This window comes from Pristiophorus japonicus, chromosome 8 (assembly GCF_044704955.1).
Source record: "Pristiophorus japonicus isolate sPriJap1 chromosome 8, sPriJap1.hap1, whole genome shotgun sequence".
NCBI lineage: Eukaryota > Metazoa > Chordata > Chondrichthyes > Pristiophoridae > Pristiophorus > Pristiophorus japonicus.
In genome coordinates, this window is record NC_091984.1 from 4,744,156 (window position 1) to 4,886,865 (window position 142,710).

At 51.6% G+C, this 142,710-nt stretch overlaps 3 protein-coding genes across 9 annotated transcripts in view; all 3 read right to left on the reverse strand.

The window, feature by feature from the left end:
- Window positions 1-18,193: 18,193 nt before the first annotated feature.
- On the reverse strand, window positions 18,194-69,492 carry erich3 (glutamate-rich 3). 3 transcript variants are annotated; one of them, XM_070886480.1, is made up of 12 exons: window positions 69,296-69,492; window positions 50,287-50,380; window positions 48,239-48,364; window positions 47,729-47,800; window positions 46,908-47,036; window positions 42,911-43,096; window positions 41,184-41,381; window positions 37,704-37,878; window positions 32,110-32,296; window positions 30,735-31,015; window positions 26,137-26,364; window positions 18,194-20,474 (listed from the first exon to the last, which is right to left on the reverse strand). In XM_070886480.1, exons 1-12 carry the CDS (start codon window positions 69,313-69,315, stop codon window positions 19,954-19,956), a joined length of 2,217 nt encoding a protein of 738 aa, XP_070742581.1. In that variant the 5' UTR covers window positions 69,316-69,492; the 3' UTR covers window positions 18,194-19,953. The 3 variants fall into 3 exon arrangements, with proteins under 3 accessions (XP_070742581.1, XP_070742579.1, XP_070742582.1); XM_070886478.1 differs by having other exon boundaries at window positions 18,194-20,477; XM_070886481.1 differs by lacking the exon at window positions 42,911-43,096 and having other exon boundaries at window positions 18,194-20,477.
- Window positions 69,493-72,966: 3,474 nt separating this feature from the next.
- On the reverse strand, window positions 72,967-102,244 carry LOC139268002 (pancreatic alpha-amylase-like). The gene is made up of 10 exons (XM_070885966.1): window positions 102,077-102,244; window positions 98,882-99,028; window positions 94,007-94,204; window positions 91,343-91,573; window positions 91,126-91,259; window positions 85,740-85,862; window positions 75,523-75,622; window positions 74,215-74,336; window positions 73,997-74,122; window positions 72,967-73,156 (listed from the first exon to the last, which is right to left on the reverse strand). The coding sequence occupies exons 1-10, from the start codon at window positions 102,242-102,244 to the stop codon at window positions 72,967-72,969; spliced, it is 1,539 nt and encodes a 512-aa protein (XP_070742067.1).
- A 4,645-nt stretch (window positions 102,245-106,889) lies between these two features.
- Window positions 106,890-142,710, reverse strand: part of rnpc3 (RNA-binding region (RNP1, RRM) containing 3) — a 39,244-nt gene continuing 3,423 nt past the window's right edge. For 3 of the 5 annotated variants that reach the window (XM_070886482.1, XM_070886485.1, XM_070886484.1), the window contains exons 2-15: window positions 140,940-141,108; window positions 138,820-138,867; window positions 137,971-138,089; window positions 135,373-135,462; window positions 134,308-134,419; window positions 131,777-131,845; window positions 130,275-130,411; window positions 121,331-121,456; window positions 120,354-120,481; window positions 119,237-119,395; window positions 117,577-117,671; window positions 117,405-117,463; window positions 114,812-114,944; window positions 106,890-110,726 (exon numbers count right to left, since the gene is read on the reverse strand). In XM_070886482.1, coding sequence (XP_070742583.1) covers window positions 110,661-110,726; window positions 114,812-114,944; window positions 117,405-117,463; window positions 117,577-117,671; window positions 119,237-119,395; window positions 120,354-120,481; window positions 121,331-121,456; window positions 130,275-130,411; window positions 131,777-131,845; window positions 134,308-134,419; window positions 135,373-135,462; window positions 137,971-138,089; window positions 138,820-138,867; window positions 140,940-141,108 — 1,510 coding nt within the window. In that variant the 3' untranslated portion in view covers window positions 106,890-110,660. The remainder of the gene's footprint in view (window positions 110,727-114,811; window positions 114,945-117,404; window positions 117,464-117,576; window positions 117,672-119,236; window positions 119,396-120,353; window positions 120,482-121,330; window positions 121,457-130,274; window positions 130,412-131,776; window positions 131,846-134,307; window positions 134,420-135,372; window positions 135,463-137,970; window positions 138,090-138,819; window positions 138,868-140,939; window positions 141,109-142,710) is intronic. The other 2 variants (XM_070886483.1, XM_070886486.1) reach the window with 2 other exon arrangements.

Below are 142,710 nucleotides of genomic sequence, written 5' to 3' on the forward strand. Positions count from 1 at the left end.
TCCGCCTGTATGGACATTTCGTCTTTACGTCACTAGAACGGCTTGATCTCTTCATGCATCTCTGCTGGGACACTGGACCAACTCCAATGGAGGACACAGTTTTGTTTTTACAAGAGACAGTAAAGGATCCTGGCTGGTCCAGGTCCTGATCTGGCGGGCCATAACGGGTGACTTTTCATTTTAAAATGCATCCATCACCAAGAGCAAGTCTGCAGGCTGTGCCATTTCCACCCCAGGTGGTGGGAAATGGTAGCCAACTGAGAGCATCAGCGCAGTTCTCTGTGCCTGGCCTGTGGCGAATTACATAGTTATATGCAGACAGCGTAAGCGTCCATCATTGGATGCGAGCAGAGGCATTGGTATTGATACCTTTGCTCTCTGAGAATAGCGATATGAATGTCTTATGGTCAGTTTCTAACAAGAACTTAAACCCAAACAGATACGGATTTTTTTTTAACCCCGTATACGCATGCCAGAGCTTCTTTTTCAATCATACTTTAGGCCCTTTCGGCCTTGGACAAACTCCTCGACGCATAAGCGACTGGTTGCAATGTTCCCGATTCATTAGATTGTTGTAACACACACCTAACCCCATACGAAGATGCATCGCAAGCTAGCACTAAACGTTTACAAGGATCATATAAGACAAACAGTTTGTTGGAACATAACAGATTTCTGGCTCTCTCAAAAGCAGTCTCTTGTGATTCCCCCCATACCCAGTCATCTCCCTTGCATAGCAACACATGTAGAGGTTCTAGCAAGGTGCTTAAACCGGATAGGAAATTACCAAAATAATTGAGGAGTCCGAGGAATGACCGCAGCTCCATCACATTCTGTGGTCTCGGCGCATTTTTGATGGCCTCCGTCTTGGCTTCGGTGGATCTGATGCCATCTGCCGTGATTCTTCTCCCTAAGAACTCGACCTCAAGCACCAGGAAAACACACTTCGAGCTTTTCAACCTGAGTCCCACGCGATCTAGCCGACTTAGAATCTCTTCCAGATTCTTCAAGTGTTCGATGGTGTCCCGACCTGTGACCAATATGTCATCCTGGAAAACCACGGTGCGCGGAACTGTCTTTAGCAGGCTCTCCATGTTCTGTCGGAAAATTGCCGTGGCCAAGCGAATCCCGAACGGGCATCGGTTATAGACGAACAGACCTTTGTGCGTGTTGATGCATGTGAGGCCTTTCAAAGATTCCTCCAGCTCCTGCGTCATGTAGGCCAAGGTCAGGTCCAACTTGATGAATGTCTTTCCTCCAGCCAGGGTCGCAAATAGGTCGTCTGCCTTGGGTAATGGGTACTGATCCAGTAGTGAAAAACGGTTAATCGTTACTTTATAGTCCCCACAAATTCTAACCGTGCCATCACCTTTGAGTACCGGGACAATCGGACTGGCCCACTCGTTGAATTCCACTGGCGCGATGATGCCTTCTCGCTGCAGCCTGTCCAGCTCAATTTCCATTTTCTCTCGCATCATAAACGGTACCACCCGTGCCTTGTGGTGGATGGGTCATGCACCGGGAACCAAGTGGATCTGCACTTTCGCCAATGAGAAACTTCCAATGCCTGGCTCGAACAACGATGGAAATCTGCTCAGAACCTGGGCACATGAGGCGTCGTCGACAGACGGAAGCGCTCGGATGTCGTCCTTCCAGCGGATTTTTCCCAGCCAGCTTCTGCCAAACAGTGTGGGGCCATCCCCTGCACAATCCATAGTGGGTGTTCATGCACTGCTCCATCATAGGAGACTTTGACTTCTGCACTGCCAATTACAAGGATCAGCTCTTTGGTGTAAATTCTTAGCTTGGTGTGAATGGGGCTAAGCTTGGGCCTGTGTGCCTTGTTGCACCACAGCCTGCCGAAGGCCTTTTTGCTCATTATGGACTGACTCGTACCTGTGTCCAGTTCCATGGATACTGGAATTCCCTTCAGTTCGAATTTCAACATAATCGCTGGACATTTCGTGGTGAAGGTGTGTACCCCGTACACTGCTGCCTCCTCGGTTTGAGTCTCTAGTTCAGCCTGATCCATCTTCCTCTACAATGTGGTAGTTTGCAGGGTTTGCAGCTCGCCTGCACATTCGCTGAAGGTGTCCCATTGTTCTGCAACCATTGCACGCATAGTGCTTGAAGTGACATTGATGGGGCCGATGATCACCTCCACAATGCCAACAAGGTGTTAACTGCCTCGCATTAACAATTGATGGCGGACTCTGGGTCATCTGAGGTCATGCAGCAGCCGGCGTGTACATTTTGCCATGTATATTCCTGCTCGAAAACGACGTTACTTTGTGCACAGTACTAGCCGAAACCTCTTTATGCTGCAAAATTTGTTAGGGGTTATCGCTGGTGGACATAAATGCCTAGGCTATCGTTATGGCTTTGCTCAGATTCGGTGTTTCAACAGTCAATAGTTTGCAAAGGATTACCTCATGGCCAATGCCAAACACAAAAAAGTCTCTTAGCATTTGTTCAAGGAATCCATCAAATTCGCAAAGTCCTGCAAGGCGCCTTAGTTCGGCAACGTAGATCGCCACTTCCTGGCCCTCCGACCGCTGACACGTGTAGTACTGATACCTCGCCATCAAAACGCTTTCCTTCGGATTTAGGTGCTCCCGGACCAGCGTACACAATTCTTCATAGGATTTGTTTGTTGGTTTTACTGGAGCTCGAAGATTTTTCATGAGGCCAGAGGTTGTTGCCCCACAGAGGGTAAGGAGGATCGCCTTGCCTTTTGGCAGCATTCTCGTCCCCTTCCAGCTCATTGGCCACGAAGTATTGGTCGAGTCTCTCCATGAAGGCCTCCCAATCATCTCCTTCTGAGAATTTCGCCAGGATACTGACAGTTCTTTGCATTTTCGCGCGGTTGTTCATTACCTCGTCGCCAATTATTATGCTCATAATAAAGGATGAAACCGAGTACTGTATGCAATGAGTAAGTGTGACCTTAGCTCCTCTATTTAGACTCCAGAGTGCAGGTACAGCTTGGGAGGCCTACTTATATACAGTGCTCCCAAGGGATGCTGGGATCCCTTGGGACTCCAATAGATACACCCTCTGATGGCAGTGGAATGCTGGTTACATTGTGTTGCATAAATAACAGTAAGAATATATCACAGTTGGTTAGGTGCCAGTGTTGTAGCTGTACTGCAACTGCTTGGCTAGAGGTGTGGCCAATTTTGGAGCACAAGTCTTCAGCACGACAGCCAGGATGTTGTTGGGGCCCATAACCTTTGCTGTGTCCAGTGCACTCAGCCATTTCTTCATACCACGTGGAGTGAATCGAATTAGATGAAGACTGTCTTCTGTGATGGTGGGGCCCTCAGGAGGAGGCCGAGATGGATCATCCACTCGGCACTTCTAGCTGAAGATGGTTGCAAACGCTTCAGCCTTGTCTTTTGCACCCACATGCTGGGCTCCGTCATCATTGAGAATGGGGATAATCATGGAGCCTTCTCCTCGTTAGTTGTTTAATTGTCCACCACCATTCATGAATGGATGTGGCAGGGCTGCAGAACTTTGATCTTATCCGTTGATGTGGGATCACTTAGCTCTGTCTATAGCATGCGTGTAGTCCAGTGTTGCAGCTTCCCCGGGTTGGCACCATAGTTTCAGATATACCTGGTGCTGCTCCTGGCATGCTCTTCTGCACTCCTCATTGAATCAGAGTTGGTTGCCTGGTTTGATGATAATACCAGGCCATGAGGTTTCAGATTGTGGTGGAATACAATTCTGCTGCTGCTGATCGTCCACAGTGCCTAATGGATGCTCAGTTTTGAGCTGCTAGATCTGTTTTGATATAGCATGGTGATGGTACCACACAACACGATGGAGGGTGTCCTCCGTGTGAAATATAGAAAATAGGTGCAGGAGTAGGTCATTCGGCTCTTCGAGCCTGCACCACCATTCAATATGATCACGGCTGATCATGCAACTTCAGTACCCCGTTCCTGCTTTCCATACCCCTTGATCCCTTTAGCCGTAAGGGCCACATCTCACTCCCTTTTGAATATATCTAACGAACAGGCCTCAACAACTTTCTGTGGTAGAGAATTCCACAGGTTCACAATTCTCTGAGTGAAGAAGTTTCTCCTCATCTCGGTCCTAAATGGCTTACCCCTTATCCTTAGACTGTGACCCCTGGTTCTGGACTTCCCCAACATCGGCAACATTCTTCCTGCATTTAACCTGTCCAGTCCCGTCAGAATTCTATATGTTTCTATGAGAATCCTTCTCATTCTTCTAAATTCCAGTGAATATAAGCCTAGTCGATCCAGTCTTTCTTCATATGTCAGTCCTGCCATACCGGGAATCAGGCTGGTGAACCTTCGCTGCACTCCCTCAATAGCAAGAATGTCCTTCCTCAGATTAGGAGACTAAAACTGTACACAATATTCAAGGTGTGGCCTCACCAAGGCTCTCTACAACTGCAGTAAAACCGCCCTGCTCCTATACTCAAATCCTCTCGCTATGAAGACAGGACTTCATCTCCTCAATGACTATGCGGTGGTCGCTGCTCCCAATGCTGTCATGGACAGATGCATCGGTGTCTGGTAGATTGGTGAGGACGAGGTCAATTAGGTTTTCCCCTTGTGTTGGTTCTCTCACCACCTGCCGCAGGCCCAGTCTGGCAGTTATATCCTTCAGGACTCGGCCAGCTCAGTCAGTAGCGGTGCTGCCAAGCCACTCTTGGTGATGGACATTGAAGTCCCCCACCCAGAGTACATTCTGTGCCCTTGCTACCCTCAGTGCTTCTGCCAAGTGGTGTCCAACATGGAGGAGTCCTGATTCATCAGCTGAGGGAGGGCGGTAGGTGGTAATCAGCAGGAGGTTTCCTTGCCCATGCTTGACCTGAAGCCATGAGACTTCATGGGGTCCAGAGTCAATGTTGAGGACTCCCAGGGCCACTCCCTCCCACCGGTATACCACTGTGCCACCATCTCGGGTGGGTCTGTCCCGCCGGTGGGACAGGATATACCCAGGGATGGTGGAGGAGGAGTCTGGGATATTGGTCAATATGTATGATGTTGAGAGTATGACTTGTTCTGTAATTCCCAAGCCGTCTATTGCTGGTGTGCAGCGGCCACCCCACGTTAAAAGAACTTACGCACAGGCACCTTCCACTTCGTTAATATGAAGTTCGGGACCTGGAATGTCAGGAACCTCATGGACACCCTCAACAGCAACAGGCTGGAACGCCGCACCGCCAAAGTTGCCCGGGAACTTGGATGTTTTGACATCGACATCGCCGCCCTAAGCGAGACCCGGCGGGCAGGGGAAGGCCAGCTCAAGGAACAAGGTGGAGGTTACACCTTCTTCTGGAAAGAGAAACCAGAGGCAGAATGCTGCCTCTACGGAGTCAGCTTCGCCATCAAAAATGACCGCCTCAAAGACTCCCCCTGCGGGATTAACGAACGCCTCATGACTCTTCGTATCACCCTATCCCAGAACCAATGCGCCTCAGTCATCAGTGCGTACGCCCCCACACTCGATGCAACGGATGAGGCTAAAGAGGGTTTTTATTCCAACCTCGAGATATCCTTGTCCCGCGTCCCCACGGGTGACAAATTGATCCTCCTGGGTGATTTTAATGCCAGTGTCGGCAAAGACACAGCCCTCTGGGGAGGCGTGATTGGCAGAGAGGGGGTAGGGAAAGCCAACTCCAGCGGTACCCTACTCCTGACAAAATGTCTTGAACATGAACTTGGCATCACCAACACCCTGCTCCACCAGAGGGACAAATATAAGGCATCGTGGCAACACCCTCGCTCCACACACTGGCACCTGCTTGACTATGCCATCGTCCGAGCCAGGGATCGCAAGGATGTGCACATCACCCGCGCCATGACAGGAGCTGACGACTGCTGGACAGACCAGCGCCTAATCCGATCCATCATCAACATTAACATAGCCCCAAAGCGAAGGGGACAGCAGAAGCAGTGCCACAAAAAAGTCAATGCCGGGGCACTGAGAGACCCAGCTAAGAGAGCCCTACACAGCCAGCGCCTCACAGCTAACCTGGTGTGCCTTGATGACCCTGAGATGCTGAATGCCCACAGCGCTTGGTCTGCCCTCCAGGCCTCTATAACCAGTGCCTGTGAAGAGACATTTGGTCACTCAACCAGGAAGCACCAGGACTGGTTTGATGAAAATGATCAGGAGATCAAAGAACTAATAGATCGCAAGCGCAAAGCATTTCTGAGCCTTAAACATCAATCCAACTTGGGAGCAGCAAAGCAGCATCATTGACAACTCAAGGCTGAGGTCCAACAAAAACCCGGGACCTAAAGAACAGATGGTGGATGGAGAAAGCACAGGAGATACAACAACTGGCAGACAGCCACAATATGCGAGGATTCTTCACTGCAGTCAAGGCCACCTACGGCCCAAACTCCCAAGGCCCCACCCCACTGCTGGCCAAGAACGGAGGAAACACTCATCAAGGACACTGAGGCAGTCAGGGCCCGCTGGAAGGAGCACTTCGAAGATCTCCTCAATCAAGACTCTGCCTTTGACCCAAGTGTTCTCGACTCCATCCTGCAGCATGTTACCCGCCACCACCTCAGTGAGACCCCAACACTGCACGAGGTAGAAAAAGCCATAAGTCAGCTTAAAAACAAGGCTACGGATGCGGATGGAATCCATGCTGAGGAATTGAAGTATGGCGGAGAGGCACTGTTGGCGCGGATACATGACCTCATCTCTCTCATCTGGAGGGAGGAGAGTATGCCGGGGGTTCTCAGAGATGCAGTATTCGTGACCATCTTTAAAAAAGGGGACAAGTCCGACTGCGGCAACTACAGAGGCATATGAAAGCATGGGCCTTACTCTTAATATCCATAAGACAAAGGTCCTCCACCAGCCTGTCCTCGCCGCACAGCACAGCCCCCCCAGCCATCAAGATTCACGGTGCGGCCCTGGACAACGTAGACCACTTCCCTTACCTTGGGAGCCTCTTATCAACAAAGGCAGACATTGATGCGGGGATTCAACATCGTCTCCAGTGTGCCAGTGCAGCCTTCAACCGCCTGAGGAAAAGAGTGTTCGAAGACCAGGCCCGAAAATCTACCACCAAGTTCAAGGTCCACAGCGCTGTAGTAATAATGATGCGGCGATTCAACATCGCCCTCCTGTATGGCTCAGAGGCATGGACAATGTACAGTAGACACCTCAAGTCGCTGGAGATATACCACCAACGATGTCTCCGCAAGATCCTGCAAATCCCCTGGGAGGACAGGCGCATCAACATCAGTGTCCTTGACCAGGCTAACATCCCCAGTATTGAAGCACTGACCATACTCGATCAGCTTCGCTGGGCAGGCTATATGGTTCGCATGCCAGACACGAGACTCCCTAAGCAAATGCGGGGCTCCTTCACAGCAAACGAGCCAAAGGTGGGCAGTGGAAACATTACAAGGATACCCTCAAAGCCTCCCTGATAAAGTGCGACATCACCACGGACACCTGGGAGTCCCTGGCTGAAGACCGCCCTAGGTGGAGAAAGTGCACCGGGAGGGCATTGAGCTCTTCGAATCTCAACGCCGAGAGCCTGAAGCGCAGGCAGCAGAAGGAGCACGCGGCAAATCAGTCCCACCCACCCTTCCCCCGACGAATGGCTGTCCCACCCGTGACAGAGTCTGTGGCCCTTGTATTGGACTGTTCAGCCACCAAAGAACTCACCAGGAGTGGAAGCAAGTCTTCCTCAATCCCGAGGGACTGCCTGTGATGATGACATAAGGAGATGGGACAATGAGCTCAGGATAATTAGTGACCGGCTTAATATTAAACATAACGAGCATCTGGATGTTTTCCGAACCTACGACCATACGAACAATGACGGACAGGTAAAGACTATCTGGTCCATCCAGCCTGTCCCACACAATCCCGATACATTGTGTAATACAATACATATTGTCCTCTCCACCCCACCCGAAACTATGTGATCTCCTGGGCAAAAAAACTGATTAAAAACCCAGGTCAATTTGGGAACAAACAATCTCGGAAATTCCTCTGCGACCCATCTGGGCAATTGAAACTAGTCTAGATCACTCTGGCCCTGAATTTCCTGCAGTACCTACCCTTCTGCAAGAGGTGATCTCTGCCCCCGCCAGAAACAGGTCCAGCTCTCACATGAAGGAATTCAATAAGTCGGCATCCACCACACGATCTGCACCCTCTTCCAGATGTCCACTAGTCTCTGGGAACCACCTCCTAGCATCTAAACTAGATCTGGCCCTACATAACTCGTGACCCCTGGTCCTCCCTAACCTAGGAAGTAGTTCTGGGGGTCTTGTTCACAACAATGTTCATCATGGCATAATGAATCAGCAAGGTCAGTGTGTGTGACTAGAGACCTATAAAGATCTTGAGCTTTCCTTGACAATTTGTAGAGTGTCAGGATCAAAAGGATCAAGGGACATTACATTCCTATTCAGCTTAAAGACACTGCATGCGTCGAAGACTTACAAGAACATAAGAAATAGGAGCAGAAGTAGGTCATACGCCCCCTCGAGCCTGCTCCGCCATTCAATGAGATCATGGCTGATCTGATCATGGACTCAGCTCCATTTTCCCGCCCGCTCCCCATAATCTCTTATCCCCTTATTGTTTAAAAAACTCTATTTCTGTCTTAAATTTATTCAATATCCCGGCTTCCACAGCTCTCTGAGGGAGCAAATTCCACAGATTTACAACTCTGAGAAAAAATTCCTCCTCGTCTCAGTTTTAAATGGGCGGCCACTTATTCTAAGATCATGCCCTCTAGTTCTAGTCTCCCCCATCAGTGAAACATCCTCTCTGCATCCACCTTGTCAAGCCCCCTCATAATCTTATACGTTGCGATAAGATCACCTCTCATTCTTCTGAATTCCAATGTGTAGAGGTTCAACCTACTCAACTTTTCCTCATAAGTCAACCCCCTCATCCCTGGAATCAACCTAGTGAACCTTCTCTGAACAGCCTCCAAAGCAAATATATCCTTTCGTAAATATGGAAACCAAAACTGCACGCAGTATTCCAGGTGTGGCCTCACCAATACCTTGTATAGCTGTAGCAAGGCTTCCCTGTTGTTATACTCCATCCCCTGTGCAATAAAGGCCAAGATACCATTGGCCTTCCTGATCACTTGCTTACCTGCATACTATCCTTTTATGTTTCATGCACAAGTACCCCCAGGTCCCGCTGTACTGTGGCACTTTGCAATCTTTCTCCATTCAAATAATAACTTGCTGTTTGATTTTTTTTCTGCCAAAGTGCATGACCTCACACTTTCCAACATTATACTCCATCTGCCAAATTTTTGCCCACTCACTTAGCCTGTCTATGTCCTTTTGCAGATTGGTCAAACACTGTAAAAGGATCGAGTTGCAGCCCATAAATTTGGTTGTCCGATTCAAATCTTCTTACAAGACCTATCAGGTGATTGTAAAAGATACTCCAGCACTATTTTGGAGTAGTGCGGGAGAGTTCTCCCCAATTGCCTGGGGTCACTATTTGTCCTTCAACCAACATGGCTTAAATAACAAAGACGATCTGCCCATTATCACGTTGCGGTTAGAGGGATTTCGCGGTGCATAATTTGGTTGTCCTGTTTCACCGACATTGCAACAGCGACTACACTTCAAAAAAAATAAAATACTTCGTTGTCTGTAAAGCGCTTTGGAATGACCTGAAGTGGTGAAATGTCACTGTGTAAATGCAAGTTTTTTCTGTTGCTCATTCATCACTTTGCTGAATAATTTAGTGCAATGTGATCGTAAGATGAGTGTAAGGGAAAGTGTGTAACTTACTCTGCAGATATTGTGCGGATCCCTTTTCCGTCTCGTCTCCGCTTGCCAGCACATCCTCCTCTTCCGTGCTGGAATCGCTGGGCTCCGGCTCAGAATTGCATCGCCGCCCTTCCTTAATGGCATTCGCGATTTTCTCCTGCACGGACTTGCGTTGCCCTGTGATGCCGCGTGGCAGATTGGGGAGGGAGTGGGTGTGAAGGGGGCGGAGAAGCCAGTCGCAGACGGAGCGTAAGCCGATCGCAGTCGACGAAGGAGTTGGGGGGAGGGGGTAATTCACAGACGGGAATCGCAAAAACAAGGCAAAGGTGGAGGTTAGAAACTGCGGCCAAAGCGCATCGTGGTTTGCACGAGTTTAAACGGTAAAGCAAACCTCATCCCCTTCCCCCGCCGCACACAATCACATACCTCCCCCCCCCCCCGCACACAGTCACACCTCCCCCGCCCCCCGCCCTGCACACAGTCACACCTCCCCCCGCACACAGCCACACCTCCCCCGCACACAGTCACACCCCACCCCCCCGCACACAGTCACACCTCCCCCGCCACCCCCCGCACACAGTCACACCCCACCCCCCCGCACACAGTCACACCCCACCCCCCCGCACACAGTCACACCTCCCCCGCCCCCGCCCCGCACACAGTCACACCTCCCCCGCACACAGTCACACCTCCCCCCGCACACAGTCACACCTCCCCCGCCCCCCGCCCCCGCCCCGCACACAGTCACACCCCACCCCCCCCACACAGTCACACCTCCCCCGCCCCGCACACAGTCACACCTCCCCCGCCCCCGCCCCCGCCCCGCACACAGTCACACCCCACCCCCCCCACACAGTCACACCTCCCCCGCCCCGCACACAGTCACACCTCCCCCGCCCCCCCCCGCACAGTCACACCCCACCCCCCCCACACAGTCACACCTCCCCCGCCCCCCACACACACCACCCCCCCCACACAGTCACACCTCCCCCGCCCCCCCCCCGCAGTCACACCTCCCCCGCCCCCCCCCGCACAGTCACACCCCACCCCCCCACACAGTCACACCTCCCCCGCCCCCGCCCGCACACAGTCACACCTTCCCCCGCCCCCGCCCCGCACACAGTCACACCTCCCCCGCCCGCACACAGTCACACCTCCCCCCCCCCGCACACAGTCACACCTCCCCCGCCCGCACACAGTCACACCTCCCCCGCCCCCCCCCGCACACAGTCACACCTCCCCCGCCCGCACACAGTCACACCTCCCCCCCCCCGCACACAGTCACACCTCCCCCGCCCGCACACAGTCACACCTCCCCCGCCCCCCCCCGCACACAGTCACACCTCCCCCGCCCGCACACAGTCACACCTCCCCCGCCCCCCCCCGCACACAGTCACACCTCCCCCGCCCCCCCCCCCGCACACAGTCACACCTCCCCCGCCCCGCACACAGTCACACCCCCCCCGCCCGCACACAGTCACACCTCCCCCGCCCCCCCCCCCGCACACAGTCACACCTCCCCCCCCCCGCACACAGTCACACCTCCCCCCCCCCGCACACAGTCACACCTCCCCCCCCCCGCACACAGTCACACCTCCCCCGCCCGCACACAGTCACACCTCCCCCGCCCCGCACACAGTCACACCTCCCCCGCCCCGCACACAGTCACACCTCCCCCCCCCCGCACACAGTCACACCTCCCCCCCCCCGCACACAGTCACACCTCCCCCGCCCGCACACAGTCACACCTCCCCCGCCCCGCACACAGTCACACCTCCCCCGCCCCGCACACAGTCACACCTCCCCCGCCCCGCACACAGTCACACCTCCCCCCCCCCGCACACAGTCACACCTCCCCCCCCCCGCACACAGTCACACCTCCCCCCCCCCGCACACAGTCACACCTCCCCCCCCCCGCACACAGTCACACCTCCCCCGCCCGCACACAGTCACACCTCCCCCGCCCCGCACACAGTCACACCTCCCCCGCACACAGTCACACCTCCCCCGCCACCCGCCCCGCACAGTCACACCTCCCCCCGCACACAGTCACACCTCCCCCGCCCCGCACACAGTCACACCTCCCCCGCCACCCGCCCCGCACAGTCACACCTCCCCCGCACACAGTCACACCTCCCCCGCCACCCCCCGCACAGTCACACCTCCCCCCGCACACAGTCACACCTCCCCCCGCACACAGTCACACCTCCCCCGCCCCGCACACAGTCACACCTCTCCCCGCACACAGTCACACCTCCCCCCGCCCCGCACACAGTCACACCTCCCCCCGCACACAGTCACACCTCCCCCGCCACCCGCCCCGCACAGTCACACCTCTCCCCGCACACAGTCACACCTCCCCCGCCACCCCCCGCACAGTCACACCTCCCCCCGCACACAGTCACACCTCCCCCCGCACACAGTCACACCTCCCCCCGCACACAGTCACACCTCCCCCCGCACACAGTCACACCTCCCCCGCACACAGTCACACCCCACCCCCCCCCGCACACAGTCACACCTCCCCCGCCCCGCACACAGTCACACCTCCCCCGCCCCGCACACAGTCACACCTCCCCCGCCACCCGCCCCGCACAGTCACACCTCCCCCCGCACACAGTCACACCTCCCCCGCCCCGCACACAGTCACACCTCTCCCCGCACACAGTCACACCCCACCCCCCCCCGCACACAGTCACACCTCCCCCGCCCCGCACACAGTCACACCTCCCCCGCCCCGCACACAGTCACACCTCCCCCGCCACCCGCCCCGCACAGTCACACCTCCCCCCGCACACAGTCACACCTCCCCCGCCCCGCACACAGTCACACCTCTCCCCCCACACAGTCACACCTCCCCCCGCCCCCCCCCGCACACAGTCACACCTCCCCCCGCACACAGTCACACCTCCCCCGCCACCCCCACACAGTCACACCTCCCCCCGCACACAGTCACACCTCCCCCGCCCCCCCCACACACAGTCACACCCCACCCCCCCCCGCACACAGTCACACCTCCCCCGCCCCGCACACAGTCACACCTCACCCCCCGCACACAGTCACACCCCCCCCCCCCCGTAGTCACCCCCCCCGCACAAAGTCACACCTCTCCCGCCCCGCACACAGTCACACCTCACCCCCCGCACACAGTCACACCACCCCCCCCCCGCAGTCACACCCCCCCCGCACACAGTCACACACCCTCTCCCCGCACACAGTCACACCCCCCCCCCCCCGTAGTCACCCCCCCCGCACAAAGTCACACCTCTCCCGCCCCGCACACAGTCACACCTCACCCCCCGCACACAGTCACACCACCCCCCCCCCGCAGTCACACCCCCCCCGCACACAGTCACACACCCTCTCCCCGCACACAGTCACACAATGTCACCCCCCCGGCAGACAGTCACACTTACCCCCCCCCTCCCACACACACAGTCACACCTTCCTTCCTCCCCACCACCCCCCCACCCACCCAGTCAACACACAGTCACACAGTGTCCCACCCCCCCGCCCCACACACCGTCACATAACGTCACACAGCTCATGCTACACTTAAGTGAGACAGGGCAACACTTTCACACAATCAGAAAATACCGGCCATGCATCACACGGCAATAACACATGCAGCAGTAACAGGGAGCAGTCGGCAGGGCGATGCACTTATTTCTGCACATTTACTCAGTCTCCCAATACCCGGGAATGAGGTGAAAACTAAGGGTGAATAAAGGGTCAAGTTCTTTCGATGTAAATCCAAATCACGGAATCTCACAGCACAGGAGGAGGCCATTCGGCCCATCGTGCCTGTGCCGGCTCTGTGACAGAGCGATCCAATCAGTCCCACTTCCCGCTCTTTCCCCACAGCCCGGCACATCTTTCCCCTTCAAGTATTTATCCAACTCCCTTTTGAAGGTTACTTTCTGGCAGCGCGTTCCTGATCACAACAACTCGCTGCGTAAAAACATTTCTCCTCATCTCCCTCTCTGGTTTTCTGGCAGGGAGTTAGATGTGGCCCTTACGGCTAAAGGGATCAAGGGGTATGGAGAGAAAGCAGGAAAGGGGTACTGAGGTGAATGATCAGCCATAATCTTATTGAATGGTGGTGCAGGCTCGAGGGGCCGAATGGCCTACTCCTGCACCTATTTTCTATGTTTCTATGATACCGGGGATGAAAGGGTTAGATGATGAGGACAGTTTGCATAGACTGGGCTTCTGTTCCCTTGAGTTTCAAAGATTAAAGGGCTGATCTAACGAGGTGTTTAAGATGATCAAAGGAGTTGATAGTTTCTCTAGGAGTCTACCTAATTCCCTCTGGTCAGGGGGAGTCCAGAACAAGGGGTCATCACCTTAAAATTAGAGCCAGGCCGTTCAGGGGTGATGTCAGGATCACAGTGCTTTGTGGAAATCTGGAACTCGCTCTCTCAAAAAGCTGTTGTGGCAGGAGGTGTTAATTGGAACTTTCGAAACAGAGATCGCTAGACTTTCATTGGGTAAGGGTAGTGAGGGATATGGAGACAAGCTGGGTTAATGGAGTTAAGATACAAATCAGCGATGATCAGATAAAATGGTAGAAGCCAGCTCGAGTGGCTGAATGGCCTCCTCCTGTTCCCAATATTCCTAGCGATAACTAGCGGTTGGGGGAACATGTTCCCAAGCTCGCCTGGAGGAATACTTTGCATCAAAAGTACTTTCCCCAACCCTTACGGTTTTTCAGTCATGTTATTTGTATCATGTGCCTTTCGAACACGAGTCTGTTCTCATGTTTATATGTCACTCAATAATGAGTGTTTGCATATTAAAAAGGCCGTTATTTCATACACATCTGCCCATAATCTGCATTTATTGCTGCATCAGAATTAGTCAAAGTACAATCAACCTTGAATAAGTCAGTAAATCTACATCATGTAACTTACAAGAGAGGATCAGTAATAGCTATATCCATATATCGGAACGCTGAATCCCCATTATCCGCATCCCAAATATCGGTCAAAACCTGCCAAGGACTAAGTCTTGTGAGAGAAATTGGGGGGGATTTTAACCCGAGTCGCTCAGCAGAAACCTGGCGGGCGGGTAGTTAAACTCGCCCCGGCTATAACCTGCCCGAGAGATGCCATGATCACAACATCGGCGATTGGAACCCGCTCTCCTGAGCAGGCAGCAAGGACAGGCGCCCCGAACCTACAGGGTCCTTCTTCACGTGGGCATGTTGTGGTCCGATGACATCACTGAGACCCAACTGTAATTTTAACTCTGGGCCTGAACGGGGAATCCGCCCGCAGTTAAAAATCGGGACCCAATTGCCTCTTTTTGTCAAACGTTTCTTTCCTTATTTATTTGTGTTTCATTTCCCCGTTTATGAAGCGAATAATGCAATTTGTTCCTGAGCCTGGTGTTTTACAGTAACTCTAGTCTGTTCAGTTGTTTTGTATTTATTCATTCGCAGGATGTGGGTGTTGCTGGCAAGGCTCAAAATCACAAGGGGTCTGGAGAGAGTAGACCGAGAGAAACTGTTCCCATTGGTGGAAGGGTGGAGAACCAGAGGTCACAGATTTAAGGTGATTGGCAAAAGAACCAAAGGCGACACGAGCGAATGGTTAGGATCTGGAATGCGCTGCCTGAGAGGGTGGTGGAGGCAGACTCCATCACTGCTTTCAAAAGGGAGTTGGATAAGTACGTGAAGGAAAAAAAATTGCAGGGCTATGGGGAAAGGGACTAACTAAAGCACATTATTTTTCAAATTATTACAAAATGCTGCTGTACAGAGGGACCTGGGGGTCCTTGTGCATGGAACACAAGAAGTTAGTATACATGTACAGCAAGTAATCAGGAAGGCAAATGGAATGTTGGCCTTTATTGCAAGGGGGATAGAGTATAAAAGCTACAACTGTACAGGGTATTGGTGAGGCCACACCTGGAGTATTGCGACAGTTTTGGTCTCCGTATTTAAGGAGGGATATACTTGCATTGGAGGCTGTTCAGAGAAGGTTCACTGGGTTGATTCCGGAGATGAAGGAGTTGTCTTATGAAGAAAGGTTGAGCAGGTTGGGCTTATACTCATTGGAGTTTAGAAAAATGAGAGGTGATCTTATTGAAATGTGTAAGATTCTGAGGGGGCTGGACAGGGTAGATGCAGAGAGGATGTTTCCCCTCATGGGGGAATCTGGAACTAGTGGCATAGTTTCAGAATAAGGGGTCGCCAATTTAAAACTGAGATGAGGAGGAATTTCTTCTCTCAGAGGGTTGTAAATCTGTGGAATTCTCTGCCCCAGAGAGATGTGGAGGCTGGGTCATTGAATATATTTAAGGCGGGGATAGACAGATTTTTGAGCGATAAGGGAGTCAAGGGTTATGGGGAGCGGGCGGGGAAGTGGAACTGAGTCCATGATCAGATCAGCCATGATCTTTATTGAATGGTGGAGCAGGCTCGAGGGCCCAAATGGCCTACTCCTGCTTCTTATGTTCTTAAGCTCTTGCAGAGAGCCAGCATGGGCTTAACAGGCTGAATGGCTTCCTTCTATGCTGTAACCATTCAATGATGTGATGATTCTATGAAGACCTGCATGTATTGCCCATCCCCCAGATGCCCTTTGAGAAGATGATAGTGGGCCTACTTCTTGAGTTCGTATTTCAGAGGATCATGAAGCGTTAACCACTTGGGGCGTGGACTGGAGTCACAAGTAGGCCCGACCGGGGGGAATGAGGGCCTGTAAGGACATGAGTCAGCCGGTTCAGTCCACTTACAAAAAAAGAATGGCTTCCACGGTCATCTTGTCCTAGTGCGAGCCTTGCCACCGAGTACCAGATCTTACTGACGTCAATTTGCAACTTGACCTGGTGGGATTTGAACTCGCCCCCTCTGGGCGACGAGTTGAGTAACTGTAGCCACTGCACAACGTTACCAACCAGCCCCCGATACAGTGGGAAACCCCCCCCCTAACCCTGTGGAGAATGGGAGTCCAGTACCATCGTCGCGACCAATCGGCAGCTCCCTGTTTAGTACTTGCTGCACAACGCAGACACTAAAACCTAAAAAAAAACGGAATCACCAATACACAACACACCGAGCAGGTGAAATGCAAAACAAAAATATATCAAGTGGGATACAACAAGCAAATGGCACAATTCGCCTGGTTTGGGTACAATACAATACAATACAATACAATGAGAGAGGGAGCTTGTGGTTATCTGATAGAAATGCAGCTCTCTGCCACTGCCATTTAACGGCAAGGGTTACACACATCAAGGCGAACATTGGTAAGGGTTACACTGCCTCTGCTCATCTGCCGCTGAAACCCTCGGCCCGTGCCACATGTTGAGGACTCCTGTTGGCCAGCACTCCCATCCATGTTCCCGGTTCACCTGGTCGGAGATTTGGGCCACAGCTGTGGAATTTCCAACTTGTCCTTGCTCCTTAAAATATTCACCCTTTTAAATCCAAGCCCCGTCTTCCCTCGTCCGCTATTTAACTCGTCGTTGTCCCCTCAGTTAAGCAGTAAGCTGTGGATCTTTATCCCCACAGGTTTATCACAATAATTTCAACCTTTAACGTTGCAAAGACATCCCAAAACAGGGGGGTAGGGGCCAGGTTGGAGCAGGGAGAGGGGGAATAAGTGCTGGGCTCAAAGACACGAAGCACCAAGGAGCAAGGGGGAAGAGGGGAGGAGAGGGGACGAGGGAAAGAGACGAGAGAGAGGGAGGGCATGGGAGAGGGAGGGCACGGGAGGGGGAGGGCACGGGAGGGGGAGGGGGGGGAAGAGGGGGGAGGAGGGGGAGGGGGAGGGGGGGCGAAGAGGGGGGAGAAGGGGGAGGGGGAGAGGGAGGGGGAGGGGGAGGGGGAGAGAAGGGGAGGGAGAGAGGAGGGGAGGGGAGAGGGAGGGGGAGAGGAGGGGGAGGGGGAGGGGGAGGGGGAGGGGGAGGGGGAGAGGAGGGGGAGGGGGAGAGGAGGGGGGGAGGAGGGGGAGGTGGAGAGGAGGGGGAGAGGAGGGGGAGAGGAGGGGGAGGGGAGAGGAGGGGAGGGGGGAGGAGGGGGAGGGGAGGAGGGGGAGGGGGAGGGGGAGAGGGAGGGGGAGAGGAGGGGAGAGCAGGGGGAGGGGGAGAGGGAGAGGGAGAGGGAGAGGGACGGGGAGGGGGAGAGAGGGGGGGAGAGAGAGGGGGAGAGGGAGGGGGAGAGGGAGGGGGAGAGGGAGGGGGAGAGGGAGGGGGAGAGGGAGGGGGAGAGGGAGGGGGAGAGGAAGTGGAGAGGAGGGGGAGGGGGGGAGGAGGGGTAGGAGGAGGGGGAGGGGGAGAGGAGGGTGAGGGGGAGAGGAGGGTGAGGGAGAGAGGGGGAGGGGGAGGGGGAGGGGGAAAGGGAGGGGGGAGAGGAAGGGGAGGGGAGAGGGAGAGGGAGAGGGAGGGGGAGAGGGAGGGGGAGAGGAGGTGGAGAGGAGGGGGAGGTAGAGGAGGGGGAGGTGGAGGAGGGGGAGGTGGAGGAGGGGGAGGGGGGGAGGAGGGGTAGGAGGAGGGGGAGGGGGAGAGGAGGGTGAGGGGGAGAGGAGGGTGAGGGGGAGAGGAGGGTGAGGGGGAGAGGAGGGGGAGGGGGAGAGGGAGCACAGCTTTGTAAATAAAGATGTGGATGGGCTGAGGGATGGGGGCGACAAGTCATATTGCACCAAACCAAGAGGACTTGTTGTGACCAGGTTTCACAACAAGAATAGCCTAATGTTTTCGGCTAAATCTGAGTCTAGAGTCTATCCTGGATTAGACCTGGTGTGAGCAGTGCTGCTTACTCAGATTCAGCAGTTTCTCAATCCTCGATAAGATGGTTTGTACGGTGACCAGTCTCGTGGGGCACTGTGCGATCAGTCCTTTGTTGGGTAAATCGAGCAGCAACTTTTGATTTACAGGAACTTTGTGTTGCGAAGGTGGGTCTAAACCCACACTGCCTCCCTTTGAAATACCTCCACGTGCTATTTTGACCAAGTTGCTAACCTGGTTAAAAATGCGGGTTACCCCCGTGAGCAAGACAGTTAAGCCCCTTGGGTAAGACAGCAGAACGAAGAATTGCAAACACGTTGTGTTAATTATCACCAGGAATATTACATTCTGTCCTGAACAGAAATCTGTCGAACTCAAGGGGACATAACTTGGTCTTGGGTGGCAGAGAGCATTGGGCGATAGCGAATCAGAATTCAGCACCTCCGGCAAAGATTAATTTATACTCCATCATCTCCAGGGATCCACTATCTGAACCCATTCGTTCATATTTCAAGGGGAAGTTAGATAAACACATGAGGGAGAAAGGAATGGAAGGTTAGAACAGTTCTGGTCTCCATATTATAAAAAGGATATAGAGGCACTTGAGAAAGTGCAGAAAAAGATTCACAAGGATGATACCAGAACTGAGAGCTTATAACGATCAGGAAAGGATGAACAGCCTGGGGCTCTAGTCTCGAGAAAAGGGAAGGCTAAGGGGTGACCTGATAGATTATGAAGCGGTTTGATTTACAGATAGATGAGTTTACACCTGTGGGGGAGACCAGAACTCGGGGCCATCAGTATAAAACAGTCACTAATAAATCCAATGGGGAATTCAGGAGAAACTTCTTTACCCAGAGAGCGGTGAGAATGTGGAACTCGCTGCCCCAGGGAGGGGTTGAGGTGAATAGTATCGATGCATTTAAGGGGAAGATGGATAAACACACGAGGGAGAAAGGAATAGAAGGATATGGGGATAGGGGGAGATGGAGAGGGGTGGGAGGGGGCTGGTGTGGAGCATAAACCCCGGCACGGAGCGGTGGGGCATAAACCCCGGCACGGAGCGGTGGGGCATAAACCCCGGCACGGAGCGCTGGGCCCAATGGCCTGTTTCTGGGCTGTAAAATCCACCTAATATTTATTGAGCGCAGATGCACATTCTATGAGATTCACCACAGCTCTTTACACAAACACACACCAAAAACGACTGGTCATAATTAGCTCAAATCTTTGCAAAAGCAGATGTGTTTTCTCATCACTGGACACACGCAGGGAAGACTAAACCCTCCATGCGACGCAGTTTTAATTGACATGTTGTAACTGCATCTCTTCAGGCTGTGACTGTGTTTTGGGTTTGGGGAAATGCAGCCATGATCAACACTGTAACTAAAAGTGAGGCAGGAGCTGGGGACACCACATGCAGGAAACAAGGCAGGGTCGGGGCAGTCTGACTTTACTTACCCGCAGCGGATCTCCCAGACTCGCAGAGTTCCGCAGCGCAAACGTCCAAAGCTGTGTCTTCGGGCTTTCTGACATGGACCTCCACAGCAATTACAGGACCCCCGGTCCCTTCCACGCCGCCGATCTCTCGACTGACGTTCGCCTCCCGCCCCTCTTCCACCTCTCTGCCGCTGACAGCTTTTCCCTGGGTGTCCCCGGCCGTTACCGACGCGGGCCCATCCTCTCCCGCCGGCACCGCGCCGGTTTGCTCCGCGATCTCTTCCGCCACCTCCACCGAGGCCCCTCCTTCCGGGACTTTTTCGTCGCCCCTCTCGCCGTCGCTTGCGGCCCTGGGCTCACGGCCGCCCTGCTCCGGTGATCCCGGAGCTGTTCCCACTTCTTCGGCAGTCGCGTGGGCCGGCTCGTCTTCGGCAAGGGCGCGCTCTCGCTCTCCCGCTGCTTCACCGTCGGACTCCTCACTGCCCCTCGGGGAGTCAGATGAACTGCGCAACGACACTCGTGACCTTCGACCCTCTGCTGAAGCAAGTGTAGAAAAGCATCGCTTGTTACTTGTTGTGTTGATGTAGACAACAGCTTGCATTTATATAGCGCCTTTAAATGTAGTAAAATGTCCCAAGGCACTTCACACGGGCGATTATCAAACAGAACCGGACAGCGAGCCACGTGAGGGGACATTAGGGCAGGCGACCAAAAGCTTGGCCAAAGAGGGAGGTTTTAAGGGGCATCTTAAAAGGAGGAAAAAAAGAGGCGGAGAGGTTTAGGGAGGGAGTTCCAGAGCTTGGGGCCGCTGAAGGCACGGCCACCGATGGTGGGGCGATGATAATCGGGGATGCGCAAGAGGCCGGAATTGGAGGAGTGCAGAGATCTCGGAGGGCTACAGGGGCTGGAGGAGGTTACAAAGATAGGGAGGGGATGAGGGCCATGGAGGAATTTGAAGATAAGGATGGGAATTTTAAAATCGAGGTGTTGCCTGACTGGGAGGCAATGTAGGGCAGCGAGCACAGGGGGTGATGGGTGAGCGGGACTCGGTGTGAGTTAGGACACGGGTCAGTGAGCACAGAGGGTGATGGGTGAGTGGGACTGGGTGCAAGTTAGGACACTGGGCAGTGAGCACAGAGGGTGATGGGTGAGTGGGACTGGGTGCAAGTTAGGACACTTGGCAGTGAGCACAGAGGGTGATGGGTGAACGGGACTCGGTGTGAGTTAGGACACAGGTCAGTGAGCACAGGGGGTGACGGGTGAGCGGGACTCGGTGTGAGTTAGGACACGGGGCAGTGAGCACAGAGGGTGATGGGTGAACGGGACTCGGTGTGAGTTAGGACACGGGTCAGTGAGCACAGGGGGTGATGGGTGAGTGGGACTCGGTGTGAGTTAGGACACGGGGCAGTGAGCACAGGGGGTGATGGGTGAGTGGGACTGGGTGCGAGTTAGGACACGGGGCAGTGAGCACAGGGAGTGATGGGTGAGTGGGACTGGGTGCGAGTTAGGACACGGGGCAGGGAGCACAGGGGGTGATGGGTGAGTGGGTCTGGGTGCGAGTTAGGACACGGGGCAGTGAGCACAGGGGGTGATGGGTGAGTGGGACTGGGTGCAAGTTAGGACACGGGGCAGCGAGCACAGGTGGTGATGGGTGAGTGGGACTGGGTGTGAGTTAGGACACGGGCCAGTGAGCACAGGGGGTGATGGGTGAGTGGGACTGGGTGCGAGTTAGGACACGGGGCAGGGAGCACAGGGGGTGATGGGTGAGTGGGTCTGGGTGCGAGTTAGGACACGGGGCAGTGAGCACAGGGGGTGATGGGTGAGTGGGACTGGGTGCAAGTTAGGACACGGGGCAGCGAGCACAGGTGGTGATGGGTGAGTGGGACTGGGTGTGAGTTAGGACACGGGGCAGTGAGCACAGGGGGTGATGGGTGAGTGGGACTGGGTGCGAGTTAGGACACAGGGCAGTGAGCACAGGGGGTGATGGGTGAGCGGGACTGGGTGCGAGTTAGGACACGGTGCAGCGAGCACAGGGGGTGATGGGTGAGCGGGACTGGGTGCGAGTTAGGACACAGGGCAGCGAGCACAGCCGGTGATGGGTGAATGGGACTGGGTGCGAGTTAGGACACGGGCGAGCACAGGGGGTGATGGGTGAGTGGGACTGGGTGAGAGTTAGGACACGGGGCAGTGAGCACAGGGGGTGATGGGTGAGTGGGACTGGGTGCGAGTTAGGACACGGGGCAGTGAGCACAGGGGGTGATGGGTGAGTGGGACTGGGTGTGAGTTAGGACACGGGGCAGTGAGCACAGGGGGTGATGGGTGAGTGGGACTGGGTGCGAGTTAGGACACGGGGCAGTGAGCACAGGGGGTGATGGGTGAGCGGGACTGGGTGCGAGTTAGGACACGGGGCAGTGAGCACAGGGGGTGATGGGTGAGTGGGACTGGGTGCGAGTTAGGACACAGGGCAGTGAGCACAGGGGCTGATGGGTGAGTGGGACTGGGTGCGAGTTAGGACACAGGCAGCAAGTTTACACAGAGGGTGGAAGATGGATAGCCAGCCAGGTGAACATCACAATAGTCAGGTCTGGAGTTAACGCAGGCACGGATAAAGGTTTCAGCAGCAAATTACAGAGTTTTCACACTGAAGCAGGTTGTTTGGCTGAAGCAGTCCATGTTGGAGTTGATCCTCCATGTGACCATTAGCCCGATCATGGACATCCCTTTACTGTGGGTCACTCATGGCTCAGTTGCTCGGGTCCGAAGGTCGTGGGTTCAAACCTGGATTTTTGTGCTCGAGTCTGCCTACGACCCTCTGACCTATGGGGGAGACCCTCAGAGCAGGAGATTCTGACCCTTACGAGCGGTGCAAGAGTGTGGGATGGGATGTCACGGTGTCTGTTAGAGGACTGCCGGCCACAGACTGTTTCCTGCTCCTATTCACCAACTAATTCAAAGCAAATTTAAAAACAGTCTTTGATCCGAGATGTAATGTGTTGCCGAGCAACCGAGACACCCCTGAAGGCAGCAATTAACTGTCCCATCGAGCAGCAGCAGATGGTACAATGCGTACAAGATAGTCGGCGGTGCCTGCGGTTAATATGCGGAGCGCTCCCGGGCTCGGGTAATCGGGCATCAGTGGGTGAATGGGGGAGGGGCGCACTGCTTAGGGTTGGTGAATGGGGGTGGGGGAGGGGCGCACGGTTTAGGGTGGGTGAATGGGGGAGGGTCGCGCTGTTTACAGTGGGTGAATGGGGGAGGGGCGCGCTGCTTAGGGTGGGTGAATGGGGGAGGGGCGCGCTGTTTAGGGTGGGTGAATGGGGGAGGGGCGCACTGTTTACGGTGGGTGAATGGGGGAGGGGGGCGCTGTTTAGGGTGGGTGAATGGGAGAGGGGTGCATTGTTTAGGGTGGGTGAATGGGGGGGGGGCGCTGTTTAGCGTGGGTGAATGGGGGAGGGGCGCGCTGTTTAGGGTGGGTGAATGGGGGAGGGGCGCGCTGTTTACAGTGGGTGAATGGGGGAGGGGCGCGCTGTTTAGGGTGGGTGAATGGGGGAGGGGCGTGCTGTTTAGGGTGGGTGAATGGGGGGGGGCGCTGTTTAGGGTGGGTGAATGGGGGAGGGGCGCACTGTTTAGGGTGGGTGAATGGGAGAGGGGTGCATTGTTTAGGGTGGGTGAATGGGGGGGGGGCGCTGTTTAGCGTGGGTGAATGGGGGAGGGGCGCGCTGTTTAGGGTGGGTGAATGGGGGAGGGGCGCGCTGTTTACAGTGGGTGAATGGGGGAGGGGCGCGCTGTTTAGGGTGGGTGAATGGGGGAGGGGCGTGCTGTTTAGGGTGGGTGAATGGGGGGGGGCGCTGTTTAGGGTGGGTGAATGGGGGAGGGGTGCACTGTTTAGGGTGGGTGAATGGGGGAGGGGCGCACTGTTTAGCGTGGGTGAATGGGGGGGGGGCGCTGTTTAGCGTGGGTGAATGGGGGAGGGGTGCACTGTTTAGCGTGGGTGAATGGGGGAGGGGTGCACTGTTTAGCGTGGGTGAATGGGGGAGGGGCGCACTGTTTAGCGTGGGTGAATGGGGGAGGGGTGCACTGTTTAGCGTGGGTGAATGGGGGAGGGGCGCACTGTTTAGCGTGGGTGAATGGGGGAGGGGCGTGCTGTTTAGGGTGGGTGAATGGGGGAGAGGCGCACGGTTTAGCGTTGGTGAATGGGGGAGGGGTGCACTGTTTACGGTGGGTGAATGGGGGAGGGGCGCACTGTTTACGCTGGGTGAATGGGGGAGGGGCGCACTGTTTAGCGTGGGTGAATGGGGGAGGGGCGCGCTGTTTACGCTGGGTGAATGGGGGAGGGGCGCACTGTTTAGCGTTGGTGAACGGGGGGGGGCGCTGTTTAGCGTGGGTGAATGGGGGAGGGGCGCACTGTTTAGCGTGGGTGAATGGGGGAGGGGCGCACTGTTTACGGTGGGTGAATGGGGGAGGGGCACACTGTTTAGCGTGGGTGAATGGGGGAGGGCGCACTGTTTAGCGTTGAACGCTCACATTAGGAGGCTCAAAGCCCCACTGGGCTCTAACTTCCCACGAGCTGTAATTAGGGTCGCCCATCCCTCCCCAGGATTTCTTCGGAGTCTCCCGGAATTAACAACAAAACTTGTATTTATATAGCGCCTTTAACGTAGTAAAACGTCCCAAGGCGCTTCACGGGAGTGTCAGAAGACAAAAAAATTAACTTGACAGTGAGGCACATGAGAAGAAATTAGGGCAGATGACCAACGGTTAGGTAGGTTTTAAGGTGCGTCTTGAAGGAGGGGAGAGAGGCGGAGTGGTTTAGGGAGGGAGTGCCAGAGCTTGGGGCTCAGGCAACACAAGTCACGGCCGCCAATGGCGGGATGATAGAACTCGGAGTTGCGCAAAAGGCCAGAATAGAAGAAGCGCAGAGATCTGGGAGGGTGGAGGGAGTTACAGGGGTAGGGAGGGATGTAGGGTGGGAGGGGGTTACAGGGATAGGGAGAGGTGTAGGGTAGGAGGAGGTTACAGAGATAGGGAGGGGTGTAGGGGGGAGGGGGTTACAGAGATAGGGAGGGGTGTAGAGTGGGAGGGGCTTACAGAGATAGGGAGGGGTGTAGGGTGGGAGGGGGTTATAGAGATAGGGAAGGGTGTAGGTGAGAGTGGGTTACAGGGATAGGGAGGGGTGTAGGGTGGGAGGGGCTTACAGAGATAGGGAGGGGTGTAGGGTGGGAGGGGGTTACAGGGATAGGGAGGGGTGTAGGGTGGGAGGGGGTTACAGGGATAGGGAGGGGTGTAGGGTGGGAGGGGGTTACAGGGATAGGGAGGGTTGTAGGGTGGGAGGGGGTTACAGGGATAGGGAGGGGTGTTGGGTGGGAGGGGCTTACAGAGATAGGGAGGGGTGTAGGGGGGAGTGGGTTACAGAGATAGGGAGGGGTGTAGGGTGGGAGGGGCTTACAGAGATAGGGAGGGGTGTAGGGTGGGAGGGAGTTACAGGGATAGGGAGGGGTGTAGGGTGAGTGGGGGTTACAGGGATAGGGATGGGTGTAGGGGGGAGTGGGTTACAGAGATAGGGAGGGGTGCAGGGCGGGAGGGAGTTACAGGGATAGGGAGGGGTGCAGGGCGGGAGGGAGTTACAGGGATAGGGATGGGTTTAGGGTGGGAGGGGGTTACAGTGATAGGGAGGGGTGTAGGGGGGAGTGGGTTACAGAGATAGGGAGGGGTGCAGGGCGGGAGGGAGTTACAGTGATAGGGAGGGGTGTAGGGTGGGAGGGGGTTACAGAGATAGGGAGGGGTGCAGGGCGGGAGGGAGTTACAGGGATAGGGAGGGGTGTAGGGGGGAGTGGGTTACAGGGATAGGGAGGGGTGTAGGGTGGGAGGGGGTTACAGGGATAGGGAGGGGTGTAGGGGGGAGTGGGTTACAGAGATAGGGAGGGGTGCAGGGCGGGAGGGAGTTACAGTGATAGGGAAGCGCGAGACCACGGAGGGATTTGAACAGGTGAAGAATTTGAACAAGGTGAGTGAGTCAGTTTTGACCTTCACCCCTCGGAGGTTAGCTGGCGGACTGGAATGCTGAGCCCTGGTTGGTCCTGTCTGCCCTTCCTTCCCGTGGGCCGCGTTGCATGACCCGGACGTGATCGTGCCCGCCAGGGTACAACCCGAACAGTGCAGGGAAGGCCCCAGGATTACAGGAAGACCGCTGGCTTACCCTCGCTCGCGCATTCACTGTCCGAGGAAAGGCTGCTATCCTCCTCGCTCGTCGATCCCTCCTCCTCCCGCACCTCCGACATCTCGCTCCGCCTCTCAATGTCCGAGCCCAATCTCTCGTTCCCCGCGGCCGCAGGTGGCTCTGCCGCACTCACGTCCCTTCCCTCGCCCGTTGCTTTCGCCTTCTCACTTGGCTTCTCGTCCTCCTCTTCAAAATCGTCGTCGTATTCTGAGAAACGGATTGAACATACGCACATTGGAAATAGGAACAGGAGTAGGGCATACGGCCCCTCGAGCCTGCTCCGCCATTTAATACGATCATGGCTGATCCGATCATGGACTCGGCTCCACTTCCCCGCCCGCTCCCCATAACCCCTTATCCCCTTATCATTTAAGAAACTGTCTAGCTCTGTCTTAAATTTATTCAATGTCCCAGCTTCCACAGCTCTCTGAGGCAGCGAATTCCACAGATTTACAACCCTCTGAGAGAAGAAATTCCTCCTCATCTCAGTTTTAAATGGAGCTGTGCCATGCTCACTGCTGGTGACTATACCCCACACCAGATTCCTCCCGCTCCATTGACTTCACCTCAGCCTTTCACCATTTCTTTCTATTCCCTTTTCTCTCATGTACTCATCGAGAGTCCTTTTGACAATATATAAGCTAATCTCCTTAACCACCCCCCATGGCAGCGAGTTCCACATTCTCTAGGCAAAGAAATGTCTCCTTATTTTCCTGATTTATTGGTAACTGTCTTGTATTTACGGCCCCTAGTTCTGGATTCTCCCACAAGTGGGAACATTCTCTCCACATCGACTCTGTCCAACCCACTGATGGTTTGAAAAGCTCCATCAGATTTCCTCCAAGTTTTTTCTTTGGTAAAGAAAAAAGCCCCGACCTGATCAATAATTCCCGATCGCTGTAATCGAAAAGGCATCCTTGGCGTTACAATCAGAGGCAGAGAGGACAAGAGGAAGTCATGCCAAACCTTTCTAAAACACTGGTTAGTCCTCAGCTGGAGTAGTGTCTCACTTTAGTAAGGATGCAATCATACAGTGCGCCCTGGTGAGACCACAGCTGGAGTATTGTGTACAGTGTCGGTCTCCTTACCCAAGTAAGGATATACTTGCCATAGAGAGAGAGCAACGACGGTTCATCAGACTGATTCCTGGGATGGGGGGGATTGTCCTATGAGGAGAGATTGAGCAGGCTAGGCCGATATTCTCTAGAGTTTAGAAGAATGCGAGGTGATATCATTGAAACATACAAAATTCTTACAGGGCTTGACAGGGTAGATGCAGGGAGGATGCTTCCCCGGGCTGGGGAGTCTAGAACCAGGGGTCACAGTCTCAGAATAAAGGGGTCGGCCATTTAGGACTGAGATGAAGAGACATTTCTTCACTCAGAGGGTGGTGAATCTTTGGAATTCTCTACCCCAGAGGGCTGTGGAGGCTCAGTCAGAGATCGATAGATTTTTGGATATTAAGGGAATCAAGAGATGTGGGGATCAGGCAGGAAAGTGGAGTTGTGGTAGAAGATCAGCCATGATCTCACTGAATGGCCGACTCCTGCTCCTAATTCTTATGTTCTTATTAAGGCCTTCGCGAGGGTGCATAGAGATTTACCACTATGGTTCCAGGGATGAGGGACTTCCAGAGACTGGAGAAGCTGGGGTTGTTTTCCATTGAACAGAGAAGGTTGAGGTTAATAGAGGTGTTCAAAATTATCAGTGGCTTTGATCGAGTAACTAAGGAGACACTTTTCAGTGGCAGGAGGGTCAGTAACCAGGGGACACAGATTCAAGGTAATTGGCAAAAAAAAAGAGGGGAGATCAGATTTTTTTTTACGCAGCGAGTTGTTGTGATCAGGAACGCGCTGCCTGAAAGGGCGGTGGGAGCAGATTCAATAGTAACTTTCAAAAGGGAATTGAATAAATACTTGAAGGGGAAAGATGTGCAGGGCTCTGGGGAAAGAGCTGGGAGTGGGACGAATTGGATCGCTCTGTCACAGAGCCGACACAGGCATTGGAATCAATTATTAACCACAGGCTAACGGGAACAAGTCTTTAGCTCAAAGGTAGTCATACCCATCCACTGGCTGCTAGCAGCTGTGGATCGCCTCTCAGTCAATGGGTGCATGTTTCACTCCAAAAATATCTCGGCCAACACTCCCAGTGCAGTACTGAGGGAGCGCTGCACTGTCGGAGGGGCAGTACTGAGGGAGCGCTGCACTGTCGGAGGGGCAGTACTGAGGGAGCGCTGCACTGTCGGAGGGGCAGTACTGAGGGAGCGCTGCACTGTCGGAGGGGCAGTACAGAGGGAGCGCTGCACTGTCGGAGGGGCAGTACAGAGGGAGCGCTGCACTGTCGGAGGGGCAGTACAGAGGGAGCGCTGCACTGTCAAGAGGTGCCATCTTTCGGACCGAGGCCCCGTCTGCCCCCTAGGGTGGACGTAAAAGATTCCACGGCACTATTTTAAATAAGAGCAGGGGAATTCTCCCTGGTATCTTGGGCCAATATTTATCCCTCAACCAACATCAGAGGGGAACCAGTGGATGTGATATATTTGGATTTCCAAAAGGCATTCGATAAGGTGCCACATAAAAGGTTACTGCGCAAGATAAAAGTTCACGGGGTTGGGGTAATATATTAGCATGGATAGAGGATTGGCTAACTAACAGAGAACAGTGAGTCGGGATAAATGAGTCATTTTCCGGTTGGCAATCAGTAACTAGTGGGGTGCCGCAGGGATCGGTGCTGGGTCCTCAACTATTTACAATCTATATTAATGACTTGGATGAAGGGACCAAGTGTAATGTTGCCAAATTTGCTGACAATACAAAGATGGATGGGAAAGCAAGTTGTGAGGAGGGCACAAAGAATCTGCAAAGGGATATAGACAGGCTAAGTGAGTGGGCAAACATTTGGCAGATGCAGTATATTGTGGGAAAATGTGAGGTTATCCACTTTGGCAGGATGAATAGAAAAGCAAATTATTATTTAAATGGAGAGAGACTACAGAATGCTGCAGCACAGAGGGATCTGGCGGTCCTTGTACATAAAATGCAAACGGTTAGTATGCAGAACAGCAAGTGGTCAGGAAGGCAAATGGAATGTTGATCTTTATTGCAAAGGGGGATGGAGTATAAAAGTAGGTGTAATGTCAGCACCTGTGAGTATTCTCAGGTTTGTAACGTTGTTGATGTGAGGTGGGCGCCGGAGGAACTGGAGTGCATCATCACCCCCGGCAAACCAAATTTTGATTTGATCTGTTAGTGTCTAAAATTTAATTTATCTATGTTTGTCGGTTTTAGTGCCCCTCCCCTCCCCACCCTTTTAGCCAGGGGGCACTTGTATAATTTGTGTTTTTATGCCCTCAAAAAAAAACAAGGGGGCAGTTGAAAGTTCTTGGAGTGTGCGCCCCCCCCCCCTCCCTTTTAATCAGAGGGCACTTGATTAAAGTGCACAACTAAAATAGTTGTAGAGCTGTTGAGTTGGGAGTGGCTTATCCAGTCACGTGACGTTCACAAGACTCAATAAAACCCCAGCCAGTTGGGTTTAGGGGATCCACGTTGAGGCAGGTGGTTGTGAGCCTGGTGGATGAACTGGTAATGTGTCGTGTGATTGTTAAACCTTTGTTAATAAACCAACTAGTTCTTAATAGCAATGTATCGCTATGAATTCTTAAGCAAAGAACCCATGGAGCAAATACATTACAGTAGGGAAGTCCTGCTACAACTGTACAGGGTGTTGGTGGGACCACACCTGGAGTACTGCGTACAGTTTTGGTCTCCTTATTTAAGGAGGGATATACTTACATGGGAGGCTGTTCAGAGAAGGCTCAGTAGATTGATTCCTCAGATGAAGGGGTTGTCTTATGAAGAAAGGTTGAGCAGGTTGGGCCTATATTCATTGGAGTTTAGAAGAATGAGAGGTGATCTTATTGAAACGTATAAGATTCTGAGGGGGCTGGACAGGGTAGATGCAGAGAGGATGTTTCCCCTCGTGGAAGAATCTAGAACTAGGGGGCATCGTTTCAGAATAAGGGGTCGCCCATTTAAAACGGAGATGAGGAGGAATTTCTTCTCTCAGAGGGTCGAGAATCTTTGGAATTCTCTGCCCCAGAGAGCTGTGGAGGCTGGGTCATTGAATATATTTAAGGTGGAGATAGACAGATTTTTGAGTCAAGGGTTATGGGGAGCGGGCGGGGAAGTGGATCTGAGTCCATGATCAGATCAGCCGTGATCTTATTGAATGGCGGAGCAGGCTCAAGGGGGCTAAATGGCCTCCTCCTGCTGCTATTTCTCATGTTCTCATTACTAAAAGAAATTATCTGCTCAGTATCACATTGCTCTTTGTGGAAGCTTGCTGTGCGCAAATTGGCCGCGATTCCCATGTTGCAACAGTGACTACACTTCAAAATATACTTCAGTCGTGTAAAGCCCCATATCTTTCTTTCTTAACGGTGGTTACGGCCATGGAAGGAACGTTCACGTTGTGAGCTGTCAGACCGTTGGTCAGCCCGTGAATCCTCCCGCTAACTCTCACTGTTCTTCACTCGTGTGTGAAGATACGAAAACTACCGGATCATAGTGACCAACCTTCCTTGGTATTTCCCCTTTGGGTGTCCACTGCTGGTGATCGCTCCTCTTTATCTTCATCCATTTTCTCCTCTTCATTCGTTTTCTGCGCCTCAGTTGAAGCGTGGGCCGACATTGCTTCTTCCCGCCCGGCCCCCTCTCCGGCGGGGGCCGGTACCCTCGCTGCCGATACCTCTCCTTCGTCCGTCACCGATCCCGGCTTTCCTTCCTTCTCCGCCTCTTCCTTCATCCTTTTTGGAGGCGGTGTGGGTTTCTTATCCAAACCCATCGCGATAATACATCTGTGGGGGAGGGATTGGACAGAGCATCCGTTAATGACAACTTATACCCCAGCTTGTCCTTAATGGTGTCAAAATGGCCACCGCACACAAAATGGCTGCTGTAATGTATTTGCTTCACGGGTTCTTTGCTTAAGAATTCGTAGCAACACATTGCTATTAAGAACTAGTTGGTTTATTAGCAAAGGTTTAACAATCACACTACACATTACCGGTTCATCCACCAGGCTCACAACTGCATACCTCATCGTGGATCCCCTCTACCCAACTGGCTGGGGTTTTATTGAGTCTTGTGAACATCATGTGACTGGCTAAGCCACTCACAGTGCAACAGCTCGACAACTATTTTAGTTGTATCAGTAATCAGGTGACCCCTGATTAAAGGGGGGCACACACCAAAAACTTTTCAAGTACTCTCTTGTTTTTTTTTTGAGGGCATTAAAACACAAATTGTACGAGTGCCCCCTGGCTAAAAGAGAAGGGGGTCACTAAAACTGATAACTTAAACAAATTAAACTTTAGACAATAAAATCAAATTAAAATGTGGTTGCCGGGGGCGATGATGCACTCCAGTCCCTCCGGCGCCCACCTCTCGCGGAAGGCCGCGAGCGTACCGGTGGACACCGCGTGCTCCATCTCCAGGGACACCCTGGCTCGGATGTAACCGCGGAAGAGAGGCAGGCAGACGGGCTGAACGACCCCCTCGACCGCCCGCTGCATGGTCCCCTTAGCCATGTGGCCGTGCCCAGGAGCAGTCCTACGAGGAGGCCTTCTGACCTGCCCGCTCCCCTCCGCACAGGGTGGGCAAAGATCAGGAGTGCGGGCAACAGCTCGACAAACCAGTGAGCATGCATCTGTTTATAGCTTCTGCACGCAAAATGGCTGCCGTGCGCAAAATGGCCACCATGCACGCCAGCTTAACAAGTGACTACACTTTGGAGTACTCCGCTGCACGTGAGGCACTTTTCCTACATTTCTGAAAGACTTAATACAGGACGACCTTATTCCAAGCTCGTCCTAGCCTTCTCTGAATGCAGGCGATGCGCGAGGGTGGGAGGGGGGGGAAGTATCGGTAACCCGGCGGGATGCCTCCCTACCTGTAGCAGGGGGACGCTCCGTCCACGTCCAGGAAAGCGAAGTAGGCGTGTTTGCCGCCGAGCCGCGACCCCCGGCGGTGCTTGTACTCACAGCAGGAGCTCAGTCGGTCCACCTGGATCCCGTTGAGGAAGAACGTGAGGCTGAAGGGGAATCCCGAGTGTCGCCGGGAGACAAACTGGAATTTCTCTGGAAAATCAAGAGAGGAAAGGACCCAGAGAAGCGTTAAAAACGGCTTAAGATTTGCACAGCACACAACACAGAACATCGGACGGAGCTCAACAAGGTGGAACACAGTACAGGAGGCCATTCATCCCCTCGAGACTGTCCCACCATTCATAGGAATAGGAGGCCATTCAGCCCCCCGAGACTGTCCCACCATTCATAGGAATAGGAGGCCATTCAGCCCCCCGAGACTGTCCCACCATTCATAGGAACATGAGGAGGCCATTCAGCCCCTCGAGACTGTCCCACCATTCATAGGAACAGGAGGAGGCCATTCAGCCCCTCGAGACTGTCCCACCATTCATAGGAACAGGAGGAGGCCATTCAGCCCCTCGAGACTGTCCCACCATTCATAGGAACAGGAGGAGGCCATTCAGCCCCTCGAGACTGTCCTACCATTCATAGGAACATGAGGAGGCCATTCAGCCCCTCGAGACTGTCCCACCATTCATAGGAACAGGAGGAGGCTATTCAGCCCCTCGAGACTGTCCCACCATTCATAGGAACAGGAGGAGGCCATTCAGCCCCCCGAGACTGCCGCACCAATCATAGGAACAGGAGGAGAACATTCGGCCTCCCCGAGACTGTTCCACCAATCAATGAGATCATGGCTGATCTGTACCTTAACTCCAGCTCCCCACCTTGGTTCCGTAACCCTTAATACCCTTACCCAACCAAAATCCAACAATCCCAGCTTTTATATTTTCAATTGACCCCCAGCACCCACAGCCTTTTGGGGGAAGAGAGTTCCAGATTCCCAGCACCGTGTGTGAGAAGAAGTGCTTCCTGACATCACCACTGAACGGCCTGGCTCTAATTTTAAGGTTATGCCCCCTTGTTCTGGAGGGGCGCATGCCTCCCCTGCTCTTCTTCGAAATAGTGCCATGGGAACTTTTACATCTACCTGAGAGCGCAGACAGGGCCTCGGTTTAACGTCACACGTGAAATACGGCACCTCGGACAGTGCGGCACTCCCTCAGTACTGCACTGGAGTGCCAGCCTGGATTTATGTGCTCCAGTCCCTGGAGTGGGACTTGAACCCACAACCTTCTGACTCAGGGGCGAGGGTTGCTACCCACTGAGCCACGGCTGAGCAAGGGGGAAGGGGAAAGAACCAGGGACAGTGAACTACTGGTGCAGTTGCTGATTAGTGTCACTGCTACTTGTTGCTATTCATTACATTCTTGTTCTCAACAGCTAACCCCATTTCGAGCCATGCCTCGAGGACGTTGAACACTCTGTTATCCCATGGGTCGTCACAGGAAGAGGGGGCCATTCAGCCCCTCGAGCCTGTTCCGCCATTCAATGAGATCATGGCTGATCTGCGACCCGACTCCATTTACCCGCCTTGGCTCCATATCCCATTATACCCTTAGCCAGCAAAAATCTACCGATCTCAGATTTAACACTATGAGTTGAGCCAGCATCTCCTGCTTTGCGTGGGCGTTTTTTTTCCATACTTCTACTACCCTTTGTGTGAAGAAGTCTTTCCCAACTTCTCTCCCGAACGGCCTGGCCCTGATTTTAAGGTTATGTCCCCTTGTCCTAGCCTCCCCCCTGCACCCCGCGGGAAAAGTTTCTCTCCAAACACCCCATCAATTCCTTTCAAAATCCTAAAACCTCAATCAAATCACCCCTTAAACCTCTATATTCCAGGGAATACAAGCCTAGTCTCTAATCTAGGGACATAGAAACAGGAGGAGGCCATTCAGCCCTGCGAGCCTGTTCCACCATTCAATGAGATTGTGGCTGCATATCCCTTAATACCTGTGGTTATGAAAAATCTATCAATCTCTGATTTAAAATCAACAATTGATCTAGCATCAATTGCCGTTTGTGGAAGAGAGTTCAAAATTTCTACCACCCTTTGTGTGTAGAAATGTTCCCTAATTTCACTCCTGAAAGGTCTGGCTCTAATGTTTAGATTATGCCCCCTAGTCCTCAAATCCCCAACCAGGGGAAATAGTTACTCTCTATCTATCCTATCTGTTCCCCTTAATATCCTAAAAACTTCGATCAGATCATCCCTTAACCTTCTAAATTCAAGGGAATACAACCTTAGTTTGTGTAATCTCTCCTAACGTAACCCTTGGAGTCAGAGTATCTTTCTGGTGAACCCACGCTGCACTCCCTCCAAGACCAATATCCTTCCCAAGGTGTGGTGTCCAGAACAGTGGGAGGAGAGGTTTAATAGCAAAATGGTTGAGACTCCTCCAGGGTTCAGGAGTGGAGTAACACACGGAACCACATCCAAGGGTAGTGAAAATCTGCAACTGACTCCCTCAAAAAAGAGCTGGGTATCAATTGAAAATGTCATGACTGAGACTGATCGACTTTTGTCAGGCAAGGGTACAAATGGAAATGGAGCCAAGGCGGGTCAACAGAGTAAGATACAGATCAGCCAGAATCTCAGATTGGTGGAACAGGTTCGGGGGGGGGGGGCGGGGGTTGCTGAACAGCCTCCCCCTGTTCCAGACCCTCCACTACCATCGGTTGAGATATAGACACAAGATATGTCACGTAGGGGGAGCAAAGCTACGAAGGGATTTGATGAGCATTTTTCAATAAAGGTAGTATTTCCGTGTTTCTTTCTGAACTTTGCATTGATAATCCAGGGCCATTTCATACACCCCCGAGGAGGTCAAGGTTGGCTCAGTGGGGTAGCACTCTCTCCTCTGAATCAGAAGATTGTAGGCTCAAACTCTACTTCAGAGACTGGAGAACGTAATCTAGACCGACACTCCCAGCGCAGTGCAGAGAGAGCGCCGCACTGTCGGAGGGGCAGTACTGAGGGAGCGCCGCACTGTCGGAGGGGCAGTACTGAGGGAGCGCCGCACTGTCGGAGGGGCAGTACTGAGGGAGCGCCGCACTGTCGGAGGGGCAGTACTGAGGGAGCGCCGCACTGTCGGAGGGGCAGTACTGAGGGAGCGCCGCACTGTCGGAGGGGCAGTAATGAGGGAGCGCCGCACTGTCGGAGGGGCAGTACTGAGGGAGCGCCGCACTGTCGGAGGGGCAGTACTGAGGGAGCGCCGCACTGTCGGAGGGGCAGTACTGAGGGAGCGCCGCACTGTCGGAGGGGCAGTACTGAGGGAGCGCCGCACTGTCGGAGGGGCAGTACTGAGGGAGCGCCGCACTGTCGGAGGGGCAGTACTGAGGGAGCGCCGCACTGTCGGAGGGGCAGTACTGAGGGAGCGCCGCACTGTCGGAGGGGCAGTACTGAGGGAGCGCCGCACTGTCGGAGGGGCAGTACTGAGGGAGCGCCGCACTGTCGGAGGGGCAGTACTGAGGGAGTGCTTCACTGTCGGAGGGTGCTTGAATTAAACACTGGCTCTGTCTGACCACTTGGAGCGGTGTTTAAAATACTATGTTCCTGATTGAAGAGCAGTTGAGTTCTCCTCGAGTCCTGCCCTACATTCCTGCCTGGGCCAATAGCACATCATTGCTGTTTGTGGGACCTTGCTGTGTGCAAATGGATGCCACGCTTGCTGACATTGTGGTGTTTGAGAGATGTGATCGAGTCTTATTTAGGACTAAATCATTCTTTCTTGTACAGTATCACCGACCCTTAAGTTGGGAAGCTGAATGAGTTGTGCAGGTGGGAGCAGGAAGTTATAAAGGGACACAGACAGACTGAGTGAGCGGACAAAACGATGCTAGATGGAGTTCATTGTGGGGAAGTGTGAGGTCATCCAGTTCGGATCAGAGAAAGAGTAACTGGAATTGTTTCTTCATGGTGAGAGACCTGAGACCAGGAGCTGTGGTGGAGCAAAGGGGTGTGAGTAACCATCTACACCAATCACTGAAAGCTAGTGGACAGCTACAAAAAGTAATCAAAAATGCTAAAGGCAACATTGGCCTTTAACTCGGAGCGGATTACAGAGAGGTGAAAGATATGTTACAGTTTATATCAAGCTCTGGTCAGACCCCACCTGAACACTGTGTCCAGTGCTGGGCTCTGTCACTCAGGGAGGATATATCGGCCTCGGAGGGGGTGAACGCAGATTCACCAGAATGATACTGGGGCTAAAGGGGTTAGATAATGTGGACAGTTTACACATGGGCTTGTATTCCCCTGAGTTTAGGCGGTTGAAGGGTGATCTGATCAAATGACAAAGGAATTGGATCGGGTGGATAGAATCGATTTCCTCTGGTGGGGGGAGTCCAGAACAAGGGGCACCATTTTAAGATTAAAGCTGGGCTATTTAGGAGGCAAATCAGGAATCACTCTTTTCACACAAAGGGTCGAGGAAATCTGGAACTCTCTCTCCCCAGGATGCAGGGGGTCAATTGGACCATTGAAGACTGGGATTTTTGTTGGGTAAGCCTATCGAGGGACTGGATCAAAGGCAGGTCAATGGGGTTGAGGTACAGATCAGCCACAATCTAATTGAAATGACACAACCAGGTTCGAGGGGCTGAATGGCCTCCTCCTGTTCCTATGGTAACAGGCTCGAGGGGCTGAATGGCCTTCAATTGTGGCTGGGGGCAAGGTGCCCAGTCTACCATCTCACCCAAGGTGGGCATCCCATCGCAAAACACGAGGCGCAAGAAGAGAAACCATGAAAATGGGTCTAAGATATTGTCTGACTTCAATTCTTAGAATCACAGAATCTCTCAGTCCAGGAGGAGGCCATTCGGCCCATCGGGCCTGTGCTGGTTCTGTGACAGAGCGATCCAATTAGTCCCACTGCCCCGCTCTTTCCCCACAGCCCGGCAAATGTTTCCCCTTCAAGTATTTATCCAATTCCCATTTGAAAGTTACTACTGAATCTGCTCCCACCGCCCTTTCAGGCAGCGCGTTCCCGATCACAACAACTCGTTCCTCATCTCCCTCTGGTCCTTTTGCCAATTACCTTCAATCTGTGTCCCTCTGGTTACCGACCCTCCTGCCCCTGGAAAGTGTCTCCTTAGTTACTCGATCAAAGCCCTTCATAATTTTGAACACCTTTATTAAATCTCCCCAGTGTCCTGGCTAATATTTATCCCTCAACCAATATCAGTAAAACGTATTATCTGGTCATTTATCACGTTGCTGTTTGTGGGAGCTTGCTGTGTGCAAATTGACTGCTGCGTTTCCCTACGTTACAACAGTGACTGGTCTTCAAAAAGTACTTCATTGGCTGTAAAGCGCTTTGGAATGTCCGGAGGTCATGAAAGGCGCTATAGAAATGCAAGTCCTTCTTTATTAACCTTCTCTGCTCCAAGGAGAACAATCCCAGTCTCCATATAACTGAAGTCCCTCATCCCTGCCTTGAAGACCCAACCTCTGGCTTTCAGTTTTCAAACTTAACGCTGACGGGAAGAAATGAAAACAAACACAAACGAAGAAATGTTTTTTTTTTTAATTTTTAATTTTAAAACTGGCGCCCACCTGCTTCCAGAAGCTTCCCTTTGTAGACGCAGAGGTTCTCCCCGCCACAGTGCTGTTGTTGAACCTTGACCTCGTCCCTGGCCTGGTCGTACGAGAGATGCAGGCGCTTGCCGCGGTAAACCATCGTAATCAATACATTGCTGTGCGCTGTGGACCGGTGCAACTTCGGAGCATCCTACAACAGCAACAACAAAAACTTGAACTTATATAGTGGGGTGCAGATCGGCAATGCTGTGTCAGCCAGTGAGTTGGACACGGGGCGGGATTGGTCGTTTTAATTTACTGATGAATTACAGCAAACAGTCTTTACTAATGAATTACATGCGAGCACCATGGGAGCAGGCCGGGGAGCGGAAGGAGCAGTGTGGCGGCATACCGCTCCAGGGAGCAGCACGTGCTGGAGCAAGAGAGCAACGGCAATGAAAAGGGACGTCACCAAGATCCAGGTCGGTGATTGGAGCGTGGGGCAGGTACATCAGGAGCGGCGAGGTCGGGGTGAAGGAGCGGCGAGAGACTGTAGAGGGACGTGATCGGGGCCCAGGAGAGGCGAGGGTTCGGGGCCCAGAAGAGACGAGGGCCCAGGGGCAGCACGTGCCCAGCCCACACTGTGCGATATGTGCGAGCACTAGGTCCGTGCAGCAGAGCAGGTCTCCAGTCGTCCTGGTTAATCCTTGCCACTGGACCAAGACCTCGCTCTGTCAAGCCCATGTGGTGGCTGGAGTGCAACGGCCACCCCACGTTAAAAAAATCCACGCACAGGCATCTTCCACCCTTCAGGATGTAGTTTGGGATCCGGAATATTGGGTCCTTCATTGAAACACCTATAAACTTGACATGGAAGCAAGTCATCCTCGATTCGAGGGACTGCCTATGAAGATGACGACAGCAAACAGTCTATTTACTGATGAATTACACGAGTAAAAACCCCAACACTGCACGAGGTAGAAAAAGCTCAAGACAGCTTAAGAACAACAAGGCAACGGGTGCGGATGGAATCCCTGCGGAGGCACTGAAGTACGGCGGAGAGGCACTACTGGTGCGAATCCATGGCCTCATCTCGCTCATCTGGAGGGAGGAGAGCATGCCGGGAGATCTCAGAGATGCAGTGATCGTGATCATCTTTTAAATAAAGGGACAAGTTCGACTGCGGCAACGACAGAGAAATCTCCCTGCTATCAGCCACTGGGAAAGTTGGCGCTAGAGTCCTCCTCAACCATCGCCTCCCTGTGGCTGAGGAGCTCCTCCCGGAGTCACAGTGTGGATTTCGTCCCCCACGGGGCACAACGCATGTGAATTTTTATTTATTGATGAATCACAGTAAACGGACTATTTACTGATGAATTGCAGCAAATCATGCCTCCACGGTGCAGCAGGATCAATTAAAGTGACCATAAAGATTGTTGTAAAAACCCAACGGGTTCACCGATGTCCTTTCGGGACGGAAACCTGCCGCCCTTACCCGGTCTGGGCCTATATGTGACTCCAGTCCCACAACAACGTGGTTGACTCTTAGCTGCCCTCTGAAGTGGCCGAGCGGGACACTCTGTTGTATCAAACCCGCTCCAAGCGGTTCAAGAAGTCCCACTCCACCTTCTCAGGGCAACGCAGGATGGGCAATAAATGCCAGCCATGCCCACAGTCCCAGAATTAAATTTTTTTAAAGCTAAGCTATATGGACATTGGGTGAAAGAGTTATAACTGGATGGGCCTCAGTGGAGAAGAGGCCCAAACAGGAAAGTGAGGTGTCAGCCGTGGCTCAGTGAGTAGCACTCTCGCCAAACCTCGCAAAATCTAGGCTGCCACTCCCAGTGCAGTACTGAGGGAGCGCCGCCCTGTCGGAGGGGCAGTGCTGAGGGAGCGCCGCCCTGTCGGAGGGGCAGTGCTGAGGGAGCGCCGCCCTGTCGGAGGGGCAGTGCTGAGGGAGCGCCGCCCTGTCGGAGGGGCAGTGCTGAGGGAGCGCCGCCCTGTCGGAGGGGCAGTGCTGAGGGAGCGCCGCCCTGTCGGAGGGGCAGTGCTGAGGGAGCGCCGCCCTGTCGGAGGGGCAGTGCTGAGGGAGCGCCGCCCTGTCGGAGGGGCAGTGCTGAGGGAGCGCCGCACTGTCGGAGGGGCAGTGCTGAGGGAGCGCCGCCCTGTCGGAGGGGCAGTGCTGAGGGAGCGCCGCCCTGTCGGAGGGACAGTGCTGAGGGAGCGCCGCCCTGTCGGAGGGGCAGTGCTGAGGGAGCGCCGCCCTGTCGGAGGGGCAGTGCTGAGGGAGCGCCGCCCTGTCGGAGGGGCAGTGCTGAGGGAGCGCCGCCCTGTCGGAGGGGCAGTACTGAGGGAGCGCCGCCCTGTCGGAGGGGCAGTGCTGAGGGAGCGCCGCACTGTCGGACATGCTGCCTTTCAGACAAGACATTAACCGAGGACCTGTCTGCCCTCTCGGGTGAACGTAAAAGATCCCACAGCACTATTCGAGGAAGAGCAGGGGAAGTTCTCTACGGTGTTCTGGGGCCAATATTTATACCTCAACCGACATCACTAAAAACAGATTATCTGGTCACGATCACATGCTGTGTGGAAGCTTGCTGTGCTCAAACTAGCTGCTGCGTTTCCTATATTACAACAGTGACTACACTTCAAATGTACTTCATTGTCTGTGAGACACTTTGGGCTGTCCTGAGGTGGTGACAGGCACGATAGAAATGCACAGCACAGCAACAGGCCATGGAGAGGTGATCTTATCGAAACATATAAGATAACGAGGGGGCTCGACAAGGTGGATGCAGAGAGGATATTTCCTCTAATAGGGGAAACTAAAACTAGGGGACATAGCCTCAGAATAAGGGGCCACCCATTTAAAACTGATATGAGGAGGAATTTCTTCTCCGAGGGTTGTAAATCTGTGGAATTCGCTGCCTCAGAGAGCTGTGGAGGCTGGGTCATTGAGTATATTTAAACGGAGATAGACAGATTTTTGAGCGATAAGGGGTTATGGGGAGCGGGCAGGGAAGTGGAGCGGGGTCCATGGTCAGATCAGCCACGATCTTATTGAATGGCGGAGCAGGCTCGAGGGCTCCATGCCAGTGTTTATGCTCCACACGAGTATTTCTCAGTGTTGGAGGAGGCGATGTTGAGGATAATGAACCCGATGCAAGTCTTTTAAAATTATGAAGCGGTTTGATAGGGCAGATGTAACAAAGATGTTTCCACTTGTGGGAGAGACCAGAACGAGGGACCATAAATATAAGACAGTCACTGATAAATCCAATGGGGAATTCAGGAGAAACCTCTTTACCCAGAGAGGGGTGAGAATGTGGAACTCGCTGCCACAGGGAGGGGTTGAGGCCAATACCATAGATACATTGAAGGGCAAGCTGGATAAACACACGAGGGAGAAAGGAATAGAAGGATATGGGGATAGGGTGAGATGGAGGGGGCTGGTGTGGAGCATAATCCCCGGCACGGAGCGCTGGGCCCAATGGGCTGTGATCGTGTTGGCCTTACCTTTGCCGACAGGTTGACAAGGCCGTTGGGAGCCGTGGTAGGCCGCAGCCTTCTGCCTCTGGTAGACCCGTTCTTCTCCCGTTTCCTGGGGGGCGGTGGGACTGGAGTCACGTAGTTATTGATGACTGGGAGACGGTAGGGAGACATCCCGGTGGGAAAATCCAGAGTGTGCCAGTTCCTGATTGAATCACGGTCCAGCTGGGGGGGGGGGGGGGTGTGGGGAGGGAGAAGAACAGCAAACTCACTCGGACATCATTTCTCACTAATAAAAGGCAGTCAATCACAACCAGGAACCCCCCCCACACTGCCATTCAGATCTTTGGATAATTCCCATAACTTTTTCACAATGCTGAATCCACGAAACGCAGAAGTTTCATTAAACAACAGACTTCAGGTTGGCACGTGCAACTTTATGCAGAGGCGTGCGAAGTGATATAGTTTGGAAGGAAGAATGAGGAGAGGCAAAATAAACTCAATGGTACAATTTTAAAAGGGGTGCAGGAACAGAGAGACCTGGGGGCTAATGTACACAGTCACACAAATCGATAACGCTGTTTTAAAAAAAGCATGCGGGATCAATAGAGACAACGTGCAAGGTGGTCATGCAAAACCTTTGAAAATCCCCAGTCAGGCCCCAAGCTGGAGGATTGTGAGAAATTTTGGGCACCGCACTTTGGGGGAGGATGTCAAGCTCATGGGAGAGGGTGCAGAGGGGATTGACCAGAATGGTAGCAGGGGTGGGGAACTTCACTTGCGTGGAGAGACTGCAGAAGCTGGGGTTGTTGTCCTTCGAGCAGGAAGTTTCTGTAGCGCCTGTCACCACCTCAGGACGGATGCCCCAAAGCGCTTTACAGCCAATGAAGCACTTTTGGATTGTAGTCACTGATGTAATGTGGGAAACCTGGCAGCCAATTTGTGCACAGCAAGCTCCCACAAACAGCAATGTGATAATGACCAGATAATACATTATATTGAAGTTGGTTGAGGGATAAATATTGGCCAGGAAATCTGGGTAGAACTCCCTTGCTCCTCTTTGAAATACTGCAGCGGGATCTTACACATCCACCCAAGAGGGCAGACGGGACCTCGGTTTATCTTATCCGAATGACAGCTCCAACAGTGCAGCACTCCCTCAGCACCGCCCCTCCGACACTCCCTCAGCACCGCCCCTCCGACACTCCCTCAGCACCGCCCCTCCGACACTCCCTCAGCACCGCCCCTCCGACACTCCCTCAGCACTGCACCGGGGGTGTCAGCCTGGATTATGGGCTCAAGTCTCTTGAAATGGGAATTGAACCCACGACCTTGTGACTCAGAGGCTGCGAGCTAATTGAGAAATGGATTGCCTGCTTTCCCGTTCCACATTGCCCAGGATTTATATTGTGGATCAGTTACCCATCGCTCATCGTTAATGAGCCCGGGCTGAGGTTTGGAGCTGGTTATCGGACAGTGCTCGACCGAGACTTCAATAGTCTTTGTGTGTCAGCCGAGTCTCTCTGCCTGCACACGAGCCCCTTTCACCATCTCAGGACATCCCAAAGCACTTTACACCCAGTGACGTACTGCAGGGGTCTGGGGGGGAAAGAGCGGGGGACCAATCGGATCACTCCACGGAGCCACAGCCGAGACCATGCCTGCTGTGAGTGAATTGGATCAGTATAGTGTTCCCCAGAGACTGTAACCCACGCCTGGCACCGCTAACGCTGGTTAGAAAGCAGAGTAAATACCGTGTGCAGGAGCTGGGGGTCCGTGTCCTCGGCCGGGTGGGGGGTCTGCTCCTTGTAGCGGAGGTGCGGCGAGGACTGCACCGTGATCACCGTGGTCCCCACGGGGGCTCCGCTGCCTGGGAGGGGGAGCAGTCTGACCGGAGGTTGCAGCTTCCCGGGGGCGGTGCTGGGGCGCGGAGACACGGGCTGGGCCCCCGAGAGAGAGAAGCAGAGAATCCGTCAGTGTGGACCCATTCACCCATCTCCCCCACATACACACCCTCCCCCCCCCCCCCCCACACACACTTTCTCCCCCCCCCAAACCCCAAACACACACTTCCCCATCCCCCCATTCTAACCCTTCTCGCCCCCGCCTCCATCCACCAGTCGGTGTAACCTGGCTCAAATAACCCGCCGGTTGACTAAATTAACTACTGAGAGATGATCTCTCAAACTAATACTGAAGCCCAACTCACTCTGTTAACAGCTCAGGGTCCTGTGGAACACAAAAGGTGTGGAAGTTATGTTATAATTGTACAGAGCTCTGGTCATAGGAGCAGGAGGTCGCCATTCAGCCCCTCGATCCTGTTCTGCCATTCAATGAGAACATGGCTGATCTGTCCTGACTCCATCCAATTCGTCAATCTCCGATTTAAAGTTATTAATTGAGCCAGCATCTATTGCTTTTTGTGGGAGAGAGTTCCACAATTCTACCACCCTTTTTGTGAAGATGTGTTTCCGAACTTTTCTCCTGAATGGCCTGGCCCTGATTTTGTTATGTCCCCTTGTCCCAGACTCCCCCACCAGTGGATAAAGTTTCTCTCGAGCTACAATATCGATTCCTTTCAAAGTCCTAAAAACCTCAATCAAAATCGCCCCTTGACCTTCTGTGTTCCAGGGAATACATGCCTCGTTTATGTAATCTCGCCTCATAATCTAAACTGTTTTAGCCCCGGTATCAGTCTGCAGAGTCTACGCTGAACTCCTTTCCGAGGCTGATATATCTGTTCTAATGTTTGGGTCCCAGAAGTTTGCACACATTGGGACACTGCGTCCAGTTCTGGGCAGACCCCTCAGGGAGGATATGTGGGCCTCGGAGGGGGTCTAGAATGACACCGGGGCTAAAAGGGTTAAATTACGAGGGCAGGTTGCACAGACTGGGCTTGTAGTCCCTCGAATATAGAAGATTAAGGGGTGATCTAATCCAGATGTTTAATATGATTAAATCATTAATCAGGTAGAAAGAGAGAAACTATTTCCTCTGGTGGGGGGAGTCCAGAACATGGGGGAGTCACCTTAAAATTAGAGCCAGGCCGTTCAGGGGTGACGTCAGGAAACACTTCCTCACACAAAGGGCAGTGGGAATCGGGAACTCTCTCCCCCAAAAGCTGTTGTGGCTGGGGGTCAATTGAAAATGTTCAAAACTGAGATTGACAGATTTTTGTTGGGCAAGGGTATTAAGGATTTTTTATTAATTCCTGGGATGTGGGTGTCGCTGGCAAGGCCGGCATTTATTGCCCATCCCTAAATGCCCCTTGAGAAGGTGGTGGTGAGCCGCCCTCTTGAACCGCTGCAGTCCGTGTGGTGAAGGTGCTCCCACAGTGCTGTTCCTCCCCAATAATACAGAACAGACAAGATCTAATTGAATGGCATAAAAGGCTCGAGGGGCTGCACGGCCTCCTCCTGTCCCTGTGACATAATTAGGAGCCAGACCATGAGACAGCCGAGGCTCACTGTCAGAGGTCAAATAAGGTCAATTGGGGGTAAAGTGGACGAGTGAAATTACCTCAGAGGGAGGTCATTCGGCCCATGCTCTGCCATTGGCTGGCTTCTCAGAACCCAAACATTGGCTGAATGTTGAGTGAGCACCGTCGGGAGTAGACTCGGGACCTGGAGACCAACTTGCATTGCTTCCGTCAGAGACACTCGGTTGTGCTTCACTGCCGAGCAGCCTCTGATGTCCAACTGAACACGGATTCGCTCAACCCGACCCCCCACCCCACCCCCCCCCCCCTACCCTGGCCGCCCGTGCTGCCGCGCATCGCTCCCCACTGCCCCCGCGCTGCTGCAACCCTCCGGGAGGTCCAGAGAATGCTGGGAAAACGAACGTCTCCTCGGCCACCAGGTTCTCAACAACGCCCCTCACCAACTCCCGCAAGCCCCTTTGGGCCCTCGCGCGCAACCTCCCATAACCCGACGTCAACCCTGATCATCCTTGCAGAGCCGAATGGAGCTCACAAGAAGTCACGGACCCGACGTGGAACATCCCCAACCTCGATCCCCCGTGAAGCTTAGAATCAGTGAGCAAGGCTGTAAAAAGCAAACCAGACACTGGGGTCTACTTCTAGAGGTTATAGAACTGAAACCTTTTGATAGAGTGGATGCAGAGAGAATGTTTCCACTTGTGGGGAAGAGCATAACCATCAATATAAGACAGTCACTAATAAATCCAATGGGGAATTCAGGAGAAACTTCTTTACCCAGAGAGCGGTGAGAATGTGGAACTCGCTGCCACAGGGAGGGGTTGAAGCAAATAGTATCGATGCATTTAAGGGGAGGCTGGACCAGCATATGAGGGAGAAGGGAATAGAGGGTGATGCCGATAGATTTAGATGAGGAAAGAGGGGAGGAGGCTCGAATGGAGCATAAACGCTGAAATGACCGGTTTCTCTGCCGTATATCCTATGTAATCCATAGAATCACAGAACGGTTACAGATCGGGCCATTCGGCCCATCGAGCCCATGCCGACTCTCAGCTAGACCCACCCCCACTTCCCGCCCTGTCCCCATGGCCCTGCAATTGTTTTTCCTTCAGATAATTAGCTACCTCCCTTTTAAAAGATAAGATGGAGTCTGCCTCCACCACCCTTTCAGGCATTGCATTCCAGATCCTAACCACTCGCTGCGTAAGAAAGTTGTTTTCTCACGTATACTTTGGCTCTTCTGCCTATCACCTTAACTCTGTGTCCTCTGGTTCCCGACCCTTCTGCCACTGGGAACAGCTTCTCTCTACCTACTCTGTCCAGACCCCTCGGGCTTATGGGCCACCCTAAACCCCACACGCACAAACTGCGGCAGGCCCGGATAGCGGATACAACAACGGAGAGTTGAGAACTCCCCAGTGTGCGACGGAGGTCACACAGGACAGCCCGTGGGACATGTAGCGACTCGATGCCCGAGTCACAGATACAGAGGAGGCATCACAGCGATACACTCCACCACTCCTGACCCAATTACCTGGATTAACCACCCATTACAGTTGTTGCTCTACATCAAGCATACAAAATAATGAATCACAGACTTGGTCAGGGTCAGTTTCAGCTTGTCCTGCCCCGGTGTAAATGAAAAGATAAAGATTTGCATTTATATAGCGCCTTTCACGGCCACCGGATGTCTCAAAGCGCTTTACAGCCAATGAAGTACTTTTGGAGTGTGGTCACTGTTGTAATGTGGGAAACAAGGCAACTAATTTCCGTACAGCAAGCTCCCACACACAGCAATGTGATAATGAGCAGATAATGTGTTTTTTTTTGGTTATTTTGATTGAGGGATAAATATTGACCCAGGACACGGGGGATAATCCCCCTGTTCTTCATCGAAATAGTGCCATGGGATCTTTTACATGCACCCGAGAGCAGACGGGACCTCGGTTTAACGCCTCATCTGAAAGATGGCCCCTCTGACAGTGCGGCACTCCCTCAGCACTGCACTGGGAGTGTCAGACTAGATTAATGTGCTCGAGTCCCTAGAGTGGGACTTGAACCCACAACCTTGTGACTCAGGTGAGTGCTGCCCACTGAGCCACAGCTGACACTGTGGGGTGTTGATGGCCTGTGAACGGGCTAGGGTCACTCGACTGCTCCAGCCGCCTGGGGTAGGGTCCGGAGACGGACGGACAGAGAGCTCGCCCCTTTAGGCCCTGTATATAGGCGCCATGGGAGGTACTGATAGGGTCCTATTGATTAGTCCCGACCCCCTCCCTCCCGCCGCCAGGAACCCGCGGTGTGTCCGCACTCACCGATGTCGAGGAATCCGACCGATCCACCTCTGGCCCAGAGACACTCCGGGGGAAATTGCGAGGCCCAGTCGGGGGGCGAGGCAAGAGGAATGGGACGATATCTTCATCGGATCTCCGTGCTCGTTCAACCTTCATCAACAACAACAGCTTGCATTCATATAGCGCCTTCAACATTGAAAAACGCCGCTGTGGTGCTTCACACGAGTGTAAATCAGACATAATTTGACACCGAGCCACATGAGATATTAAGGCAGGCGACCAAAAGCTTGGGCAAAGAGGGAGATTTTAAGGAATGTCTTAAAGGAGAGAGAGGTGGAGAGGTTTAGGGAGGGAGGTCCAGAGCTTGGGGCCCAGGCAGCTGAAGGCACGGCCGCCGATGGTGGGAAATTCACAGGTCGGGGAGGGGGAGTGAGCCGGGGGGGGGGGGGGGGGGGGGAGGGGGTGGAGGGGGCCCAGCCAGTCGGGGCCGCAGGGGGCCCAGCCAGTCGGGGCCGCAGGGGGCCCAGCCAGTCGGGGCCGCAGGGGGCCCAGCCAGTCGGGGCCGCAGGGGGCCCAGCCAGTCGGGGCCGCAGGGGGCCCAGCCAGTCGGGGCCGCAGGGGGCCCAGCCAGTCGGGGCCGCAGGGGGCAGTTGTGAACACTTGGAAGGAAGGCGGAGGCCAGGACTCGACTGCAGGATCCAGGGAGAGGCTGTAACTGGGAGACGCAAGGTTGAGATCGAATCGACCGAGGGAAACCATCTTCCCCTGTGTTTTCACCCCACGGACCCAAAACAAAAATTACCAGGCTTCAAAACCAAAGAAGTACGAGAAAGAAAGGGAACCTTAATCCTCTGGATACGTTCTCTCTTGGCAAAATCTTCCAACCGCTTTTTGATTTCGAGCTGGTGGTGCCGCTGGGACAAGAGAGAAGAGGAAATCGGTCAGCAGAAAGATTCATCCCACGCTGCTTTCTCAGGCACTAAACATCAAATATAAAACATGCATCTCTATAGCGCCTTTCACAACCCCAGGTCTCGTAGTGCTTTACAGCCAATGAAGCACTTTTTGACGTGTGGTCACTATTGTAATGTGGGAAACGCGGCAGCCAATTTGCGCACAGCAAGCTCCCACAACCAGCAATGTGATAATGATCAGATAATGTGTTTTAGTGATGTTGGTTGAGGGTTAAATGTTGCCCCCAGGACGGACGAGGTGGGGGAGGGGAGAGACGGGATGGACGAGGGCGGGGGGGGGGGGGGGGGGTGTGAAGTGACAGGCCGGGGGAGGGGCGGAGTGATCAGCAGTCTGGGGGCGGGTGCTCGGCCCTAGCTAGCGACATGCTCGCTGTGTACCTCCATGTCGAGCACCTTGTGGAATATGGCCTGAGCCAGGCTCTCCCGCACATACTTCTGGTGATCTTTTCGAACGATGTTGAGGCGATATTCTCTCTCGGACACAATCCTTCCATTCCTTGTGACCTAGACAGGAAAACATTGATTACAAAAAAACATCAAAAGTAGAACCATTCGGCTCCAATCGATGACTTTAGAAGCCATTTATGTGACCAACGTCGTGTGGCGTCCTGCAGTGATAATATTAAATGTATTATGACCCACACAGACTGTACAGCCCAGAAACAGGCCATTGGGCCCACCGCTCCGTGCCGGGGTTTATGCCCCACCGCTCCGTGCCGGGGTTTATGCCCCACCGCTCCGTGCCGGGGTTTATGCCCCACCGCTCCGTGCCGGGGTTTATGCCCCACCGCTCCGTGCCGGGGTTTATGCTCCACACCAGCCCCCTCCCACCCCTCTCCATCTCACCCTATCCCCATATTCCCTTCTCCCTCATGTGTTTATCCAGCTTCCCCTTAAATACATCGATACTATTCGCCTCAACCCCTCCCTGTGGCAGCGAGTTCCACATTCTCACCCCTCTGGGTAAAGACGACGGCTTTTCTCGCAGTGAGGGAGGCTAAAGCTCGGAGAATGGACGCCTTTCCACTTGACCAAAATCAACATCAAGTGCATCGTTCCCTCCCCTTCATCCCAACATCAACCCCAATCGCCATTCTTATGTTCTCCGTGCGAACCTTCCCACACCCCTCGATTGAGGGGAAAACTTTGCCCGGTGGTCACATGCTTCTCCACCTCTACCCGGTCGAACCCCTTCAGAATTGTAAAGGCCTCTGTTCGGGCGCCCCGCGGCCTGTTGGGCCTTTCCTGATCGTTCAAATCGCTCAGTTCCGCTCTCATTGCGACTCTCTACAAAATGGCGGCTGCGTTCATGCTCGCTCACCCGTACGGCCTGACCCGCGTGATGTCCGGCTTCCGCTGGGATCGCCACTTCGTCAATGGGAAGGTAAGTCGGACTTCACACTGCATGAACTACTTATAAATCTATCACTAATGAGCAAGATCCATTGGTCGTAAAGCATCGGGCGTGTTCAACATCGAATGTACAGCTCAGAAACAGGCCATTCGGCCCCACTGCTCAGTGCTGGTGTATATTCTCCACACCAGCCTCTGCCCACCCTGTTCTCACTGGGAGAGAGAAGGTTGGGAGGTGCCCTGATTGATGTTTTCAGCATTCTAAAGGGCCTGGATAATGTGGCCCGTGACCAGCTGTCTCACCGTGTCCACAACAGGAGACGCAGAGGGCACGCCTTGAACTTAAAGGGCAAATTCTAAACTAATCTGGGCAAACAATATTTCAGTGAGCGAGTTGTCAATCTATGGAACAGGCTCCCGAGGGAGACAGTGGGCGCAGTTAGCATTGATTCATTCAAAGGTGAATGAGATCGATTTCCCCCAGAAAAGACCATTTAGTGCCGCAGTAACGGAGTAATTTGGGACGTGCCGTGTGGTGAGTGTAGGGAGCTCGGGAGGAACAGGGGACTTTGGGCCTCTGGTTCCCAAAGCTCTCCCCCACTGGGGGACTCCTCGCCTCGTGCTGGGTCTGTTTTAGACTCATTGATGGAGATCGATCGCTGGGATTGGTCAATAACCCCATTATCGGTGGAGCATGTGACTACCACGATGGCAGAAGGTGAACGAGATGGACCCTGGCACAAAAGCAAAATACTGCGGATGCTGGAAATCGGAAATACAAACAGAAACTGCCGGAAACACTCAGCGGGGCGGGGCAGTATCTGAGGAGAGAGAAACAGAGTCAACGTTTCAGGTCGATGACCCTGCGTCGGAGCTGGTCTGGACGAAGGGGGTCGTTGACCTGGAACATGAACTCGGTTCATCTCTCCACAGGTGCTGCCTGACAGAGATGGACTTTAGTCTTCCGCCATCGAGCCATCCCTCGGTTTCTATTGTTGTTGATAATCTGGGGCACTGCAGAGCAGCGGGGATCGGGAGCCAATCGGCGGAGCGCGACACTATTTGGCACCTACCAGTCCCACTCGCTGCAGGTGCCTCCGAATCCTGGTGTTGTTGAAATATCCCGTCAAGTGTTTGTCCGTCAGGCTGTTGTAGGTGGCCAGCGGTCTGCAAGACAACGTATTGTCGGGTCAACCCTTTGAAACCAGCCTGCATCCCATTCGGACCACAGCGAATGGCTTGTCGAACTGGTTCGTACAACAGCCCTCTGTTCCACGACACCGGGGAGGCATTAATCCATTTAAATTCCCAATGGAGACTGAGAGGAGGAGAAATTTCTTCTCTGATGATTGGGGCAGAGAATTCCACAGATTTACACAGAGCTGTGGAGGCTGGGTCATTGAATATATTTAAGGTGGAGATAGACAGATTTTTGAGCAATAAGGGAATAAAGGAGTATGGGGAGTGGGTGGGGAAGTGGAGCTGAGCCCATGATCAGATCAGCCATGATCGTATTGAATGGCGGAGCAGGCTCGAGGGGCCAAATGGCCTACTCCTATTTCTTATGAATATTGGGAAGACCAAAGCCATTGCCCTTCAGTCCCCGCCACAAACTCCGTTCCCCAGCCACTGACTCCATCCCTCTCCCCAACTTCTGTCTGAGGCTCAACCAGGCTGTTCGCTGGCTTTGTCACATGTACGCGGCAGAACTGAAAGCGCCTGGTTCCACCTCCGTAACATCGCACGTCTCCGCCCCTGCCTCAGCTCATCTGCTGCTGGAGCCCTCATCCATGCCTTTATCTCTAGACTTGACTATTCCAACACACTCCTGGCCGGCCTCCCACATTCTACCCTACGTGAACTGGAGCTGATCCAAAACTCGGCTGCCCGTGTCCTAACTCGCACCAAGTCCCGCTCACCCATCAACCCCTGTGCTCGCCGACCTACATTGGCTCCCGGTTAAGCAATGCCTCAATTTAAAAATTCTCATCCTTGTTTTCAAATCCCTCCATGGTCCTCACCCCCTCCCTAGCTCTGTAATCTCCTCCAGCCCCACAACCCACACCCCCCCCCCCCTCCCCACCCTCCAAGATGTCTGAGCTCCTCTAATTCTGCCCTCCTGAGCATCTCTGATTATAATCGCTCCACCATCGGTGGCCGTGCCTTCTGTTGCCCAGGCCCCAAGCTCTGGAACTCCCTCCCTAAACCTCTCTGCCTCTCCTTCAAGACGCTCCTTAAAACCTACCTTTCTGACCAAGCTTTTGGTCACCTGCGCTAATTTCTATTTATGCGGTTCGATGTCAAATTTTTTAATCTCATAATACTCCTGTGAAGCAACTTGGGACGTTTCACTACGTTAAAGGCGTTATATAAATAAAAGTTGTTGTTGCTGTTTATTTTAAACAGGTAAATGCCCGGGTTAAGACAGTAGAGGGAGAGAAGTTGAATGGACACCTTAAGGCCCATGCACTAATATCACCCAACAATAACTTCAATGTTGTATTATTGTAATTATCGACTCTACTATTCCAACACTCTCCTGTAACAGCCGACAGACACAATGGGTCGAATGGCCTCCTTCTGTGCCACATATTTCTACGACTTCTACCCTCCATCAACTTGAGCTCGTCCAAAACTCTGCTGCCCATATCCCAACTCGCACCAAGTCCCGTTTAATCTCATTTAAATGTTATTTAACCAAAAGGGTACAAAAATAATGACATTATGCCGTTAACGTAGCCAGAGGCTGAGGCAAAGGAGAAGATATCCACTTTGCTCAGAAGAATGGAAAAGCAGAATATTTTTACAAAGGAGAGAGATGAGTAAGTGTTGGTGTTCAGAGGGATTGGATGTCCTTGTACATCAATCACAAAGTTAACATGCAGGTACAGCAAGCCAATTGGAAAAGGAAATGGCACTTTGGCCTTTATTGTAAAGGGGGTTGGAGCTCAAGAGTAAGGAAGTCGTACGACAATGGTACAGGGCCTTGGTAAGACCACACCTGGAGTACTGCGCATATTTTTGGTCTCCTTATCCAAGGAAGGATGTGCTTGTTTTAGAGGTGAAGGTTCACCAGACTGACTCCTGGGATGAAAGGGCTGCCTTATGAGGAGAGATTGAGTAGATTGGGTCTACACTCTCTGGAGTTTAGAAGAATGAGAGATTTGGTCTTAAAGGAGGAGGAAGTGGTGGAGGGGCGGAGAGGTTTAGGGAGGGAGTTCCAGAGCTTGGGGCCCAGGCAGCTGAAGGCACGGCCACCGATGGTGGAGCGATTAAAAATGCGGATGCGCAAGAGGTCAGCATTGGAGGAGTGCAGAGATCTCGGGGGGGGGAGGGATTAGAGAAATAGGGAGCGGCCAGGCCATGGAGGGATTTGAAAACAAGCCGTGTTAAATAATAGCAGGTTTTAATGAACACAGTCAATTCTGGTGAAGAAAGACTTGCATTTAGATAGCGCCTTTCACCACCTCAGTACGGCTGAAAGCGCTTAACAGCCAATGAAGGACGTTTTGAAGCATAGTCGCTGTTGTAATGTAGGAAACACGGCAACCAATTTGCACAATGCAAGCTTCCACAAATAGTAATGTGATAATAACCAGATATTCTGTTTTTAGTCATGTTGGTTGAGGGATAAATATTGAACACTGGGGATAACTCCCCTGCTTTTCTTTAAAATAGTCCACACGAGGGGGCAGATGAGGCTTCGGTTTAAATAGCTCATCCGAAAGACAGCACCTCTGACAGTGCGGCGCTCCCTCAGTGCCGCCCCCCCCTCAGTACTGCCCCTCCGGCAGTGCGGCACTCCCTCAGTGCCGCCCCTCCCTCAGTGCAGCTTCAAATTCTGGTTTAGGCCTTATACCTAAAATCTCCAGAACCTTAAAATTTGAGCCAGGCCGTTCGGGGGTGATGTCAGGAATCACCTCTTCATACAAAGGGCAGTGGGAATCTGGAACTCTCTCCCACGGAAAGCTGTTGGGGCTGAAGATCAATTGATAGTTCCAAAACTGAGATTGAAAGATTTCTGGTTGGTCAGGGTATTAAGGGTTACGGAACCAAGAAGGGGCGATGGAGTTAAGACTGAGATCAGCCACGATTTCACTGAATATAGACTCGAGGGGCTGAACGGCCTCCTCCTGTCCCAATGGGGGAAAGAATGACTCCAACTAAGCAGTGATGCAAAAATAACAGAAAGAGATGGATAATAATTTGGTTCAGAATTTTAATTAACGATTTGTTTTTTAATTAACTGCCTAATTGGGCAACAGTTCCCCGAGAACCTCACAACCTCACACTCTTAACCACTGAGCCTTTCACAAGCCAGCACCTGGGCCTTTTAATGAGGTACCTGGCCACATTAGCAGCTCTGCATTTGCCAGCCCATGTATAACCCAGTGACAGGTCGTGTGCATCTGTGCTGGCACAGGGAATTCTTTTTCTAAGCTGTAGCATTTCCTTATTCATACAGGTAACTGCGGCCAAGGACATACTCATTTTTGCACAGTGGAATGCGCACATTCATGGATTTCCCACTGGACAATTTACATGAATGTATGCGAGAGAAGATAAAGACAGTACTTGCATTTATACATGACCTCAGGACATAACACAAGAACATAAGAATTAGGAGCAGGAATAGGCCATACGGCCCATTAAGCCCACTCCGGCATTTAATAAGATCATGGCTGATCTGATCTTGGCCTCAACTCCACTTCCCTGCCCGCTCCCCATGACCCTTGACTCCCTTATCATTCAAAAATCTGTCTATCTCCGCCTTAAATATATTTAATGCCCCAGCCTCCACAGCTCCCTGGGGCAGAGAATTCCACAGATTTACAACCCTCTGAGAGAAGAAATTCTTCCTCATCCCCTTCTTCTGAAGCTATGTCCCCCTTAGTTCTAGATTTCCCCCCCCCCCCCCCCCGAGGGGAAACATCCTCTCTGCATCTATCCAGTCGAGCCCCCTCAGAATCTTATACATTTCTATAAGATCGCCTTTCATTCTTCTAAACCCCAGAGTTTAGGCCTAACCTGCTCAACGTTTCACACCCCAAAGCTTTTCGAAACCAATTACGCACTTCGCGAAGTGTAGCCACTGTTATGGGAGCTTGCTGTGCGCAAACCGGCTGCTGCATTTCCCACATTACAACAGTGACGACACTTCAAAAAGGTACTCCATTGGCTGTGAAGTGCTTTGGGATGTCCGGTGGTCGTGAAAGGCGCTTATAGAAATAATCAAAAAGCTATTGGGATGCTGGCCTTTATATCTCGAGGACTGGAACACCAGGGGGTAGAGGTTATGCTGCAGCTGTACAAAGCCCTGGTTAGACCACACCTGGAGCACTGTGAGCCGTTCTGGGCACCACACCTTAGGGAGGGTATATTGACCGTGGAGGGAGCACAGTGTGGGTTTACCAGAATGATACCCGGACTCCAAGGGTTAAGCAACGAGGAGAGATTACACAAACGAGGGTTGTATTCCCTGGAATTTAGAAGGTTAAGGTGTGATCTGATGGAAGTTTTCAGGATAGGGTAGAGAGAGAGTAACTATTTCCACTGGTCGAGGAGTCTCGGACTAGGGGCAAAATGTAAAAATTAGAGCCAGGCCTTTCAGGAGTGAAATTAGGAAACACTTCTACACACAAAGGTGGTAGAAGTTTTGAACTCTCTTCCGCAAATGGCAATTGATGCTGGATCAATTCTTAATGTCAAATCTGAGAGCGATAGCTTTGTGTTAACCAAAGGTATTAAGGGATATGGGCCAAAGGCGGGTATATGGAGTTAGGTCACAGATCAGCCCATGATCTCATTGAATGGCAGAACAGGCTAAATGGCCTCCTCCTGTTCCGATGTTCCTATAAATGCAGTCATTCTATTTATAAGCTAATAGACAATCCACAGACAGCTTGTGTTTTTCTGGTAGTGAACCCTTTGTGGCCTAAATTGAACGCTGTAGCAACATCGAAATATGAAATCAGCCCAAGAATCCCTACTGGGCCAGAGGAGCCAATATCTGAAAAAGGTGACAATCAAAACACAATCATAGAACCATAGAAATGTACAGCACGGACGGAGGCCATTCGGCCCATCGTGTCCGTGCCGGCCGACCAAGAGCTACCCAGCCTAATCCCACTTTCCAGCTCTAGGTCCGTAGCCCTGTAGGTTACGGCACTTCAAGTGCACATCCAAGTACTTTTTAAATGTGGTGAGGGTTTCTGCCTCTACCACCCTTTCAGGCAGTGAGTTCCAGACCCCCACCACCCTCTGGGTGAAGACATTTCCCCTCAACTGCCCTCTAAACCTCCCCCAATTACTTTAAATCTATGCCCCCTGGTTGTTGACCCCTCTGCCAAGGGAAACAGGTCCTTCCTATCCACTCTATCCAGGGCCCTCATAATTTTATACACCTCAATCAAGTCTCCCCTCAGCCTCCTCTGTTCCAAAGAAAACAGACCCAGCATCTCCAATCCTTCCTTATTGCCAAAATTCTCCAGAACATTCTTGTAAATCTCCTCTGCACCTTTTCCAGTGCAATCACATCTTTCCTGTAATGTGGTGACCAGAACTGCACGCAGTACTCCAGCTGTAGACTAACCAGTGATTTATGCAGTTCAAGCATAACCTCCTTGCTCTTGTATTCAATACCTCGACTAATAAAGACAAGTATTCCATATGCCTTCTTAACCACCTTATCTACCTGGCCTGCTACCTTCAGGGATCTGTGGACCTGCACTCCAAGGTCCCTTTGTTTCTCTATACTTTTCAGTGTTGTACCATTTAATGTGTAATTCCTTGCCTTGTTAGACCCCCCGAAATGCATTACCTCACACTTATCCGGATTGAATTCCATTTGCCACTGTTCTGCCCACCTGACCAGTTCATTGATATCTTCCTGCAGTCCACAGCTTTCTTCATTATCAACCACACGCCCGATTTTAGTATCATCTGCAAACTTCTTAATCATACCAACATCCAAGTCATTGATTATATACCACAAAAAGCAAGGGACCCAGCACTGAGCCCTGCGCAACCCCACTGTATACAGCCTTCCAGTCACAAAAATACCCATCAACCATTACCCTTTGCTTCCTGCCTCCGAGCCAATTTTGGATCCAACTTGCCACTTTGCCCTGGATCCCATGGGCTTTTATTTTCGTGACCAGTCTGTCATGTGGGACCTCATCAAAAGCTTTACTAAAATCCATATACACTACATCATATGCACTGCCCTCATCAACCTTCCTCGTTACCTCCTCGAAAAATTCAATCAAGTTAGTCAGACACGACCTTCCCTTGACAAATCCATGCTGACTGCCCCTGATTAATCCATGTCTTTCCAAATGAAGATTTATCCTGTCACTCAGAATATTTTCCAATAATTTTCCCACCAGAGGTTAGACTGAATGGTCTGTAATTACTCGGTCTATCCCTGCCTCCCTTTTTAAACAAGGGTACCACATTAGCAGTCCTCCAGTCCTCTGGCACCACACCTGTAGCCAGAGAGGACTGGAAAATGATGGTCAGAGCCTCTGCAATTTCTTCTTTTGCTTCTCTTGACAGCCTGGGATCCATTTCATCCGGGCCTGGGGATTTATCTACTTTCAAAGCTGCTAAGCCCCTTAATACTTCCTCTCTCACTATGGTTACCTCGTCTAATATTTCACACTCCTCCTTCCTCATTGCAAAGTCTGCATCGCCCCTCTCTTTTGTGAAAACAGATGCACAGTATTCATTAAGAATCATACCAAAGTCTTCTGCCTCCACACACAGATTTCCTTTATGGTCTCTAATAGGCCCCACTCTTTCTCTTAATGTATTTATAAAACATCTTTGGGTTTTCCCTGATCTTATTTGCCAACATTCTTTCATGCTCTCTCATTGCTTTCCTGATATCTTTTATAATTGCACCCCTGCACTTCTTATACTCCTCTAGAGTTTCTGCAGTGTTGAGTTCTCAGTATCTGTCATAAGCTTCCCTTTTTTTCTTTATCTTACCCTATATGTCCCTTGGAGTCATGGAGGATGTTTCTCTAAGAACATAAGAAATAGGCCACCTGGCCCCTCGAGCCTGCTCTGCCATTTAATAAAATCATAACTGATCTGATCATGGACTCAGCTCCACTTCCCTGCCCGCTCCCCATAATCTTTTACTCCCTTAATCGCTCAAAAAACTGTCTATCTCCGCCTTAAATATATTCAATGACCCAGCCTCCACAGCTCTCTGGGGCAGAGAATTCCACAGACTTACAACCCTCAGAAGAAATTCCTCCTCATCTCAGTTTTAAATGGGCGGCCCCTTATTCTGAGACCATGTCCCCTAGTTTTAGTTTCCCCTATGAATGGAAATATCCTCTCTGCATCCACCTTGTCGAGCACCCTCATTATCTTATATGTTTCAATAAGATCACCTCTCATTCTTCTGAACTCCAATGAATATAGGCTCAACCCACTCAACCTTTCTTCATAAGTCAATCCCCTCATCCCTGGAATCAACCAAATGAACCTTCTCTGAACAGCCTCCAATGCAAGTATATCCTTCCTTAAATACGGAGACCAAAACTGTACGCAGTACTCTAGGTGTGGCCTCACTAATACCCTGTACAGTTGTAGCAGGACTTCCCTGCTTTTATACTCTATCCCCCTTGCAATAAAGGCCAACATTCCATTTGCCTTCCAGATCATTTGCTGTACCAGTATACAAACTTTGTGTTTCATGCACAAGGACCCCCAGGTCCCTCTGTACAGCAGCACTTTGCAATTTTTCTCCATTTAAATTATAATTTGCTTTTCTATTTTTTCTGCCAAAGTGCATGACCTCACACTTTCCCATACCATCTGCCAAATTTTTGCCCACTCACTTAATCTGTCTATGTCCTTTTGCAGATTTCTTGTGTCCTCCTCACAATTTGCTTTCCCACCCATCATTGTATAATCAGCAAACTTGGCTGCATTACACTCGGTCCCTTCATCCAAGTCATTAATATAGATTGTAAATAGTTGAAGACCCAGCACCGATCCCTGCGGCACCCTACTAGTCACTGTTTGCCAACCGGAAAATGACCCATTTATCCAGACTCTCAGTTTTCTGTTTGGCTTTAGCCAATCCTCTACCCACGTTAATATATTACCCTCAACCCCGTGAACTTTTATCTTGTGCAGTAACCTTTTATGTGGCACCTTGTCAAATGCCTTCTGGAAATCCAAATACACCACATCCATTGGTTCCCCCTTATCCACCCTGCTCGTTACATCCTCAAAGAACTCCAGCAAATTTGTCAAACATGATTTCCCTTTCATAACACCATGCTGACTCTGTTTGATTGTAATATGCTTTTCCCAATGTCCTGCTACTGCTTCCTTAATAATGGACTCCAACATTTTCTCAACGACAGATGTTAGGCTAACTGCTCAATAGTTTCCTGCTTTATTTGCCTCCTTTTTATTGATATTCCATTCCATCTATGTCAGGGAAATAGCCACTCTCATGTTGGGTACAAAGATTATCCAACAAATATTTGTCATCATAACATTGTAACCAAGACTCCTGTGCATTGATTGTTTGATTGCTCACAGTGGGAATTATTTGATAACGGTTCAGTGTAGACTTGCAGTGCTGAAAGCATAAAATTACACAGGAATAATCGACAGATTAAGTGACTGGGCAAAACGGTGGCAAGTGGATTCAAGGTAAGAAAATGTGAGATCATCCACTTTGGACCCAAAAAGGATAGAACAGGATACTTTCTAAAAACAGTGGCAGTCTAAGTTACATGGATCATTAAAATGTCAGAGATTTACAGCGCAGGAGGCCATTCCGGCCCATCGTGTTCACGCCGGCCCTCGGTCAGCAGCCCTAAAGGTTACACATAAACCTTTGCACAGGTGCAGAAAACAATCAAAACAGCTAATGGGATGCTGGCCATTATATCTAGAGGACTGAATACAAGGGGGTAGGAAGTTATGCTGCAGCTGTACAAAGCCCTGGTTAGACCACAGCTGGAGCACTGTGAGCCGTTCTGGGCATCACACCTTAGGGAGGATATATTGGCCTTGGAGGGAGTGCAGCGTAGGTTTACCAGAATGATATCCAGACTTCAAGAGTTAAGTTACGGGGAGAGATTGCACAAATTAGGGTTGTATTCCCTAGAATTTAGACGGTTAAGGGATGATCTGATCGAAGTTTAAGATATTAAGGGGAACAGAGAGGGTAGTTAGAGAGAAGCTATTCTCGCTGGTTGGGGAGTCTAGGGCTAGGGGGCATAGTTTAAAAATTAGAGCCAGACCTTTCAGGAGTGAAATTAGGAAACACTTCTATCTGGGTATATGGAGTTAGGTCGCAGATCATCCATAATCTCATTGAATGGCAGAACAGACTCGAGGGGAGAGAATGGCCTCCTCCTGTAGGAATAAGCCATTTAGCCCCTTGAGATTGTTCCACCATTCATTCAGACCATGGCTGATCTGCACGTCATGTCCATTTACCCATCTTTGTTCTACTGATGGAAGGTGTTGTTGACAGTGCTATTAAGCAGCACTTACTCACCAATAACCTGCTCACTGATGCCCAGTTTGGGTTCTGCCAGGACCACTCGGCTCCAGACCTCATTACAGCCTTGGTCCAAACATGGACAAAAGAGCTGAATTCCAGAGGTGAGGTGAGAGTGACTGCCCTTGACATCAAGGCAGCATTTGACCGAGTGTGGCATCAAGGAGCCCGAACAAAAATAAAGTCAATGGGAATCAGGGGAAAACTCTCCACTGGCTGGAGTCATACCCAGCACAAAGGAAGATGGTTGTGGTGGTTGAAGGTCAATCATCACAGCCCCAGGACATCGCTGCAGGAGTTCCTCAGGGCAGTGTCCTAGACCCAACCATCTTCATCTGCTTCATCAATGACCTTCTCTCCATCATAAGGTCAGAAGTGGGGATGTTCGCTGATGACTGCACAGTGTTCAGTTCCATTCACAACTCCTCAGATAATGGAGCAGTCCGTGCCCGCATGCAGCAAGACCTGGACAACATTCAGGCTTGGGCTGATCAGTGGCAAGTAACATTCACACCACACAAGTGCCAGGCAATGATCATCTCCAACAGGCGAGAGTCTAACCACCACCACTTGACATTCAACGGTATTACCATTGCCAAATCCCCCACCATCAACATCCTGGGGGTCACCATTGACCAGAAACTTAATCGGACCAGCCACATAAATACTGTGGCAACAAGAGCAGGTCAGAGGCTGGGTATTCTGCAGCGAGTGGCTCACCTCCTGACTCCCCAAAGCCTCCCCACCATCTACAAGGCACAAGTCAGGAGTGTGATGGAATACTCTCCACTTGCCTGGATGAGTGTAGCTCCAACAACACTCGAGAAGCTCGACACCATCCAGGACAAAGCAGCCACTTGATCAACACCCCATCCACCACCTTCAACATTCACTCCCTCCACCACCGGCGCACCGTGGCTGCAGTGTGTACCATCTACAAGATGCACTGCAGCAACTCGCCAAGGCTTCTTCGGCAGCACCTCCCAAACCCACGACCTCTACCACCTAGAAGGACAAGGGCAGCAGGCGCATGGGAACACCACCACCTCCACGTTCCCCTCCCAGTCACACACCATCCTGACTTGGAAATATATCGGCCGTTCCTTCATCGTCACTGGGTCACAATCCTGGAACTCCCTCCCTAACAGCACTGTGGGAGCACCTTCACCACACGGACTGCAGCGGTTCAAGGCGGCGGCTCACCACCACCTTCTCAAGGGGCAACTAGGGATGGGCAATAAATGCCGGCCTTACCAGCGATGCCCACATCCCATCAACAATTTTTTTTAAAATCCTGGATATCCCTTACCCAACAAAAATCTATCGAACTCAGTCTTGAAAGAGTCTTCATCGAGAGTATGTTACTATTTACAGAGGACACTCGGGAGTGTGTCACTATGTACAGGGGTACCAAGGGAGTGTGTTGATATTTGCGGGGCTGCACTGTCAGAAGGGCAGTACTGAGGGAGCGCCACACTGTCAGAGGGGCAGTACTGAGGGAGCGCTGCACTGTCGGAGGGGCAGTACTGAGGGAGTGCCGCACTGTCGGGGTGCTGTCTCTCGGTTGAGACGTTAAAGCGAGGCCCCGTCTGCTCTCTCAGCTGGGTGTTAAAGCTCCCGCTATTTGAAGAGCAGGTGGTCTCCCTGGTGTCCTGGCCAATAGTTATCCATCAGTCAACATCACTAAAAAAAACAGATTATATGATCATTATCACATCGCTGTTTGTGGAAGCTTGCTGTGCGCAAATTGTCTGCTGTGTTTCCCACATTACAACAGCGACTACACTTCATTGATTGAAAAACAAAATTAGGGACATCCTGAGGTCTTTAAGAGGCACCACAGAAATCCTTTCTTTCCTTGACTGAGATAACTGATATTTGATGTCTCATCCTCGAGACCAGGCATTGCGTAACAGGTTCGCTGGTCAGAGTGAAATCTCGAGACCATATCAAAGTGATTGCTGAGCCCAAAGCTGACACGGAGGCAACAGACAATGCCTCGAGACTAAAATTCTCATCCTCGTTTTCAAATCCCTCCATGTCCTCTCCCCTCCCTATCTCTAACCCCCTCCCATCCCTGTAACCCCCTCTCCCCAAAACCCCTCCCTATCCCTGTAACCCCCTCCCACCCTACCCCTGTAACCTCCTCCCACCCTACACGCCTCCCTACCTCTGTAACCCATTCCCACCCTACACTCCTCCCTATCCCTGCAACACCCTCCCACCCTCCACCCCTCCCTATCTCTGTAACCCCCTCCCCCCCCTACACCCCTCCCTATCCCTGTAACCCCCTCCCACCCTACACCCCTCCCTATCTCTGTAACCCCCTCCCCCCCCCCCCCATCTCTGTAACCCCCTCCCCCCCTACACCCCTCCCTATCTCTGTAACCCCCTCCCACCCTACACCCCTCCCTATCTCTGTAACCCCCTCCCACCCTACACCCCTCCCTATCTCTGTAACCCCCTCCACCCCTCCCTATCTCTATAACCTCCTCCCATCCTACACCCTCCCCATCTCTGTAACCCCCTGCCACCCTACACCCCTCCCTATCGCTGTAACCCCCTCCCTCCCCCTACACCCCTCCCTATCCCTGTAACCCCCTCCCCCCCTACACCCCTCCCTATCCCTTTACCCCCCTCCCCCCCACACCTCTCCCGATCCCTGTAACCCCCTACACCCCTCCCTATCCCTGTAACCCCCTCCCCCCTCCCTATCCCTGTAACCCCCTCCCCCCCTCCCTGTAACCCCCTCCCCCCAACACCCCTCCCTGTCCCTGTAACCCCCTCCTCCCCTTACCCCTCCCTATCCCTGTAACCCCCTTCCACCCTACACCCCTCCCTATCCCTGTAACCCCCTCCCTCCCCCTACACCCCTCCCTATCCCTGTAACCCCCTACACCCGTCCCTATTCCTGTAACCCCCTACACCCCTCCCTATCCCTGTAACCCCCTCCAACCCTACACCCCTCCATATCCCTGTAACCCCCTCCCACCCTACACCCCTCCCTATCCCTGTAACCTCCTCCCACCCTACACCCCTCGCTATCCCTGTAACCCCCTCCCTCCCCCTACACCCCTCCCTATCCCTGTAACCCCCTACACCCCTCCCTATCCCTGTAACCCCTTCCCCCCTACACCCCTCCCTATCCCTGTAACCCCCTACACCCCTCCCTATCTCTGTAACCCCCTCCCCCCCTATCTCTAAACCTCCTCCCACCCTACACCCCCCTGACATCTCTGCGCTCCTCTAATTCTGCCCTCCAATTTTAATCGCTCTACCATTGGTGGCCGTGCCTTCTGTTGTCTGGGCCCCAAGCTCTGGAATTCCCTCCCTAAACCTCTCTACCTCGCTTTCCTCTTTTAAGGTGCTCCTTAAAACCGACCTCTTTGACCAAGCTTTTGGTCTCCTGTCCCAATATCTCCTTCTGTGGCTCGGTGTCAAAATTTTGTTTTGATAACGCTCCAGTGAAGCTCCTTGGGAAGTTTTACTATGTTAAAGGCGCTATATAAATGCAAGTTGTTGTCTGGTGCTTTGCGCGGTCATTTGCAAGGAATGCCAACGTCAATGCCTTGAGCAAAATTGCATGGCAGGCTCAGTATAGGGACCAGAGCAGGTCATTGCCCAGGTACAGAATGCAGCCAGTGCCACACTTATATTTGATGAGTCAGTGAGAACTGACAACCAATCGGATCCACCGCTACATTATCTTGTTGCCAGGGGAACAGCCAATTATGTCAGGGTATAACATTGCAGTATCAATTCGTGACTTGTATCAAAGCATTAATAATAGCTCGAAAAGCCGATGATAAAATGATTTGTTTCAAGATTATTTCCACTTATACCGTTCCTGAATTTTAAGTCGAGCAAGTAAGCTGGGAGGGTTAAGACAAGCACTGACTGTACCTCTTCAAACTCTCGGATTAGAATGTTAGCAACATCGGAACAGGAGGTGGCCATTCAGCCCCTCGAGCCTGTTTCGCCATTCAATGAGATCGTGGCTGATCTGTGACCTAACTCCATCAGCACGCCTCGGTTTCGTAACCCTTAACTAACGAAAATCTATTCATCTCAGTTTTGACATTTCTTTTGGGGGGGGGGGGGGAGAGTTCCAGACTCCCACTGCCCTTTGTGTGAAGAAGTGCTCCCTGACATCACCCACTGAACGGCCTGGCTCTAATGTTACTCTCCATCCATCCCTCTCTCGCAGGTTACGGCCCCCACCAGAGGAAATTGTTTCTCTCAATCGACCCCATCAAATCTCTTTAATCAACTTAAATTGCATCACCCCTTACTCAAGGCACTACAAGCCCAGTCTAGGCAACCTGTCCTCATTTAACCCCTTTAGCCCCGCTATCATTCTGGTGAGTCTGCGCTCACCCCCTCCGAGGCCGATATACCCCCGCTGAGGGGCAGTGCCCAGAACGGGATGCAGTGTCCACATGGGGTCTGACCAGAGCTTGATATAAACTGTAACATATCTTCCACCCCTTTGCATGCCAAAGAGTATCTATACTGGAGAGAAGGTTTGAGTTGAAGTCCCTCCCCAGGACTGGAGCACCCATAATCTCGGCTGACACTTTGGCGCAGTCCAAAGGGAACCTCAGGGAGGATATGTGGGCCTTGGAGGGGCGAGCGCAGATGGGCGAGAATGATACCGGGGCTGAAAGGGTTTGATTATGAGGGCAGTCCATACAGACTGGGCTCGTGTTCCCGTGCATTTACACAGTTGAAGGGTGAGCTGATCAAGGTGTGTAAGATGGTGAAAAGGTTTCGACAGGCCAGTCAAAGAGAAACCGTTTCCTCTGGTGTGGGGAGTCCAGAACAAGGGGCCATCACCTTAATATTAGAGCCAGGCCATTCAGGGGTGATGTCAGGGAGCACTTCTTCACACAAAGGGCGGTGGGAGTCAATTGGAGCTTTCCAGACGGAGCTGGAATGGTTTTTGTCGGGTAAGGGTATGGAGGGATATGGAGCAATGGCGGGCCAGTGGAGATGAGGTCCAGACCAGCCTCCATCTGACAGGTGGAGCGGGCTGGAGGGGCTGAATGGCCTCCTCCTGTTCCTATATGCTGACAGGGTCTCCGACAGGATCTGCCCATCCTGTACACACCAGTCACGTACAGAGCCCGAGTATCACACAAACATCTGAGTGAAGCAGGGGGGAAATGCACCCATCGGTCCCCGTCTCCATGTCTGTCCCGTTCCTCCCTTGCCCCACGCCTGTTGGCTGTCTCATTTACTCACCATTTGTTACTCTCCATTTCACGTTATTCTCCTTGTCTCTTCCTTTCTCGCTATCGGTCACTCTCACTCCCCTTTTCTGGTTCTCTCTTCCCCCCTTTCCTCAATTACTCTCTCTCTCTCTCTCTCTCTCTCTCTCTCTCATTTCCCGGTCCCTCTCCCTCCATCTCTCCCATTTCCCCTGTCCCTCCATCTCTCCCATATCCCCTGTCCCTCTCCCTCCATCTCTCCCATTTCCCCTGTCCCTCTCCCTCCATCTCTCCCATTTCCCGGTCCCTCTCCCTCCATCTCTCCCATTTCCCCTGTCCCTCTCCCTCCATCTCTCCCATTTCCCGGTCCCTCTCCCTCCCATTTCCCCTGTCCCTCTCCCTCCATCTCTCCGATTTCCTCGGTCCCTCTCCCTCCATCTCTCCCATTTCCCCTGTCCCTCTCCCTTCATCTCTCCCATTTCCCAGTCCCTCTCCCTCCATCTCTCCCATTTCCCGGTCCCTCTCCCTCCCATTTCCCCTGTCCCTCTCCCTCCCAATTCCCCTGTCCCTCTCCCTCCCATTTCCCCTGTCCCTCTCCCTCCATCTCTCCCATTTCCCCTGTCCCTCTCTCTCCATCTCTCCCATTTCCCAGTCCCTCTCCCTCCATCTCTCCCATTTCCCGGTCCCTCTCCCTCCCATTTCCCCTGTCCCTCTCCCTTCATCTCTCCCATTTCCCCTGTCCCTCTCCCTCCATCTCTCCCATTTCCCAGTCCCTCTCCCTCCATCTCTCCCATTTCCCGGTCCCAATCCCTCCATCTCTCCCATTTCCAGGTCCCTCTCCCTCCCATTTCCCCTGTCCCTCTCCCTCCATCTCTCCCATTTCCCCTGTCCTTCTCCCTTCATCTCTCCCATTTCCCGGTCCCTCTCCCTCCCATTTCCCGGTCCCTCTCCCTCCCATTTCCCCTGTCCCTCTCCCTCCATCTCTCCCATTTCCTCAGTCCCTCTCCCTCCATCTCTCCCATTTCCCCTGTCCCTCTCCCTTCATCTCTCCCATTTCCCGGTCCCTCTCCCTCCCATTTCCCCTGTCCCTCTCCCTCCATCTCTCCCATTTCCCCTGTCCCTCTCCCTCCATCTCTCCCATTTCCCAGTCCCTCTCCCTCCATCTCTCCATTTCCCCTGTCCCTCTCCCTCCATCTCTCCCATTTCCCCTGTCCCTCTCCCTCCATCTCTCCCATTTCCCCTGTCCCTCTCCCTTCATCTCTCCATTTCCCCTGTCCCTCTCCCTCCATCTCTCCCATTTCCCGGTCCCTCTCCCTCCATCTCTCCCATTTCCCGGTCCCTCTCCCTCCCATTTCCCCTGTCCCTCTCCCTCCATCTCTCCCATTTCCCCTGTCCCTCTCCCTTCATCTCTCCCATTTCCCAGTCCCTCTCCCTCCATCTCTCCCATTTCCCCTGTCCCTCTCCCTTCATCTCTCCCATTTCCTCGGTCCCTCTCCCTCCATCTCTCCCATTTCCCCTGTCCCTCTCCCTCCATCTCTCCCATTTCCTGGTCCCTCTCCCTCCATCTCTCCCATTTCCCGGTCCCTCTCCCTCCATCTCTCCCATTTCCCAGTCCCTCTCCCTCCATCTCTCCCATTTCCCGGTCCCTCTCCCTCCATCTCTCCCATGTCCCCTGTCCCTCCATCTCTCCCATTTCCCGGTCCCTCTCCCTCCATCTCTCCCATTTCCCGGTCCCTCTCCCTCCCATTTCCCCTGTCCCTCTCCCTCCATCTCTCCCATTTCCCCTGTCCCTCTCCCTCCATCTCTCCCATTTCCTCGGTCCCTCTCCCTCCATCTCTCCCATTTCCCCTGTCCCTCTCCCTTCATCTCTCCCATTTCCTCGGTCCCTCTCCCATTTCCCAGTCCCTCTCCCTCCATCTCTCCCATTTCCCGGTCCCTCTCCCTCCCATTTCCCCTGTCCCTCTCCCTCCATCTCTCCCATTTCCCCTGTCCCTCTCCCTCCATCTCTCCCATTTCCCAGTCCCTCTCCCTCCATCTCTCCCATTTCCCGGTCCCTCTCCCTCCATCTCTCCCATTTCCCGGTCCCTCTCCCTCCCATTTCCCCTGTCCCTCTCCCTCCATCTCTCCCATTTCCCCTGTCCCTCTCCCTCCATCTCTCCCATTTCCCAGTCCCTCTCTCTCCATCTCTTCCATTTCCCGGTCCCTCTCCCTCCATCTCTCCCATTTCCCAGTCCCTCTCCCTCCCATTTCCCGGTCCCTCTCCCTCCCATTTCCCCTGTCCCTCTCCCTCCATCTCTCCCATTTCCTCGGTCCCTCTCCCTCCATCTCTCCCATTTCCCCTGTCCCTCTCCCTCCATCTCTCCCATTTCCCCTGTCCCTCTCCCTCCATCTCTCCCATTTCCCCTGTCCCTCTCCCTCCATCTCTCCCATTTCCTCGATCCCTCTCCCTCCATCTCTCCCATTTCCCATTCCCTCTCCCTCCATCTCTCCCATTTCCCGGTCCCTCTCCCTCCCATTTCCCCTGTCCCTCTCCCTCCATCTCTCCCATTTCCCCTGTCCCTCTCCCTTCATCTCTCCCATTTCCCCTGTCCCTCTCCCTCCATCTCTCCCATTTCCCCTGTCCCTCTCCCTCCATCTCTCCCATTTCCCAGTCCCTCTCCCTCCATCTCTCCCATTTTCCAGTCCCTCTCCCTCCATCTCTCCCATTTCCCGGTCCCTCTCCCTCCCATTTCACCTGTCCCTCTCCCTCCATCTCTCCCATTTCCCCTGTCCCTCTCCCTCCATCTCTCCCATTTCCCCTGTCCCTCTCCCTTCATCTCTCCCATTTCCCAGTCCCTCTCCCTCCCATTTCCCGGTCCCTCTCCCTCCCATTTCCCCTGTCCCTCTCCCTCCATCTCTCCCATTTCCTCAGTCCCTCTCCCTCCATCTCTCCCATTTCCCCTGTCCCTCTCCCTCCATCTCTCCCATTTCCTCGGTCCCTCTCCCTCCATCTCTCCCATTTCCCAGTCCCTCTCCCTCCATCTCTCCCATTTCCCGGTCCCTCTCCCTCCCATTTCCCCTGTCCCTCTCCCTCCATCTCTCCCATTTCCCCTGTCCCTCTCCCTCCATCTCTCCCATTTCCCAGTCCCTCTCCCTCCATCTCTCCCATTTCCCGGTCCCTCTCCCTCCCATTTCCCCTGTCCCTCTCCCTCCATCTCTCCCATTTCCCCTGTCCCTCTCCCTTCATCTCTCCCATTTCCCCTGTCCCTCTCCCTCCATCTCTCCCATTTCCCCTGTCCCTCTCCCTCCATCTCTCCCATTTCCCAGTCCCTCTCCCTCCATCTCTCCCATTTCCCTGTCCCTCTCCCTCCATCTCTCCCATTTCCCGGTCCCTCTCCCTCCATCTCTCCCATTTCCCGGTCCCTCTCCCTCCATCTCTCCCATTTCCCGGTCCCTCTCCCTCCATCTCTCCCATTTCCCGGTCCCTCTCCCTCCATCTCTCCCATTTCCCGGTCCCTCTCCCTCCATCTCTCCCATTTCCCGGTCCCTCTCCCTCCCATTTCACCTGTCCCTCTCCCTCCATCTCTCCCATTTCCCCTGTCCCTCTCCCTCCATCTCTCCCATTTCCCCTGTCCCTCTCCCTTCATCTCTCCCATTTCCCAGTCCCTCTCCCTCCCATTTCCCGGTCCCTCTCCCTCCCATTTCCCCTGTCCCTCTCCCTCCCATTTCCCCTGTCCCTCTCCCTCCATCTCTCCCATTTCCTCAGTCCCTCTCCCTCCATCTCTCCCATTTCCCCTGTCCCTCTCCCTCCATCTCTCCCATTTCCTCGGTCCCTCTCCCTCCATCTCTCCCATTTCCCAGTCCCTCTCCCTCCATCTCTCCCATTTCCCGGTCCCTCTCCCTCCCATTTCCCCTGTCCCTCTCCCTCCATCTCTCCCATTTCCCCTGTCCCTCTCCCTCCATCTCTCCCATTTCCCAGTCCCTCTCCCTCCATCTCTCCCATTTCCCGGTCCCTCTCCCTCCCATTTCCCCTGTCCCTCTCCCTCCATCTCTCCCATTTCCCCTGTCCCTCTCCCTTCATCTCTCCCATTTCCCCTGTCCCTCTCCCTCCATCTCTCCCATTTCCCCTGTCCCTCTCCCTCCATCTCTCCCATTTCCCCTGTCCCTCTCCCTCCATCTCTCCCATTTCCCCTGTCCCTCTCCCTCCATCTCTCCCATTTCCCAGTCCCTCTCCCTCCATCTCTCCCATTTCCCTGTCCCTCTCCCTCCATCTCTCCCATTTCCCGGTCCCTCTCCCTCCATCTCTCCCATTTCCCGGTCCCTCTCCCTCAGTCCCCGGCAGTGACTTACCCGGGGTGTGTGTGGCTCATTGTCAGCGGCTCTTGCCCCTTGCTGTGGCGGTGCTGGGGCCTGGGGCCGGGGTTGCGCGGGGCGGGGCGGGGCCGGGCCGGGCCGGGCCGGGCTCTCCCTGTCACGGCCGGTGACGGTGACGGTGTCGGTGCCGGGACACGGGACGGGCTCCGAGCTCTAGCTGTCACGGACTCCGCGCGCCCTGTTACCAGGGGGAAGGGGGCGGGGCTACTTCCCTGCAACAAGAGGGGGTCACGTGCATCTCGGTTCCAACCAATCAGCGTCACAACAGCACTCACGCCCCGCCCCCTCTCACTTTCTATTGGTCCCTCGAGCTGCTGCACAGGAAAAGATATCTGCGGATAGAGAGAATGAGAGAGAGGGGAGAGAGAGAGGAGGTAGGAGGGAGGGAGGGAGGGGGGTAGAGAGCGAGAGAGAGAGAGAGAGAGAGAGAGGGGGGTAGAGGGAGAGAGAGGGGGAGAGAGGGTAGAGGGGGAGGGAGAGAGAGAGAGAGAAAGAGAGGGGGTAGAGGGGGAGAGAGAAAGAGAGGGGGAAAGAGAGGGGGAAAGAGAGGGAGTAGAGGGGGAGAGAGAGGGGGTAGAGGGGGAGAGAGGGAGGGGAGAGAGAGATGGGTAGAGGGAGAGAGAGATGGGTAGAGGGAGAGAGAGAGAGGAGGTACGGAGAGAGGGGGAGAGAGAGAGAGAGAGAGGGGGGGTAGAGCGCGGGAGGGGGAGAGAGAGAGGGGGGTAGAGGGAGAGAGAGAGAGAGGGGGTAGAGGGAGGGAGAGAGAGAGGGGGTAGAGGGAGGGAGAGAGAGAGGGGGTAGAGGGAGGGAGAGAGAGAGGGGGTAGAGGGAGGGAGAGAGAGAAAGAGAGGGGGGGTAGAGAGAGGGAGAGAGAGGGGGTACAGGGAGAGAGGGGGAAAGAGAGAGGGGGGTAGAGGGAGAAAGAGATGGGTAGAGGGAGAGAGAGGGGGTACAGGGAGAGGGGGAGAGAGAGAGAGAGGGGGTAGAGGGGGAGAGAGAGAGAGAGATGGGTAGAGGGAGAGAGAGATGGGTAGAGGGAGAGAGAGTGGGTACAGGGAGAGGGAGAGAGCGAGAGAGAGAGGGGGGGTAGAGCGAGAGAGAGAGAAAAAGAGAGGGAGGGAGAGGGAGAGAGAGGGGGGGGAGAGAGAGGGAGGTGGGAGAGTGAGGGAGGGGGGAGAGGGGGAGAGGGAGTGACAGAGAGAGGGAGGGAGGGAGAGAGACAGGGGAGGGATGAATGGGAGAGGGAGAACATAAGAACATAAGAATTAGGAACAGGAGTAGGCCATCTGGCCCCTCGAGCCTGCTCCGCCATTCAACAAGATCATGGCTGATCTGGCCGTGGACTCAGCTCCACTTACCCGCCCGCTCCCCGTAACCCTTAATTCCCTTATTGGTTAAAAATATATCTATCTGTGACTTGAATACATTCAATGAGTTAGCCTCAACTGCTTCCTTGGGCAGAGAATTCCACAGATTCACAACCCTCTGGGAGAAGAAATTCCTTCTCAACTCGGTTTTAAATTGGCTCCCCTGTATTTTGAGGCTGTGCCCCCTAGTTCTAGTCTCCCCGACCAGTGGAAACAACCTCTCTGCCTCTATCTTGTCCATCCCTTTCATTATTTTAAATGTTTCTATAAGATCACCCTTCATCCTTCTGAACTCCAACGAGTAAAGACCCAGTCTACTCAATCTATCATCATAAGGTAACCCTCTTCTCTCCGGAATCAGCCTAGTGAATCGTCTCTGTACCCCCTCCAAAGCTAGTATATCCTTCCTTAAATAAGGTGACCAAAACTGCACGCAGTACTCCAGGTGCGGCCTCACCAATACCCTGTACAGTTGCAGCAGGACCTCCCTGCTTTTGTACTCCATCCCTCTCGCAATGAAAGCCAACATTCCATTCGCCTTCCTGATTACCTGCTGCACCTGCAAACTAACTTTTTGGGATTCATGCACAAGGACCCCCAGGTCCCTCTGCACCGCAGCATGTTGTAATTTCTCCCCATTCAAATAATATTCCCTTTTACTGTTTTTTTTCCCAAGGTGGATAACCTCACATTTTCCGACATTGTATTCCATCTGCCAAATCTTAGCCCATTCGCTTAACCTATCTAAATCTCATTGCAGCCTCTCTGTGTCCTCTACATAACCCGCTTTCCCACTAATCTTTGTGTCATCTGCAAATTTTGTTACACTACACTCTGTCCCCTCTTCCAAGTCATGTATGTATATTGTAAACAGTTGTGGTCCCAGCACCGATCCCTGTGGCACACCACTAACCACCGATTTCCAACCCGAAAAGGACCCATTTATCCCGACTCTCTGCTTTCTGTTCGCCAGCCAATTCTCGATCCATGCTAATATATTTCCTCTGACTCCACGTACCATTATCTTCTGCAGTAACCTTTTGTGTGACACCTTATCGAATGCCTTTTGGAAATCTAAATACACCACATCCATCGGTACACCTCTATCCACCAAGCTCGTTATATCCTCAAAGAATTCCAGTAAATTAGTTAAACATGATTTCCCCTTCATGAATCCATGTTGCGCCTGCTTGATTGCACTATTCCTATCTAGATGTCCCGCTATTTCTTCCTTAATGATAGCTTCAAGCATTTTCCCCACTACAGATGTTAAACTAACCAGCCTATAGTTACCTGCCTTTTGTCTGCCCCCTTTTTTAAACATAGGCGTTACATTAGCTGCTTTCCAATCCGCTGGTACCTCCCCAGAGTCCAGAGAATTTTGGTAGATTATAACGAATGCATCTACTATAACTTCCGCCATCTCTTTTAATACCCTGGGATGCATTTCATCAGGATCAGGGGACTTGTCTACCTTGAGTCCCATTAGCATGTCCAGCACTACCTCCCTAGTGATAGTGATTGTCTCAAGGTCCTCCCTTCCCACATTCCCGTGACCAGCAATTTTTGGCATGGTTTTTGTGTCTTCCACTGTGAAGACCAAAGCAAAATAATTGTTTAAGGTCTCAGCCATTTCCACATTTCCCATTATTAAATCCCCCTTCTCATCTTCTAAGAAACCAACATTTACTTTAGTCACTCCTTTCCGTTTTATATATCGGTAAAAGCTTTTACTATCTGTTTTTATGTTTTGCGCAAGTTTACTTTCGTAATCTATCTTTCCTTTCTTTATTGCTTTCTTAATCATTCTTGCTGTCGTTTAAAATTTTCCCAATCTTCTAGTTTCCCATTAACCTTGGCCACCTTATACGCATTGGTTTTTAATTTGATACTCTCCTTTATTTCCTTGGTTATCCACGGCTGGTTACCCCTTCTCTTACCGCCCTTCTCTTTCACTGGAATATATTTTTGTTGAGCACCATGAAAGAGCTCCTTTAAAGTCCTCCACTGTTCCTCAATTGTGCCACCGTTTAGTCTGTGTTCCCAGTCTACTTGAGCCAACTCTGCCCTCATCCCACTGTAGTCCCCTTTGTTTAAGCATAGTACGCTCGTTTCTGACACAACTTCCTCACCCTCAATCTGTATTACAAATTCAATGGCTGACAAAGGCATGTTGTTATTCCAGCAAATATCCAATTGTAAATTTCCCCTAGTTAGATCTTGATCAGAAAAGAGCAGACACAGATTTGCCTCCACCGTCCTTTTATTAGGCGCTGGCTGTTACAGTTTAGTGTCGAGGTGAATGGCCAGCGTGGGATCGTCGGCAGTGTTGTTGATGTGGAACAATGCCTGGCCGTCTGCAGTGACAGAGACCCGCAGCCCTGTGCAGTGATCGCCTTCCTTCTGTCCCGAGATAACGTCGCAGTACATCCCAGCTGGGAGTCCCGTCTGTAAAGTAACGTTCATATTCCTGCAGTGGAGCAGAAACCAAATTACAGACCACTTGCAGAGTCTGATCATCGCTGGCTTACAAAACTGAGTAGACACTACTGAGTGGCTTGCAGTTCAGCAACAGCCGAGTGTGTATTGCTGCTACATATAAGAACAAAATAACCTTAGGAGCAGGAGTAGGCCATACGGCCCCTCGAGCCTGCTCCGCCATTCAATAAGATCATGGGGCTGATTTGATCTTGGCCTCAACTCCACTTCCCTGCCCGCTCCCCATAACCCTTCACTCCGTTATCATTCAAAACTCTGTCTGTCTCCACCTTAAATATATTCAATGACCCAACCTCCACAGCTCTCTGGGGTAAAGAATTCCAACGATTCACGACCCTCTGAAAGAAGAAATTCCTCCTCATTTCTGTTTTAAATGGGCGACCCCTTATTCTGACACTATGCCCCCTAGTTCTAGATTCCCCCACGAGGGGAAACATCCTCTCTGCATCTACCCTGTCGAGCCCCCTCAGTATCTTACACGTTTCAATAAGATCACCTCTCATTCTTCGAAACTCCAATGAGTATAGGCCCAACCTGCTCAACCTTTCTTCATATGACAACCTCGTCTCAGTCTTAAGTGGCCAATCCCTCATCCTGAGATTGTGTGACCCCTGGTTCTAGACTCTCCAGTCCCGGGGGAAACAACCTCTCAGCATCTACCCTGTCAATCCCCCTCAGAACCCTATATGTGTAAATGATGTGTCTCATTCTTCTAAACTCCGGAGAGCACAGGACCAACCTGCGCTATGTATGTGTGTGCATTCAGTCCCGACTGAGTTACCTTGTATGTCTCTTGTACAGGTGCACTCACCAGTCGTCGTTGTTGATAGCAATGAAGCCTCTCGTTCCACGTCCGAATGCGATCTGATTGCTTCCATTGTCCCACCAGTTGGCGAGGGGCTCCCCATTCACCACGTTGCGAAAGATGACCATGTTCCTGCAAGCAAGGCACAGGTTACCAGGTTTGGACGTCGCCATCGAGCTTGCAGCGAGGTCACGCTTGCTGGAATGTAACCAGGACGGACTAACCTGATCTGATGCCACCGGTGCTCACAGACCCAGCCGTTGCCACAGGTCGTGTCCGGATTGAGGCTCACCTTCTTAGTGGATCCATCATCATTGCTCGGTGGTCCCATCCAATCATTGACGTCCTTTGAGAAAGAGAACAGGGGTCAGAGAGCGACAATCCTCCTGTGCTCACAGCTGTTCCGAGCCCTTCGGAAATTGCGGCAGAGCCAATGTAGAATGTCAGAAATGGGATGAGGAGAGGCCATTCGGCCCATCGTGCCTGTGCCGGCTCTGTGAAAGAGCGATGCAATTATTCCCACTCTCCCTGGTTTTTCACCGTAGCCCTGCAAATCCTCCGACAGTGCAGCACTCCCTCAGTACTGCCCCTCCGACAGTGCAGCGCTCCCTCAGTACTGCCCCTCTGACAGTGCAGCATTCCCTCAGTACTGTCCCTCCAACAGTGCAGCGCTCCCTCAGTACTACCCCTCCAACAGTGCGGCGCTCCCTCAGTACTGCCCCTCTGACAGTGCGGCCCTCCCTCAGTACTGCCCCTATGAAAGTGCAGCCCTCCCTTAGTACTGCCCCTCTGACAGTGCGGCGCTCCCTCAGTACTGCCCCTCCGACAGTGCGGCGCTCCCTCCAATTCTGCCATCGTGGTAGTCACATGCTCCACCGATAATGGGGTTATTGACCAATCCCAGTGATCGATCTCCATCAATGAGTCTAAAACAGACCCAGCACGAGGCGAGGAGTCCCCCAGTGGGGGAGAGCTTTGGGAACCAGAGGCCCAAAGTCCCCTGTTCCTCCCGAGCTCCCTACACTCACCACACGGCACGTCCCAAATTACTCCATTACTGCGGCACAAAGTGGTCTTTTCTGGGGGAAATCGATCTCATTCACCTTTGAATGAATCAGTACTAACTGCGCCCACCGTCTCCCTAGGGAGCCTGTTCCATAGATTGACAACTCGCTCACTGAAATATTGCTTGCCCAGATTAGTTTAGAATTTGCCCTTTAAGTTCAAGGCGTGCCCTCTGTGTCTCCTGTTGTGGACACGGTGAGACAGCTGGTCACGGGCCACATTATCCAGGCCCTTTAGAATGCTGAAAACATCAATCAGGGCACCTCCCAACCTTCTCTCTCCCAGTGAGAACAGGGTGGGCAGAGGCTGGTGTGGAGAATATACACCAGCACTGAGCAGTGGGGCCGAATGGCCTGTTTCTGAGCTGTACATTCGATGTTGAACACGCCCGATGCTTTACGACCAATGGATCTTGCTCATTAGTGATAGATTTATAAGTAGTTCATGCAGTGTGAAGTCCGACTTACCTTCCCATTGACGAAGTGGCGATCCCAGCGGAAGCTGGACATCACGCGGGTCAGGCCGTACGGGTGAGCGAGCATGAACGCAGCCGCCATTTTATAGAGCCTGTGGAGAGTCGTAATGAGAGCGGAACTGAGCGGTTCGAACGATCAGGAAAAGCCCAACAGGCTGAGGGGCCACCGTATGTGTCATGTATGTATGCTTGGTGTTACTAGCCACCAGGTGGCGTGACTGTCGGAAGTCATTGGGTTGTACACACGTGTGCGGCCCAGGTATAAAAGGCAAGCAATCATGTAATGTATTCACTTTGGGCCCGAATAAAGCAGAGCCAGGTTTGTACCTGTGTTAGTTTACAGAATTCAGTCTTTCGAGTTATTACATACGTGACGTTTGGCGACGAGGTAAATTAAGAACCTACGAATGCAAAAATTAGCACAATTGGAATTCTGGAGGGATTTGTGGAGGGAGAGGACTGGGCAGATTTTGTAGCTCACCTGGACCAGTACTTCATGGCCAACAAAATGGAGTTAGGCGCAGGACGGTCTTCCTCATGGTTTGCGGTCCGAAAATCTAAGGACCCACAAAGAATCTTCTCTCGCCTGCAAGTCCAACGGACAAGGACTATGAGGAATTGTGTGCTCTGGTACGTGACCATATCAAACCAGAAGAAGGCATCATCAACTCACGATATCGATTCTACACGCACGTTCGTTCTGAGGGCCAAGATGTGTCGGAATTCGTTGCCGACCGAAGACGTTTAGCTGGACTTTGAAAGTTCGAAAACACGCTGGGAGACATGCTGCAAACTTCTTTGTAATCGGCATCAACCACGAGGTGATACTGCGTAAGCTACTGGCAGCGGGGATGCTAGATTTGAGCAAGGCCATCACGATTGCCCAGGCATGCATGACAACGGACAAAAACTTAAATCAGATATCATTGAAAAATCGGAACTCGGCAAGTACTGTAAATAAGATTATCGTCGTTTGGCAGAGCTGCATATGGCAGGGCCTTGTTCGATAGTGTATGCGAAACCTGTGGCTGTCCAAAGTCCACCAAAGGGAATGAATCAGATTTCACCGTGTTGGCATTGTGGGGGCAATCATCGGTCTCATCAGTGTCGGTTTAAACAGTGCATTTGTAAAGGCTGTTCGAGACTGGGGCATCTCCAGCACATGTGTCCGCAACTGAGCAAGCGTGCTGCGACACACCACGCGGAGGATGATGACCAGTATAGCGCGGATCCGGATATGCAATCCGAGATACCAGAGGAGGAAGTGTATGGACTGTATTCGTTCCTAACAAAGAGCCAACCGATAATGATTAATGTGAAACTTAACGGTGTGCATTGGACACGGGTGCATTAATGAGCCAGAGGACATTCGACAAGCTGTGGGACACTAAGGATGTGAGGCCTAAGCTGAGTCCAGTCAATGCCAAGTTGCGTACGTACACTAAAGAACTCATAATGGTGATTGACAGTGCAGTAGTCAAGGTGTCGTATGATGGTGCGGTTCATGATTTACCGTTATGGATTGTTCTAGGCAATGGTCCAACGCTGTTCGGCAGGAATTGGCTAGAAAAAAATCAAATGGAATTGGAACGATATCAAAGCGTTGTCATCGGTGGATGATACTCCATGTGCTCAAGTGCTGAGCAAGTTCCCCACGCTGTTTGAACCAGGCAATGGCAAATTCACGTGAGCCAAGGTACAGATCCACGTGGACGCGGATGCACGACTTGTCCATCATAAAGCTCGGGCGGTTCCGTACATGATGAGGGAGAAGGTTGAAATCGAACTGAACAGACTCCAGCGTAAAGGGGTCCTATCACCGGTCAAATTTAACGAATGGGCTAGTCCCATTGTTCCTGTGTTGAACAATGATGGCACTGTCAGGATTTGTGGACAAGGTTACGATCAACCAAGTTTCGAAACAGGATTAGTACCCATTACCGAAGGCTGATGACCTGTTTGTAACACTAGCCGGGGGGAAGTCGTTCACTAAACTGGATCTGACATCGGCCTAAATGACAAAGGAGCTGGTCGAGGCGCCGAAGAAACTTACGTGAATCATAAAGGACTGTTTATCTACAACAGGTTTCCTTTCGGAATTCGCTCGGCTATAGCCGTATTTCAGAGGAACATGGAGAGTCTACTGAAGTCCGTCCCTAGAACCGTCGTGATCCAAGATGACATACTGGTCACAGGTCGTGACACCGCCTTTCTACATCATCTGGACAAAGTGGGACTCAGACTGAAATGTTCAAAGGCATCTTCATGGCACCGGTAGTCGAATTCCTGGGGAGGAAAATTGCTGCTGACGGCATCAGGCCTACGGACTCGAAAACCAAGGCCATCAAAAATGCACTCAAGCCTCAGAATGTGACGGAGCTGCGTTCGTTCCTTGGTCTACTCAACTACTTCGGTAATTTCCTACCAAGATTGAGCACTTTATTAGAGCCACTGCACATGCTGCTAAGAAAAGGCAACAACTGGATTTGGGGTGCGTCACAAGATAGAGCTTTTGAGAAAGCTACTAATCTGCTTTGCTCTAACAAGCTGCTGGTACATTATGATCCATGTAAGGGTCGAGTATTGGCTTGTGATGCTTCCTCATATGGAGTTGGTTGCGTGCTCCAACAAGCTAATGAGTTGGGTAAACTACAACCTGTTGCGTATGCTTCTAAAAGTTTGTCAAAGGCGGAAAGACTCTACAGCATGGTAGAAAAAGAAGCATTAGCCTGTGTGGATGGGGTTAAAAAGATGCATCAGTACCTGTTTGGTCTTCGGTTTGAACTGGAAACAGATCACAAGCCACTCATTTCATTGTTTTCGGAAAACAAGGTATCAATACCAATGCATCGTCCCGCATCCAGAGGTGGGCGCTGACATTATCTGCCTATGATGCTGTCATTCGCCATAGACCTGGCACCGAGAATTGTGCCGATGCACTGAGCCGTCTGCCATTGTCCACACCGGAGGTGGAGATGCCACAACCTGCAGACCTACTGTTAGTTATGGATGCTTTTGAAAGTGAAGGAACCCCTGTCACGGTTCAACAAGTTAAGACCTGGACCAGCCAGGACCCGATATTATCGGTTGTGAAACGTTGTATCCTTAGTGGTGATTGGTCTGCCATACCCAAGCAAATGGGTGATGTGACCAAACCTTACAGCCGTCGCAAAGATGAACTATCCATTCAATCAGATTGTTTACTGTGGGGTAATCATGTTGTTATGCCTAAGAAAGGCAGAGAGAAATTTGTGCATGATCTACATAGCACTCATCCCGGTATTGTCATGATGAAAGCCGTGTATGGTGGCCTGGAATTGACTCTGATCTGGAATCATGTGTGCATCAGTGCAACACTTGCATGCAGCTAAGTAAAGCACCAGCAGAATCGCCGCTGAGTCTGTTGTCGTGGTCATCTAAACCATGGTCCAGGATCCACATCGACTTTGCAGGTCCCTTCCTGGGAAAAATGCTTTTAGTTGTGGTGGATGCATATTCTAAGTGGATAGAGTGTATAATCTTGTCATCCAGAGGCCCATCAGCAGCAGTTGGAGAGCAAGGAGGAGGAGCAGTGTCGAGTCGGGAGGCCTATAAAGGCCCAGCCGGTGCAGTTACAGCAGGGAGAGAAGGCAAAAAAGAAGTAGAAAGAAATCGAAAGGTGACGTCACAGCCAAGGGGTAAGTGATTGGTTGGTGATTGGTGAGTAGTTTTTCTTTTTCTTTCATCAGTAAGTAACCTTTAGCATTGTTGTCAATTTTTGTTTATCTAAGGGTTAAGTCATGGCAGGACAGCTCAGACACGTGTTATGCTCCTCCTGTACCATGTGGGAAGTCAGGGACGCTTCCGGTGTCCCTGACGACTACGTGTGCAGGAAGTGCATCCGCCTGCAGCTCCTGACGGACCGCATTGCAACACTGGAGCTGCGGGTAGATGAACTCTGGAGCATCCATGATGCTGAGAATGACGTGAATAGCACGTTTAGTGAGTTGGTCGTACCGCAGGTAAAGGGTACACTGGATGGGGAATGGATGACCAACAGGAAGAGCAGTGCAAGGAAGGTAGTGCAGGGGTCCCCTGCGGTCATCCCCTTACAAAACAGATACACCACTTTGGGTACTGTTGAGGGGGATGACTCATCAGGGGATGACAGCAGCAGCCAAGTCCATGGCACCGTGGGTGGCTCTGCTGCACAGGAGGGCAGGAAAAAGATTGGGAGAGCGATAGTGATAGGGGATTCAATTGTAAGGGGAATAGACAGACGTTTCTGCGGCCGCAACCGAGACTCCAGGGTGGTATGTTGCCTCCCTGGTGCAAGGATCATGGATGTCTCGGAGCGGGTGCAGGACATTCTGAAAAGGGAGGGTGAACAGCCAGTTGTCGTGGTGCATATAGGTACCAACAATATAGGTAAAAAACGGGATGAGGTCTGACAAGATCAATTTAGGGAGCTAGGAGCTAAATTAAAAAGTAGGACTTCAAAAGTAGTCATCTCAAGATTGCTACCAGTGCTACGTGCTGGTCAAAGTAGGAATCGCAGGATAGCTCCGATGAATTCGTGGCTTGAGGAGTGGTGCAGCAGGGAGGGATTCAAATTCCTGGGACATTGGGACCGGTTCTGGGGGAGGTGGGACCAGTATAAACTGGACGGCCTGCACCTGGGCAGGACCGGAACCAATGTCCGAGGGGGAGTGTTTGCTAGTGCTGTTGGGGAGGAGTTAAACTAATATGGCAGGGGGATGGGAACCTATGCAGGGAGACAGAGGGAAGTAGAATGGGGACAGAAGCAAAAGATAGAAAGAAGAAAAGTAAAAGTGGAGAGCAGAGAAACCTAAGGCAAAAAGCAAAAAGGGCCACATTACAGCAAAGTTCTAAAGGGGCAAAGTGTGTTAAAAAGACATGCCTGAAGGCTCTGTGCCTCAATGCGAGGAGTATTGGGAATAAGGTGTATGAATTAACTGCGCAGATAACAGTTAATGGGTATGATGTAATTGGCATCACGGAGACATGGCTCCAGGGTGACCAAGGCTGGGAACTCAACATCCAGGGGTATTCAACATTTAGGAAGGATAGACAGAAAGGAAAAGGAGTGGGGTGGCGTTGCTGGTTAAAGAGGAAATTAATGCAATAGTAAGGAGGGACATTAGCTTGGATGATGTGGAATCGGTATGGGTGGAGCTACGGAATACCAAGGGGCAGAAAACGCTAGTGGGAGTTGTGTACAGACCACCAAAGAGTAGTAGTAAGGTTAGGGACAGCATCAAACAAGAAATTAAGGATGCATGCAATAAAGGTACAGCAGTTATCATGGGAGCTTTAATCTACATATTGATTGGGCTAACCAAGCTGGTACCAATGTGGTGGAGAAGGATTTCCTGGAGTGTATTAGGGATGGATTTCTACACCAATATGTCGAGGAACCAACTAGGGAGCTGGCCATCCTAGACTGGGTGATGTGTAATGAGAAAGGACTAATTAGCAATCTTGTTGTGCGAGGCCCCTTGGGGTAGAGTGACCATAACATAGTAGAATTCTTTATGAAGATGGAGAGTGACACAGTTAATTCAGAAACTAGGGTCCTGAACTTAAAGAAAGGTAACTTCGATGGTTTGAGGCGTGAATTGGCTAGAATAGACTGGCAAATGATACTTAAAGGGTTGACGGTGGATAGGCAATGGCAAACATTTAAAGATCACATGGATGAACTTCAGCAATTGTACATCCCTGTCTGGAGTAAAAATAAAACATGGAAGGTGGTGAACAAGGGAAATTAAGAATAGGTTAAATACAAGGAAGAGGCATATAAATTGGCCAGAAAAAGCAACAAACCTGAGGACTCGGAGAAATTTAGAATTCAGCAGAGGAGGACAAAGGGTTTAATTAGGAGGGGGAAAATAGAGTATGAAAAGAAGCCTTCTGGGAACATGAAAACTGACTGCAAAAGCTTCTATAGATATGTGAAGAGAAAAAGATTAGTGAAGACCAATGTAGGTCCTTTGCAGTCAGAATCAGGTGAATTTATAATGGGGAACAAAGAAATGGCAGACCAATTGAACAAATATTTTGGTTCTGTCTTCACGAAGGAAAACACAAATAACCTTCAGGAAGTACTAGGGGACCGAGGGTCTAGTGAGAAGGAGGAACTGAAGGATATCCTAATTAGGCGGGAAATTATGTTAGGGAAATTGATGGGATTGAAGACCAATAAATCCCCGGGGCCTGATAGTCTGTATCCCAGAGTACTAAAGGAAGTGGCCCTAGAAATAGTGGATGCATTGGTGATCATTCTCCAACAGTCTATCGACTCTGGATCAGTTCCTATGGGCTGGAGGGTAGCTAATGTAACACCACTTTTTAAAAAGGTCGGGAGAGAGAAAGCAGGTAATTATATACTGGTTAGCCTGACATCAGTAGTGGGGAAAATGTTGGAATCAATTATTAAGGATGAAATAGCAGCGCATTTGGAAAGCAGTGATAGGATCGGTCCAAGTCAGCTTGGATTTATGAAGGGGAAATCATGCTTGATAAATCTTCTGGAGTTTTTTTGAGGATGTAACTAGTAGAGTGGACAACAAGGGAGAATCAGTGGATGTGGTGTATTTGGACTTTCAAAAGGCTTTTGACAAGGTCCCACACAAGAGATTGGTGTGTAAAATCAAAGCACATGGTATTGGGGGTAATATACTGACGGGGATAGAGAACTGGTTGGCAGACAGGAAGCAGAGAGTCGGGATAAACTGGTCCTTTTCAGAGTGGCAGGCAGTGGCTAGTGGAGTGCCGCAGGGCTCAGTGCTGGGACCCTAGCTCTTTACAATATACATCAATGATTTAGATGAAGGAATTGAGTGTAATATCTCCAAGTTTGCAGATGACACTAAGCTGGGTGGCGGTGTGAACTGTGAGGGGGACGCTAGGAGGCTGCAGAGTGACTTGGACAGGTTAGGTGAGTGGGCAAATGCATGGCAGATGCAGTATAATGTGGATAAATGTGAGGTTATCCATTTTGGGGGCAAAAACGCGAAGACAGAATATTATCTGAATGGCGGCAGATTAGGAAAAGGGGAGGTGCAACGAGACCTGGGTGTCATGGTTCATCAGTCATTGAAAGTTGGCATACAGATACAGCAGGCGGTGAAGAAGGCAAATGGTATGTTGGCCTTCATAGCTAGGGGATTTGAGTATATGAGCAGGGAGATCTTACTGCAGTTGTACAGGGCCTTGGTGAGACCACACCTTGAATATTGTGTACAGTTTTGGTCTCCTAATCTGAGGAAGGCGTTCATGCTATTGAGGGAGTTCAGCGAAGGTTCACCAGACTGATTTCCGGGATGGCTGGACTGACATATAAGGAGAAACTGGATCAACTGGGATATTATACATTGGAGTTTAGAAGGATGAGGGGGGATCTCATAGAAACATACAAGATTCTGACGGAACGGGACAGGTTAGATGCGGGTAGAATGTTCCCGATGTTGGGGAAGTCCAGAATCAGGGGACACAGTCTTAGGATAAGGGGTAGGCTATTTAGGACTGAGATGAGGAGAAACTTCTTCACTCAGAGAGTTGTTAACCTGTGGAATTCCCTGCCGCAGAGAGTGGTTGATGCCAGTTCATTGGATATATTCAAGAGGGAGTTAGATATGGCCCTTACGGCTAAGGGAATCAAGGGGTATCGAGAGAAAGCAGGAAAGGGGTACTGAGGTGAATGATCAGCCATGATCTTATTGAATGGCGGTGCAGGCTCGAAGGGCCGAATGGCCTACTCCACCTATTTTCTATGCTTCTATCCACAGCTACCATTGAGAGCCTTCGTGTCATGTTTGCCACTCATGGTCTGCCCGACATCGTTGCAAGCGACAACGGACCTTGCTTCACTGGTCTGGAGTTTCAAGAGTTCATAAAACTCAATGGTATCAAACATGTGAGGTCAGCATCATTCAAACCCGCATCTAATGGTCAAGCAGAGCGTGCTGTCCAAACCATCAAGCAGAGTATGAAACATGTAACTCAAGGTTCACTGCAGACTCGCTTGTCATGCATATTGCTAAGTTACAGGACAAGACCCCAGTTGCTTGCCGGGGTCTCCCCTGCTGAACTATTGATGAAGAGAGGTCTCAAGACCAAGCTCTCTCTTTTCCACCCTGACTTGAATGATCATGTCGAATACAGTCAGCAGTGGTATGATGATCGCGCTGCTGTGTCACGTGACATTTCTGTTAACGATCCAGTGTATGTATTAAATTATGGTCAAGGTCCCAAATGGATCGCCGGTACTGTTACGGCCAAGGAGGGTAACAGAGTGTTTATCGTCAAGCTCAAGAATGGGCAAACATGCAGGAAATATGTTGATCAGATAAAGCTACGGCACACGGATGAACCGGAACAGTCTGAGGAAGACACAATCAGTGACCAACCAACCTACCCTCAGTCATCAGAGGACTCCGCTGTCATCAATGAATCTGGACTTTCAATCCCTGACATGGTCCTTGTCACTCCCATCAGATCGTCTACCCAGCCCCCAGTCATAACAGACTCAGAACACTCGCCCAAGGCTGGAGTTGAACTGAGACGATCAACTCGGGAGCGGAAAGCCCCGGAACGTCTCAATTTGTAAAAAGACTGTTTCTAATATCTTAAAGGGGGATATTGTCCTGTATGTTTGCTTGGGTTTACTAGCCACCCGGTGGCGCCACTGTCAGAGGTCATTGGGCTGTACGCACATGTGTGCGGCCCAGGTGTAAAAGGCCAGCCATCATGTAATGTAATCACTTTGGGCCCGAATCAAGCAGAGCCAGGTTTGTGCCTGTGTTAGTTTACAGTATTCAGTCTATTGAGTTATTACATGTACTTGAATGTAATATCTCTAAGTTTGCAGATGACACTAAGCTGGGTGGCGGTGTGAGCTGTGAGGAGGACACTAAAAGGCTGCAAGGTGACTTGGACAGGTTAGGTGAGTGGGCAAATGCATGGCAGATGCGGTATAATGTGGATAAATGTGAGGTTATCCACTTTGGTGGCAAAAACATGAATGGCGGCAGATTAGGAAAAGGGGAGGTGCAACGAGACCTGGGTGTCATGGTACATCAGTCATTGAAAGTTGGCACAGCAGACGGTGAAGAAAGAAAATGGCATGTTGACCTTCATAGAGCGAGGATTTGAGTATAGGGGCAGGGAGGTGTTACTGCAGTTGTACAGGGCCTTGGTGAGCTTACACCTTGAATATTGTATACAGTTTTGGTCTCCTAATCTGAGGAAGGACATTCTTGCTATTGATGGAGTGCAGCAAAGGTTCACCAGACTGATTCCCGGGATGGCAGGACTGACATACGAAGAAAGACTGGATCGACTAGGCTTATATTCAATGGAATTCAGAAGAATGAGAGGGGATCTCATAGAAACATATAAAATTCTGACAGGATTGGATAGGTTAGATGCAGGAAGAATGTTCCCAATGTTGGGGAAGTCCAGAACCAGGGGACACAGTCTAAGGATAAGGGGTAAGCCATTTAGGACCGAGATGAGGAGGAACTTCTTCACTCAGAGAATTGTGAACCTGTGGAATTCTCTACCACAGAAAGTTGTTGAGGCCAGTTCGTTAGATATATTCAAAAGGGAGTTAGATGTGGCCCTTACGGCTAAAGGGATCGGGGGTATGGAGAGAAAGCAGGAATGGGGTACTGAAGTTGCATGATCAGCCATGATCATATTGAATGGCGGTGCAGGCTCGAAGGGCCGAATGGCCTGCTCCTGCACCTCTTTCCTATGTTTCTATGTACATACATAACAGAATAGAGGCCTTTAAAATTCTGAAAGGGTTCGACAGGGTCGAGGTGGAGAAGATATTTCCACTTGAGGTGAGTCGAAAACTAGGGGCCATAAATATAAGACAGTGATTAATAAACCCAATGGGGAATTCAGGAGAAACTTCTTTACCCAGAGAGGGGTGAGAATGTGGAACTCGCTGCCACAGGGAGGGGTTGAGGCGAATAGTATCGATGTATTTAAGGGGAAGCTGGATAAACGCATGGGGGAGAAAGGAATAGAAGGATATGGGGATAGGGTGAAAGAAAAGAAAAAAGACTTGCATTTATATAGCGCCTTTCATGATCACTGGATGTTTCAAAGCACTTTACAGCCAATGAAGTACTTTTGGAGTGTGCTGACAGTGAGCCCCACGGGGGGGGGTGCGGAGTGCTGGTGCATCGGCTGTACCTGGAGTCCCAGAATGTGAGGACAGAAGCCCCTCCAGCGCCGTGCCCTCGTTGGTTATCATGGTTGTCCACAAACACCAGCGCTAGGTCAGAGGGCATGAAGGCCCATCCTTCACCCCAGTTCCTGCACAGACAGAGGGAAACGGTTACCACAACAGCAGACATAGAAATAATTCTTTGCACCGAGAGAAAGATGAAGATCTTGCATTTCTATAGCGCCTTTCATGACCTCAGGACGTCCCAAAGCACTTCACCGCCAATCATGTACTTTTTGAAGTGCAGTCACTGTTGTGATGTAGGGAAACGCAGCAGCAAATTTGCGCACAGCAAGCTCCCACACACTGCAATGTGATAAATCTGTTATTTTAGTGATGTTCGTTGAGGGATAGATTTTGGCCAGAACATCGAGGCGTGCTGCCCTGCTCTTCTTCAAAATATTGCCGTGGGATCTTGTACATCTACCTGAAGGAGCAGATAGGGCAGCGCTATCTCAGTACTGCCCCTCTGACAGTGCAGCACTCCCTCAGTACTGCCCCTCCGACTGTGCAGCGCTCCCTCAGTACTGCCCCTCCAACAGTGCAGCGCTCCCTCAGTACTGCCCCTCCAACAGTGCAGCGCTCCCTCAGTACTGCCCCTCCGACTGTGCAGCGCTCCCTCAGTACTGCCCCTCCGGCAGTGCAGCGCTCCCTCAGTACTGCCCCTCCAACAGTGCAGCGCTCCCTCAGTACTGCCCCTCCGGCAGTGCAGCGCTCCCTCAGTACTGCCCCTCCAACAGTGCAGCGCTCCCTCAGTACTGCCCCTCCGGCAGTGCAGCGCTCCCTCAGTACTGCCCCTCCGGCAGTGCGGCACTCCCTCAGTACTGCCCCTCCGACAGTACAGCGCTCTCTCAGTACTGCCCCTCCGACAATACAGCACTCCCTCAGTACTAAACCCTCCGACAGTGCGGCGCTCCCTCAGTACTGCCCCTCCGACAGTGCGGCGTTCCCTCAGTACTGTCCCTCTAACAGTGCGGCGTTCCCTCAGTACTGTCCCTCCGACAATAGAGCGCTCCCTCAGTACTGTCCCTCCGACAATACAGCACTCCCTCAGTATTAAACCCTCCGACAGTGCAGCGCTCCCTCAGTACTGCCCCTCCGACAGTGCGGCGCTCCCTCAGTACTGCTCCTCTGGCAGTGCAGCGTTCCCTCAGTACAGCCCCTCCAACAATGCAGCACTCCCTCAGTACTGCCCCTTCGACAGTGCAGCACTCCCTCAGTACGGCGCTCCCTCAGTACTGCCCCTCCAACAGTGCAGCGCTCCCTCAGTACGGCGCTCCCTCAGTACTGCCCCTCCGACAGTGCAGTGCTCCCTCAGTACTGTCCCTCCGACAATACAGCACTCCCTTAATACTACCCCTCTGACCGTGCAGCGCTCCCTCAGTACTGCCCCTCCAATTGTGCAGCGCTCCCTCAGTACTGTCCTTCCGACAGTGCACAGAAACATAGAAAATAGGTGCAGGAGTAGGCCATTCGGCCCTTCGAGCCTGCACCGCCATTCAATGAGTTCATGGCTGAACATGCAACTTCAGTACCCCACTCCTGCTTTCTCACTATACCCCTTGATCCCCCTAGTAGTAAGGACTACATCTAACTCCTTTTTGAATATATTTAGTGAATTGGCCTCAACAACTTTCTGTGGTAGAGAATTCCACAGGTTCACTATTCTCTGGGTGAAGAAGTTTCTCCTCATCTCGGTCCTAAATGGCTTACCCCTTATCTTTAGACTGTGACCCCTGATTCTGGACTTCCCCAACATTAGGAACATTCTTCCCGCATCTAACCTGTCTAAACCCATCACATTTTTAAATCTTTCTATGAGATCCCCTCTCATTCTTCTGAATTCCAGTGAATACAAGCCCAGTTGATCCAGTCTTTCTTGATATGTCAGTCCTGCCATCCCGGGAATCAGTGAACCTTCGCTGCGCTCCCTCAATAGCAAGAATGTCCTTCCTCAAGTTAGGAGACCAAAACTGTACACAATACTCCAGGTGTGGCCTCACCAAACGCTCCCTCAGTACTGCCCCTTCGACAGTGCAGCACTCCCTCAGTATTGTCCCTCCGACAGTGCGGCACTCCCTCAGTACTACCCCTCCGACAGTGCGGAACTCCCTCAGTACTGCACTGGAAAGTCGGCCTAGATTTCTGTGCTTAAGACTCTGGAGTGGGACTTGAACCCACAACCTTCTGACTCGGAGGCAAGAGTACTGTCCAGTGAGCCACGGCTTACACGGGGTCCCAACGCTCACTCTGAAATGTCCCAAAGTGCTTCCCGACCAATGACTACCTTTTGAAGTGCAGTCACTATTGTTATGTAGTTGAGCACAGCAGCCACAGGACCCATAAACAGCAATGCAATGAATGATAGGTTAATCCGTGTGTGAGGAATATTGGATGACCTGCAGTCAACAATACGGAGGGACCCACATTGAGGAAGATTCTGACACATCCTCAGGATCTCCCTAGCTTCACACCCAGTGAGGTACTGTTCAAGTGCAGCCACCGTTCTTTTTGTTGGAAAATGCATCAGCCAGTTTGCGTACAGCAAGATCCCACAAAAGGCAAATCAGTGAAGCACCAATTCACCTGTTTTGGTGAAGGCAGGGAACGTTAACCAAGACACCCCAAAAAACAAACACCCTGCTGGGTTGGGAAACGCCAGAAAAAGGGGGAACAGTCTTAAAATGTAGAGCGAAGCCATTCAGGCAGGCAATCAGGAGGTAAGAGTTTCAAGGGATATGGACCAAAGGCAGGAAAAGTCATATCCCACAACATCCAGCAGACACATCGGAACACGTTCCCCTCCCAGTCACACACCGTCCTGACTTGGAAATATATCGGCTATTCCTTCATCGTCGCTGGGTCACAATCCTGGAACTCCCTCCCGAACAGCACTGTGGGAGCACCTTCACCACACGGACTGCAGCGGTTCAAGAAGGCGGCTCACCACCACCTTCTCAACAACACAACAACATCCTGCATTTATATAGCACCTTTAACGTACGGAAACGTCCCAAGGCGCTTCACAGGAGCGTTATGAGATAAAAACGTTGACACTGAGCCGCATAAGTAGAAATTAACGCAGGCGACCAAATGTTTGGTCAAAGAGGTCGGTTTTAAGGAGTGTCCTGAAGGAGGAAAGAGAGGCGGAGAGTACTGAGGGAGTGTTGCACGATTGAATGGGCAATACTGAGGGACTGCTGTACTGTCGGAGGGTCAGTGCTGAGGGAGTGCCTCACTGTCAGAGAGGCAGTACTGAGGGAGTGCTGCACTGTTAGAGGGGCAGTACTGAGGGAGTGCTGCACTGTTAGAGAGGCAGTACTGAGGGAGTGCTGCAGTGTCGGAGGGGCAGTACTGAGGGAGTGCTGCACTGTTGGAGGGTCAGTACTGAGGGAGTGCCGCACTGTTAGAGGGGCAGTACTGAGGGAGTGCTGCACTGTTGGAGGGTCAGTGCTGAGGGAGTGCCGCACTGTCGGAGGGGCAGTACTGAGGGAGTGCCGCACTGTCGGAGGGGCAGTACTGAGGGAGTGCCGCACTGTCGGAGGGACAGTACTGAGGGAGTGCCGCACTGTCGGAGGGGAAGCACTGAGGGAGTGCCGCACTGTCGGAGGGGCAGTACTGAGGGAGTGCTGCACTGTCGGAGGGGCAGTACTGAGGGAGTGCTGCACTGCCGGAGGGGCAGTACTGAGGGAGCGCCGCATTGTCGGAGGGGCAGTACTGAGGGAGCGCCGCACTGTCGGAGGGGCAGTACTGAGAGAGCGCCGCACAGTCGGAAGGGCAGTACTGAGGGAGTGCCACACTGTTGGAGAAGGAGTACTGAGGGAGCGCTGCACTGTCGCAGGGACAGTACTGAGGAAATGCCACACTGTTAGAGGGGCAGTATTGAGGGAGTGCTGCACTGTTGGAGGGTCAGTGCTGAGGGAGTGCCGCACTGTCGGAGGGGTAGGACTGAGGGAGCGCAGCACTGTCAGAGGGGCAGTACTGAGGGAGTGCTACACTGTCGGAGGGGCAGTACTGAGGGAGTGCTACACTGTCGGAGGAGCAGTACTGAGGGAGTGCTGCATTGTCGGAGGGGCAGGACTGAGGGAGTGCCGCACTGTCGGAGGGGCAGTACTGAGGGAGTGCCGCACTGTCGGAGGGGCAGTACTGAGGGAGTGCCGCACTGTCGGAGGGACAGTACTGAGGGAGTGCCGCACTGTCGGAGGGGAAGCACTGAGGGAGTGCCGCACTGTCGGAGGGGCAGTACTGAGGGAGTGCTGCACTGTCGGAGGGGCAGTACTGAGGGAGTGCTGCACTGCCGGAGGGGCAGTACTGAGGGAGCGCCGCATTGTCGGAGGGGCAGTACTGAGGGAGCGCCGCACTGTCGGAGGGGCAGTACTGAGAGAGCGCCGCACAGTCGGAAGGGCAGTACTGAGGGAGTGCCACACTGTTGGAGAAGGAGTACTGAGGGAGCGCTGCACTGTCGCAGGGACAGTACTGAGGAAATGCCACACTGTTAGAGGGGCAGTATTGAGGGAGTGCCGCACTGTTGGAGGGTCAGTGCTGAGGGAGTGCCGCACTGTCGGAGGGGTAGGACTGAGGGAGCGCAGCACTGTCAGAGGGGCAGTACTGAGGGAGTGCTACACTGTCGGAGGGGCAGTACTGAGGGAGTGCTACACTGTCGGAGGAGCAGTACTGAGGGAGTGCTGCATTGTCGGAGGGGCAGGACTGAAGGAGTGTTGCACTGTCGGAGGGGCAAGACTGAGGGTGAGTGTTTAAACTGAGGTCCCGTCTGCCCTCTCAAGGCCCCATTTCAAAAAGGGCAGGGGAGTTATCCCCGGTGTCCTGGCCAATATTTATCCCTCAACTAAGATCACTGAAAAAATTGATGATCGGGTCCTGCATTTCCCACATTACAACAGTGACTACCCTCCAAAAATAGTTTGTTGGTTGTAAAGTGCTTTGGGACATCATGCGTGTCATGTATCTCGACATGTTACTGCCTGTACTATTACATATGATGTGCCACCAGAGAGCACTACTATGGGAAACTTGTACACCAGCTGTATGGTCACTAAGGTGTGCCACCAGAGGGCACTGCAGTGGGAGACTTGTAGGTTACCTGTACAGATGTGCCAGGCCTAGTATAAAAGGCAGGCCACCAGGTGTGATCCTCACTCTGGAGTTACATTAAATGGACTAAGGTCACTACAGTTCAAGTGCAATACATTGCCTCGTGGAGTCACTATCAGAGCATCTGAAGACACAACAATGAGGTCAATGCCACACTTTCCATTTACGCAGAATTCACAGCAGTCTGACTGACCTGCGGAAACACGTTAAAGGAACCTGCGGCAGGAATCTGGTGCCTACCTCAGATAAGCCATCTTCTCACCGTTCCACCGGCGAACCACCGTCCCGAGCTTGGCGCTGTACTTGAATTCCGTGACCCGTCCCAGCCCGAAGTACTGGGAGGAACTGATGGGCTCTCCGCCCTGATCAATCACCTGCCGGGTGGGAAGGAAGGTGGGAGAGTCAGCGAGGTGATGGCCATTGGGACAGGACGGCTAGCTCCAGCCGCCATGCTCACCTCTTGGTAGATGAAGGGCCTGGAGCCACGGCTGAACCAGCGAGTGTCCAGGTCCTTCAGCTGGCTGAAGATGACGGCCATGTCACAGGGCCACATGTGTTTGGCTGCGTCCACGCGGAATCCAGCCACTCCCAGGTCAACGAGATGGTTGAGATACTCGGCGATCTTGCCCCGCACGTAATCCTTCCCCAGCGCGAGATCCAGAAGGCTCACCAGCCTGCAGTTCCTGACCTGTCGGAGCACACACTCAGTTCAATCCCCGCAGCCGTTCAAAGTGAGAGACAACTGGCATTTATATAGCGCCTTTAATGCTACAAGGACACCCTCAAAGCCTCCCTGGTAAAGTGCGACATCACCACTGACACCTGGGAGACCCTGGCCGAAGATCACCCGAGATGGAGAAAGTGCATCCGGGAGGGCGCTGAGCACCTCGAGTCTCGTCGCCGAGAGCATGATGAGGTCAAGCGCAGGCAGCGGAAGGAGCGCGCGGCAAACCTGTCCAACCCAACCCTTCCCTCGCCGAATGTCTGTCCCACCTGTGACAGTCTGTGGCTCTCGTATTGGACTGTTCAGCCACCAAAGAACTCACTTCAGGAACGGAAGCAAGTCTTCCTCGATTCCGAGGGCCTGCCTATGATGATGATGTTAATGTAGTAAAACATCTCAAAGCACTTCACACGAGCGATTCCGCACAAAATTTGACACCGAGCCACATAAGGAGATATTCAGGCAGGCGACCAAAAGCTTGATTAAAGAAGTGGGTTTTAAGGAGCGTCTTAAAGAGGAAGAGAGAGGCAGAGAGGTTTAGGGAGGGAATTCTAGAGCACAGGGCCCAGGCAGCTGAAGGCACGGCCACCAATGGTGGGGTGATTATAATCAGGGATGGGCAGAATTAGAGGAGCGCAGAGATCTCGGGTGGTGGGGGGTGGGGGGGCAGGTTGTGGGGTTAGAGGAGATTACAGCGATAGGGAGGGGCGAGACCATGGGGGGATTTGTAAACAAGGATGAGAATTTTGAAATCGAGGTGTTGCCGGACTGGGAGCCAACGTAGGTCGGCGAGCACAGGGGGTGATGGGTGAACGGGACTGGGTGCGAATTAGGACACGGGGCAGTGAGCACAGGGGGTGATGGGTGAGCGGGACTGGGTGCGAGTTAGGACACGGGGCAGTGAGCACAGGGGGTGATGGGTGAGCGGGACTTGGTGTGAGTTAGGACACGGGGCAGTGAGCACAGGGGGTGATGGGTGAGTGGGACTCGGTGTGAGTTAGGACACGGGGCAGTGAGCACAGGGGGTGATGGGTGAGTGGGACTGGGTGTGAGTTAGGACACGGGGCAGTGAGCACAGGGGGTGATGGGTGAGCGGGACTGGGTGCGAGTTAGGACACGGGGCAGTGAGCACAGGGGGTGATGGGTGAGCGGGACTTGGTGTGAGTTAGGACACGGGGCAGTGAGCACAGGGGGTGATGGGTGAGCGGGACTGGGTGTGAGTTAGGACACGGGGCAGTGAGCACAGGGAGTGATGGGTGAGTGGGACTTGGTGTGAGTTAGGACACGGGGCAGTGAGCACAGGGGGTGATGGGTGAGTGGGACTTGGTGTGAGTTAGGACACGGGGCAGTGAGCACAGGGGGTGATGGGTGAGTGGGACTTGGTGTGAGTTAGGACACGGGGCAGTGAGCACAGGGGGTGGTGGGTGAGCGGGACTGGGTGTGAGTTAGGACGCGGGGCAGCAGAGTTTTGGATGAGCTGAATTTATGGAGGGTGCACGGACAGCGTAGGGTGGATGCCATCACTGCTCGAATGCGTAGGATGTAGTCCAGTGGTTCCCGTCCACCCTTTGAACTCTCCTTTACCCCAGCCTCTCCCTCTTTCTCTCTCTCACCACTCTACTTTTGGCCCTGAGGCTTCCAACCATCTCAGTCCCACCCTCTGGAACACCTCTACCTCGCTGGTGCCTTCCTTTCCTGTCAAATCTTCCTCAAAAACCTTAACTTTGACTTTGCCTCCAGTTGCTAACCCCTAATCGCCCCTGTTCCCACCACTGCCAGACAGCTGGTTATTCCATTTGCCTGGGCAAAGTGCTTTCGGGTGTTTGGTAATGTTAACGGTGCTCGCTGGTGATATTGCTGATCTATGTGCTCCCTCCCCTCCCACCCCCAGGTCACGTGGTGCTGTGTGGTGGAGGAAGGCAAACGGGGGCATGAGCGCACAACAACAACTTGCATTTATCTAGCACCTTTAGAGTAGTGAAACATTCCGAGGCACTTCACAGGAGTATTATGAGATAAAACAATTTGACAGCGAGCCGCATAAGTAGAAATTAGCACAGGCTTGGTCAAAGAGGTAGGTTTTAAGGAACAACTTGAAGGAGGAAAGAGAGTTAGAGAGGTGGAGGGAGTTTCAGAGCTTGGGGCCCAGGCAGCTGAAGGCAGGGCCACCGATGGTGGAGCGATTATAATCAGGGGTGGTCAAGAGGGCTGAATTAGAGGAGCGCAGACAGCTCGGGGGGTTGTGGGGCTGGAGGAGATTACAGAGATAGGGAGGGGCGAGGGCCATGGAGGGTTTTGAAAATAAGGATGAGAATTTTGAAACAGCTTGATTACGTACACGCACTACGGTGAATTGAAAGTAAAAGAGATCGGGTTAAATGCACAGGCATCCCTTACTTGGTTGATGTCGTTGTAGTTCTCGATATTGCCACTCGGGGAATTGCATTTTCCGTTGTTAAAATCCCAGGAAGTGTATGGAACGGCGGGGAAGTCTTCGGCTCCAGCATCGAAGTGGCTTCCACAGGATGAGTGTGTCCCAGACCCACCCGAAGCTCCGCACATGTGGTTAATCACAACGTCAGCATAGATACGCACCTGAAAGGGTTAAAGGGACGGAACGAAAGCGCACATTTTGTTCAGCTGCTTTCACAATCTCTTATGTCCCAAAGCGCTTTACAGCCCAGGAAATATTTTAATTGACGTGTAGTCACTGACGTAATGTGGGAAACGCGGCATCTGATTTGCGCACAGCAAGCTCCCACAAACAGCAATGTGATAATGACCCGAACATCTGTTCTAGTGACATTGGTTGAAGGATAAATATTGGCCAGGACACCGGGGACAACACCCCTGCTCTTCATAGGATCTTTCACGTCCACCTGAGAGGGCAGATGGGTTCTCGGTTTAACACTGACAGTGCAGCATTCCCTCGGTGCTGACCAAGGTTCCCTGTGAGCTGTGCTTTCTTCTGCACAGCCTGTTTTTTTTCGTGCAGGGTCCCCTTAAATTTCTGTGCATGTGTGGTATTTACATTGGAGAAGCCGGTGAGCAGCCTGTGCTGCATAGAGGTAACATGAGTACTGCCCCTCCGACAGTGCAGCACTCCCTCAGTACTGCCCCTCCGACAGTGCAGCACTCCCTCAGTACTGCCCCTCTGACAGTGCAGCACTCCCTCAGTACTGTCCCTCAAACAGTGCAGCACTCCCTCAGTACTGCCCCTCCGACAGTGCAGCGCTCCCTCAGTACTGCCCCTCTGACAGTGCAGCACTCCCTCAGTACTGTCCCTCAAACAGTGCAGCACTCCCTCAGTACTGCCCCTCCGACAGCGCAGCGCTCTCTCAGTACTGCCCCTCCGACAGTGCAGCGCTCCCTCAGTACTGCCCCTCCCACAGTGCAGCACTCCCTCAGTACTGCCCCTCCGACAGTGCAGCGCTCCCTCAGTACTGCCCCTCCGACAGTGCAGCGCTCCCTCAGTACTGCCCCTCCGACAGTGCGGCGCTCCCTTAGTACTGCCCCTCCAACAGTGCGTCGCTCCCTCAGTACTGCCCCTCCAACAGTGCGGCGCTCCCTCAGTACTGCCCCTCCGACAGTGCGGCACTCCCTCAGTACTGCCCCTCAGCCTAGATTATGTGTTCAAATCTCTGGAGAGGGACTTGAACCCACAACCTTCTGACTCAGAGGCGAGAGTGCTGCCCACTGAGCCACGGCTAAAGATGCGTTAGTTGTTAATCCAGTCATTAAGAATTTGGGGCAGGGAAGGAGCATGACTTTACTGTAAATGACATTGTGAATCACAGGTGCGGTCGTATAGTGGCTACGGTCATCATTATCATCATCATAGGCAGTCCCTCATATCGAGGATGACTTGCTTCCACGTAAAAAAGGGATGAGTTCACAGGTGTTTCAATGATGGACCTAATATTCCAGGTCCCGAACTATATATTGAAGGGTGGAAGATGCCTGTGGGTGGACTTTTTTAACGTGTGGTGGGCGTTGCACACCAGCCACCACACGGGCTTGACAGAGCGAGGTCTTGGTCCAGTGGCAAGGGTTAACTGAAACGACTGGAGACCAGCTCTGCTGCACGGACCTAGTGCGCTCACATATCGCACAGTGTGGGCTGGTTCGTGTTGCCCCTGGGCCCTCGCCTCTCCTGGGCCCCGATCTCGTCCCTCTACAATCTCTCGCCGCTCCTTCGCCCCGAGCTCGCCGCCCCTGCTGTACCTGCCCCACGCTCCAATCACCGACCTGGGTTATGGTGACGTCCCTTTTCATTGCCCTTGCTCTCCTGCTCCAGCACGTGCAGCTCCCTGGAGCGGTAGACCACCACACTGCTCCTTCCGCTCCCCGGCCTGCTCCCATGGTGCTGGCAGGTGCTCGTGATTACGGTACTGGGCTACCAACCCACAGGCTGGGATTCAAATCCCATTTGTGGCAACTTGCGAAGTTCAATTGAATAAATCTGCTAGTCTGTAGGTTGGGATCAGGGAAAGAAATGACTTCAGTTGCACAGAGCCCCGGTCAGACCCCACCTGGACCCTGCGTTCCGTTCTGGGCACCGCCCCCCAGGGAGGGTATATTGGAGCGGGAGCAGTGCAGGTTCGCCAGGGCTTAGAGGGTTAAATTATGAGGACATGTTGCATAATCTTGGCTTGTAGTCCATTGAGTTTAAAAGATTAAGGGGTGATCTGATCAAGATGATTAAAACGTTAAAGATATTTGATGGGGTAGATTGGGAGAAAGTACTTCCTGGGGTGGGGGGAGTCTAGAACAAGGGGGCAGAACCTTCAAATCAGAGCCAGGACGTTCAGGGGTGACGTCAGGGAGCACTTCTTCACACACAGGGCAGTGGGAATCGGGAACTCTCTCCCCCAAAAGGCTGTGGGTGCTGGGGGTCAAATGGAGCTTTCAGACTGAGGTGGAATGGGTTTTGTTGGGTAAGGGTATCGGGGGATATGGAGCAATGGAGGGTCAGTGGGTTTCAGATACAGACCAGCCTCCATCTCATTGAATGGCTCGAGGGGCTGAATGGCCTCCTCCTGCTCCCAATGTTCCTGTGCTGCCTTCTTGTTGACTGATGTCCTTGAGGGAAGGGAAGCAAAAACCACGACCCGGTTTGGGCCCATTAAGTGACTCCCGTCTCACACCAGGTGGTTGAGTTTTAGGGGCCGAAATTCAGTCGCGCAAGAAAGCTGGCGCACCTGTGAGTGTTTTTTTTCTGTTCTTACCGCTGGGATCCATGATGCGGCCAGATGATCGATTTTCAGGACTTTGACATTTTTTCAACGTCCCACCAGAGGTGGGCCACAGTGGGATCGGGAGACCGACAGGAAGGAAGGCTGAGGGGCGGGAGTTGGGTCGGGACCGGGACTCCGTCACCGTCACTCAGCGGCGGAGCGGTGATGATGTCACAGCGCGCGTGCGTCACCACCTCCCCCTCCCCCTCCGTTAAAGGGGAGAGAATCGGACATTTTAAACCTTCGGCCCACTGGGCCACCAGGGAGGGATTCGGCCAAGAGCGGGTGCCAGGCTGCCCATTGGCGGCCCGGCCGAACCTGTGGGCACTATTTTGCCGGCCGATCAGGAAGCCGGCCACGGCAGTGGGCCCTCTCCTCGAAGGGCCGCCGCACTGCTGGACCACACACAGTGAGGAGAAGCTGCACTGACAGAAAAATCTGTCTGGGGCACCACGCGGCGGGGCACCGATTGTTTTTAGTGAATTTGGGGCGCTGTATTCTGCAGGTGAGGGAGAGCGGCGGTGTGTGTTTTGATCACGTGTTTGCGGCGGTCATCAGCAGTGGGACGGAATTGGGTACCGGCCGAAAAATCCCCGACCTGAATGTGGGTCGGGGCGGACAGTTGACCACAAAGCAGCGGCCACGGGATTCCGCCGCATGGTCACCGCAAACGGGCAGTAACGGTTCTGACTGAGACCCTGAATTTCGGCCCCTCAATGTCCTCTGGCCAACTAGGGGTGGGCAATAACTACTCCCTTTGGCAGCGCTGCCCACATTCTGAGAAGAAATAAAGTTAAAACAGATTGGGAACATATTGGACTTTTGGGGTCTAATCGAGGTGGGGGAAGGGGCGGGGCGGTGGTCTGCCCCTCGATTTCGGGGAAGGCCCTCCCCTGGGATTTTGAGGCCCCAGTCACATTTCAATCAGGCAGGTGAGCTGTGGGGAGCCAAACAGGCATTGCCGGTGCAACTCGCCTGGATCCAGGCCTCAGGCATGGCCACCCGCGGAGTGCCGTCTGACTGGGTAAACTGGCAGAATGGGCATATTATTGGCAAGTTAATTTTAACTCAGATAATTTGAGGTGTTACATATTGGTAAGAAAAATAAGGGGGTCACTTATTAATAAGTGTCTAAACGGGGTCGAGGAACAAAGGGACCTGGGATACAAATACACAGATCACTAAACGTTGCGACACAGGTTAGCAAGGCCATAAAAAAGCAAACCAAGAACTTGGGTTTATTTCTAGAGGGATAGATTTGAAAAGTGGGGAAGTTATGCTAGACTTGAATTGAGTCTTGGTTAGACCGCACTTGGAGCACTGCGTACAATTCTGGTCGCCATGTTATAAAAGGGATATCGAGGCATCGGACAGGGTGCAGAGAAGATTTACAAGATACCAGAACTGAGAGGTTATACCCATCAGGAAAGATTGAGAGGTGATCTAATAGAGATCTTGAAAATTATAAAAGGGTTTGATAGGGTAGATGTAGAGAAGATGTTCCCAGTTACGAGCGAGACCAGAACTCGGGGCCATCAATATAAGATAATCACCAATGAACACAATGGGGAATTCAGGAGAAACTTCTTTACCCAGAGAGGGGTGAGAATGTGGAACTCGCTGCCATAGGGAGGGGTTGAGGCGAATAGTTTCGATGTATTTAAGGGGAAGCTGGATAAACACATGAGGGAGAAAGGAATAGAAGGACATGGGGATAGGGTGAGATGGAGAGGGGTGGGAGGGGGCTGGTGTGGAGCAGTCGGGCTGAATGGCCTGTTTCTGTGGTGTACACTCTACGTATCCCAGGCACATGTTTTGGACACCCGATAGTAGGACCCTTTCAAAATGGAGCCGCCCGCATCACTGGTGGTAAAGGATTGGTAAGGCCACCCATCCCATTTCGAGGCCGTTACTAGTCCCATTAACCCTCGGTGTGGATGATGAGGATCAACCCACTCGTGTGTACACTGGGTCTTCCGGGATAGGCGCATGGATTCCGTTGGTTGGCAAACTCGGGGCATATTGGCCTACTTACACCAACATTGTTGCACCTGGTCACCATGTCCCGGAATTCCTCTTCGTTGCCTGATCTTGAACAAAGCTTGTAGCTGATTGGCTGGTACCTCTGCCACCAAGGTCTCCACGGATTTTGGAGGACGATGTGTTCATTGGGTGGAGAGATCTGTCACAAAGACACAAGCAGAGCAGGCCGTGATGGAATCACCCGTGATCAAAGCTTTCCGACCCGCGTTCCTTGCCAATGAAACATAAATACATTTATTTAACGATAGAAGCCAAAGGCCAGGACTTGCGGCACGGTAAGGCACATTGTGTTCAAATCCCTCCATGGCCTCACCCCTCCCTCTCTCTGTAACCTCATCCAGCCCCACAGCCCTCCGAGATCTCTGCACTCCTCCAATTCTGGCCTCTTGCAGATCCCTGATTTCCATCGCCCCACCATTGTCGGCCGTGCCTTCCGCTGCCTGGGCCCTAAGCTCTGGAATTCCCTCCCTAAACCTCTCCACCTCTCTCTCCTCCTTTAAGACGCTCCTTCAAACCTATCTCTTTGACCAAGCTTTTGCTCACATAGAAACATAGAAAATAGGTGCAGGAGCAGACCATTCTGCTCTTCGAGTCTGCACCGCCATTCAATATGATCATGGCTGATCATTCACCTTAGTACCACCTGTCCCTAATATCCCTTATGTGGCTCGGTGCCAATTTATGTCTAATTTATGCTTCTGTGATGTGCCGTGGAACGTTTTACTAGTTAAAGGCGCTGTATCCATGCACATTGTCGTTGAGGTGTTGGGGTGAATTTTCTTGTCCATTTGTGAATAGTGAAGGACAGATGCAAGTTTATGTGCCAATGGAGAATGCTGGGCTTTCTGACCAGGGAAAGTGGGCGGGGCAGTGCGACACTAAAACACGGCCCACTTTTGGATCCGCCCCATTTCACCGCCGTCCTGTCCCATCCCTTTCTCAGACATTACGTGAAAATGAAGCAGGTTGCCTCATTTTCTGTCATTTCTGCCTCATCCGCACGGATTCACCTTCTCGTTGTTTTACGTAAAACAGGCGCCCAAGGTTGCTAGGTTACTCGGCCAAAGGCGGGAGGAAGCTTAAAGCATCAACGGTTTGCAGAGTCAGTTTCTGACTTACCTCTGGCTCCTTTCGGAAGGTTCATCGTTTTATTCGCTGTTGCCAATGACGATGTCCATTTCACACAAGGCACAATGGGTTTCCCCACCGGGGAATCCCCTGTTTTTCTTTCTCGAATGAAAATGATGTGCAAGTCACAGAGATTGAGGAAACTATCAGAGGTGGTTCGAGAACCTCCAATTACTGGTGAACACCACCTCAAGACAAGGCTAAGGAAACAAGGTCCGTTTGTCCATCTTTCAGTCACACAGTGGCGTATGACTGAAGGAGAACTTATAGAATCATACATTGTAGCAAATCCCCTCTTCACCCTCTGCAAGGCCTTGACATTCTTCCTAAAGTGCGGTGCCCAGAATTGGACACAATACTCCAGCTGGGGCCGAAACACAGCAGGAGGCCATTCGGCCCATCGTGTCTGTGCTGGCTCTGTGACAGAGCGATCCAATTAGTCCCACTCCCCGCTCTTTCCCCATAGCCCTGCTAATTTATACTTTTCAAATATTGAACCAATTCCCGTTTGAAAGTTACTATTGAATCTGCTCCCACCGCCCTTTCAGGCAGCGCGTTCCCGATCACACCAATGTAAAAACGTTTCTCCTCATCTCCCCCTCTGGTCCTTTTGCCCATTACCTTCAATCTGTGTCCCTCTGTTTACTGACCCTCCTGCCACTGGAAACAGTGTCTCCTTATTTACTCTGTCAAACCCCTTCCTGATTTTGAACACCTCTATTAAATCTCCCTTAACCTTCTCTGCTCTAAGGAGAACAATCCCAGCTTCTCCAGTCTATCCATATAACTAAGGTCACTCATCCCAGGCACCATTTGAGTGAATCCCCTCTGCACCCTCTCCAAGTCCTTGACATCTGTGTGCTGCCCAGAATTGGACACAATACTCCAGTTGAGGCCAAAGCTATGTTTCGTATAGGTTACATAGAAACATAGAAAATAGGTGCAGGAGTAGGCCATTCGGCCCTTCGAGCCTGCACCACCATTCAATAAGATCATGGCTGATCATTCACCTCAGTACCCCACTCCTGCTTTCGCTCCATACCCCTTGATCCCTTTAGCCGTAAGGGCCACATCTAACTCCCTCTTGAATATATCTAACGAACTGGCCTCAACAACTTTTTGTGGTAGAGAATTCCACAGGTTCACAATTCTCTGAGTGAAGAAATTTCTCCTCATCTCAGTCCTAAATGGCTTACCCCTTATCCTTAGACTGTGTCCTCTGGTTCTGGACTTCCCCAACATCGGGACCATTCTTCCTGCATCTAACCTGTCTAAACCCGTCAGAATTTTATATGTTTCTATGAGATCCCCTCTCATTCTTCTAAATTCCAGTGAATACAGGCCCAGTCGATCCAGTCTCTCCTCATATGTCAGTCCTAACTTCCCTGCTTTTGTACTCAATGCCTCTATTTATAAAGCCCAGGATTCCCTATGTCTTCTTAACAGCCTTACCAACTTGTCCCGCAACCTTCAGAGACTTGTGTGCATACACTCCCTGGTTTAACTATTCCTTCACCCCGTTTAAAATTGTACCTTTTAGCTTATGTAATATATTCAAGAGTATATTCAAGACAGAGATCGATCGTTTTTTGGATATTAAGGGAATCCAGGGATATGGGGAGAGTGCAGGAAACTGGAGTTCAGGTAGAAGATCAGCCAGGATCTCATTGAATGGCGGAGCAGGCTTGAGGGGCCGAATGGCCTACTCCTGCTTCTAATTCTTATGTTGCCTCCCCTTATTCTTTCTATCAAAAGGAATCATTTCACACTTCCCTGTATTAAATTTCATGTGGTGTGCCTCTGCCTATTCCACCAGTCCGTTGATGTCCTCCTGTTACTGTCCTCCTCACTGTTTACCACATCTTCAAGTTCTGTTTCATCAGCTTCTCCAGTCTCTCTACAGAACTGAAGACGCTCAACCCTCGTACCAACCAAGTCAATTTCCGCTTAGCCTTCTCTGCTCCAAGGGGAATGGTCCCCAGCTTCTGCCGTCTCTCTGCTGCCCACTGGATAAAGTCCCCGGGGAAGGATTGGAACAAAAGTGGGCACCGCCACCTACCTGAACAGCCCCGTATCCATTGGGGGCCAGATAGCGCTCACACTCGGCCGCGATATCCGTCCAGCGCCATTCAAATAAATGAACGATGGAAGTGCGGTTCGGCAGGGTGTGTGGGGTGTACTGTGCCAAGCACCCTCCGAGGAATGCCAACGCGGCCAGGACCTTCATCCTCACTGCAGGTGTGGCCTGCTGGGCTCAACAATTCACCGTTTATACATGGCCGTGATATTTGCTCAAATAATTAATAATCGCAATGAGAATTTTCCACGTAAGGGAAATACCAATAATCATAAACAAAACAAAGATAAAGGCCGTGTACAGCTGAACAGTAACAGCGACTGTCCCACAACTGTTTGCTTTCAGTCGCTACCCAATGTCCTATTGCATTTACTGAGCATTAATAATTAATCAATAAAGTGGAAAATGAGACCAGCGGACATTTACCTGGATCACACTTCTGTTTACACAGAATGTACGGCACAGGAACAGACCATTCGGCCCAACTGCTCCGTGCCGGTGTTTATGGTCCACACCAGCCCCCTCTCCATCTCACAAAAGAATAGTATGCAGGTACAGCAAGTGATCAGGAAGGCCAATGGTATCTTGGCCTTTATTGCAAAGGGGATGGAGTATAAAAGCAGGGAAGTCTTGCTAGTTATACAGGGTATTGGTGAGGCCACACCTGGAGTACTGCATGCAGTTTTGGTTTCCCAAAGGATATACTTGCTTGGAGGCAGTTCAGAGAAGGTTCACTCGTTGATTCCGGGGATGAGGGGTTGACTTATGAGGAAAGGTGGAGTAGGTTGGGCCTCTACTCATTGGAATTCAGAAGAATGAGAGGTGATCTTATCGAAACATGTAATATTATGAGGGGGCTTGACAAGGTGGATGCAGAGAGAATGTTTTCACTGATGGGGGAGACTAGAACTAGAGGGCATGATCTTAGAATAAGGGACCACCCATTTAAAACAGAGATGAGGAGAAATTTCTTCTCTCAGAGGGTTGTAGTTCTGTGGAATTCGCTGCCTCAGAGAGCTGTGGAAGCTTGGACATTGAATAAATTTAAGACAGAAATAGACAGTTTCTTAATCAATAAGGGGATAAGGGGTTATGGGGAGCGAGCGGGAAAGTGGAGCTGAGTCCATGATCAGATCAGCCATGATCTTACTGAATGGCGGAACAGGCTCGAGGGGCTGAATGGCCTACTCCTGTTCTTATTTCTTATGTTTTTATGTCCTTCTATTCCTTTCTCCCCCATGTGTTTATCCAGCTTCCCCTTAAATGCATCGATACTATTCGCCTCAACCCCTCCCTGTGGCAGCGAGTTCCACATTCTCACCGCTCTCTGGGTAAAGAAGTTTCGCCCCTTGAGAAGGTGGTGGTGAGCCGCCTTCTTGAACCACATAGGGCAGCTAAGAGTGGGCAAGGGTGGCAGATTTCCTCCCTTGGTGAACCAGATGGGTTTTTATGACAATCCAGTAATTTCTAGCTTTTTATTCCAGATTAGAAATAGAGGATGCATTGGTGATCATTTTCCAACATTCTATAGACTCTGGATCAGTTCCTATGGACTGAGGATAGCTAATGTAACCCCACTTTTTAAAAAAGGAGGGAGAGAAAACTGGGAATTATAGACTGGTTAGCATGACATCAGTCGTGGGGAAAATGCTGGATTCAATTATTAAAGATGAAATCGCAGCGCATTTGGAAAGCAGTGACAGGATCGGTCCAAGTCAGCATGGATTTACCAAAGGGAAATCATGCTTGACAAATCTTCTGGAATTTTTTGAGGATGTAACTAGTAGAGTGGACAAGGGAGAACCAGTGGATGTGGTGTATTTGGACTTTCAAAAGGCTTTTGACAAGGTCCCACACAAGAGATTAGTGTGCAAAATTAAAGCACACGGTATTGGGGGTAATGTATTGACGTGGATAGAGAACAGGTTGGCAGACAGGAAGCAAAGAGTCGGGATAAACGGGTCCTTTTCAGAATGGCAGGCAGTGACGAGTGGTGTACCGCAAGGTTCAGTGCTGGGCCCCCAGTTATTTACAATATACAGTAACGATTTGGACGAAGGAATTGAATGTACTATCTCCCAAGTTTGCAGATGACACTAAGCTGGGTGGCAGTGTGAGCTGTGAGGAGGATGCTAAGAGGCTGCAGTGTGACTTGGACAGGTTAGGTGAGTGGGCAAATGTATGGCAGATGCAGTATAATGTAGATAAATGTGAGGTTATCCACTTTGGTGGCAAAAACTGGAAGGCAGATTATTTCTGAATGGTGACAAATTAGGAAAAGGGGAGGTGCAACGAAACCTGGGTGTCATGGTACATCAGTTATTGAAAGTTGGCATGCAGGTACAGCAGGTGGTGAAGAAGGCAAATGGCATGTTGGCCTTCATAGCGAGAGGATTTGAGTATGGGAGCAGGGATGTCTTACTGCAGTTGTACAGGGCCTTGGTGAGGCCACACCTTGAATATTGTGTTCAGTTTTGGTCTCCTAATCTCCTAGACTGATTCCCGGGATGGCAGGACTGGCATATGAAGAAAAACTGAATCAACTAGGCTTATATTCACTGGAATTTAGGAGAGGGAATCTCATAGAAACATATAAAATTCTGACAGGATTGGACAGGTTAGATGCAGGAAGAATGTTCCCGATGTTGTGGGACACAGTCGAAGGATAAGGGGTAAGCCATTTAGGACCGAAATGAGGAGAAACTTCTTCACTCAGAGTTGTTAGCCTGTGGAATTGTCTACCGCAGAAAGTTGTTGATGCCAGTTCGTTAGATATATTCAAAAGGGAGTTAGATGTGGTCCTTACAGCTAAAGGGATCAAGGGGTATGGAGAGAAAGCAGGAATGGGGTACTGAAGTTGTATGATTAGCCATGATCATATTGAATGGTGGTGCAGGCTCGGACATACTCCTGCACCTATTTTCTATGTTTCGATAAAAAGGGAAAGGACTTGCATTTATATAGCGCCGTTCACGAACACCGGATGTCCCTAAGTGCTTTACAGTCAATTTCAGTAGTCACTGTTTCAAGCGCAGCGACCAATTTGCCTATAGCAAACTCCCACAAACATCAAAATGACTAGATAATCTCTTTCAGCAATGTTGATTGAGGGATAAATATTGTCCAGGACATCGGTGATAACTCAAAATAGTGCCATGTGAGGGCAGACGTTTAATGTCTCAGCCGAGAGACAGCACCTCTGACAGTGCAGCACTCCCTCAGTACTGATCCTCCGACAGTGCAGCACTCCCTCAGTACTGCCCCTCTGACTGTGCAGCGCTCCATCAGTATTTGATGTCATGTATATGGATTTTAGTAAAGCTTTTGATAAGGTCCCTCATGGCAGACTGGTAAGAAAAATAAAAGCCCATGGGATCCAAGGAAGAGTGGCAAGATGAATCTAAAATTGGCTCAGAGGCAGGAAGCAAAGGGTAATGGTCGACAGATGTTTTGTTACTGGAAGGCTGTATACAGTGGGGTTCCACAGGGCTCTGTACTAGGCGACGTTTGTTGCTCAAGCTCTGGGTTTCGGATATATGGATGGAAAGATGGGAGGTGGGGCGGCAGTATTGATTAAGGAGAATGTTACAGTACTGGAGGGAAAGGATGTTCTGGAGGGGTCAAGGATAGAATCTATTTGGTTAGAATTAATAATAGAGGTACCATTTCACTACGAGGTGTATTCTATACGCCACCAACTAGTGGGAAGGATATAAAGGAGCAAATTTGCCTGGAAATGAGAGAGAGATGTAAGAACTATAGAGCAGTGATAATGGAGGACTTCAACTATGGTAACATAGACTGAGATAGTCATAATGTAAAGGGCAGAGGGGGAAGAATTTCTGAAGTGTGTTCAGGAGAACTTTCTGGATCAGTATGTTTCCGGCCCAATGAGAAAGGAGGCATTGCTGGATCTGGTTCTGGGTAATGGGGTGGGTCAAGTGGAGCAAGTGTCAGTAGGGGAACATTTGGGGAACAGTGATCATATTATCATAAGGTTCAGATTAGCAATGGAAAAATACAGGGAGCAATCTAGAGTAAAAGTACTTAATTGGAGGAAGACCAATTTGAATGGATCTGGCCCGGGTAAATTGGAATCAAAGATTGGCAGGCAAAACTATAATCGAACAACGGGCTGCCTTTGAAGAGATGGTTCAGGTACAGCCGAGGTACATTGCCGTGAGGGGGAAAGGTGGGGCAACTAAAGTCAGAGCTCCCTGGATGACGAAAGAGATAGTAAGATGAAGCAGGAAAAGAGCACGTATAACAGACGTCAGGTCGAGAATACATCTGAGAATCGGGCTAAATATAGAAAGTGAAAAATAAAATAAGGGGGGGGCAAAGAGAGGGAATGAGAATAGAAAGGCAGCTTTTTTTTTTAAAATCCATGCACGGGATGTGGGCATTACTGACAAGGCTGGCATTTATTGCTCATCCCAATTGCCCTCGAGAAGGTGGTGGTGAGCCGCCTTCTTGAACCGCTGCAGTCCATGTGGTGAAGTTACTCACTCGGCCATTTCAGAGGGCAGTTAAGAGTCAACCACCGGGTGGGGTCAGGGTACGAGAGGGAGTGGGGGGGGGGGGGTAAGGGTATGGGAGGGACCGGGGGTGGGGAGACAGACGGAACGGGAGGGAGTCAGGGTACGGGAGAGACGAGGGGGCAGTCAGGGTATGGAAGAGACTGGGGGAACAGGATCACTCTAGAATTCCAATTGAGTATCAAAAGGACGAGAGAAGTCACGGGTGAAACTTAGCAACACAACCAAAACAAAACCAGCTCAAATAAAAATAATCCTGCAGCATCAAGTACTTTTATTGAATACATTCATTTGATGGCAAGCACCGACAATTCAAAAATTGACTGTCACCATTTACATTGTCACAAAGTTAAAAAACAAACAGTATTTCATATCCGATGCGTCCTGATGGAGCAAGGATTTCGACGCAGTATCTGCTGCCGTCTCACGGCCCTGGGTTTTCCTGTGCTGGCCGTGACCAACAAGCACTCCCCCAGAACCCAAACTGCGACACTGGAGGCGAAGGAAACACAGCAGCGATAAACAGCACACGCCTAGCTCGCCCTCAGAGTGACGGTGCTCCAACCCTCCAGCTTCTACGTTCCTGAACACAGCACTACAGCGTATGCTGGAAGCACAAGTCAAATATTCTCAGACCTTCTCGGGACAAAAGGATGTTCCATTCATCTCGTACAAGAATTCACAAGGGTACCAGAACCCAGAGGGTATAACTATCTGGAAACATTGAACAGCCTGGGGCTTGTTTCTCGAGGAAAGGGAAGGCTGTGGGTTGACCTAATAGAGATGTTTAAAATTGTGAACGGGTTGGATAGGGTAGCCATCGAGATATTTCCCCCTGTGGGGGAGACGACAACTCAGGAACCATCAATATAAGATAGTCACTAATAAATCCAACGGGGAATTCAGGAGAAACCTCTTTACCCAGAGAGCGGTGAGAATGTGGAACTCGCTGCCACAGGGAGGGGTTGAGGCGAATAGTATCGATGCATTTAAGGGGAAGCTGGATAAACACATGAGGGAGAAAGGAATAGAAGGATATGGGGATAGGGTGAGATGGAGAGGGGTGGGAGAGGGGCTGGTGTGGAGCATAAACCCCGACACGGAGCGCTGGGCCCAATGCACATTTGCGGTGCGGTAGATTCTGTGTAAGAATTGTTCTGTGGGTGCTCACTGAATTCTGAAGGGCGGTTTGCAGAATGTGGTCAGAAAGTCCTGATGGGGAACAGGGAGCATTGGACAGGAGAGCAGAGTGACGATCAAGGGCTGACTGGGCAGGACATCGAAGATTCAGAATACAGGAGCGGGGTAAATCGGGGAAGTAATGATCGAGGCCAAGCTATGTATGGGGGCGGGGGGAGAGAGACTGAGGGAGAGGAGTTGTTTCAGGATTGAGGACCTGGGAAGAGAACATACGTACTCTTTTAATCATTGTCAGGGAGGAAATCAGCAAACCTCCTCGTCCCTTTCTTTACTCTTTCCTCTTCCATCCTTCGCACTGTCGGCAGGGTAATGAATTGGATGCGAGTGTAAGGGCAGCACCAAGTGTGGAGTTGCTAATCAGGCACCTTACACACAGGAGTAGGAGAGAGAGAGCGAGAGAGTGGAGTAGTAAGACAGTGAGGGGAGCGAAAGAGAGAGAATCTTTGTACATGAGACACAAAGTTAACAAACCTGGGGGTACTTGTGCATGAAACACAAAAAGTTAGAATGCAGGTACAGCAAGTGATCAGGAAGGCAAATGGAACCTTGGCCTTTATTGCAAAGGGGATGGAGTATAAAAACAGCAAAGTCTTGCTACAGCTATATAAGATATTGGTGAGGCCACACCTGGAATACTGCGTGCAATTTTGGTTTCCATATTTACGAAAGGATATAGTTGCTTTGAAGCAGTTCAGAGAAGGTTCACTCGGTTGATTCCGGGGATGAGGGGGTTGACTTATGAGGAAAGGTCGAGTAGGCTGAGCCTCTACTCATTGGAATTCAGAAGAATCTTATCGAAACGTATAAGATTATGAGGAGGCTTGACAAGGTGGATGCAGAGAGGATGTTTCCACTGATGGGGGAGACTAGAACTAGGGGGCATGATCTTAGAATAAGGGGCCACCCATTTAAAATAGAGATGGGGAGAAATGTCTTCTCTGAGGGTTGTAAATCTGTGGAATTTGCTGCCTCAGAGAGCTGTGGAAGCTGGGACATTGGATAAATTTAAGACAGAAATGGACAGTTTCTTAAACGATAAGGGGATAAGGGGTTTATGGGGAATGGGCGGGGAAGTGGAACTGAATCCATGATCAGATCAGCCAGGATCTTATTGAATGGCGGAGCAGACTCGAGGGGCCGTATGGCCTACTCCTGCTCCTATTTCTTATGTTATGTACAGCAAACAATTAGGAAGGCAAATGGCCTTTTATTGCAAGGGGGTTGAACGACAAGAGTAAGGAAGACTTGCTGCAATTGCCCAGGGCTTTGGTGAGACCACACTTGGTGTACTGGGCACAGTTTCGGTCTCCATACCCAAGGAAGGATATACTTGCTTTAGAGGGAGTACAACGAAGGCTCACTAGATTAATTCCTGGGATGAGAGGATTGTCCTATGAAGAGAGATGGAGTAAAATGGGCCTATACTCTGGAGTTTAGAAGAATTAGAGGTGATTGAAACATATAAGATTGAGGAGGATTAACAGGGTAGATGCTGAGAGGCTGTTTCACCGGCTCGAGAGTGGAGAACCAGGGGTCACAGTCTCAGGATAAGGGGTCGGCCATTTTGGTCTGAGATGAGGAGAAAGTTCTTCACCGTGAAGCTTTGGAATTCTCTGCCCCAGAGGGCTGTGGATGCTCAGCCATTGAGTATATCCGAGATTGACGGATACATTTTTGGATCAAGTGATTATGGGAATCGGGCGGGAAAGTGGAGCTGGGGTCCAAGATTAGCCATGATCTCAATGAATGGCAGAGCAGGCTCGAGCCTACTCGTGCTCCTATTTCTTATGTTATGGGTGAGAGGGTGAGGGAGAGTAGGAGCTCACTGCTCCCAGCTGTTCTGGCAAAATGAGATTGTAATGTCTGCATCTGATATTTGAATGCAAGAGGACTCTCCAAGGCCAGACTGAAGCAAGGCTATGGTGGTCTCTCCAAGGCCAGACTGAAGCAAGGCTATGGTGGTCTCTCCAAGGCCAGGCCAATGGGCTGGAGCATGACTGTGCTCTTCTTTGACTTGGGTAAATAGAGCATGTTAAAGAAAGGAAAGTGATTGCACGATGTGGGCTGTCCTGTCCAGTCAGATCACTTGGGCTAGTCTGCACAGTCCAAAGGGTTTGGAGAGAAATATCCACCCTCCCTAATTAGCTGGGGTTTAATTTGGTTTTCCCCTTCTCCCCGGAGATTCCATGATGGGTGGGGAGAGTCGAGGCGTGGGGCATTAGGACCGGATGAACCAGTGGGTAATATCTTCGTAAGTCCTGACTGTCCCAGCAGCGAAAACTTCTATTCCTTTTCTATTTATTGAAAAAAAAAATTTCCCACGCCAACTGGATTGGTGATTGCGTTCTTGACCCAAAAGGCTGTGTGTGCCTGCGTGTGTGCAATGTCTTGCTGCGGCGAACTGCTTACAAACCACAGCGGCAAAAGACCTTTTTGAAAAGTAGTTTCCGCTCAGCGGATGACCATAGCTGGTCAGCTGGGAGTTACCGGATTTTCAGCGGACAACAAAATAAAGACAAAACCCTGAATGCTAACTGGGAAGTAGCCTGCTCCCCTGCACATGCTCCGTGGTTGAATGGAGCAACAATGGTAACTGAGTTTTGCACTTCATTATGTTTTGCTTGTACATAAAGGATACATTATAAAGGATACATTGAATTACCATTCCCCCAAATTGATGACCTTGGCTTTTACTGTACACAGTGTGAACTGCAACCAAGAGAAAAAAGACATCAACCAGCCTCAGGGCCTGGCTCTACGCGTGACATCAGGGTGAAACACTAAGTCAACGAGACAGCAGGAGACCCACCATACAGAGCCGCCAATCCTCACTTTCCTCGGCCTCTCTTGCTTTCTGACGAATCTTGCTTTGGCCGTGCGGAGCGGGCAAATTGCTGTAAAGACGCTAAGGACCAACGCTGCAAATAATCGACGAGGCATAAACAACTTGCATTCATATAGCGCCTTTAACACAGTAAAACGGCCCACGACGCTTCACGGGTGCGTAAATCAGAAAGATTTGACCGAGTCACACAAGGAGAAACAGACTGAACCTCCCTTATCCGGCAGCCTCGGGACCTGGCCTGTGCCGGATGAAGTATTTTGCAGGATGAGGGGAGGTCATCGTCGGTGGGGTTGCCCAAAGGGGGGGGTTAAGGAAGTCGCCTGAGGCCCGGGGAGATGGAGGGTGGGGGAAGCACGGCGACCCAAGCGGGCTCCCAACGACACGGCCCGACTCCTGGAGGGAGCGCTGTGGGGAGGAAAGTCCGGCCTGAGGACTGCGGCTGCAGGAGTTCCAGCAAGGAGACAAGGCCGCAGCCGATCAAGGAGAAAGATTATATTGGCGAGTAGGATTTTGTCCGGCCGCTTTCTGTGCATGTGCCACCCAGCAGCCGGGAATGGTGCCGGACGGGGGGGTGGTGCCGGACGGGAATGGTGCCGGCCGGGGGAGTTCTGGGTAAGAGAGGTTCAGCCTGTTTTGAGAATCCTCCATTCAGTCCGTAAGGGGTCCCCCGAACTCCCGGTCGCCTGTCACTTTAATTCTCTGCTCCACTCCCTCTCTGACCTTTGTCCTTGGTCTGCTACACTCTGCCAACGTAGCTCGAGGAACAGCACCTCATCTTTCGATTAGGCACTTTACAGCCTTCCCGACTCAACATCAAGTTCAACAATTTCAGACTGTAACTGTGGTCCCCATTTTTCCAGATGACAGCTGTTGCTGATTCTGCCTTTCCCATTTACACCTCCTCTGGACTGATCTTTTTTACCTGCCCCATTATCAGCCCCTTTTGTCTGCCCCATCATTCATTTATTGCCATTTAATCGCTCCTGCCTTCCACCCTAGCACAGACCTGCCCTTCAGTGCATTCCTCCCCTCCCCCTTTCCCTGTCCCACCACTTGCTTAAAATCTGGTCATCGAGCTGAAACATTAACTCTGTTCCCCTCTCTCTTTCTCTCTCTCTCGCTCCACAGACGCTGCCTGACCTGCTGAATGTTTCCAGCATTTTCAGTTCTTATTTCTGATTGCCACCATCTACAGAATTTTGCTTTTGCAGAAAAGAAAAAGTGCTTTTCTTGTCAGTACGATAACACCACCAGGTCCACAGCTGTAAAATATTATCTGTGAGGAATTAAAAACATCGAGATGAATTTTAAAAAAACACAGGGAAATCAAACCATCACAAACTGGACTGATAGGCTTCCCATAACATGTTATACATGGCCTTCTTCGACCTTACAAAGGCCTTTGACACTGTCAACCGCGAGGGTCTATGGAGCGTCCTCCTCCGTTTCGGATGCCCCCAAAAGTTTGGCACTATCCTCAGCCTGCTCCTCGATGACATGCAGGCCGTGATCCTTACCAACGGGTCCATTACAGTCCCAATCCACGTCCAGACCGGGGTCAAACAGGGCTGCGTCATCGCTCCAACCCTCTCCTCAATCTTTCTCATCACCATGCTCCAGCTCACAGTCAACAAGCTCCCCGCTGGAGTGGAACTAAACTACAGAACCAGTGGGAACCTGTTCAACCTTCGCCGTCTCCAGGCCAGGTCCAAGACCACCCCAACCTCTGTCGTCGAGCTACAGTACGCGGACGACGCCTGCGTCTGGCCTCATACAGAGGCTGCACTTCAACACACAGTCGATGTATTTACTGAGGCCTATGAAAGCATGGGCCTCACGCTAAACAGCCATAAGACAAAGGTCCTCCACCAGCCTGTCCTCACCGCACAGCACTGCCCTTCAGTCATCAAGATCCACGGCGCGGCCCTGGACAATGTGGACCACTTCCCATATCTCGGGAGCCTCCTATCAACAAGAGCAGGCATCGACGACGAGATCCAACACCGCCTCCAGTGCGCCAGTGCAGCCTTCGGCCGCCTGAGGAAAAGTGTTCGAAGACCAGGCCCTCAAAACTGCCACCAAGCTCATGGTCTACAGGGCTGTAGTGATAGGGCTCCCTCCTGTATGGCTCAGAGACATGGACCATGTACAGTAGACACCTCAAGTTGCTGGAGAAACATCACCAACGATGTCTCCGCAAGATCCTACAAATCCCCTGGGAGGACAGATGCACCAACATCAGCGTCCTCGCCCAGGCCAACATCCCCAGTATTGAAGCACTGCCCACACTTGATCAGTTCCGCTGTGCAGGCCACATTGTCCGCATGCCAGACATGAGACCCCCAAAGCAAGCGCTCTACTCGGAACTCCTTCATGGCAAATGAGCCAAAGGTGGACAGCGGAAACGCTACAAGGATACCCTCAAAGCCTCCCTGATAAAATGCAACATCCCCACTGACACCTGGGAGTCCCTGGCCAAAGACCGCCCTAAGTGGAGGAAGTGCATCCGGGAGGGCGCTGAGCACCTCAAGTCTCATCGCTGAGAGCATGCAGAAATCAAGCGCAGACAGTGGAAGGAGCGTGCGGCAAACCTGTCCCACCCACCCTTTCCTTCAACCACTGTCTGTCCCACCTGTGACACAGTCTGTGGCTCTCGTACTGGACTGTTCAGCCACCCAAGAACTCAATTCAAGTGGATAATGATGATATATGGAGAGACTGGAGAAGCTGTGGTTGTTCTCCTGAGAGTGGAGAAAGATAAAGGGAGGTTTAATAGGTGTCTAAAACCATTAAGGGTTTTGATCGACTAAATAAGGAGACACTGTTTCCAGTCGCAGGAGGGTCGGGAACCAGAGGTCACAGATTGAAGGTGATTGGCAAAAGGACCAAAGGGGGGGGATGAGAAGAGTTTATTTACACAGCGAGTTGTTGTGATCGGGAACGCGCTGCCTGAAAGGGCGGTGGGAGCAGATTCAATAGTACCTTTCAAACGGGAACTGATTAAATACTTGAAGGGAAACATTTGCCGGGCTGTGGGGAAAGAGCGGGGAGTGGGACTGATTGGATCGCTGTCACAGAGCCGACACAGGCACGATGGGCCAAATGGCCTCCTGCGCGGTCTAATTCTGTGATCTGCAATTTTCTCCCTTTCAATCAATTCCCTTTTGAAAGTTACCACTGAATCGGCTTCCGATGCCCTTTCAGGCAACCTGTTCCAGATCATCATAACTCGGAGCTTAAAAAAAATTCTCATGTCGCCTCTGGCTCTTTTGTCAATTATCTTGAATCTGTAACATCTGGTTCCACCAATGGGAACAGTTTCTCTCTATCTACTCTGTCCAGACCCCTCATGATTTTGAGCAGCTCGATCAAATCTCCTCTCAATCATCTCTGCTCCAAGGTGAACAACCCCAGATTCTCCAGTCTATCCCCGTAAATGAAACATAGAAAATAGGTGCAAGTAGGCCATTCGGCCCTTCAAGCCTGCACCACCATTCAATAAGATCATGGCTGATCATTCCCCCAGTACCCCTTTCCCACTTTCTCTCCATACCCCTTGATCCCTTTAGCCGTAAGGGCCATATCTAACTCCCTTTTGAATATATCCAGTGAACTGGCATCAACAACTCTCTGCGGCAGGGAATTCCACAGGTTAACAACTCTCTGAGTGAAGAAGTTTCTCCTCATCTCGGTCCTAAATGGCTTACCCCTTATCCTTAGACTGTGTCCCCTGGTTCTGGACTTCCCCAACATCGGGAACATTCTTCCTGCATCTAACCTGTCCAGTCACGTCAGAATTTCATACGTTTCTAGGAGATCCCCTCTCTTTCTTCTAAACTCCAGTGAATACAGGTCCAGTCAATCCAGTCTCTCCTCATAGGTCAGTCCAGCCATCCTGGGAATCAGTCTGGTGAACCTTCGCTGCATTCCCCTCAACAAGTCCCTCATCCCTGGAACCATTCTTGTAAATAAATCTCCTCTGCACCCCTCTCTCCAATATAATTGGGATGTTCAGAGTGTTACTTTAACTCCACTCAGACATGAAAACGATTCTAATCTCCTCCAGAAATTGCTGATGTGAACATCCATTGCCCAGCGGCCATTATAAGCCCCCGCTGATCAATGAAAGGATACGACCACCATTGGCTTCTCGTTGAGGACGAACCCATTTACTTCCTTCAGGGCCTTGGCTGCTGCTTTCTCGTTGGGGAGTCCAACGAAAGCTTGTCCCTTCATCCGGCCCTCTTTCATCAATCGGATGTCGAACCTGTCATGGCAAAAGAACAGCTTTTTAAAATCACCCGTCATTCAAATACAAAATCAAAACCAACACCTCCATTCAGTCTGTAACTTCGACCCTGAGCTTCCGGTCGCCTGTCACTTTAATTCCTCGCTCCGACCTCTCCGTCCTCGGCCTCCTACACTGTTCCAACGAAGCTCGACGCAAGCTCGAGGAACAGCACCTCATCTTTTGTTTAGGCAGTTTGCAGCCTCCCGGACTCAACATCGAGTTCAACAACTTCAGACTGTAACCTCTGGCCATATTGTTTTACTTTTTTTTCTATTTTTTTCTTATTTCCCACAGTAGCTGGTGATGATTCTGCCATTTACACCCTCTCTAGACTCATCGTTTGTTTCTTAACATGTCCCATTACCATCTCGTTTCACCTCGCACCATCATCCCTTTTGTCTCTGAATCTCTCCTGCCTTCCACCCCATCACAGATCTTCCCCTTTTGTTCTATCCCTGCCTGGTCCCCTGCCCCTGCACTTGCTTAAAAACTGGTTACATTTCTAACTTTTTCCAGTTCTGACAAAGGGTCATCGACCTGAAACGTTAACTCGGTTTCTCTCTCCAAAGATGCTGCCTGACCTGTTGAGTATAGCCAGTATTTTCTGGTTAATATTAAAAAAAAAGAGAAATTGATTTCCTATTCAGACAGTCACTCATTGTTCTTTTCCAAGTTGGTGAACTAAATGTGTTCGCTGACCTATACTGGCTCCCGGTCCGGCAAAGCCTCTATTTTAACATTTTCATCCACATGTTCAAATCCATGTGTGCCCCCCCAAGCCCCCTCGCCACTCCCTATCTCTGCAAATTCCTCCAGTCCTACAATACTCCGGGATCTCTGCATTCCTCGAATTCTGGCTCTTGTCCATCCCTCAGTCCATTCACCCCATCATCGGCAGCCATGCCTTCAGCTGCCTGGGCCCTAAACTCTTAAATTCCTTCCCTAAACCTCTCCGCATCTGTCTACTCCTTCAAGATTCTCCCTAAAACCTACCTGTATAGGAGTTGAGTACAGGAGCAGGGAGGTCTTACTGCAGTTGTACAAGGCCTTGGTGAGACCACACCTTGAATATTGTGTACAGTTTTGGTCTCCGAATCTGAGGAAGGACATTCTTTCTATTGAGGGAGTGCAGCGAAGGTTCACCAGACTGATTCTTGGGATGGCAGGACTGACATATGAAGAAAGACTGGATCGACTAGGCTTATATTCACTGGAATTTAGATGAATGAGAGAAGATCTCATAGAAACACATAAAATTCTGACGGGATTGGACAGGTTAGATGCAGGAAGAATGTTCCCAATGTTGGGGAAGTCCAGAACCAGGGGTCACAGTCCAAGGATAAGGGGTAAGCCATTTAGGATCAAGATGAGGAGAAACTTCTTCACTCAGAGTTGTGAACCTGTGGAATTCTCTACCGCAGAGAGTTGTTGAGGCCAGTTCGTTAGATATATTCAAAAGGGAGTTAGATGTGGCCCTTACGGCTAAAGGGATCAAGGGGTATGGAGAGAAATGGGGTACTGAAGTTGCATGTTCAGCCATGATCATATTGAATGGTGGTGCAGGCTCGAAGGGCCGAATGGCCTACTCCTGCACCTATTTTCTATGTTTCTACCAGCTTTTGGTCACCTGTCCCAATATCTCTATGTGGCTCGGTATCACTAGTTTTTTTTTTCTGATTGCGCTCCGATGAAGCACCTTGGAAAATTTTTTTTTTACTTTAAAAAGGTGCTATTTAAACGCAAGTTGTTGTTGTAAACAGGAAATAAATTCAATGTGACAGGGAGAGGTCCCATAAAATTAGTTCGATTGCCAATCAATAAAAAAAAACTTGCATTTATATAGCGCTTTTCATGACCACAGGACGTCCCAAAGCACGTTACAGCCAATGAAGTACTTTTGAAGTGTAGTCACTGTTGTAATGTAGGAAAGTCGGCAGCCAATCTGCACACAGCAAGCTCCCAAACAGCAGTGATAATGACCAGATAATCTATTTCAGTGATGTTGGTCGAGGGATAAATATTGGCCAGGACACCATGGAGAACTCCCCTGTTCTTCTCAAAATAGTGCCGTGGAATCTTTTACATCCACCTGAGGGGGTAGTTGGGGCATGGGTTTAACGCCACATCCCAAAGACAGCATTCCCTCAGTACTGCCCCTCCGACAGTGCAGCCCTCCCTCAGTACTGTCCCTCCAACAGTGCAGCACTCCCTCAGTACTGCCCCTCCAACAGTGCAGTACTCCCTCAGTACTGTCCCTCCAACAGTGCAGCACTCCCTCAGTACTGCCCCTCCAACAGTGCAGCACTCCCTCAGTACTGCCCCTCCAACAGTGCAGCCCTCCCTCAGTACTATCCCTCCAACAGTGCAGCACTCCCTCAGTACTGCCCCTCCGACAGTGCAGCCCTCCCTCGATATAACAGGACGAAGGTCTCTTACATGTTCCTTTCAGCCTGTGATGAGAAATCGACGTATCTGCCGAAGATGAACTTCAAGTCCTGGAACGAGATCAAAGTGTGAAAATACCAACACGAAAACTTCGCAACTCTGACTGGAGTTACATTTTTAATAAAAAGTAGCTAGCCACGGGCGGCGCTGCCAGGGAGATTACCTTCTCTTCAGCTTGCCTGGATAGATTCTTTACGTACAGCCGACAGGTTGGCTCGCCTGGATTGTAATTCTTGAACATCGACACGCAATCCATTTCTGTTAGAAATAAAACCCATTCAACTGCATATCGATAGAAACACAGGGACAGGAGGAGGCCATTGAGCCCCTCCAGCCTGTTCCACCATTCAATTAGTTCATGGCTGATTTATCCTAATTCCATCTACTTGGTTCCATATCCCTGGATACCTTACCCAATAAAGATCAACCAATCTCAGTTTTTAAACCTCCAATTGACCCCCAGCCTCAACACTTCAAAAGTACTTCATTGGCTATAAAGGGCATTGGGACGTCCTGAAGTCATGAAAGGCGCTATAGAAATGTAAGTTCCTGGCTCCGTAACCTTTACTACCCTTACCTAACAAAAGTCAATCATTATCAGTTTTGAAATTTTCAACTGACCCTCCAGCCTCTTGGGGGAAGCCAGTATTGCTGTGTGAAACAGTGCATCCTGGCGTCATCCCTCAACGGACCAGCTCTAGTATTAAAGAACGACTTGGATTTCTATAGCGCCTTTCACGACCACTGTAACGGTGTGTAACGATGTGTAACGGCAACCACACGTTAAAAAAATCCACACATAGGCATCATCCACCCTTCAGGATGTAGTTCAGGATCTGGAATATTAGGTGCTTCATTGAAACACCTGTGAACTCATCCCTTTTTGGTGTGGAAGCAAGTCATCCTCGTTTTGAGGGACTGCCTATGATGATATGAGCGCTCCCTCAGCACTGCCCCTCCGACAGTGCGGCGCTCCCTCAGCACTGCCCCTCCGACAGTCCGGCGCTCCCTCAGCACTGCCCCTCCGACAGTGCGGCGCTCCCTCAGTACTGCCCCTCCGACAGTGCGGCGCTCCCTCAGCACTGTCCCTCCGACAGTGCGGCGCTCCCTCAGCACTGCCCCTCCGACAGTGCGGCGCTCCCTCAGCGCTGCCCCTCCGACAGTGCGGCGCTCCCTCAGCACTGCCCCTCCGACAGTGCGGCGCTCCCTCAGCACTGGAGTGTCAGCCTAGATTTTTGTGCTCAAGCCCACGGAGTGGAACTTGAACCCACAACCTTCTCACTCAAGAGACGAGAGTGCTGCTCAGTGGGCCACAGCTGATACTGTGTCCCATCAAGTACCCTTGCTCTGGGCTCCCCACCAGAGGAAATAGGATATTAGCCCAAAAGTTTTGCGCTCATGACTGCCTAGTGAACTAAAAGAATATAGTTCAATTCCAGCCAATATTTAAATATCTGTATTTTTTTAAAAATCATTGAATACTTTTGCTGATCAGTATTTTGGAATGCTGCAATCGTTACAAAATGCAAAAATGCTACAATCTAGAATTGGCTTTCAAAACGTGAATGTAAGCAAGCGGAACACGCAGGTTCCCTGGCACTCTAACCTCGCACACAACTCCAGTCAACAGCAGCCCGTATAGCACACACCTTCACCCATCTCACCTGATCACCTCAGCACCCACAGCTCATTACCCTGAAACTGTGGCACAATGCTACCCTGGCACCTCATACCCCCTCACAGCGGGACCCTCTCCCTCCGCCCCCTCACAGCGGGACCCTCTCCCTCCGCCCCCTCACACACACTCCCCCCATCGCACATACCGTCTCTCGCGATTCTGCCCTTCGCCAGCTGTTTCTTGGAGATGAACTCGGAAGGAATCTCTTCCTCTCCCTCCTCCTTGCTTTCACTTTTCGAACAGACAGGAGCGGGCCGGATCTTTCCAAACCCAGAGTTTTGAGGCTCGGAATTCTCCTGTGGCTCTGAAAACAAGCTCGTAGTTAAGACTGTGCTCAATAATCGTACACTCATCTCTGACAATGGCCTCACAACGACACCACCAGTTTTGTTTACAGTAATTCTCATCTAGAATGTGACTCGATTCTTAACCAACTGCATAACAGCCTGCATTTATACAGCACATTTAACAGTGAAAAGTCCCAAGGCGCTTCACAGGAGCGCTATCAAACAACATTTGACACCGAGCCGCATAAGGAGACATTAGGACAGGTGACCAAAAGCTCGGTCAAACAGGTAGGTTTTAAGAAGTGTCTTAAAGGAGCAGAGAGGGGTAGAGAGGAGGAGAGGTTTAGGGAGGGAGTTCCAGAGCTTGGGGTCCAGGCAGCTGAAGGCACGGCCGCCGATGGTGGGGTGATTAAAAGGGATGCCCAAGAGGGCAGCACTGGAGGAGCGCAGAGATCTCGGAGGGTTGTGAGGCTACAGAGATGGGAGTGGGCGAGGCCATGGAGGGATGGGTGTACAAGGATGAGAATTTTAAAATGGAAATTGTTGCCGGACCGGGACCCAATGTATCATTCATGTAATAATTCACACGGGTGAGGGAGAGGAGCTGGGGGGGGGAGTGGGGGAAGAGAGAGAGACGAGTGGGAGAACTGGACCGGGGGGGGGGGGGGAAGGAGAGAGCTGAGTGGGAGACACGAGCCGGGCCGGGGGGGAGGGAGACGGAGATTGGGGGGGAGGAGGGAAAGAGACAGAGGCGGAGGAGTGACGGGTGATGTTATGGAGGTGAAAGGTGGTGCTGTTGTGCGATGGGAGGGCCTTTCTTTACACACACACACACACGTCAAGGTCCCAATGACATGACGCGACATTAACTATATCTCAACAGTATCTAGCTGGAGATTTGTTCTTCTCGCAACTGGGGAAACGCTTAAAGAGCCTGGCACAAACGGAGCGCCCACCGAGTCGGTGACCTCCTACCTGCCCGACGCTCCCCTCCTCCCTCCAGCAAGCCGCCAACATCGACGGAGATGTGGAATTCTATTTTCTTTTGCCCGTGAGTTTGCGGCTGGTCAAAGACTTCGGATGGTGACACCGCGGGATGGGAGCTGGGAAGGCAGAGGAGGATACCAGTCAACCGCTGATCGCCAGTCCGTCTTTATCAAAGGATCAGGACTCTGTTTACACTCGGGGTGGGGCAGTCCCACCGTTTACAGCAGGCTCGTTGCCGGTAACTCCCTCTACCCGCTGTACACAGCAGGGCACTGCAGCCTAGACCGCCACCGAGTGTTCTCCGATTAGGCTGCTCAGTGCTAGGATTCAGGACCAGGTTAACACACGTGATATGCTGTTGCTCTGTTGTGCCCGGCCTTCCAACAAACAGTAGCATTAATATTCATACATTATTCACAGCTTGGTCATACAGTAAGGCTATTACACACACCAGCCTCTCTCCTTCCCCCCTCCCCACCTACTCACCCCCCCCCCGTCCAGAGTGAAAGACATTTTGCTTCGGAGTTGGGACGGGGGTCAGCTGTTTGACGAACCGTTAAGTCGACCTTTTTCTTTCACTGGTTCACAACACGCTTCGATGTAAACACGAGACTCATCACGGCGGAGTGTGTGCAACGGACTGTGTGTGTGCCGGGTCCCAGCAGGGGTGTGTTGGTGATTGGTGTCCCAGTGTGTGTGGGGACAGTGCTGTGGTGTGTTGGAACATTAACTCAATTGGCCCAATTGTTCAAACAGTACCGCCAACAGATGGCCAACTACACGTTGCCAACTGCAGGTCGGGAGCGAGTTTCTGTTGGGAATACCACCTGACTGGATAAAATGTCCCAGGATTTATAACAGATTCAATACTGCTGTGGGATTACATTTGTTAAAAACAGTGCGGATGTTAAACGTTACATCCCTTACACACGCTCCAAGCAGCAGTTATTTTCTTGTATGCTCACCTTTGGGAAGGAGCTTTTGGAACATTAATCAGGTCCTTTAACCTGGGCCGTTTTCTGACTGAAACCCGTTTTTTCTTCTGCGTCCGTTTTGGTGGAAGTGAAGCTAATCCCATCAATCGTACCATTCTGCAGAGAAAATAAAACGCTTTCAGTCTTCAACAAATTTCCAGGGATGAGGGATTACAGTTATGTGGACAGACTATAGAAGCTGGAGTTGTTCTCCTTGGAGCGGCGAAGGTTAAGAGGAGATAAGAACATAAGAACTAGCAGCCCCTCGAGCCTGCTCCGCCATTTAATACGATCATGGCTGATCCGATCATGGACTCAGCTCCATTTCCCTGCCTGTTCCCCATAACCCCTTATCGGTTAAGAAACTGTCTATTTCTGTCTTAAATTTATTCAATGTCCCAGCTTACTACAGCTCTCTGAGGCAGCAAATTCCACAGATTTACAACCCTGAGAAGAAATTCCTCATCTCAGTTTTAAATTGGGCGGCCCCTTATTCTAAGATCATGCCCTCTAATTCTAGTCTCCCCCATCAGTGGAAACATCCTCTCTGCATTCACCTTGTCAAGCCCCCTCATAATCTTATACGTTTTGATAAGATCACCTCTCATTCTTCTGAATTCCAATGAGTAGAGGCCCAACCTACTCAACCTTTCCTCATAAGTCAACCCTCTCATCCCCGGAATCAACCTAGTGAACCTCCTCTGAACTGCCTCCAAAGCAAGTATATCCTTTCGTAAATATGGAAACCAAAACTGCACGCAGTATTCCAGGTGTGGCCTCACCAATACCCTGTATAGCTGTAGCAAGACTTCCCTGCTTTTATACTCCATCCCCTTTGCAATAAAGGCCAAGATTCCATTGGCCTTCCTGATCACTTGCTGTACCTCAACTTCACTTTCCTGCACTATCCCCATCGCTCTTCATATCCATAAATGTATCAATCTGTCTTCAATATACTCAAAGACTCAGGATCCACAGTCCTCTGGGGTAAGAGAATTCCAAAGATTCACCACCCTTTGAGTGAAGAAGTTTCTCCTCATCTCAGTCCTAAATGGCCGACCCCTTATCCTGAGACTGTGACCCCTGGTTCTAGATTCCCCAGCCGCGGGGAAACATTCTCCCTGCATCTACCCTGTAAGAATTGTGTATGTTTCAATGAGATCACCTCTCATTCTTCTAAACTCTAGAGAATATAGGCCTAGTCTACTCAATCTCTCCTCATAAGACAATCCCCCCATCCCAGGAATCAGTCTGGTGTACCTTTGTTGCACTCCCTCTATGACAAGTATATCCTTCCTTAGGTAAGGAGACCGACACTGTACACAATACTCCAGGTGTGGTCTCACCAGGGCCTGATATAATTGAAGACGTCTTTACTCTTATACTCAAATCCTCTTGTAATAAAGGCCAACATACCATTTACTTTCTTAATTTCTTGCTGTACCTGCATGTTAACTTTCAGTGATTGGTGTACAAGGACACCCAAGATCCCTCTGAACACCAACATTTCCCAATCTCTCTCCATTTAAAAAATACTCTGCTTTTCTATTTTTCCTACCAAAGTGGATAACTTCACATTTCTCCACATTATATTCCATTTGCCATGTCCTTGCCCACTCACTGAGCCTGTCTGTATCCCCTTGAAGCCTCTTTGCATCCTCCTCACAACTTGCATTCCCACCTTGGATATATGACATTTGGTCCCCTCATCCAAACCATTGATATAGATTGTGAATAGCTGAGGCCCCAGCAAAATCATGAAGCACTTTGATCTAGTAAATAAGGAGAAACTGTTTGCAGTGGCAGGAGGGTCGGGAACCAGAGGTCACGATTAAAGGTAATTGGCAAAAGGTCCAGAGGGGGAGGCGAGGAGAGTTTATTTATGCAGCGAGTTGTTGTGATCGGGAACGAGCTGCCTGAAAGGGCGGTGGGAGCAGATTCAATAGTAACTTTCAAACGGTAATTGGATAAATACTGGGAGAAAATAATTAGCAGGGCTATGGGAAAGAGAGGAGGCGGGAGTGGGACTAATTGGATAGCTCTACCAAAGAGCCAGCACAGGCACGATGGGCCGAATGGCCTGCTCCTGTGCCGTATCATTGTATGAAATAATCTCCTACCCCTTTGGATATCAGCCATGGCTCAGTGGGTAGCACACTCCTCTCTGAGTCAGAAGGGCATCGGTTCAAGTCTCACTTCAGAGGCTTGAGCGCAAAATCCATGCGGTACTGAGGGAGTGCTGCACTGTCGCAAGTGCCGTCTTTTGGACGAGACGTTAAACCGAGGCACTGCCCGCTCTCACGGGTGGACGTAAAAGATCCTATGGCACTATTTCAAAGAAGAGCAGGGGAATTCTCCTTCCGACAGTACGACAAGGTGGAGGCAGAGAGAATGTTTCCACTCATAGGGGAAACTAAAATTAGGGGACATAGTCTCAGAATAAGGGGCCGCCAATTTAAAACTGAGATGAGGAGGAATTTCTTCTCGGAGGGCTGCAAATCTGTGGAATTCTCTGCCCCAGAGAGCTGTGGAGGCTGGGTCATTGAATATATTTAAGGCGGAGATAGACAGATTTTTGAGCGATAAGGGAGTAAAAGGTTATGGGGAGTGGGCGGGGAAGTGGAGCAGAGTTCATGATCAGATCAGCCATGATCTTATTGAATGGCGGAGCAGGCTCGAGGGGCCGTATGGCCGACTCCTATTTCTGATGTTCTATTGCAGTGGAGTTTGTGTTCAAGTCCCTGGAGTGTGACTTGGACCGATGACCTTCTGACTCAGAGAGGAGTGTGCTACCCACTGAGCCACAGCTGACACCCAAAAGGATAAAACGGTATTTCATAGAATGATACAGCACAACGCTTATTCCCCAACCATCACCAAAACAGTGTGGGAGCTTGCTGTGCGCAAATTAGCTGCCGTGTTTCTTGCACTGGAACAGTGCTTCAAAAAGTACTTCATTGGTTGTAAAGCGCTTATGGACATCCGGGGGCTGTGAAAGTCACCGACAAAGTCCTTTCTTTCTTTTACCAACTGAGGCAACCGTATGGTGCTGCCAGCACATGTTGAACATTAATCAGAGGGTCCTTGAACTAGTGGAAGGAAAGCGAGATGTTTCCGGGCTGATCGCGGTGAGAAAAACAACAGACTGTAGGCATTCAGAATCAGAATGTTGCAGCACTGAAACAGGGTGCTGAGCCACCAGGTCTGTGCTGCCTCCCCCTCTCCTCCAGGCCGAGCCGCACCATGAGCCACCTACTCTAATCCCACTCCCTGGCTGAGAATCTCTCAGCGCAGAAGGCCATTCGGCCCATCGTGTCTGTGCCGGCTCTGTGAAAGAACGATGCACTTAGTCCCACACCCTCTGCTCTTTCACCGTAGCCCTGCAAATCTTCCCCTTCCAAGTATTTATCCAACTCCCTTTTGAAAGTTATTGGCCCTGAAATTCCGTTCTGGCCTTCCCCGCGAGCATTTGAGAAAAAAAATACGCACCTACCTTAAGCTGCTGCCCACGTTCGACTTTCCGATGCTGAGGCCTCTCCTGACTGCCAGTTGTAGCATGTGCACGTCGACGCGTGCGCAGGCCGACAGCTGGAGTCACATGGCTCTGGGCAGCCAATCAGGTAAAGTATCATAGTAACAGGAGTTCCGCAAGGTCCTAAACTCCTATTACTATGATTGTGATAGAGCTCGAAACACCCAAAACATAGCCCCAAACACCCAAAACACTAATAAAAAAAATAGAAAATAATTACACTACATTCATTTAAATTTCAATTATTAATGTCTCTTAAAAATAATTTCCCGATTTTTAAAAGTTTTTAAAAATAAACTTACCGTTGTGGGGAGGGTTTTTAATGATAAAATGTGTGTTAATAACTTTATTTTGAGATGTTTTTGTGTGTTTTAAAACGCTTACGCCTATAACAGTAGGCTATGCACCTGCTTTTTCAGGCGCGAGATTTTTAAGGACATTTGAAACATAGAAAATAGGTGCAGTAGGCCATTCGGCCCTTCTAGCCTGTACTGCCATTCAATGAGTTCATGGCTGAACATGCAACTTCAGTACCCCATTCCTGCTTTCTCACCATATCCCTTGATCCCCCTAGTAGTAAGGACTTCATCTAACTTCTTTTTGAATATATTTAGTGAATTGGCCTCAACAACTTTCTGTGGTAGAGAATTCCACAGGTTCACCACTCTCTGGGTGAAGAAATTCCTCCTCATCTCGGTCCTAAATGGCTTATCCCTTATCCTTAGACTGTGTCCCCTGGTTCTGGACTTCCCCAACATTGGGAACATTCTTCCTGCATCTAACCTGTCTAACCCCGTCAGAATTTTAAACGTTTCTATGAGGTCCCCTCTCATTCTTCTGAACTCCAGTGAATACAAGCCCAGTTGATCCAGTCTTTCTTGATAGGTCAGTCCCGCCATCCCGGGAATCAGTCTGGTGAACCTTCGCTGCACTCCCTCAATAGCAAGAATGTCCTTCCTCAGGTTAGGAGACCAAAACTGTACACAATACTCCAGGTGTGGCCTCACCAAGGCCCTGTACAACTGTAGCAACACCTCCCTGCCCCTGTGCTCAAATCCCCTCGCTATGAAGGCCAACATGCCATTTGCTTTCTTAACCGCCTGCTGTACCTGCATGCCAACCTTCAATGATTGATGTACCATGACACCCAGGTCTCTTTGCACCTCCCCTTTTCTTAATCTGTCACCATTCAGATAATAGTCTGTCTCTCTGTTTTTACCACCAAAGTGGATAACCTCACATTTATCCACATTATACTTCATCTGCCATGCATTTGCCCACTCACCTAACCTATCCAAGTCACTCTGCAGCCTCATAGCAGCATCCTCGCAGCTCACACTGCCACCCAACTTAGTGTCATCTGCAAATTTGGAGATACTACATTTAATCCCCTCGTCTAAATCATTAATGTACAGTGTAAACAGCTGGGGCCCCAGCACAGAACCTTGCGGTAACCCACTAGTCACTGCCTGCCATTCTGAAAAGTCCCCATTTACTCCTACTCTTTGCTTCCTGTCTGACAACCAGTTCTCAATCCATGTCAGCACACTACCCCCAATCCCATGTGCTTTAACTTTGCACATTAATCTCTTGTGTGGGACCTTGTCGAAAGCCTGCTGAAAGTCCAAATATGCCACATCAACTGGTTCTCCCTTGTCCACTCTACTGGAAATATCCTCAAAAAATTCCAGAAGATTTGTCAAGCATGATTTCCCTTTCACAAATCCATGCTGACTTGGACCTATCATGTCATCTCTTTCTAAATGTACTGCTATGATATCCTTAATAATTGATTCCATCATTTTACCCACTACCGATGTCAGGCTGACCGGTCTATAATTCCCTGTTATCTCTCTCCCTCCTTTTTTAAAAAGTGGGGTTACATTGGCTACCCTCAACTCCATAGGAACTGATCCAGAGTCAATGGAATGTTGGAAAATGACTGTCAATGCATCCGCTATTTCCAAGGCCACCTCCTTAAGTACTCTGGGATGCAGTCCATCAGGCCCTGGGGATTTATCGGCCTTCAATCCCATCAATTTCCCCAACACAATTTCCCGACTAATAAGGATTTCCCTCAGTTCCTCCTCCTTAATAGACCCTCCGACCCCTTTTATATCCGGAAGGTTGTTTGTGTCCTCCTCAGTGAATACCGAACCAAAGTACTTGTTCAATTGGTCTGCCATTTCTTTGTTCCCCGTTATGACTTCCCTGATTCTGACTGCAGGGGACCTACGTTTGTCTTTACTAACCTTTTTCTCTTTACATATCTATAGAAACTTTTGCAATCCGTCTTAATGTTCCCTGCAAGCTTCTTCTCGTACTCCCATTTTCCCTGCCCTCATCAAACCCTTTGTCCTCCTCTGCTGAGTTCTAAATTTCTCCCAGTAAGCGTAAATATCAGAAATTTCCACTTACAGATGTCCTCGTCCCCAATCTGCGGTCACGTGTCAAGCCAGAAAGTTGACTGATCGAAAATGCCGGTTTCCAGCACATGCGCATTGCGCGCCGGAAAACGGCATTTCCGATGTCTTCCCGGGTCCGTAGGAACTCCGGACGGACCCGGGGGTGGGGAGGTGGGTGTGAAGGCGGCGGAATTGTTGGCCCAATATTCAATCCACTTCCACTGTCCTTTCAGGCAACGCGTTCCAGATCACAACAACTCTCAATGGTAATACATTTCTCCTCATCTCCCCTCTGGGTTTTTTTGCCAATTACCCTAAATCTGTTACCGACCCTCCTGCCACTACAAACAGTCTCTCCTTATTTACGCTATCAAAACCCTTCCATGATTTTGAACACCTCTATTAAATCTCCTCCGAACCCTCGCTGCTCGAAGAACAATCCCAGCTTCTCCAGTCTCTCCATGTAATTGGAGATGAAGGGAATCAAAAGATATGGGGACAGTGCAGGAAAGTGGGGTTGAGGTAGAAGATCAGCCATGATCTCATTGAATGGCGGGGCAGGCTCGAGGGGCCGAATGGCCTACTCCTGCTCCTAATTCTTATGTAACTGCAGTCCCTCCTCCCTGGTACCATTCTGGTCAATCCCCTCTGCACCCTCTCCAAGGCCTTCACATCCTTCCTAAAGTGCGGGGCCCAGAATTGGACACAATACTGCAGCTGGGGTCTGAGCAGCGATTTATAAAGGTTTAGAATAACTCCCTTGCTTAGCTTACGCCTCATTGATAAGTATTTATTCTTTGCAAGAAACCATCCAATTCTCTCAAATGAACTTATGGACTCCACATTCTCACTACACTCCGTGTAAAGAATGTTTCTCAAACCATCCCTTTCTTGTGACTCTTCAATTTGTACCCTGTTGTCCCAGCTTGCTAACCACTTGAAGCAGTCCATCACCTTTCACTTCACCGTAGTTCAACTCGCACCAAGTCCCGTTCAGCTACCCCCTGTGCTCACAGATCTATATAAACTCCCGGTGCAGCAACGCCTCCTCTATGGTCTCGCCTCCCCCCCTCCCTATCCCTGTAACCCCCTCCCACCCTACACCCCTCCCTATCCCTGTAACCCCCTCCCACCCTACACCCCTCCCTATCCCTGTAACCCCCTCCCACCCTACACCCCTCCCTATCCCTGTAACCCCCTCCCACCCTACACCCCTCCCTATCCCTGTAACCCCCTCCCATCCTACACCCCTCCCTATCCCTGTAACCTCCTCCCACCCTACACCCCTCCCTATCCCTGTAACCCCCTCCCACCCGACACCCCTCCCTATCCTTGTAACCCCCTCCCTATCCCTGTAACCCCCTCCCACCCTACACCCCTCCCTATCCCTGTAACCCCCTCCCACCCTACACCCCTCCCTATCCCTGTAACCCCCTCCCTATCCCTGTAGCCCCCTCCCTATCCCTGTAACCCCCTCCCTATCCCTGTAACCCCCTCCCACCCTACACCCCTCCCTATCCGTGTAACCCCCTCCCACCCTACACCCCTCCCTATCCCTGTAACCCCCTCCCTATCCCTGTAACCCCCTCCCATCCTACACCCCTCCCTCTCTCTGTAGCCCCCTCCCACCCTACACCCTCCCTATCTCTGTAACCCCCTCCTCCCACCCTACGCCCCTCCCTATCTCTGTAACCCCCTCCTCCCACCCTACGCACCTCCCTATCTCTGTAACCCCCTCTCAACCTACACCCCTCCATATCTCTAACCTCCTCCAGCCCTACAACCCTCCGAGATTTCTACGCTGCTCCAAATTTGGCGTCTTGCGCATCGCTGATTTATCTTGCTCCACCATCGGTGGCCGTGCCTTCAGCTGCCTCGGCCCTAAGCTCTGGAGTTCCCTCCCTAAACCCCTCTGTCCCTCCACCTCTCTCTCCTTTAAGAAGCTCCTTAGAACATACCTTTTTGACCAAGCTTTTGGTCACCTGTCCTAATATCTCCTATGTTACAAAGTCTGTTTGAAATGCTCCTGTGAAGCGCCTTGGGATGGAGAGAAATTATTCCCTCTGGTAGTGGTGGTGGGCGGGGGGGGGGGGGGAGGGGGCGGGAGGGGGGGGGGAGGGGGCGGGAGGGGGGGGGGAGGGGGCGGGAGGGGGGGGGGAGGGGGCGGGAGGGGGGGGGGGGGGAGAGGGCGAGGGGGAGGGGGAAGTCCAGAACAAGGGTCGGAAGCTTAAAATTAGAGCCAGGCCGTTCGGCGGTGATGCTAGGAAGCACTTCTTCACACAAAGGGCCGTGGGAATCTGGAGAACTCTCTCCCCCAAAAAGCTGTTGGGTCAATTGAAAATTTCAAAACTGAGGATGATAGACTTTTGTTCAGTAAGGGGATTAAGGGTTACGGAACCAAGAAATTACATTTCTACAGCGCCTTTCGTGACCTCAAAACATCCCAAAGCCCTTTTTGCAGCCAATGAAGTACTTTTGAAGTGTCGTCACTCCATATTTTGAACTTATCATTAATACAGGCACAAGACTGTAGCACAAGTCTAAATAATATTACACAACTCACATTATTCCCAATAATTCACCAGGCACCAAGCCAGGAGACAGCCCTTGGAACATCCCCCTCACATGCCGTGTTGGCCACAATGATACTGGGACTAAGAGAGTTAGATTATGAGGACAGGCTGCTGAACTACGCTTGTGCTCCCTTGAATATAGAACACCAAGGGTCTCATCGAGGGGTTTGTGATTAAAGGAGTTGATTGGGTAAGTTGAGGGAAACTATTTCCTCTGGTGGGGCGAGTGCAGAACAAGGGGGCGTAATCGGGATCGACGATTTGTTGTCGGGCAGGGGGTGTTGTGGTTTGCGGAGCTGAGGCAGGTGGGTGGAGTTAAGATACAGACCAGCCTGATCTGATTGAATGGTGGGGGGGCTGAATGGCCTATGTTTTTACTATGTTAGAGGCGCTGTATAAATGGATGTTGTTGTTGTTTTACGCACCTCTCTTTATCCTCTTCACTCCCACTTTCGTACTCCGATTCCTCCTCACTGGAAACGGCCATATCCTCCTCTGGCAAAGGCGGTTCCTCCGGGGGTAGCGGGGGCATGGGGGGAGGGGCAGGAACGTATTCCTCGTACTAGCGGGGATAGTCGAGAAAAAAAAAATCAGCAATTACCCACGGAACGGAAGCTAGCTCGAAATATTTGAACAACTTTGTGACCTTAACAACAGCTCCAACGCTTACAGGAACAGGAGGAGGCCATTTAGCCCATCGAGCCGGTCCCACCAATCTCAACGAGATCATGGCTGATCTGTATCCTAACTCCATCTGTCCGCTTTGGTTCTGTAACCCTGAATACCCTTGTCTTGCAAAAATCTATTGATCTCAGATTTAAAATGATTCATTGAGCTGGCATCTACTGCTTTCCACATTACAACAGTGACTACATTTCAAAAGTACTTCATTGGCTGTAAAGCGCTTTGAGATGTCCGGTGGTCGTGAAAGGCGCTATATAAATCAAAGTCTTTCTTTGTTTTGTGGGAAAGTTCTAAACTTGCATTTCTATAGCACCCGTCACCACCCCAAATCGCTTTACAGCGAATAGTCACTGTTGGAGTGTAGGAAACACGGCAGCCTTACCACTCCAGGAATGGGCTGTTCAACAGCATGCACCTGACCAGCCCCCAAAAGTTCAACTCCACCCCAATCACATTACAGCCCACTCCCTCCCTCCCCTCCCCTCCGGCTCCTTAACATCTCCTGCTTCTGAGCAAAGAGTCACCGAGGAGAAACATTAACCCGACCTCGGTCCCCCTCGCTCTCTCTCTCTCTCTCTCGCGCTCCCCCGCGGAAGCTGCTTGACCTGCTGAGCATTTCCTGTTCCTTTAAAAAAAAAATTTCCATTGCAACGAAACAATATCCTCGACCCAAACGTGGGGCCCAGTGTCACAGTCCGACCATAGAAGCTCACAGCACAGCAGGAGGCCATTCGGCCCATCGTGTGCGCGCCGGCTCCGTGAAACAATTATCCGATTAGTCCCACTCCCCGCTCTTTCCCCACAGCCCTGCCCATTTCTCCCCTTGAGGTATTGATCCCATTCCCGGTTTGAAAGTTACTATTGAATCTCCTCCCACCTCCCTTTCAGCCAGCGCGTTCCCGATCACAACAACTCGTTGCGTATTAAACATTGTCCTCATCTCCCTCTGTCCTTTTGCCAATTATTTTAAATCTGTGTCCCTCTGTTTACCAACCCTCCTGCCACTGGAAGCAGCTTCTCCTTATTTATTCCATCAAAACGCTTCGCGATTTTGAACACATCCATTAAATCGCCCCTCCCCTCGGCTCTAAGGAGAACAACCCCAGCTTCACCAGTCTCTCCACATAACTTGAGTCCTTCATCCCTGATACCATTCTCGTAAATCCCCTCCACACCCCCTCATAATCGGGATAACTTTGGATACTGCGCATGTTATTTTTACATATAAAATTTTGCAGATTACCATTGGAGGCCGAGTAGTGATGGGCCCAAAGGGAGCTGGCAAATTCATTTTGTTCATCAGATGCAGAACCTGTAAGCACAATTGCAAGATATTCAGTGCTGCATGAATGTAAGCCACTGACTCTAAAGGAGGGACCTGCATTTCTATAGTGCCTCTCACCACCTCAGGACATCCCAAAGCACTTTACAGCCAATTAAGTACTTTTTGAAGTGCAGTCACTGCTGTAATGTAGGAAATGCAGCAGCCAATTTGCAAACAGCAAGCTCCCACAAATAGCAATTTGATAATGATCATATAATTAGTTTTTTGCTAAAGATGTTTGAGCAATTAATATTGGCCCCAGGTCACCAGGGAGAACTCCCTTACTCCTCTTCGAAATAGTGCCATGGGATCTTTTATGTCCACCTGAGGGGGCAGACTGGGCTTAGTTTGTCTCATCTGAAAGACGGGACAACCGACAGTGCAGCGCTCCCTCAGTACTGCCCCTCCAACAGTGCAGCGCTCCCTCAGTACTGCCCCTCCGACAGTGCAGCGCTCCCTCAGTACTGCCCCTCCGACAGTGCAGCGCTCCCTCAGTACTGTCCCTCCGACAGGGCAGCGCTCCCTCAGTACTGCCCCTCCGACAGTGCAGCGCTCCCTCAGCACTGCCCCTCCGACAGGGCAGCGTTCCCTCAGCACTGCCCCTCCGACAGTGCAGCGCTCCCTCAGTACTGCCCCTCCGACAGTGCAGCGCTCCCTCAGCACTGCCCCTCCGACAGTGCAGCGCTCCCTCAGTACTGCCCCTCCGACAGTGCAGCGCTCCCTCAGTACTGCCCCTCCGACAGTGCAGCACTCCCTCAGCACTGCACTGGAATGTCAGCCTAGATTTTTGTGTTCAAGTTCCTGGAGTGGGACTTGAACCCACAACTTTGTGACTCGGAGACATTGCACTGAACAGTGGCTAACATAGAAAAGCCATTCAGCCCATCAAGCCTGTGCAGGTTCCATTTCCACACTTTCTCTAATCCAATCCCACTTCCCTGCCCTTTCCCCAAACCTGTCAATATTTCTCTCCAAGTGTTAATATAATCTAAAAGCTGCCATTCCGTCCTGCAATAGCCCGCAAAATGTATTAAATATTGGGTGCAGCGGTTGAGGGATGAATTATGACCAGGAACCTAGAATTCAGTGCTTGTTAAATAGCGGCATGGGATCTTTAACTGTCAAAGGGCAAACAGGAGCCTCGGTTTAAGACCACTTCTGAGGGAATATACTTCAGCCGTTTCAATTCACATTAAAAGCAGAGAAGTTATGTTTAACTTATCACATAACTAACTTGGTTAGACCACACTTGGAGCAGTGTGCACAGTTCTGCTCTCCATATTATAAAAGGGACATTGAGGCACTGGAGAAGGTGCAAAATAGATTTACAAGGATGGCACATGAAAAGATGGCTATAACGATCAGGAAAGATTGAACAGGCAGGTGCTCTTTCCTCTAGAAAAAAGACTGAGGGGTGACCAGATAGCGGTCTTTAAGGTTATCAAAGGGTTCGATAGGGTGGACGTAGAGATGTTTTCACTTGTGGGGGAGACCAGAACTGAGGGACCATCAATATAAGATAGTCACTAATAAATCTAATGGGGAATTCAGGAGAAACCTCTTTACCCAGAGAGGGGTGAGAATGTGGAACTTGCTGCCACAGAGAGGGGTTGAGGGGAATAGTATCGATGCATTTAAGGGGAAGCTGGATAAACATAGAAAATAGGTGCAGGAGTAGGTCATTCGGCCCTTCGAGCCTGCACCACCATTCAATATGATCATGGCTGATCATTCCCTCAGTACCCCATTCCTGCTTTCTCTCCATACCCCTTGATCCCCTTAGCCTTGAGGGCCACATCTAACTCCCTTTTGAATATATCTAATGAACTGGCCTCAACAACTTTCTGTGGTAGAGAATTCCACAGGTTCACCACTCTCTGGGTGAAGAAGTTTCTCCTCATCTCGGTCCTAAATGGCTTACCCCTTATCCTTAAGACTGTGACCCCTGGTTCTGGACTTCCCCAACATTGGGAACATTCTTCCTGCTTCTAACCTGTCCAGTCCTGTCAGAATTTTATATGTTTCTATGAGATCCCCTCTCATTCTTCTAAACATACTAGGGAGAAAGGAATAGAAGGATATGGGGATAGGGTGAGATGGAGAGGGGTGGGAGGGGGCTGGTGTGGAGCATAAACCCCGGCACGGAGCGGTGGGGCATAAACCCCGGCACGGAGCGGTGGGGCATAAACCCCGGCACGGAGCGGTGGGGCTTACGGAGCGGTGGGGCATAAACCCCGGCACGGAGCGGTGGGGCATAAACCCCGGCACGGAGCGGTGGGGCCGAGTGGCCTGTTTCTGTGCTGTACATTTTGTGTAAAACAAGTCGCAACAAACTTTAATCCCATTTCAAAACTCGAGAGTATACTTCTCAACTTAGAAACTCAGTGAAACCAGAATGCTAAAACTTGCTTGCAGTGAAATGAAGAAAATATATAAACCAGCTCACTGACCTGTACGTAGAATTTGGGCACACTGGCCATAGCGTTGGCGATATTGGCCAGAATTACGCTGGTTGGTGGGGGATACAGGTACTTCAGGCACGGGTTAGCGGGAAAGGTCAACCTGCAACACACAACGGGACAAAGCCCCCGCCCCCGACACACACCTGAGTATCACACAGCTCGATACCTGGAGGCCTGCCGACACAACCCCACCCAGGCACTAAAACCCCGCACGGCATCACGATTCCTGGGACCCGGGTACATCAGCCCCCATTTTAAATCCAGACATTCTATTTCTATGCATTCCTTTAATGTCTTTTAGCGATCTCAGCCTCAACATCGGGGAGACTGCCACTGCTCTTCTATGAAATAGTCCCGTGGGATCTTTTACGCCCACCCGAGGGGGCACCCAGGGCCTTGGGTTAACACCTCATTTGAAAGACGGCCCCTCCAACAGTGCGGCGCTCCCTCAGCGCTGCCCCTCCGACAGTGCGGCGCTCCCTCAGCGCTGCCCCTCCGACAGTGCGGCGCTCCCTCAGCGCTGCCCCTCCGACAGTGCGGCGCTCCCTCAGCGCTGCCCCTCCGACAGTGCGGCGCTCCCTCAGCGCTGCCCCTCCGACAGTGCGGCGCTCCCTCAGCGCTGCCCCTCCGACAGTGCGGCACTCCCTCAGCACTGCCCCTCCGACAGTGCGGCACTCCCTCAGCACTGCCCCCTCCGACAGTGCAGCACTCCCTCAGCACTGCCCCTCCGACAGTGTGGCACTCCCTCAGCACTGCCCCACCCCCCCGACAGTGCGGCGCTCCCTCAGCGCTGCCCCTCCGACAGTGCGGCGCTCCCTCAGCGCTGCCCCTCCGACAGAGCGGCGCTCCCTCAGCGCTGCCCCTCCGACAGTGCGGCGCTCCCTCAGCGCTGCCCCTCCGACAGTGCGGCGCTCCCTCAGCGCTGCCCCTCCGACAGTGCAGCGCTCCCTCAGTACTGCCCCTCCGACAGTGCAGCGCTCCCTCAGTACTGCCCCTCCGACAGTGCAGCGCTCCCTCAGTACTGCCCCTCTGACAGTGCAGCATGCTACTAACCCGAGGCTTGGAGCAATCCCAATTTCGATAACAGGATGTCTTGGTTTCAGTACCTGCTTCTCATCTTTATCGATCGAAGCTTTGTCGGCACTATAAGTAAAAGCAGTGCAAAAACATTACGATAAAAATCTGCATTTTATAAAGCACCTCAACAACTTGCACTTATATTGCACCTTTAATGTCATAAAACATCCCAAGGTACTTTACAGGAGCGATTATCAAACAAAAACTTGACAGCCACAAAAGGAGACCACCTTCGGATGCACAAACACAGGCACGCACACACATCAGACAGAGGCTGACACATGGAAAGAGATAGTGGGACAGGTGACCAAAAGCTCGGTCAAAGAGGTAGGTTTTAATGAGCATCATGAAGGAGGTGAGAGAGGCAGAAGGGTTTAGGGAGGGAGTTCCAGAACTTAGGGCCCAGGCAGCTGAAGGCACGGCCACCGATGGTGGAGCGATTAAAATCGGGGATGGACAGGAGGCCAGAATTGGAGGAGTGCAGAGATCTCGGGGGGTTGTGGAGTTGCAGGCGGTTACAGAGATAGGGAGGGGCGAGGCCATGGTGGGATTTGAACACAAGGACGAGGAATTTTAAAATCAAGGCGTTGGCGGAGCGAGAGCCAATGCAGGTCAGCGAGCACAAGGGGTGATGGGTTAACAGGACTGGTTTCATTTAGGGGAGAGATGTTGAGGGCCCGAAATTTCAGGCACCCAATCAGCGACATTTAACACAGCAAGCTGATGTAATGATGCTCGCCCTCAGCAGGGCAATCAGAGATCCTCTGCTGCCCTCCTGTGGATAGGGAATGACATTGCCGAGTCGCGTCTCATAAGGGAGAGTTTTCATGCTGTAATTCCTTTAGGAACTAGATAACAGACTTATATAGAAAATACAGAAACAGGCCAGGCAGCCCAAGCAGGGAGGATGTTTCCCCCGGGCTGGGGAGTCTAGAACCAGGGGTCACAGTCTCAGGATAAGGGGTCGGCCATTTAGGACTGAGATGAGGAGAAATTTCTCTACTCAGAGGGTGGAGAATCTTTGGAATTTTCTACCCCTGAGGGCTGTGGAGGCTGAGTCTTTGAGTATATTCAAGAGAGAGATCGATAGATTTTTGAAGTCTAGGGGAATCAAGGGATATGGGGATAGTGCAGGGAAGGGGAGTTGAGGTTGAAGATCAGCCATGATCTTATTGAATGGCGGAGCAGGCTTGAGGGGCCTACTCCTGCTCATAATTCTTATGTTCTGATGTAACCAGATCATTTCATTTATATTGCGCTTTCACGGCCTCCGGACGTCCCAAACCGCTTTACAGCCAATGGCGTACTTTTAAAGTGTGGTCAATTCACACACAGCAAGCTCCCACAAACAACAATGTGATAACAGACTGACTGCTGCCAACGAACTGGCAGCGCTCCCTCAGTACTACCTCTCCAAGAATGTGCCGCTCCCTCAGTACTGCCCCTCCGACAGTGCGGCACTCCCTCAGCACTGCCCCCCCGACAGTGCGGCATTCCCTCAGCACTGCCCCCCCCCCCTCCCGACAGTGCGGCATTCCCTCAGCACTGCCCCCCCCCCCTCCCGACAGTGCGGCATTCCCTCAGCACTGCCCCCCCCCCCTCCCGACAGTGGTGCACTCCCTCAGCACTGCCCCTCCGACAGTGCGGCACTCCCTCAGCACTGCCCCTCCGACAGTGCGGCACTCCCTCAGCACTGCCCCTCCGACAGTGCGGCGCTCCCTCAGCACTGCCCCCTCCGACAGTGCGGCACTCCCTCAGCACTGCCCCCCCCGGCAGTGCGGCACTCCCTCAGCACTGCCCCTCCGACAGTGCGGCACTCCCTCAGCACTGCCCCCTCCGACAGTGCGGCACTCCCTCAGCACTGCCCCTCCGACAGTGCGGCACTCCCTCAGCACTGCCCCTCCGACAGTGCGGCACTCCCTCAGCACTGCCCCCCCCGGCAGTGCGGCATTCCCTCAGCACTGCCCCCCCCCCCCTCCCGACAGTGGTGCACTCCCTCAGCACTGCCCCTCCGACAGTGCGGCACTCCCTCAGCACTGCCCCTCCGACAGTGCGGCACTCCCTCAGCACTGCCCCCTCCGACAGTGCGGCACTCCCTCAGCACTGCCCCTCCGACAGTGTGGCACTCCCTCAGCACTGCCCCACCCCCCCGACAGTGCGGCACTCCCTCAGCACTGCCCCCCCCCCCCCCGACAGTGCGGCACTCCCTCAGCACTGCCCCCCCCGACAGTGCGGCACTCCCTCAGCACTGCCCCCCCCCCCGACAGTGCGGCACTCCCTCAGCACTGCCCCTCCGACAGTGCACAGGGATTGTCAGCTTGGGATTCACGTCTCTGGAACCAGACTTGAACCCACAACCTTCTGATGCAGAAGTGCTGCTCACTGAGCCACAGCTGACAGCCGCTAAGAGTCTGACTCATGTCAGGGTAGGAAGAAGCTCCTTACAGTCTATCGGAGCTGGATTTGAGCACAGATCTGGGGGCCAGCGTGGAACCCGCTCATACCCGCCAAAGACTGCTTCCACTGCCTTCCCATTACTGTCACAGGTACGGACATGAACTCAAAAGTACATACCTTTTGCTTTTGTCGGAGAATAGCGGCTGATCCAGTAGCTCTACATGCTCCTGCTCCTTCGCGTATTCCGCCACCAAAGTGTGGCCCAGACATTTTAACTGGTGCAGCCGAATCAGAGCCTGAAACAGCACATTGCAGGATAACTCAACACTGTTTTCCCTCCCTCCTCTCTGACTGCACAATCTTGCCCTTTCACAGTTTAGCTCCATAATGCACACGACCGAAAGGTTCAAGTCAATAGCAACGTGCATTTACATAGTGCCGTTAATGGCCCAAGGTGCTTCACCGGAGCGATTATCAGGCAAAATATAACACCGCGCCACAGGAGATATTAGGACAAAAGCTGGGTCACTGAGGTTTTACGGAGCATCTTAAAAAGGAGGAAATGGAGGGGGTGGAGAGGATTCGGGAGGGAATTTCAGAGCCTCGGGCCCAGGCAGCTGAAGGCACAGTGGAGTGATGGAAACCTGGGATGCTCAAGAGAGCAGAAGTGGAGGAGCACAGTTATCTCGGAGGGTTGTGGGGCTGGAGGAAGTTACAGGGATAGGGAGGGGGTAAGGGCCAAGGAGGGATTTGAACACAATGAAGAGAATTGTAAAATTGAGGCGTTGCCAGACTGGGAGCCAGTGTAGGTCAGCGAGCACAGGGGTGACAGGTGAACGGGACTTGGCGTGAGTTAGGACACAGGCAGCAGAGTTTTGGACGAGCTCACGTTTATGGAGTGTGGAAGATGGGAGGCCGGCCAGGAGTGCGTGGGAATAGTCCAACAATCGAGACAAGAGGCCATTTCTGAACCCTCTCATCAGCTTAATCTCTGGCTAAGTACATGCCATTTAATGTATAACCTACCTTCGATGCTGCATGAGCTGAGGAAAACGTAGCAAACGCTGTACGTTTCTGCAAAGGAAGAACATTATAAACTTAAGAGTTCAGAAAATAGCATGTTTTATCAGTAATTAAATCAGGATTATGGAGGCCCCATTTACTGGGAAGGATTTGCCTGGATACCACGCCTAGTCAGGCTGGAGCGTGTCAGTGTATGCAATCAGCAGTCCCTCCCTAACCCATGTCAGCCCGGCCCTAGCCCGAGTCAGTGTCAGCCCGGCCCTAGCCAGTGTCAGCCCGGCCCTAGCCCGAGTCAATGTTAGCCCGGCCCGAGTCCGAGTCAGTGTCAGCCCGGCCCTAGCCCGAGTCAGTGTCAGCCCGGCCCTAGCCCGAGTCAGTGTCAGCCCGGCCCTAGCCCGAGTCAGTGTCAGCCCGGCCCTAGCCCGAGTCAGTGTCAGCCCGGCCCGAGTCAGTGTCAGTGTCAGTGTCAGCCCGGCCCTAGCCCGAGTCAGTGTCAGCCCGGCTCTAGCCCGAGTCAGTGTCAGCCCGGCCCTAGCCCGAGTCAGTGTCAGCCCGGCCCTAGCCCGAGTCAGTGTCAGCCCGGCCCTAGCCCAAGTCAGTGTCAGCCCGGCCCTAGCCCGAGTCAGCCCGGCCCTAGCCCGAGTCAGTGTCAGCCCAGCCCTAGCCCGAGTCAGTGTCAGCCCGGCCCTAGCCCGAGTCAGTGTCAGCCCGGCCCTAGCCCGAGTCAGCCCGGCCCTAGCCCGAGTCAGTGTCAGCCCAGCCCTAGCCCGAGTCAGTGTCAGTGTTAGCCCAGCCCTAGTCAGTGTCAGTGTCAGTGTCAGTGTCAGTGTCAGCCCGGCCCGAGCCCGAGTCAGTGTCAGTGTCAGCCCGGCCCTAGCCCGAGTCAGTGTCAGCCCGGCCCTAGCCCGAGTCAGTGTCAGCCCGGCCCTAGCCCGAGTCAGTGTCAGCCCGGCCCTAGCCCGAGTCAGTGTCAGCCCGGCCCTAGCCCGAGTCAGTGTCAGCCCGGCCCTAGCCCGAGTCAGTGTCAGCCCGGCCTGAGCCCGAGTCAGTGTTAGCCCGGCTCTAGCCCGAGTCAGTGTTAGCCCGGCCCTAGCCCGAGTCAGTGTTAGCCCGGCCCTAGCCCGAGTCAGTGTTAGCCCGGCCCTAGCCCGAGTCAGTGTTAGCCCGGCCCTAGCCTGAGTCAGTGTTAGCCCAGCCCTAGCCCGAGTCAGTGTCAGCCCGGCCATGAGACTTTTCCGTCCACCTGGGAGAGCAGACGGGGCCTCGGTTTAACATCTCATCTGAAAGACAGCACCTCCGACAGTGCAGCGCTCCCCTTAGTACTGCCCTGGAGTGGGACTTGAACCCGTAACCTACTGCCAGAGGGGCGAGAGAACTACCCACTGAGCCACGGCCGACACCTAGTACAGGCCAGACCGGGTAAGGACAAGTTTCCTTCCCTGAGGAACATTAGTGAACCAGTTTTCCGACAATCCACATGGTCACTTTTCCTGATCCCAGATGCATTTATTTTTATTTAAAAAAACGATTTCAAATCACGATGAATTTGAAGTCTTTGCACTCTCGCCTCTGAGTCAGAACATTGTGGGTTCAAGTCCCACTCCAGGAACTTGTAGCACAAAAAAATCTAGGCTGACACTCCTGTGCAGTACTGAGGGACGCCTCACTGTCTTTCGAATGAGATGTTAAACCGAGGTCCCGTCTGCTCTCTCAGGCAGACGTAAAAGATCACGGCACTATTTCGAAGAAGAGCAGGGGAGTTATCCCCGGTGTCCTGGGCCAAGATTTATCCCACAATCAACATAACAAAAAAGATTATCTGGTAATTAATCACATTGCTGTTTGTGGGAGCTTGCTGTGTGAAAATTGGCTGCCATGTTTCCCACATTACAACAGTGGCTACACTCCAAAAGTACTTCATTGGCTGTAAAGCGCTTTGGGACGTCCGGTGGTTGTGAAAGGCGCTATAGAAATCCAAGTCTTTTTTGTTGTCTGGATTATTATAACAGGCCTCTGGATTATCAATCGAAGATTCAAAATATAAGAGACATTTCATGCTATGACCGCGGATGATAGAACAGCACTCTGTTCCAGCACTAATGCAGCATTTGTGGTATTCATACCAGTCTTCCTTTGTCCGACAGAACCCGCACGGACTGCGCTCCGAAATATTTCAGCAGTTCCATCTTCTCGTTGCGCGTTAGCTCGGAAGGGAGATGCCGCACCAGAATGGTCTTGCTGCTCTTGATTTGAAGGGAGACATTCTCCACGGAAACTGCTGCAGCCATTACACTGAGAAGGTCCAGAAACACAGCACATTAGACACCCGGCTTTGTGATCGGGCACAGGGACACCGGGCACCAGGCACCGGACAGGAACACATTAAGGGGATCTCGGAGTACAAATATACAAATGGCTAGAAGTAGCAACACAGGTTAGCAAGGCCATTAACAAAGCAAACCAAGTACTAGGATTTATTTCTGGAGGTATAGAATTGAAATGTAGGGAAGTTATGCTAAACTTGTATGGAACCTTGGTTAGACCGCACATGGAGTACTGCGTACAGTCCTGATCACCATATTAGAAAAAGGATATAGAATTCCACAGATTTACATCCCTCAGAGAAGAAATTCCTCCTCATCTCAGTCTTAAATGGACAGCCCCTTATTCTGAGACTATAAGAACATAAGAAATAGGGGCAGGAGTAGGCCATATGGCCCCTCGAGCCTGCTCTGCCATTTAATACGATCATGGCTGATCCGATCATGGACTCGGGAGAAATGTCTTCTCTCTGAGGGTTGTAAATCTGTGGAACTCGCTGCCCCAGAGAGCTGTGGAAGCTGTGACATTGAATAAATTTAAGACAGAGATAGACAGTTTCTTAACCGATAAAGGGATTAAGGGGAACGGGCAGGGAAGTGGAGCTGAGTCTATGATTGGATGAGCCATGATTGTATTAAATGGCAGAGCAGGCTCGAGGGGCCGTATGGCCTATTCCTGTGTCTTATGGTAGATGCTGAGAGTATGTTTTTATGGCTGGAGAGATTAGAATCATGGGTCAGTCTCAGGATAAGGGGTCAGCCATTTAACACTGAGATGAGGGTTGTGAATCAGTGGAATTCTCTTCCCCAGATGGCTGTGGATGGTCAGTCGTTGAATATATTCAAGGCTGAGGAAGAAAATTTTTTGGACTCTAGGGGAATCAAGGGATATGGGGATCGGGCGGGAAAGTGGAGTTGAGGTAGAAGATAAGTCATGATGTTATTGAATGGCAGAGCAGGCTCGAGGGGCTGTATGGACAATTCCTATTTCTAGTTCTTGTGTTCTTAAACAGGCTATTCAGCCGAACTAGTCCGTGTTATTGTTTTTGCTAGTGTCTGAATAACCTGATTGAATTTTTCGAGGAGGTAACCAGGAGGGTCGATGATGTAGTGTATATGGATTTAGCAAAGCTTTTGATAGGGTCCCACATGGCAGACTGGTCACGAGTGTAAAAGCCCATGGGATCCAGGGCAAAGTGGCAAGTTGGATATAAAATTGGCTTAGAGGCAGGAAGCAAAGGGTAATGGTCGATGGGTGTTTTTGTGACTGGAAGGCTGTATCCAGTGGGGTTCCGCAGGGCTCAGTACTGGGTCCCTTGCTTTTTGTGGTATTTATCAATGACTTGAACTTAAATGTCGGGGATGACTAAAATAGACTGTGGTTGATAATGAAGAAAGCTGCGGACTGCAGGAAGATATCAATGTACTGGTCAGGTGGGCAGAACAGTGGCAAATGGAATTCAATCCAGCTAAGTGTGAGGTCATGCATTTGGGGAGGCCTACAAGGCAAGGGAATACACGTTAAATGGTACAACACTGAAAAGTATAGAGGAACAAAGGGACCTTGGAGTGC

What these genes read in the sequence shown, in the direction of transcription:
- erich3 (XM_070886478.1), bottom strand. Translation starts at nt 69,315, where the DNA reads ATGAGCCACACACACCCCGG. An exon ending in ATGAGCCACACACACCCCGG is followed by an intron (nt 50,381 to 69,295) that starts GTAAGTCACTGC and finishes GTTGTCTTGCAG; the next exon opens with ACCGCTGGCCACCTACAACA. An exon ending in AAGGGGAAATACCAAGGAAG is followed by an intron (nt 26,365 to 30,734) that starts GTTGGTCACTAT and finishes TCCGTTTCTCAG; the next exon opens with AATACGACGACGATTTTGAA.
- LOC139268002 (XM_070885966.1), bottom strand. Translation starts at nt 102,244, where the DNA reads ATGAAGGTCCTGGCCGCGTTGGCATTCCTCGGAGGGTGCTTGGCACAG. An exon ending in ACTACAACGACATCAACCAA is followed by an intron (nt 91,574 to 94,006) that starts GTAAGGGATGCC and finishes GTGCTCCGACAG; the next exon opens with GTCAGGAACTGCAGGCTGGT. An exon ending in CACCGGTGGCATCAGATCAG is followed by an intron (nt 74,123 to 74,214) that starts GTTAGTCCGTCC and finishes CCTTGCTTGCAG; the next exon opens with GAACATGGTCATCTTTCGCA.